At 27.2% G+C, this 144,179-nt stretch overlaps 4 protein-coding genes across 8 annotated transcripts in view; 3 read left to right on the forward strand and 1 right to left on the reverse strand.

Moving 5' to 3' along the window:
- Nucleotides 1-18,250: 18,250 nt before the first annotated feature.
- On the forward strand, nt 18,251-79,100 carry LOC135924755 (potassium voltage-gated channel protein eag-like). 4 transcript variants are annotated; one of them, XM_065459860.1, is made up of 15 exons: nt 18,251-18,483; nt 22,025-22,309; nt 23,547-24,035; nt 65,746-65,976; nt 66,585-66,713; nt 66,925-67,043; nt 67,389-67,784; nt 68,137-68,348; nt 68,564-68,766; nt 69,379-69,578; nt 69,720-69,972; nt 74,782-74,978; nt 76,648-76,810; nt 77,457-78,122; nt 78,616-79,100. In XM_065459860.1, the coding sequence occupies exons 3-15, from the start codon at nt 23,954-23,956 to the stop codon at nt 78,804-78,806; spliced, it is 3,042 nt and encodes a 1,013-aa protein (XP_065315932.1). In that variant the 5' UTR covers nt 18,251-18,483; nt 22,025-22,309; nt 23,547-23,953; the 3' UTR covers nt 78,807-79,100. The 4 variants fall into 4 exon arrangements, with proteins under 4 accessions (XP_065315932.1, XP_065315933.1, XP_065315931.1 ...); XM_065459861.1 differs by having other exon boundaries at nt 22,025-22,284; XM_065459859.1 differs by lacking the exon at nt 22,025-22,309.
- A 6,643-nt stretch (nt 79,101-85,743) lies between these two features.
- Nucleotides 85,744-91,603, forward strand: LOC135924675 (ATP synthase mitochondrial F1 complex assembly factor 2-like). Its single transcript, XM_065459769.1, has 7 exons — nt 85,744-85,853; nt 85,901-86,046; nt 86,092-86,189; nt 86,227-86,304; nt 86,423-86,535; nt 86,580-86,695; nt 90,577-91,603. Exons 2-7 carry the CDS (start codon nt 86,038-86,040, stop codon nt 90,703-90,705), a joined length of 543 nt encoding a protein of 180 aa, XP_065315841.1. The 5' UTR covers nt 85,744-85,853; nt 85,901-86,037; the 3' UTR covers nt 90,706-91,603.
- Nucleotides 91,604-111,780: 20,177 nt separating this feature from the next.
- Nucleotides 111,781-131,320, reverse strand: LOC135923916 (3-galactosyl-N-acetylglucosaminide 4-alpha-L-fucosyltransferase FUT3-like). Of its 2 annotated transcripts, none has more exons than XM_065458924.1 (7): nt 131,161-131,320; nt 123,303-123,436; nt 120,427-120,622; nt 118,954-119,073; nt 118,234-118,698; nt 113,102-113,276; nt 111,781-112,690 (listed from the first exon to the last, which is right to left on the reverse strand). In XM_065458924.1, exons 1-7 carry the CDS (start codon nt 131,277-131,279, stop codon nt 112,406-112,408), a joined length of 1,494 nt encoding a protein of 497 aa, XP_065314996.1. In that variant the 5' UTR covers nt 131,280-131,320; the 3' UTR covers nt 111,781-112,405. The 2 variants fall into 2 exon arrangements, with proteins under 2 accessions (XP_065314996.1, XP_065314995.1); XM_065458923.1 differs by having other exon boundaries at nt 118,234-118,701.
- A 9,799-nt stretch (nt 131,321-141,119) lies between these two features.
- The window catches only part of LOC135925028 (casein kinase II subunit alpha-like), a 10,316-nt gene continuing 7,256 nt past the window's right edge, over nt 141,120-144,179 (forward strand). The window contains exons 1-7 of the mRNA XM_065460164.1: nt 141,120-141,333; nt 141,377-141,488; nt 141,526-141,627; nt 141,672-141,722; nt 141,767-141,826; nt 141,875-141,958; nt 142,040-142,150. Of these exons, the coding sequence (XP_065316236.1) occupies nt 141,239-141,333; nt 141,377-141,488; nt 141,526-141,627; nt 141,672-141,722; nt 141,767-141,826; nt 141,875-141,958; nt 142,040-142,150 (615 nt within the window). The 5' untranslated portion in view covers nt 141,120-141,238. The remainder of the gene's footprint in view (nt 141,334-141,376; nt 141,489-141,525; nt 141,628-141,671; nt 141,723-141,766; nt 141,827-141,874; nt 141,959-142,039; nt 142,151-144,179) is intronic.

Consider the following 144,179-nt stretch of genomic DNA (forward strand, 5'->3'; position numbering starts at 1 on the left):
CGTATTTTCGACCTTAAGTTTAGAAATGTTATTTAGTAATAAAAAAAGATTTTCTATAAAAATTTTAATTTTAAATATCCGCTATCTAGGTATTTTATATTATTAAGCAGCATTACACATTTTTGACCACCAAATTTCTTCTTTTTATTATTAGGAAGCATTACACCAAAAACTTCAAAAACATGATTTGATTTTGATCAATTACAAAAAGATACATCCAACATTAATGAAATTTGTATCACTAATGAATGACGAGCTTATTTCTCGTGTACCCAATTTTTTGAAATATAATTTTGAACACCTAACACCAATAACTTAAGTTTAATATTTATGCACTTCCTAATGAGACAAAATCTCAAAAGGCCAAAAAAAAAGAGAAGTCGAATTTGGTGCGTATACTTCAAAACGTGTGTTTATCAAACCCACATATTTTTACCATCTCAAACAGCGACTTGTGGAAAAATATAATCGTTTTGATCAAGGGATTATTGGTTGTGCAATCAATTAATGGCGAATCGCCTATGATGTTTTCATGTTTTTGTCAATTAAAAAGTTTAATAAAAAAATAATAAATAAATTTTTACTTGTTGAAATATCCGAATTTTGTTTGTCCAAAGTTTAATGTGCATAACTTTGGACTCTGTTGATAGAATTCGATAAAATTTGCTGAAAACATTGATCAATCCCTCTCTCAATTAAATTTTATTGAATTATTTATAAAATTGTTAGATTTATTGCTAAAACAAAAAGGGTATCAGTTCAATTGGAACACAGTATATTTTATATCTCTATATAACATAAATTTATATGTTATTTTTATTCAAAATCGATTTTCTCATTTGAATATAAGCAGAACATTTCAATTATATTGATATGTTGTCTTTAGTTATGATTATATTTAAATTAGTTTTTGAAAAATATATATAAAATTTTTTTTATTAATTTTGGTCGTTGTTTAGCAATTTGGTTATTGTTTCGCAAATAACTATATGACGACCAATGTCATATACCATTAATTACCATACCCATTACGGTGTTTTGGTAAAATCATAAGAGAGGGCCTCACTTATTGTAAAATTTTGATCATATTTTAGTCCATTGGGTCTATTATTGGTCAAAATGGGCGCTATCATTATTCATATGAATTTATATGCAAGTAATTATTCGATTTATGTATTTATTTAATATACTAGATAATTCCAAGTAATTTTTTTAACAATATTTAAAATATAATCTAAAACTCTTAAATAAGCCAATCAGAAAAGTGGACGATCAAATGACTTTAAGATCAGAGTTAGGCAAATCAACTATCGTTTAAAAATAGTCAGAGACCTGCAGGCCCGGCCCTAAGCCCGGGTATACGGGCCGTGCCATATTTTAATTTTTAAATATACCCTGGCAGGGTCTGAAAATTTTTTTAAAAAAAATATCCGGGCCGGGCCGTATATTTTAAAACCAAATATTTGAAATAGCCAATATTAGCTATAAAAATCAAAAATAAATAAAGTATATTTTAAAAAAATCCAGGCCAAGCCTGAAAATTTTTAAAAAAAATCCGGGCCGAGCTGTACAAATGGTATCTCTGCAGGTCTCTGAAAATAGTATTTAAAAAATAAATTCTTCTGACAATTATTTTTACTTTTATTCTCTCTTACTTATTTTCACTTTTTCTGATATTTCTTTTTGAGAAATGGCGGTGTAGAAATATGTTTTATTTGCATTTTAAATAAAATTATATTTTATAATTTTTATAAGTGATATGAACTCTTGATATAATAATTTACTAAAAAGTATAAGTCCTTGTCGATTTTCGTTTTATTTATCAATTATATATATATATAATAATAATAACAACCAAATAACCGGAAATTTATTAATAATTCATTATACCTAAGAGTTCCATTTTTGTATCGATATTATTTATAAAATATCGTAATACTTAATAATATCCAAATATTTAACCAAATCTTTTCTTTTAATAAATAATTTACTCAAAATGGTATATTACTGGTTTATAATGCGATATTTATAATATAAATATAAATGATGAAATAAAAAAAAATGTGTCATTTCTATTTTATTTTATTTTATTTTATTTTATATATATTTATATTTTTGCAAAAAAAAAATTCGTTTGATTTTGCCATTAGAGTTTTCCAGTAGTATATTTTATATACTTTATATTTAGGCATAAGACACCGATGTAAAACTGTAAATGCAATATGGCGAGAAATGCATTTTTTCGTGTCAGGTGCAGGGTTGCCAGGTCAAAATTCGAATTGCAGGATAAAATTGGTAAAAAATCTTATTTTGCCAGAGAAATATGAACATAGCGGGAGAGGAGAAAAAAAATTGTGTACCTTCACCCTGAAAAGTGGCAGCTTTCTGCCTGATTTGTTAAACGGTGTAGTTACACTCCCCCCCTCCCACCCCATTATTTCTGATTACTTTATATAGATATTAACAAGTCAATAAAGTTTTCTAATATTTTTCAAATATATTTTTTCTTTCTTGAAAATACTTACGTTTTATTTAAAAAAACGATAAAACACTAAAATATTAAAACAAGTCCTAAATCACCTCGAAAGAGAATGCTCTAAAATTGATTTAGAACTAAACAAAACTAAAACTAAAATATGCTTTCTCAACCCCGAGATTCCCTTAGATTTATTTAAAGATTACACTATCATCGAAAAAGAAGATATCCAACTCTTGGGTTCCCCATTACTAAATAAAAAAAAATTATCGATAAAACTTTTTCCGAGATGCTAAACTTGGAAATATTTATCAACCACATTCCATCGCACCAGCTTTTTTACTTATTAAAAAAGTGTTATATCTACCTAAAATCTCGCATCTTCCACTCATCCTCTTTATTCACCTCCTCAAAATTTTTCACAACACAATATTCGCTTAAAGACCTTTATAGAAAGGATCCTCAACCTTTCATTATCAGACTTTAATTGGCACCTTGCCCAATTACCCGCTAAACTAGGTGGTATCGACTTGATCCCCCTTAGAACTACTTTCCCTATCTCTATTTATCTCAAATCGCCTATCACTCAATTTTGCAATCTCTTCATTCATAAATCCCAATGATGATCTTCTAACAGCAGCAATTGAAAGATGTAATCTACTTACCCCAGACGGTTATACATTTCCAACCGAAATTACTTACAAATCTAATATCGATTCCCTAATAAAGAAATTACAAAATAGTCTTAACACTACCGATATTAGCGTACAACTATTACAATTCAACGATAAATACGGTGGGCATGAATGGCTCGAAGCACTTCCAAGCCAAACCTTAGATAATCTCTTAACCAATGACCAACTGAGAGTTACTATAGGATTTAGACTTGGGTGCTCGCTTACACAGCCGCACACTTGCCACCAATGCAACTTACCCGTTCAACCTAACGAATAACCAACATCCTTGAACCAACCAACCTCTCATTATAGGACGGCCTCAGACCCGACGGTCTAACCTGCACCCCCTGGTCCAACTGGAAATCCCTAATTTGGGACGCAACCTGCGAGTCCTCTTTTCCTTCATCAATTAATTCAAACCCTCTTACTTGTGGGGAAAATAAAAAAATTAATAAATATTCAAATTTAAATAATATTTCAGCCAATAGTCATATCAACTAACGGCAATTTTTAACAGTCTACATATTTTTTTTAACATAATAAAAGAAAATCGCGAATCTTTATTTCTTAAACAAATAAATTTTTAAACACAATTTTACTTGCTTTTTAGATACATATTCATTATTTAATTAAGCTCTTTTTAGAGCCTTCGATATTTATAATATATATATATTTATTTTTATTTAGTAATTTTATATATTTTTAACATATTTCTATATACTTGTTTTAATATTTTAGTGTTTTATTATTTTTTTAAATAAAACGGAAGTATTTTCTCAAAATAGGTTAGAGAATACATGCTGGCATATTTTCTCTAGGTGTGGAGATTTATCGTTATTACGAAAAAATAATACCAATTTCTTCAATGCACTTAGATCCTTTATTTTGGAATATTTTGAAAAATCATAAAAATAGTGATCATAACAATCTCCTCAGACAATATCAAAATCTAGGGGTATTTTTAATATATTTATCATATTACAAAATTCATCCATTGATGGTTGTTCCAATGTCATGATATTTGTAAATAGAATTATTAAAATTTTGATTGCTAATACTCTAAAATTGGTTTAGTAGATATATCTGCTTCATAAAGCCATTAATTATGGCAACATTTAAAGAATTTAAAATGACATTTTTGACACTAGAGCCATAAATTTATTTAGCTGTAAAGATTAATATAGCTGTAACATAATTTTGTGAATATGTATTAATAGAGATTCTTCTGATTGCAATTCCATATTAACAGCATATAAATTTCTTAAATGTGAAACCATCTAAATATGCTTCCACCAATTCATTTTCGAAAAATTCTTTCAAAAATATTTGGAGGGCTTTTATAATTCCCATTTAAAAAACATTTTTTTAGATGTTCATGATATTTTAAAATTCTATCAATGGCGGATACTAGTAATGATCTAATAGCGATATGTCGCACTAACTCACACCATTCCATATCACACCTAGTGCAAGTGCTTGACATTCTTTGAAAAAATAGGAATTAATTACTGATTGTTTTTCATAATTCGAAAATATTGAGGAGTTACGCAATGTAAAATAATTGGTTATAATATTAATGAATTGCTCTTGCTCAAAGTGAACTATAATAAATAAAATATTTATCTTATAGAAATAAGTCCGATATAATTTATATTTATGTTTTGAATTTAAATGAATTATTATAATCTAATTTAAGAGAATAGAGATTTCACGGATAGTCCAGCTCCGATAAAATACTCCTATCCTAATTCCTAAAATTAAGTAACACAAAAAACACATGGTTATTATGATGATGTGTTATTAATTAGGAAGAAGGAAATTGACAAACTAAATGTCTTTTTGGTAAAAGAAAGAAAGAGAGAATTGATATCCTCGATCTTTCTATTAGAAGCAGTTTTTAAATAATTGATAAATATGTTCTAACAAATTACATGACCCGTGAACGATATTTTTCCTTAATAGAGGTATAAAGTGAAAACTCGCCTTGTATAATTTTTATATTCAAAGAAAAATTTATCTATTAAGGTAGATCGGTGATTTTATAGTTCTCAGATTTTCTGATAGAGCACTTAACTCTAAAGTTTAATTGTTCCCAAAATATATATAATTATATTACGCATGTGAGGATATATGTTTATATACTTATCGGATAAAATTTTATCGCACAATATATGAATTTAACCATTTAAAATGTAATTTTCAATGATGCAATTTTTCAAAAATATCAAATAATAGAAGTTTTAATTATCTAAAATAACTAACTTATACAAAAGATTAAACCCCATTCCTGATCTATACTATAAAACTTTATTTGAAATAGGAAAAATATGTTTTAAACTATAAAATTAAATATTTGAAATGAGGGTCTAGGATTACTTCTATTATATAAGCCATTTACATGGCAACTGAAATATTTATAATATGACTAGAAATTTTTATTTTGAATTTTTTTAGAATATTATTTTTAATTATACCCCATAATCTAGAAATATGGAAAACGTTTCTATCCAAAAAAAGATATAGAAAATATTTGGCCAAAATCATAAAGTTGTAAAAAAAATTTAAAAAAATATAATGTTCATAAAAATATTTGGCAAAAATCACGAAAATGAAAAAAAAAATACTCTCAGTTTCTGAGCAAAGATTGTAATTAGATAATTGAGCATCTTTAATAAATAAATAGATTTATAGAATCCTCATATATATATCTAGATATATTACTTTATGTAAATTAATAATTTAAAAAAAATATATAGTAAATATTGTATATCGATATATATTATTAAATTATAAATTTAATGAGGACTATAAATGTGTAAATAAATATTATTTTTATTTATTAATTAAATATCTGGTTGCAATCTTTGCTCAGAAACTGGAAGTTTTTATCAACTATATTTTTTTTTTTACTTTTTCATTATTTGGCCAAATATTTACTATATTTTTTTTACATTTTCGTGATTTTTTTCATTTTAGTGATTTTGGCCAAATATTTTCTATATTTTTTTTTATATCATCGTAATTTTGGCCAAAACGTTTAATATCCATTCTCGATATTGGGGCAGGGCAACACGATTATTCTTACATAAATAAATATTTTATAAATAACATAATTTTTTTTTTTTTTAAAAATAGTGAAAAAAGGGACGCTTCTTAAAAACTCTATAATTGGTATGAGATCGACATTTTAATCCTTCTATGTAAAAGCTCAGTTTAGTATTAGTATTACTTTACTAAACAATCGCTCAAGTTTAGCCCTTGAAGGGTTAAAAAAACATCTATTGTATTTGTAATCGTTTTCAATTACACCTAACTAATCTATCTCATTTCGATATGCCACAAATCTAAGTGACTACTTTTATACGCCGCCGCTAATAAATTGTAAAGATATCAACAATCATATTTGAAATTTGTAATTGTTTTTTCTGGGTAATTAGGTTTTTTAGCTGAGGATTAAGAAATAATTCTTAACATTAAGGCCATGTCCTAGGTCGGCTTGATTTTTAATAGCCGGCTATTTAGTAAAGCCAAAAAAAACAAAAGAAAAAATTATTTTAAAAAAATGAAAAAAACGAAAAATAGCAATGCCATCAAATACTTACCAGAATAGGTTCTCGATCAATTACTTTTTAGCCTATAAAGTAATTAAGTATCTAAATTAGCTGACCTAGAACACAGCCTGAGTATTTATTTTGACAAAGGATTTTTTTCCTTCTTAATTTTTCAATTTCAATTCGGAGAAGTTAAATAGGAGCCAAATCAGTTGTAAATAAAACCTTTTGTGTTTTATTTTCGCAGCCTTGACATTATCTGTTATTGTATTCATGCTGTTCCCAAATTACCCCTCTTTTTTGGAAGGCTTTTAGTGTCAATTTGATTATCGAGGCCAACTTCATCAAAGTCATTATAGATTTTTATGTATAATACAAATTAATCACATAAATTTATTTTAAAAAATAAATTCGGGGTTGGCAAGTCTGTCATGATCGGCCAAATTCAGTTAATTAAGCTGTCATTTCACTGGAGGATTATTCGATATGGTCAAATACTCTAAAATAATTAAAGAAAAAAATAATTAACAATATGTTTGAAAAAAAGAAAACCATATAAAAACATATGACCACAATGCTGCTTAGTCCGCAATATCAAGGGGAGCATCTTACTAGTAGTGAATTTAATGAAGTATGTGATATACTACAAAAGTTAGGCTTTTTACAAGTTGGTGAGGATCAAAATATTTCAAATGATATCATAAATTTCAGAAATAAAAGCGCCATGTTTAATAGCAAATTATGTGGAAAAATAACTTTCATAAGAAACAATCAGTTTCCAGCCTCAAGTTAATGGAATGGGCTTTGCTCACCATATAAGAGGCATTTTACTAACAATTCCTAGTTCTTGTTTTTCAGAAAGAAATTGGTCGATTTAGGTTGATATTCTTACTAAAAGAGAATTCGATTGGAGATCTCGACAACAAGATTGATTAAAAAATATTAAAGAATATGATAAATTGAATATCAATCAGAACAAGACTCTGCCATGGAGAGCGAAACATTATATTGAATGACAATGAATTTAGGAAATATTAAAAAATTAATATTCTAACAAAATAAAGTTAATTCTTAAAACACATTTATTTGAATTTTACCATATTTTACCGGCCAAATATTGGTCAATTGACCGAATCGTATTTGTCCGATCAAATACACAGCCCTAAATGAATTTTATTTTTACTTATACCCCTAACAGCTCTCTTTATTCGGATTTGAAAGATTGATTTTTCGATAAAATTTGTAATAAGATTCAAGTTTCAAAAAATGATGTATAAATAAAACTAAGAAAATTTCCCAATATCCTCTAACTTTCTTATATAAATTTAAAAATGATAATTATATATAATATTCGCTAAAATTTTTATATAATTTCTTTATATAATTATCTTAATTTTATTATAAATATTTAAAAATAAATTATCTATGTTTTATTCAAATCAAATAATTGTTTATTTGTCTTTAAAAGTAACGTGCTATTCGTTTTCATCTGTATTCTATCCTATTTAATTATTCGAAACGAATATTATCAGACATGAACCGGCAGTTATTTTCGATACTGGCTCTCTCCCATGCTTGGGGGAAGTGGAGAGGGTCACTTAATTTTTCTTGAAACTCATCTCTCCTAACTTTTGGTTAGTTCTAATTTATTTTTAATGGAAATAAGAAAGAGTTGACGACAGTAAAAACATCAAAAATAAATTATAACGAAAATCAAAAGTATTTAAAAAAAACAGTTTTGAACGTTACCATAATAATAGCAAATTCATTAGGGCTAAAAAACTTTTAAAAATTTGACCCTTTAATCATTGTATTTGCTTCATCATTCACCTTTAAAGTTTTTACTAAATTTTCAAGAATATGACATGATTTGTTAATTTTATTTGTGATTTAACCTAAAGGATCTATTTTAATACTAAATATTTCGGTTATCTTTTTCGAACCTGAATAATATGATTTATCTATTGGCCTTATCGAGTTATCTCAATTAGTTCAGATTAGTGAACCAGCCTTTTCTAAAGTAGATATTTTTGATTCGTGGTTATCGAGTACTTGGCTTATATTTTTGGGTGTTATGAGCATTGAGGACGATATTTCTGCGCTCACACTAATTGTTCAAAGAAGATAAAACGCCTCCAATTTATAACGATTTTAGAGGAAGAGTATTTTCTCAATCACATTTGAAACCACGATCACGTTAAGTTATGAGCTATAAAAATTTGTACATTTCGTATATGTATTAATCAAATAATTTCTTCCGTATTGTACTAATAATAAAACATTATTTGATTCGTGGAATATTAGAACAGATTGGGAAAATTAAATACTTTTAAATCTAAAAAAGCGATTTATATATTTGGGGAAATAAAGATTGTTCCTCAAAGACATGTTTAAATTCTTATACGAATAAATTCAAATATTTGTAAATAATTTTAAATATTTACTAATAATTTCGAAAAATACAAATGATTTCAATACGAATAATTTTGAATAATGTAAGGGCGATTATTATTTAATGAATAATCCCATTATTCGATTCAAATTTTAGAATCAAATAATAGTGATTTTCCTATTTATAATCAAACGGAATTATTCGTTTTATACATAGTTAAGTTATTAGTTATTATCTACACATTCTTGGTTGATAATTTTTTTTCTTCTCAAATTTCAAGATCTCTGATAAAACCCAACTCGAAGATCAAGATGGCCATATATAGCAAAAAATCGATACTATCATGGGAAATGCGCAATAACTCGAATGCAACTCTCTCAATAACTCATCGCTATTAACAATATTAAAATCACAAAATATATAAATTTAATATTTTATACCCGAAAATACTATAAAAATTGATTTTTTGAAATTGTAGATTGAGTATTATTAAATTATGAAAAAACAATAACAAATAAAAATACATTAAATATTTATTACAGTATTATTGCTAAAAGGTTAAATCCCAATATCTTGAGTTCAATTTAGATTACTTCTTTTTAAACTACATATTTGTTTGTTTTTAAATATAAAAATGATTATGATGCCTGTATTAATTTTAAATATTTTATATATATTTGATTGTACAAAGTCTCAATTTTTTCTTAAAGTAAATATATCTGGATAGCCCAGCCGCCCGTTCAAAAGCCCGGCTTACGGACCGGTCCGGAATTTTTTAAAAGAAAAAGGAAGAAAACTTTAAAAAAATTATATCGGGCCGGACCGGATAAAAAATTTGCCGGGTCAGGTCGGACGACTTATGCATAAAACAACAGGTGGCCGGAAAATTATTACATAAAGTTTTAACAGGTTGGGGTTGGCTGGACAGGGTAGGGCCTGACTTTTCTAAAATTTTTACGGACTAGGTCATGCCGATCCACTTTAAAAAAATTAATAGGCCGGTTCTGGCAAATAAATTTTCGAATTTTTATGCCGGGCCAGTGAACTTGTGCAAAAATTCTTAAAGGGCTGACGGGTTGGGCCGGGTTTTGCTGATCTCTAATTAAAATTGTATATTTGATTTGTACAAAAAAAGTTTTGGATATCTATTTATTTTTTCCAAATTATAATATAAATTAATTCCAAATGTCTTAAATACTGACTTAATTTGACCCCCCTCCCCTCAAGTTATTTTAGCCATCTTAATTCTATTTGCATTCCATTTAAAATTTAAGAAGTAAACATTGTAATCAGGTTCATGGCAGACAAATTTAAAATTTATACTATAGTCCTGCGTTGATTTTTAGAGACTTTGGTCGGTCCAAATTTGGACCCGATAATTAGGCTACAAATTTAAAATGTTTGAGCCTTATACCTGGCCGAAATTTAGAGAAAACAAAATTATTTCCATCCCCCGACTTGATTTAGCTTTTAGAAAACTTGTTAAGATCTTTATTTTTTTATTGAAATCTAAATATTGTTTTCTTATTTATATCATATAAAATTTTCTCGGGTTTTATCTAATTTTTTTTACCTAGAAATTAAAAAACAAACGAAAAAAACAACAAACAGCTGTTTTTTTCTATGTTTTAAAAAAATACAAACAAGGACTTATACTCTGAAGGGGGGAGGGTGGTGGTATGACGCAATTAATTGAAATGGTGGAGGAAGGTCGATATTTATGAAAAGGCTATCGTCATTTGAATAAAACTTGGAGGGGGTATTTTTAATTGTCTTCTTTTTTGTTAATTTAAGATTTCATTTTTTCCTAATTTTGATTTAGTAGGGGGTAATATTTTAGAGATTAATCTTTGTTTGGCAATGGAGGAGGGGGTGTAGATATCCCTTCCCTAACTTTAATCCTTATGGAATATATAATCTACCAATATTTTATTGCAATAATTTTTTAATTTTTACTTCCGATCGGGCTTTTCGTAACAAATAAAAAACTTTATTATTTAAAATCGGGCCGGGCCAGACAAATATTTAAGAAAAATTTTAGAGTCTGACTTGAAATTTTAGACCCATGAGATCACTAATAGTAGAAGTAGCATTGGCGTACGCAGCGGGGGGGGGCAGGGGGGCGAATCCGCCCCCCCTTCAAGCCAAAAAATGCAGATGCCGGATATATTTTTCAAAAATATTATTGTTTATATTAATTTATATTTGTTAATATTTATTCGTATCTCATATTAAATATATATTTAATTACATTTATTATCACATTTATCTACTAAGTTATTTTATCAATTAATTTCGATTTCAAGTTTTCCGGCGTAATATTTACTTATTATTTTCAAATTTTTAGTGGCGTAATATTTATCTACCATTTTCAAATTTCTAGTCAAATAATTATTATTTCTGAAACTTCTTGCCCAACAGAGAAAAAGAAATTGCAACCTTGTCCAACGAGATAGAGTCTCTGTCATCAAGCAGTAACAGCTTTTAAGGAGTTAGAAGAGCCCATTATTGTTATTACTGAAATATCACAATTGAAAGAAATATTTCCTCAGAAGCAAGAAAATTATTGGATTCAATGCTTATTCCAAATTTTATTTCTCATTAGAATGTATTATTTTATTATACAACTATTTTAAGTATTACTTTTCAAAAACATGACATTTACTTGATTAAGAAGATGAGAATAGCGGAGATCATTTTATCAGAACTCAAGGAAATTAGGGCTAATGTTGATGAAGAATTTCATATTTTATATTTTATCGTTAGCAGAGCTATACGTGTTTAATATTTGTCTCCCTCGACTTGTAGCAAGGCAAGCTCATTGTTAAAACATTAATATTGGATCAGTAGAAGAGTATATCTTAGATACAGATACATTTATAACCCAAATAAATGAATTTTTAATTCATCATGCAGCACTTACTAATCTGCAAATATTACTTCCACAAAAGCCTTCCCAACCTTTTTCAGATGGTGATAGAAAAAAAAATATTTGTTAGATTTTTATTATGAAGATGTTAAAGTATCTTATGATGCCTTACCAGCTGAATAACTAACTATGTTTATAAGATTAACAATGGTTGATATAGTCCCAAAAAAAGCTATGGATGCTCTGCATTATTTCAAACACATTTTAGATTAAATTCCCAATGTATTAAAAGGTTTTATAATCTTCCCATTAGTAAACTAATGAGAGAACATTCTCTTTTTTAAGAAGAACCTGCAGAAGTACCATTTGCAGGGCAAGACCCGGATTTTTTTAAAAATTTTTTATGGTCCGGCCTGGGTTTTTTTTTAAAAATTTTCAGGCCCGACTTTTTTTGAAAAAATTTTAGGCCCGACTCGGCTTTTTTTAAAAATATTCAGGCCCGGCCAAGCTTTTTTTTAAATAAAATTTTCAGGCCCGGCTTGGGTGTTTTTTTTAAAAAATTTCGGGCCCGGCCCGGGTATATTTAAAAAAATTAAAATACTGTCCAGACCGGGGGCAGGACCTGCAGGTTTCTGAAAAACATACTAAGAAGTACAACATCTGAAAGTAGATTGAAAGGTTTGGATCTTTTTAATATTCATAAGCATTTGACGACAAGCAAGGATGAGATAATTGAAAAATTAGCTCAATCACAACGAAGAATGGATTTTACATTGTAAATATATAACATATAAAATGCAATTATTCCTAAGAAACTTTTTGTGTAAAGGCTCAAAAAATTCAAATTTCTATTTTGGGTCATTTAAATGATTCTTTACATATAATTTTTTTTATAATTCACATAAATTTAAAATATGTATTAGAAATAGTTATTAGTCCTAATAAATTTATGCTTGATATTTTAAAAAAACAATAATATTTCTTTAAAAATTTTATCATCCCCCCCCCCAGACCAAATCCCTGCGTACGCGCCTGAGGAGTAGGGATAGGAATTATTTTAGAAGTTATTTTTTGTTCAAACTATCACAATTTAATTTTATATTCTTTATACGATATTATTAATATATAAAAATATATATATAATAAAATTAATTATAGCGCTCATGAATAATTATTTTTTGAGAATTAATCATCCTATTGTAAATCAGCAGAATAATATTTCCGATTAAATGTTTTTTCAAATTTTGTCGAAAAGTCATTTTAATTTACGTTACAAATGGTATAATATCATTATTATTTATATTATAGAAAATTTGAATAAAAGCATAGACTTGTAAACTCTTTTTTGTCCCTCATTTGTAATAACACTAAATAATTCAATAATATTGGATGCTTTATTAGTAATTTTTATAAGAATTATTGCATTTTTAATGCATAAAATCATGATACAACAATGTTAATTAATTGATCTGAGTAATTTGTTTAAAAAACTTTATATTTCGCGGGCTTGATCTGTTTAGAAATTTTGTCCGGATTCTGGCCACCAGACAACAATAAATTTTACGTCTTTTTCTCAGAGCTAGTGGAATGTTTGGATATAAAAACAAACCTTTTGAAGCTCCGCTCCTGATGATGAAAAAATATAAAATAATTCCTATATTGACCATGCATGATGACTAATAAGGCACCCTCCCCTCTATCCAGATTTCAATGAAGCAATTGATATGGACCTATCATATTGGAGAATAATAGTTCAACTCAAAGAATGTACAAAAGTAGGTGATTTTTTTATAAATTGGATAAAGTATATTCAAAATTAAACAAGTATCTGAAGTAAGGATTATCGAAGGTTGGAGAGATATGGGTTAAGGTTAAGATACATTAAAAGTGGATTTTAATTAAAATTTAATTTTTATTAATAACCACCTGTGAAATATGAAGGGTCAAGTAATTATAAATAGACGGATATACATTTAAACCTAATCGTATTAGATGGCCCTGGGGCTGAACACTTTAAAATATAATATTTCGATGCCAAAAATATTTAAAAAATTAAATATATATTTTTTTACGTACTATTCTCGTCTTTTCAATATATATATATTATATAAAAACCAAAATATTAAAAGTTACGTATGATTTATGTGTTTATTTTTATTACCATTATAAATCGTCGAAAAAGGAAAAAATAAATACAAAAAATTTTTATCATTCGTAAATTTTTTTGATTCTTTTATACATTTAGTTGACATTTGGCTCTCAGGCCTAAAAAAAATCATTATAACAAAAAAATAATTCAACTTGGAGAAATTAATCTCTTAAAAAAATAAGCTGAAATCGATGATATTTCCGTTTAAAAGGCTTGTGACAATCTTTTTCCCATTTGTCCGTTAAAAGAAAAAATCTTCGATGCAAAACATAGCATCTCTATCTTTCTTTTATATAGTGAGTGACTTACATTTGTTAGCTTTCTATATTGATGCAGCTCTTGTTACTTCTTGATTTAAAAATAAATTGAGATTGTTCTATTTAGTAAAAAAATAAACATCTCATGTGACTGACGAATTCTCTGATAATTGACAGCATGCTTTCTAATAACCTTGTAACTCATTTTTTTTCCGCTACTGCATAATAGTGTTGTTAAACATCAATTTTTAAAACAGTCAACCCAATATTTTAGCTAAAATTTAAACAAGTTCATAGATCTTCCTTATGGGCGGGGCAGAAAGGTTTAGACATCTATTAATGAAATCTCGAAACTTGCATAAAAATCTCAATTTAATATTGACTAAATCGACCCATTCAACAATACAACTGCTTAAAGATTAACAACTGGCTTCCAACTTAGCTTATGAAATTGTCTCAGTTTGTATTTGTAAATTGCAAGCCCTTATGTGCTAAATCACAGTAGCAAAATGGGAATTCCTTTAAATGCAGATTTTGATTGTTTCTAGGCCATTTTATGTCACAGACCTAATGTGGGTATCATATTTTAAGGGTACTTAATCCGTTTACATTCCATCGATAATTAGCTTACACTGAATCTTTAAAATCGATAAAAAAAAATGTATTGATCCGCCTGGGGTTTCGTTTGCCTCTATATTTACAATTTCTAAATCGGCTCTCTCACTATTACTCCTTCATATCTCTTGCCTTGGTAGCAAGACTTTTAACCTTCTTTAGAGTAGAGGATTAAGTAGACTGATCTGTGATGAGATCAATCACGCTAAGGAATCTCTTCTTTTCTTACATTAATGCTATTGTTATTACTCGATTCAAATATCTTAATTTTATCTCTTCCATCGAATAATTTCCCCACTTATTATTTTTGATAATATTCATTTCCCTTCAAATTATTTTATTTTATATTATCTTGAATATATAATATTTATAAATATAAATTCACTGCCAAAATTTTTTTCTTATAAAAGAAGAAATGTTATGTAATACTAACATTATTTTAAAATATTTAGAAAGTTATACCAAATGATAATTGCAGATATGTGTGCTCGAAAGATTCTGACGGATCTATTAGTTGAACCTTCTCAAATCCACGTAAAATTGTAAATAGTATTTTATCACAATATAATACGATTATGGATTCAACTCTACAACAGCTGATTTATTTAAATTTATATTTGTCAATTTACAGGCGCGTACGCAGGAATTTGGTCTGGGGGGGGGGGATAATAAATTTTTTTAAGAAATAATATTTTTAATTAAAAATACTAAGCATAAATTTATTAGGATTAATAACTTTTCTAATACACAATTTTAAACTAATGTGAATTAAAAAAATTATATATATAAACCGGCATTTAAATGTGAATCATAAAATATAAAGTGAATATAACCCACGATATGAATCACTTAAATGACCCAAAATTGAAATTTGAATTTTTTGAGCTTTTAAAATATATAAAGTATAAAAAATTTAAATGTTGTAGATATAAATTAATACACAAAAAGTTTCTTAGGAATAATTGTATTTTGTATGTTTTGAGCTAATTTTTCAATTATCAATCCTTGCTTGGCGTTAAATGTCTATGAATATTCAAAAGATCTAAATCATTCAATCTACTTTCAGATGTTGTATTTCATAGGTATGTTTTTCACAGACTTGCAGGCCCGGCCCCTGAGCCGGACCGTATTTTAATTTTTTTAAATATACCCGGGCCGGGCTCGTAATTTTTTTTTTAAAAAACACCCGGGCTGGGCCTGAAAATTTTTTAAGAAAAAATATCCGAGCCGAGTTGTATATTTTAAAACCAAATATTTGAAATCGCCATTATTAGCTATAAATATCAAAAATAAATATAATTTATTTTAAAAAATTCGGGCTAAGCCAGCCGGGCCGGGCCTGAAAATTTTTTAAAAAAAACCCGGGCCGGAAAAAATTTTAAAATAAAATCTGGGCCTGGTCCTGCAAATGGTACCTCTGCAAGGCTCTGTTATTCTTCTTAAAAAAGTGAATGTTCTCTCATTAGTTTACTAAAGAGCTGCTAATATATATATAACCATTTTAATAATTGGGAGTATAATCTAAAATGTGTTTGAAATAAAAAGCATCCATAGCATTTTTTGGGACTGTATCAACCATAGTTAATCTTTTAATCATAGTTATTCAGCTAATAAGGCATCATAAGATATTTTAACATCTTCATGATAAAAATATAACAAATATTTATATTTTTTTTCTATCACCATATGAAAAAGGTTGGGAGAGGGGACATTTGTTTTATAATACTCTTCTACTGATCCTATATTAATGTTTTGATGATGAGCTTGCTTGCTGCAAGTCGAGGGGAACAAATATTTAACACGTATAGCTCTGCTTTTGACTCAACAATAACATATAAAATATGAAATTCTTCAACAACACTAGCTCTATTTCCTTGAGTTCTAATAAAATGCTCTCCGCTATTCTCATCTTCTTAATCAAGTCAATGTTATGTTTTTGAAAAGTATTACATAAAATAGTTGTATAATTAAATAATACATTCTAATGAGAAAAAAAATTTGGAAAGTATTGAATCCAATAATTTTCTTGCTTCTGAGGAAATATTTCTTTCAAGCCATTGTGATATTTCAGTAATAGCATTAATAATCAGCTCTTCTAACTCCAAAATAGCTGTTACTGTGGCGGAGACTCGATCTCGTTGAACAAGCTTGCAATTTTTTTCTCCCTGTTGGACAAGGAGTTTCAGAGATAATTATTATTTTATTAGAAATTTAGATAAATATTACGCCACTAAAATTTGAAAATAATAGGTAAATTACGCCAAGGAAAACTTGAAATCGAAATTGATTGATAAAATAACTTAGTAGATGAATGTGATAAATAAAATATATATATATATATATATATGTATATATGAGATAAGAATAAATATTAACAAATATAAATTAATATTAACAATAATATTTTTGAAAAAATAATCGGCATCTGCATTTTTTGGCTTTGGGGGGGGGGGGGATTTGTCCCCCTGCCCCCCCCGCTGCGTACGTGCCTGTCAATTTATAATCACATGACTTATCATATTTAACAATTTATTTATAAAGAATGATAACATATTAATCGAAAACCATTTTTACCCTTAACCCCTTAACCCCATATCCTCAAATCTTTAAAACACTTAATGCCCATATCTCTCTAACCTTTGATCCTACTCTTTATTTCAGAATACTAGTTTAAATATATTTCATCCAATTAAAAAAATTCCTTTAGTTGAACATTCCTTGATTTACTTATCAATTAATTCGAACCCGTTTATTATTTTTTAAATCTTTTATTTATCGATCTTATCTCAGTTTCTACTATTTACTATATTAGACTTAAAATAACAATTTTTTTTTTCCTGATCCTATTTTTCATTTTAAAATATTTTTTTTCTTTAAAATGGCCATTTTTATTTGTTATTGAATAAATATGAAATATTTAGAGAGTAAAACTGTAATAAGGTGGCCAGTCAAGATTGATCAAGTCTTGGTCAAGATATAGAATTTATTGAAAATAATAAGGGATTTTTAATAGATATTTTAATAACATTTTAAATGGATGGGCAGCATATAAATGAGGCCAAGATAAATAGGTGGTCACTTTTAAAGTTTTCACTGTATTTATTATTCATTTTTTTTTTTTAAATGTAAATATAAAAATTATTTATAATCATACTTTATCAAATTTATTTTTAAAATAAAATTAAAATAATATTTTTTTTTGTTTTACTACCTCTGAGGCAATTTTAAGTTAAATCTTTTTTTTTCTGTCAATTTTAGACATTTTTATATTATTTTATTTTATTTTTTTGTAGAAGAAACGTAGAATAGTATTTTATAAATTCGCATGTTTAATGGTGGTCAATATCTATATACTCGGGAAAACACATTATTAAATAAAAAAAAAGGTAGAAAGGGAAACTAATTTATTGGTATTGAACTCATTTCTTTAACATAAATCTTTATCATCGTAGTCCCCATTTGGGATAATTATTTGTATTCTAATTCGATTATAACAAGTAAAACAAAAATTTTTATTTCTTGAATGTAGAGAGAGAGAAAGAAAATAAGAAAAATATACCAAAGATTATTATATATAAATTGTTTAACTTATATGAATAACAATAAGGCATTAACACATCACACTAAAGAAGCATCAGCCAATAAGTTTCTTTTAGTTTTTCTTTTTACCAAACTACGCGGTCCAGGCTAAGGCCGGATGCTGAGCTCATGAACCACCTCAAAGGTTAGCTTAGAGCTATTCAGAAAAGATAAGGGTTAGTTTTTATATTAGATTAAGAGAAATATTAAATTTATCAGAGACCAAACCCACTACATTCGAAATCAAACATATACTTTATGCTGCGTGGAATACATTAATAAAACTTATTTCTAAGCATTTTAATTACTAAAATTTGGGATATTTTTGTCCGGGGTTATTTTTGTCCCTGGATATTTATATCCAGTGTCTTTTTGCTCGGTAATTTTTATCCGAGTCTTTTAACCCAGGATAATACATGTCCGGGATTTATTGGCGCGGCCTTTATTCCCGGTCGTTTTTTCTGTAACTAATCTACTGATTAACAAAAAATATCATTAGACATATTATATATATGGTAAAAACAAAAAGAATTTAAAAAGTATAATTAAATTAATACATAATATAATATATGCAGGGAGAAACTGATAAACACATTTTAAAAAGAAACATAATAGATCTTCACCATCGCCCAGTGAAGATGAAGCTTAGATAACTCGATCGAATAAATGTTTATGGCAGAAACCTGCAAAACCCGGTCAGTTAAGATCTTTTGCACAACTTTCTTACCCAAATGTTTGTCCGGCCCGCTAGTTTTTTTTAAACAAATTTTCTAGCCCGATCCCTTAAAATTTTGAAAGAATGACCTGGCCCGTTAAAATTTTTTAAAAACTTTTACCAATTTTTGATAGAAAATATTTTTATTTTTTCTTAAAAATACTTTTTTCGTTAGTTTATACTTTCTTTATATATATTTTACAAAATATATGTATTTTTGAAGAAAGTTAACTAATTTGGAATTAAATAAATATCAACTAAAATGTTTGGGATCGGTTTCTAAATTGCAAAAAAAAATGGGAATCTCGTTTATATCTACTAGAAAATTTAAAAGTAATAGTGATATTAATATTAACTTTTAAATTGAGTTTTTAAAAAAATCGCCAAAAATGGGGGAAATATCATCAAGATTCCCATCAATTTAAATACAATTGTTTACTTCCCTAGCAACTATTAGTATTTTTTCAATATTACAATTATCTTTTTCTTAACTTCTGAAATAAATTTTTACAAGTGACCCCAGCCAAAGTTGAAACTAATTGTGCTTTAATTTTATTTATAGATTCAATTTAGTTATTAAAATAAAAAGAAATAAGCTCATTGCTGTTTTATTCTTATTTTAAAGAATATTAATCAAAAACAAGATATTTGCGAGGCCCAACTCTTATGTATGAATTGTTCAGGCCGGCCCGTTCATTTTTATGTTCGTATTGCCCGGTCCTGATGCCCGCAGATGCGGATCCGCATACCTCGGGTTTGTATAAAACTTTTGTTGATGGTATATTAACCTTCGCGGGTTCATCTGTTTTATCGACGATATGCTTGTCCTCCCAAATTTGTTTAAGGACTTTCGTGCCATCTGTCATGAGATTAGGGGGGTGAAAGGGAAGATAAAAAGTATAAACTATATAAATTAATGTATTTATTAGTTTTTGAGATCTCAGTTGAGGACAGTGAGTCGGGATTTATGTTATATAGGCCTCAATTAAGAATTTTCACCTGGTCCATGGGATTAAGATTATATCGTTAGAGCGTTAGTTAGGAAGGAATTCATGCAGAAGTTAAAGCCCGTTTGATAGATGTGTACCCATAAATAATGCCGAGAGAAAAGCCTTTTCAGGATTAGCATTGGAGGCTAAGATAGATTTAAATCAGTTCTTGAATACATAAAATATACCCCATAAAAATCCACAAAAGAGGATCTATTTTTGTAAACGAAATTACTAAACGTAATAATACCATAACTTATACAGAAAAACAAATGCCTTTATTTTTTCTTTGTCACATTAAATTTAATAATAAATCAAAGTAATTGCTCCGCTTTCAATATTTTATCTACTATATTAATAAAATAAATGACCATAACGTACATATATAAAAAAAATGATATACGATTTAATATTTTGATAAAATTTGATTAATGATAGAAAAATGTCGGTTTGAAAATCGTATGGCTTAGAAAGGAACCCTCAAAACTATTTTAAAAAATTGAATAAATTTGGAAGAATTTGTGAATGTTGAGACCAGAGGCGGATATGACATTTATAGGCAGAAATAAATGGATGGGGAAAATTCTAGAAATTTTATTTTAGAAGGAGATTTCAAAGATTCTTAAAAGGCATGATGATACTAAAATAAAAGTAAGGTAAAAAAAAAAGAAGTGAGAAAACCGAGAACCAATTTCAATATAATTAGTAGATTTTTCACAAATCTAGTCAGCATAGATTCCCTTAAAAATAAATATGTTTCAAATAATCACTCTTTTAAATGATTTTCATTTTAATTAATTAGATATGTGAATCATGAAAAACATAAAAAATTTACGATGATATGGAATTGAAGGGGTTATAATAATGTTAATAAACAAAAAATTTTATGTTGATACTTGGATAGATGAATTCTTATGTTAAAGAGCTAGAACTCTTCAAAAAACCAGTCCAAAATCTGGCCAGGATTTTTATTTTAAATAGGGTCACACTCGAGCCTAAAAAAGATTATGAAAATAAATGTTATCTTTATTAAAATACAGCTATAATTAACATTTAAGATCTGACCAGAGTGAACGGCTTAAAAATAAATTAAAGATTTGGGCCACAATTTTCGTTGTAATTAGTGGCAGATAAACCCTATGTAAATTTATAAGACATATAGAATTAAGAAATTATATTTTATATTAAAAATTAAGATGATAAGAGCTTTAACTTGGCTAAAATGTCTAATGGAACCTATAGGATGTTAAAATTGGTTATGATTAGATTAGTAAATGAAAAAACAAAAATAATTTAAAAAATCGATAATATATTTAATATTTTTTAGAAAGATTTAACTATTTTTCAATTTTTTTTTTTAATTCTATCAAAAATTTAACATTATATTAAATATTAAACCTAATTAATCAAAATTACATTAATAATTTAGAATTAAATTTTTTTTTTGCCTATTGCCAGGCAGGCAGAAAGAAAGAAAGAAAGAAAATAATACTGTTATTACATTATGATAATTTAACAAATTAACTAAGAAATATAAAAAATGGCCATTCTATAAAAACTAGTCAAAAAGTTTTAATAAAAAATCTTTGGGTTCTGTTTTTCGCCTATATTTGAAAAAATAACCCAAAATTCTGATTGACACATGTTCAATGGGAAAAGATAACAATTGGCATAGAAAACATCATTAGTTAATTTCAAGTTTTTTTTATTGTCTCGAAAATATCATCCAAATTTGTTTAACATTTTTTTGGAAAGAAAGGGGCATTCAGTCTAAAGATCAAGATACTGAAGAGTCATATAGCCTCCAGCCTACATCTGATGATAAATTAAAAGGCCCCAGAATGATTGGTATTCAGGCTCTGGTCGCATGTCTTGCGGCCTTGACTATATATACAATTAACGCTAGTTCTAATCAACCGACTTTTCACATTTTATGCATGTATGTGGTTGAACGACATCACATCCAATTCTATGGACTATGGCAACTCATAAGAGCTAATCTAGGGAACGACTTGGTATTATATCCATTCATTCACACTAGTACAATCATTATTTTATAATAGCTGAATATATTCCATGGGTGGGGGATTCGTCGAGATAAGATTTATTTTAAAAGGTTCACAAATTGATTGGTGTATTAAGACTTGTAGGTAAAACAACTCTGACTAGTACAAAAATTTCCAACCAATCAACGCCGAATTTAAAAGTTAATGAGTGCAATGTGGGGAATGATAAAGAGATATAATTGAGTCGTTAATCAAACGTGATGGTAAAAGATAAAGGCAGAAGATATAAAGTTTCATAAAAAATTAAATAAGCCTAAACAGTTCTTTTCCTTAATTATTTATAATCGTTGAGGCTGGGTCGAGCCGATATTTTTAAAATAAATTCGGGCAGGGCTTGGAAATTTTGAAATAAACTTTATATATTTTAAAATTTTTGCAAAAAAAAAACAAGTTACTAATATTTTTTATTTGTTTGTAGAAATGATCAAAAACTCGATCATGTTCAGCGTAAAATATAATACTATATTTTAATAAAAATTCATTTCTACATTTAAATAATTTCGGGTCAGGCCAGGCTGACAAATAACCTTTATTTTTTTCAGGCCGGGCCTTTCGGGGCAAATAAAAAAAATCTCCTTCGGGATGGGACGCGATAAATTTTTTCAAAGATATTTCAGGTCGGTTCTAGCTAGTGTTGTTAAACGGCTCGTTTAGCCGATTTTTAAAAATGGCTAACTCAATATTTCATCTATAATCATATTAAGCAAGCCTGAAGATTTAGTTAGAAGGAACAAAGGAACTGGACATCTATTAGCGAAATCTCAAGACTTAGGCAATATTTTTATGGCGAAAATATTGAGTTAGCCATTTTTAAAAATCGGCTCAAATCGAGCCGTTTGACAACACTAGTCCTGGCCTAAAATTAGTCCCGATGCAGATCACTTAATCATAATAACCATTTTCCTAAAAAAAAATTCCAATCTTTTATTTAATAGATCATTCATCAAACACTGCGATTATTTTTATCTGGTCAAAACACTTTAAATCTATAAGAAAAATAAAATGAATATTTTCGTATCATCTTAATTTTTTTTCATTTTAAAATAATTTCAATTTTTTTTGATTTATTATAAATGTGTGTTGAAATATTAATAAATATTCATTTCATTACTTTCAATCAATTTCAAGTTTATCATGGATTATTCAAGTTTTTTTAAAAAATACATATTTTGTCGATTTATATTTTAAAATCCTTTAATTTTTTAAAATAGGCCCGCGATGAACACTAAGCGGATCGAGTCAGCGCGCTTGTATTTTTACTATACTACATGATGTCGGGAACCAAATATTATTCACCTAAATTTAAAAGGGGGAAAAACCTGTGATACACATAGCAAAAATAAAAAATTCAAAATAATTTATAGTTACATCCCGAATTGCTCAAAGGCGCCTATTTTTTAAATATTAAATAGAAATTTCAACTTACCTTTTTATTCTATTATTAACTCCTAATTAAGAAGTGCTATATAAAAAAAAATTACAAGATATTTTAATTAATGATGATAACGATTGATTTATATTGTTTTTCCTTATCAAAAGGGAAATACTATTATCGTTAAATATAATTTAAAAGAATTGTACGTGTAATTACGTTAAAAAAATGCTTTAAAAATACGGGATGATCTCAAATTCTAGGAAAGGATTGGTAGCCCCACAAAACACATTCTTGGAGCAAATCATTCGCAGGAGCCATAATCAACGTTAGTTATATTTAATTATTTTATTTCTTTAAAACTACATTCGCTCATTGGGAGAATCTCGTTGGGAGAATTTATCGAGATGGTCAAACTTATAAGTTTTATCATCGATTTTTTTTCTTGATTTATTTAATTTATTACAGTTAGAATCGAAATTTGATTTTGGGGGGTAAATAAGCTAAAGGTAAGGGTTAAATAATCTTTATGAAATTTTGAATAATTTACTTTGAAAGAAAATTTCACTTTTACATCCATACAATAAGAACAATTTTTTTACTCATAAACTCCACTGTAGATTTTTACAGATCTTTGGATGTCATATCGCCCATCTTATATTAGTAATCCCTGCTGATAATTATTTGGATAGATTTTTAAAAACATATATAATTCTTTCCTTTAGAACATCGCTAGAAATCATTCTAAAATATGTGTTCTTCCACCCTCAACAGTCTTCATTTTTTTCTGTATTTTTATAAAATTTAGCTAAACCTAATTTCCCCAAATTTTTATTTCTAAGTAAAACGAGGTCAAGGTTATTCTTATAATGTTTTTTGGGGTTATTTTGTTTGATGTAAGAATTCATTATAACTTGTAAACCATAACCAACTGGTTGGACAACATTTCGGGTCATCGAGTAAAAAGAGGCCAAGGTTAAATGAAATTTTAATTTGTTAATACTTAACTACATAATATACTTATATCAAAAAAATTGACAGAATTTATTATGCATAATTTCCTATTGACCTTAAATGTCATTTTTTATAAGATGTTTTTTTTATTTATAACATTATAATATGAATGAGAATGACTATGTTGTATAAGTTAAGTATTATAATGTGTGTTATTTTCTCATTCTTCCAATTTTCTAAAAGAATATACATTCGAAAAATTATTATATTTACAACTTACTAAGCGCATATTTTTTTATAGTAATAGTAATAATAAAATAATGGAAAAAAAAATAATATTAGCAAATATAATATTTTTAATGATATTTTCTCTAAAGGACTTTAAAAATGCAAAAATTATACATTTTGTCTTATCTTTAAAATAACCTTTAGATAAAATATGGCGGAACATTTAACCATCTGTTTGCCTTTGAGTTATGAAAAAAACTATTGATTATAGTAATTTAATATCTTACAGCAAGGCCATAAGATATGGCCCTTAAGCCATGCGACGGCTATTAAATAAATTTAGCAACTTAAAAAAACATAAGCATAATTAGAGATACATCATGCGTGTTTTAAGTTTTTTCTTGAAATCAATAACTAATATATGATAAATAAATATTAATGTTTATGTTAAAATCATTGTTGTCCGACCGATGTGACATATCTATGACTATGCATTTGGGAGGGGGGGGGCAGGGCGAAGCAATAAATCCTATTAAAAAAATTGGGAATTTTAGAGTCATGTGCCCTCTCACCCCTCCCAATCTACGCTACTGGCTGGGTTAGCAAGTTAAAAGAAATGGAAATATAATGTTCGCAAATACCAAATTGTTATCCCACTAAACCTGAGCAATGAGGAGAGGTGAGATGAGAAAAGCCTAATAACTATTCTTGAAAGTAAATATTTACATTGAAAGTTACTTTGTAAATTATTTATATAAACCACCATTTTAAATATAATTTGTTCATTATATAAAAAAATAAGGAATTTAAATGAAAATGATTTAATTAAGGAAATAACTACACTCAAAAACTATGCGACATAATTATTTATAATTAAAAAATATTATAATATACATTTGCACCGAAAAAAACATTTGCTTCGTCTTGGCTGCGATATATTGCTTCCTACTAAATATATTAATTGTTCCTTACCTGATTACACCATTCTTTACATTGTAAACATTTTAAAGGCCGCCTCCCACGGTATACGAACATAAATAATTTAATCTTTAAATCTTTTAAAATGGCCAGCATCCAGAATACTCTAGAGCCTTTGGAATTACATATGCATCGATTTTCGGCGCGTTCCAATAGAAATGTTTCATCACTTAATTCGGCATAAATTTTAAAATAAACAAATATTCAGACATCGCTAACTTAATTTTAATCCCACTTGCCACCAATACTCTTGTCTTGGTGTTTTTGGTGAGGAATTCCTTAAATTTATCACGATATAAGGGAAAAAATTAAGCTAAATAATTGACCATCGTAATGAAGCCTTCTATTTCAAACATGCCATTACGATGGCTATTCGCCAAAGTAATTGCATTGCTATTCATGTTTCAATATAGCAATGCAATAAACCGATCACTTAATTGTTTTTTTTAAATTTAAATATGTATGTGCTATATAAAAATAATCATTAATTATTTTTTTATGAAATTCGCACCCAATTCATAAAAATTTGAGCTTGACGATTTTTTAGACTTTAACAGTGCTATTTTCAAAATTTGCGTCTAAGTTGTTTTTTTATAAATCTATACTAATTTATTAGATGTACCTGGCATATTATTGATTGTATGTATTCTGTTTGAATTTAATTAATTATTTGATTAAAAAAGAAAGGAGTTTTTTTATCGAATAATTTTACATGAAAAATTGTATTCATTATTATATTATTGTGATTAGCAATTAACTTGAAATAATAAGGTTATACTCGAAATAGTTTAGATTTTAAATTAAGTGTATTGCATTAGTGGTGATTCACTAATACATTTTCTTATAAAAGTATTTAAATTAAGTGTATTGCATTAGTGGTGATTCACTAATACATTTTCTTATAAAAGTATTTAAATTAAGTAATTTTTGCATAATTATATTTGGAGAATTCATATTACAATGGAGCGTTGTATATTCAATTTATTCTATGAAAGATATGCTAGTTTTTCACTAAATTAGGGCCATTCAAATACGAATGTGCTGTATTCATGAAACAATTAGATATGACCTATTTAGAATAATAATTTCTGGCGGATCGAACGTGGTCTTTCGAGAAAAGTCGGTGTCTTATTGATCGGACATCTAGTAAATTGTCTTATATACAAATTATCATTAGAATTGTAGGCTGGATTTTTTTAAATATTTTATTTAACATATTATGAACGGGACAAATTGCTTAAATTTTATTTAACGGATTAAATCTAACGATAACAAAATCCACCAGCTCAAAACGTTAATATAACCATTAATTATGATATAACATCATTTTTAAATTGCTCACTTTTGGGAATATTAAGCCCAACAATTCAGCAAATAAATTTTTGACCATTTTCTATTTCTTGTTAAATATAAATCAAGTCTGTTTTGGTTTTTATTTTTGTTAAAAACACTTTCATATCGAGGACAGAAATGTCCTAGATAAAAGACATGGACAAAGTATCCGGATAAAAAAAATACTGGACAAAAATACCGTGGGGCTAAAAGACACAGGACGACAATTTTAGAAATTGGTTTAAAAGCTTAAAAAATGGGAAGTTTGCCTTCAATTTATTTTTAAAAATTGGCTTGTCCGATATCTTTTTTCCTAATATATTTTTGTCAAATTTCTTCCTCTCCCGGTTACTTTTGTCTAGGTCTTTTTATTTAGGAGATTCTGTCTGTGATTCATTATTACAAGTATGGAAAATATATCCAAATATTACATAGTAGTTTTAAGTTATAATTATAGAATATATTTCCTAAAAAATTATCTAACTTTTTTGCATTTAGTGATGTTAAATTACCTACATTATAGCCCAACTCTAAACGACTTACCTAAGAAATTTGCTCAATCTTTTAAGTTTAGGCTCAACTTGAAGGGTTTTTAGATCAATTATTTAGGCTTAAAAATTGGCGAAACCATATTGGAGTTGACCTAACAACGCTATTTGATTTTCAATCTAAATTGGCCAAACCTAGAGTTCCCCTAAGCCAATGACGCGGAGCTCCTCTTTTCCCAGGTTAATTCATTTATAACACAGATATACTGTCTATTTATGATTACTAAGAAGAGGTATCCACTGAATCCCACCATAAATTTCTGTGATGTAATTGCATAATATCCCTTCCCATTTATAGGGCCCTGGGCTGATCATTATACATTTTTTCTCCATATTCATTTTAAAATATGGTAAATATACATATTTTTTTAAAAAATAGAAAAGAATATCAAAAAAAATAATTAATTAATTTTTTCGTTGGTTAATCCAAGAAACTGGTTTTAACAAAATTCAAAACTACCGATAAAAGCGGTTGGGACAGGACAATTCATTATACGCATTTAAGTATATTTTGTATAAAAGAATACCTATATAATCCAAATGTAAATTCGATTAATGTATTAAATCGCGTCGCGTGTTTATTTTATTATATTTTTACAAAATTAGTTTTTATAATATAAAGCCGACTTGATAATTAATTTTAATATCCGCTATTTCTACTATAAAAGAACATTTGAAAAATTTTTATTAAATTTAAGTCCATTTTAAAAATTAAAGCAAAGAATTGGCCTTGAAATATTATTCCATATTTAATAATCTTTTATAAATATCGTAAATTTAGGAATATTTAATATCCAATTATTTTTATTTGCCTTAAATGAATGATATAATCTAATCGTATTGGCATGACATAATACATACAAAAAATAAGGTATTCAAAAAATAGCTTATATGGAGAAAAAAAAATAAGTAAAAAGAAAGGGAAAGAGGGAAGGGAAGTAGGAATAAAATGAGCCGCAAGGAACTGAAAGCAAAAAAGTAAAAGAATGAACCTTTTGGATACCTTTTGCTAAAAGCTAACCAGCAAAAAATATTTTTCACAATTTTACTTTCTTCCTCCAATTAAGTAGAAAATTTACACGAATCTTGTATGTAAACCTAAAAAAATAATATCTATTTACGGAAGATTAGCAGCAATTAGACTTGTACGACAAAAAGGCGGCGGCGTTTCCCTTTAAAGTTATTACGCCGCCGTTTATATCAGCTGTAGTCGGGGATGCACCGACATTACCTTAAAAAAACTATTTTTTATTTTTCCTACTTAATTTTTTTTAAAGAAATTATGAACACTTAATTTAATCATTTATTTGAAATAACTATTTTTAAAATGTTTATTTTTCTAATACCAAAATGATACGTTAATTGTATAAAATTATTTTATTTAAATTGGAAGGACATAGTGAGTATTAGTGATCTGCATAGGGCCTAATTTTTCAAACCTGGCCAGCCCGGCGCGAATTTATTTAAATATAGAAATTAATTTTTATATTACTCAAAATAAAAGATATTTGTTATATGGCGTCTAGTTTCTATAAATAAAATCAAATATTTTTACTTTATATAAAAAATTCAACATAAAATTGATGAAATTAGATATATTTAGAAATTTCCAAGGCCCGACCCGGCCCGAAGCCCGTTTGGGCTGGGTACGGGCCGGGCCTACTTTTGCACTAGTGAGCATCTTCTTGAGTTTAAGGTTAGCCCATCTACTGAAAATACACGCTCACTGGAGTACTTGTAACGGGTACAAACAATATTTTTTGGCTAAAACGGAAAGTATATGCAGCACCAATCTTCTCTTTTCACAAAAGGATTATCCGATGAAGATAAAGGAGAAGTAATAAATAACATTCTTCTTTCAAATCATTCAAGATATCATTTAACTGAGTATAATTAGATGAATGTTTATTCTCTAATTTTTTTTAATGTAATATGATTAACATTAAACATCTCGTTCACATTCTATTAGTATATCTCCATGTAAGGCAATAGCGCGGGAGCATAATTGCATAAAAATTTATCAGGACTGAAACATTTTTCCATAACATAAGTGTTCACTATATTCATATTTTGAAATCTGGGGTCGGTCTAATATTGCTGTCAATACCATGTAAAAAATATTTATACAAAAAAAAAATTAAATACCTGAAGATCAATTGGAAATCTATGATCGAAATAATAAAGCTAAGTTTATGTGCATACTTTGAGATGACAAGATATTCATGATATTTTTTAATGATATTAAGAATTTTAGTAGATCTTCCACTAAATCTTAATCAGAATTAAATAATTTAAGATCGTGTTTCTCCATTCCATTTAACATAATATTTATTGGGGCTTTTTTAATGTCACTCACACTTTCGAGCATCATCAAAATGCGTTGGCAACGTGTGGCAACATTTATTTTAAAGGTTTGTAATGATATTTGTTATAAATATTAATAATATAAGAGCGATAACATAATCATCTTATGCTGAACCGCCGATATCTTTTTCTTCGGCGAGGGGAGGAGGCATTTCTAAAATAAACCAAAAGCATGGCGTAGTGAGGCAAAGGTCTAGCTGCAATCGACTAATTAATGACAACCCTCACCCCCTTGTTTACCACCTTTTACTCTGATTTATCCAAATAATTTTGCCCTGATTCTTATGTATTTTTTTAATAATAGATAATGTTCAATTGAAAGAAATTTTATAATTTGGTTATATATATTTAAAATTAAACAGAAGTAAGAAGTAGAATTGAAGATTAAGGTTCCATGACAATTCAGCGAAACTTTTATCGCGAATCACTTTTCGCAAAACTTTTACCGCGAATGCCGTTTATTGCTAATGGATTTTATTGCTAATGGATTTTATAGCGAAACATTTATTGCAATTTCACATTAGTGAATACTATTTCGCGAAACAAATATCGCGAATTTATTATAGCGAAACCTTTAAAGTGAATACATTACAGCGAAACTTGTATCGCGAAAATTTTATAGCGAAGTCATTACAACTAAACCCAAATCGCGAAGACTATCGAAAACCATTTCGTGAAGATATTTAGCAAATTTAATATCACGAGGTTAATATTGCAATAATTGCCAATAGTGACTTTTTATTTTTGAAACATTTATTTTTATGATTATATTAATTGAATAATATTTTAAAAAAATAGGTACAAGATTGATTCAATGATGAGTCTTTAATTTTCTTTTAGCTTTAATGCATTTTTATAATGATTAATAAACTATTTGGTTTATAAAATTTATCATTGGATTAAGATTTTTTTCTATCCTGTCCTATGCTTTTCCTCGAATTCCTATTTTATAAGAATCGCGTAGGAAGAACCTAGACTTTATTAATATATTAATCATTGAGTTCATTAGTTAAACCTTGATACTATTGGCGAAATTGATATCTGGGTTACACCAATATTTATTGTCGAAAGTACTTAAAAATCAATCAGTTTTGTTACTCACTAACCAAAAAAAAGAGTTATGAGCTATTAGTCTGTCTTTATCGAATTTTGAATGGCGATTCAAAAATAAATTACACCTACAAACTTTGACAAGCCCTAATTCTGAAGCATAAGCCAATATGTAATGCTTAATTACAAATGTAGATTAGTGCTACAGTATATGTTCTTATCTTCATTTAATTACTCAAAAACTACTTTAAGTAGTTTTTGCTGAATTCCCAAACGATGATTTTGTTAAGAAAAAATTTTAATTTTCTCAGAATTAAATTTCTTAGAAAATATAATATATCGCTTAAAAATGTTTACTATTTCTTTAATTTTTAAGTGCATAAGCATGATTTTTTGAGTTTTAAAATTAATCATTACTCTATGTCTTAATAACTCGAAAAATTTAATAAAAAAATTTATAAAATCACTCAAAATCTTTTATGATTTTTAAAAATAATCTGGGATCAGCAAAAATTCTTAGCTTTCAGTATTTTTCATCTTGATTGGAAAAAAAGGTTGCATGCTTACTTAATAAACAATAAGTAACATAATATACCTAAAACATTTCGCGTTTATGATTTAAGGAACTTTGGTGGGTAAATTGTAATTAAATATGTTTTTTTCCTTTAAATAAAATTCGCAATATATATTGTTTGGCGGGAAGAATGCGCTCGCGATAATGACTTTGCGCAATTACATTCGCGGTAAAAAAATCGCTATAAAGGGTTCGAGTAAAAGTTTCACTATAACGGGTTCGCGATAAAAGTTTCTCTAAAATATATTCGCGGTTAAGGGTTCGCGGAAATAAATACAAATTATTGTCTTCGTTATAAATATTTCAAGGAAAAAAATTAGCGGAATTGGTTTCGCGATATTACTTTCGCTATTAAATTTCTTCGCGATAAACGACATTCGCGATAAAAGTTTCTTGAAAAAGTGTTTCGTGATAAAAGTTTTGCTGAATTGACCTATTACGAAAGATTAAAGATATATGGATTAGGGTTAAAGGATTGAGAAATATGGGTTGGAGTTAGGATCAATGATGTGAACCTGAACCCGTAACCCTCATGTTTTGGCTGAACCAGAACCCGAACCCTTTTTTAAAAGTTGAGAGTTCAAGGTTCTAAAAAAAATATATAAAAAGATTTCTTAAAATAATAATATAAAAAAAATTCATGAAAACTAAATAAAAGAGATTTTTTTCGTGGAATCATTTTCCATTTTCTTTGCTTTTTTTAAATTTTTAGTTTTTTATGTAGGTAAAATTTTATTATAAATAATAATTTAATATTCTATTAATAATACGTGATACGTGATAAAAGCGTTTTCGCCCTCTGGTTGTGGATACAACAGAGCTACGCTAGGTTTTCCTCAAAAATCCATCAAACTGGATAGTTAATTAAGGGGAGAAAAATGAAGAGCCCTTCACACGTTTGTGGGCAAGCCGCACGTACTTGTACGCGCAACAGTCCGAGAACTGTTACTTAAACGTCTATAGGCTAATAGACAAAAAGAAATGGGCAAAACAAAAGCCTATACCCAAGAACTGCAAAAATAATTTAATTACTTTAAGGGTGGGTGGTGTTTTAAGTTTAACATCTTTAATGTAAGCCTTGATAATTACTATCAATAATTGAGAATGTGTTCATATCAATTGAATTAGAAATGAAGGTAAAAAGAAAAGGTAATTTATATTTATCACATTTTTGAATTATAATTTTGAGAGTAAGGAAAGGCTCCATGATATTCTTGCCTGGATGGTAGGCACAGATGTATTGCGAAAAGATTATGTGATGTTTGTAGAATTTGTGTCTTAAGTAAGACCATAAATATCTTAAACGCAATAGAGGTGAGAGCTATAGCCCTAAATCTCGAAAGTTGATGGGATTAAGGATCTTTGGAAAATTGCACATCATTGATAGGTTCCAATCTTTAGGAGTTATCCCAGAAGACCATACATTATTAAAATAATGGGCAGAAAACGTGGTATCGCGTCTGATGCAGCTTTCAGTTTTTCCCCCATTATATTGTCCGGTCCAGGAGCTTTATGATTTTTCAGTTTCTTTAGGGGTCAGCAGATATCTCAGCCAGTGTTAAATGGGACAGATTGAAACGTAGTATATTGTTCCGGAAATCGTGGGTTTTCTAGATTCAAAGACATTCATTCTGTCCATAGGGACATTTGATCATCCTGAAAATGTATAACTTTGCTGTTCTCTAACCGTATCGATGGTAATTCTCAAAAAAAAATATTTTGATTTGCAGAAATTATTGAGTTTGTTAAATAGTCTACCTACTCTCATATCTTCATTAACCTCAAAGACTTTCCTAGCTACGAAGATTCTTCTATCACTCCTTAAGGACCTCTGGATGGTTTTCATAGTTCTCTATCAAAGTAATTTGTGCAGCGAAGCTCCTCAATCATCATTGAAGTTGTCATTGATATCCATTCATTCCTAATCGGGGCATTGTTATTTGTTAAAGCCCTGCTCACTTCCTGAATATCTTCTTTAAACATTAACCAGCATTCTTCAACCATTTTAGATAGGGTTATGTCCTCAAATCTAATGACCTTTTCACACAAATTATGGTTAAACCTATCTCTAATTTCTGGTTATTTGTAGATTTCTAATATTTTGTCTACTAATTATATTTATTGGGAAGTTAAATATTATAAAAATATAAAATTCTATAATATAAAAGTAAATATATTCTATTTGTTTATCTAGACAAAAATTCTATAAAAGTTATAATATTCTATAAAAATTATAAAAAAATATATTTTATGAAACAGAAATAATAAATATAAAATGAAAACGTCTGTCATAAAAATAAAAAATTTAATAGAATAAGATAAATTTAATAGAATAAAATAAATTTAATAGAATAAGATAAAATTTAATAAAATAAAATAAAATAAGATAAGATAAAATTTAATGGAATAAGATAAAATTTGATAGAAACTATGAAGTTATAAGAGGGTGAAACTATACCTGAGCTGTAAGTTTCATAATAAGTTAATGAATATAGCAAAGAAAGAAGCAAAATATAAAGATATAAAAGGTGTACCTTCAAGATTTGTAAAAATAATAATTATTATTAAAATAAATAAATATTAAAATTAATTATTATTTGTTAAATCATCTATAATAAAAATTAAAAATAATATCAAAATAAAGTTAAAATAAAAAGGCTACTAAATAAAATAAAATTAAAAGAAAGATATTATAAGTAAAGTGTCATATCAACATTAAAAGAAAGCAACTTGTGACTAAAATTAAGGAAATCATCATCATAAAAATAAAGCAATTTGTGACTGAAATTAAGGAAATCATCATCATAAAAAGAAAGCAACTTGTGACTGAAATTAAAGAAATCTAGGTAATTTTGTCCAACCTCTAATTTCATCTAGTATTGATATAAAGGATAACTCATTGTAATAATTCAGTTGCCTTTACATATTGAAATTATTTAGTGGTTTGGCAGTAATAATGGAATTCTTAAAATTTTAATAAGTTTGTATCTAAAATATGAAATAAAATCATCAAAACAAATAACCTCCATGCTCTCAATGTCAGGGGAACTTTTATCCGTTATCTGAATTTTGTAATGATATGGTTATAGAGCGATGTGGTATGGTTTTATGGAAGTGATTTGTGAATCTCCTAATTAAAACTTATGAAAAATAATTCGATAAAAATATAGGAGATTATTGGTGGGAAGACAAAAAAGGTTCGGGTCCGCTTTATATACTCTTAAAAATATCAAAAAGACAAATAAGCTAAAATAGCTGTCAAAATGGCCCCTATAAGTTTGAAGCGAGAGATTTAAAAAAATATCAAAAATTTACGTTGCTTTTGTTTTTATATCAATTTTAGAAAATAAAATATTAGAGCTCCGTGAAGTTTGCCGAACCATTGGAAGCACTAACGATGAATCATATGTCACTTTTTAGTGCTTGTTAGTGCTTCAATCCATATAGTAGCCGAATTTAAGGAAAAAAAGTTATAAGCAAAAATAAAAACTTGTGCCAACCTCACGCCTAAAAGTCGATTGAAAGCATTACCGATGAAATGTATATCATTCTTTAGTGCTTCGTTAGTAGAGGTTAGTGCTTCAATCACTTTTATAGCCGAATTTTAGAATAAAAAGTTAAAAACAAGAAAGAAAAATAAAATATTTCTAAATTAAATTTGATTATAAAATATAAGCAATTATGCAAATATAAACATAGGGAATGTTTTATTTTGTTGTGATGAGTCCTTTGTAAATAATATAAAAAATAAAAATGATTGTTTGCAAGATAAATGATTTAAAAATTTTTTGCTAGTAAATTATTTTTTGGAAAAAAATAAAATTAAAAATAACTGTTTTCTTTATGCTCTCCAAACCCCCAACCAGAAACCTTTTTTAAAATTTTAACTCTTAACCCGGTTTGTGAATCTCCTAATTAAAACTTATGAAAAATAATTCGATAAAAATATAGGATTATTGGTGGGAAGACAAAAAAGGTTCGGGTCCGCTTTATATACTCTTAAAAATATCAAAAAGACAAATAAGCTAAAATAGCTGTCAAAATGGCCCCTATAAGTTTGAAGCGAGAGATTTAAAAAAATATCAAAAATTTACGTTGCTTTTGTTTTTATATCAATTTTAGAAAATAAAATATTAGAGCTCCGTGAAGTTTGCCGAACCATTGGAAGCACTAACGATGAATCATATGTCACTTTTTAGTGCTTGTTAGTGCTTCAATCCATATAGTAGCCGAATTTAAGGAAAAAAAGTTATAAGCAAAAATAAAAACTTGTGCCAACCTCACGCCTAAAAGTCGATTGAAAGCATTACCGATGAAATGTATATCATTCTTTAGTGCTTCGTTAGTAGAGGTTAGTGCTTCAATCACTTTTATAGCCGAATTTTAGAATAAAAAGTTAAAAACAAGAAAGAAAAATAAAATATTTCTAAATTAAATTTGATTATAAAATATAAGCAATTATGCAAATATAAACATAGGGAATGTTTTATTTTGTTTGATGAGTCCTTTGTAAATAATATAAAAAATAAAAATGATTGTTTGCAAGATAAATGATTTAAAAATTTTTTGCTAGTAAATTATTTTTTGGAAAAAAATAAAATTAAAAATAACTGTTTTCTTTATGCTCTCCAAACCCCCAACCAGAAACCTTTTTTAAAATTTTAACTCTTAACCCGGACCAGGACCTTGTTTTTTTTTGTCGAAGGGTTCACATCCCCGCTCTGGTTAAGATTTATTAAAAATGATTGTTGTTAATAAATATTAAATTATTTTTTTTATTAATAACTTGTCATATGTGACAGGCCATGTATGGAAATTTAAATAAATCAGCTATTGTATTGGCAATTTCCTCTATATATATGTTGGAATACCTAATACTAGGGCTGGGAACCAATAGTAAAAACCCAATATTAACAAAATATTGTATTGGTATTGGTATTGGGTCTAAAATATTGGTATTGGGTCTAAAATATTGGTATTGGGTCTAAAATATTGGTATTGGGTCTAAAATATTGGTATTGGTTTAAACAATATTTTCTATTTCTTGTATTGGTATTGCTATTGGTATTGGTTTATATTGGTAACTATTGGTTTATATTGGTAACTATTGGTTTATATTGGTATTGGTTTATATTCAAATTACTAATTAAAAGAATAGAAATAGTGATTATAAAACCCTTAATTTCTAATTTTAGATAAACATGGGGAAAAAAATCATGATACCATAAAATCAGGGCTAAGAACCAACTCTCAAAATTTTACTGAATTCAAATTCTTTTTTTAAACTAGGAATTTATTAGGTGATGTGAATATAAAAAATTTTGATTTATAATCATGTATTTTTTGTATCAACAATAATAAACGTATTGATTTTGAACCATTTTATTTATCACAAAGAACATAGCAAAATAAGTAAACTAAAAATGTAACATAACTGTCTATTTATACAAAATATAATGCAAAAAATGATATAATTTTAATATAAGAGGAAATAATTTTATGTATTTAAGAAGAATCTTGCATGCGCATCCAACTTTTTAGGCACAGGCAAGGTTGTATAGTATGCTCATCTAGTGAACAACGTTGGTCTGTTATAACACCGTCCTTCTGAAAAAGTCCTTTCAGAGCTAGATGAGGTGGCCTGAATTGCTAGATAATCTCTGGCAATATTTGATAATACTGGATATCTATTTTTATTTAATTTCCACCAATCTAATGGATTTGTATCATTGGAAATTGTGGCTTCATCTACGTATTTACTTATTTCTAAGTTGTTATTATTATGATGTTTCACCTGATAAATTTTGTCATAAAAGGACAATTTTTTGTTATTTTGTGCTTCATTTGCAAGTTCCGCTGAATTGTTATTATTTATTTTATAAATATTTTGTATTCATTAGTAAGATATCCAATAAGAGTTTCCATATTATTATGCTTTAATAAATGACTTGATAGTTTAAATCTTGGGTCAATCATTGTTGAAATAATAAAGAGGTGTTTATTAAAATTATAGTATTTATTAAGTTTTGTTAAGGCAGCTAAAGAAGCTGTCTTTAAAATAGCATTAGGATTATTATTATAACTCTCCACATGCTCAAAAATACTGGAATATAAAGGAATAATTGTTGAAATTGTTGGAGTATTAGCACATGAGGCCATCTCTGTAGCAAAATTAAATGGTTCCAGAAATTCTCGGAATATTTCTATATTATTCCAGGCTAAGGCACTAATATAATTTTCTTGATTGGTATTTTGTAAATGATTGGTATATGTTGTCAAATAGGGTTTGAGCAATATTGTTCTTTCAAGCATTTGGTATGTTGAATTCCAACGTGTTGGTACTTGGTATATCCAAAATTGGGTGAGGAAATTTTAAGTGTGGATTTTTTTCAAGATATATTTTTTCGAGTTTATTAGAAAGTTTAAAAATTTTTTAAAAATTTCTTATTTTATTTTTTTTAAAGTTGTATGTATTTAAGGGTTTCAATGCAGCCATGACAGCCAAATGTATAATATGGCAAAAGCATTTGCACACATTATCAAAATTATCTTTTTATATTAAAATTTTTAGAAATGCTAAATTATTACTTGCATTGTCTGATGTAATGCAAAAAAAATTTCAAATTTTACTTTTAATACAGAATTAAAAATATTAGTAGAATTATGTGCTGATTTAAAAGGAATAAAATCTAATAAATGATTATTTAATTTAAAATCATTATCAATATAATGAATTGTTATGCCCATAAAGGGTATTTTATTTGGAGAGGACCAAATGTCCATTGTTAAGGAAAATTTAGATGTAATGTTAGAAAGTACAGATTTTAAATTGATAAAAGAACTATGATAATGTTTCATAATTTCTATTTTTAGCGTTTTTCTAGAAACTAATGTTAGTATGCTATTAAATTTTTAAAAGTGATATCCTCAACTATTGAAAAGGCTAAATTATTTTGAATGAAAAAGTTTATAATTAAATTAGCTTTATTATTTATATTATTAAGTAAGTAAAATGATTTTATTGTCTTGATTTTTTTACTGCCAATATTTATTTGCTCACATTTCTTATATAATGTTGGGTGGATGGATTTAAGATGTGTCCATAATCCTGAGGTTCCAAAATTAGGAAGTGATATTTTTTTTTACATTTATTACAAATTGCCTTTTTTTATTATCACAAGTAGTATAAAATTCCCAGATTTTTGCTGAATTTCGTCTTTTATTAGATATTGATAATTCTTCTTGTTCATTATCGCTATTATTATTAGTACCAACAGCATCTATATTTATTAACTCTATTTAGTCTTCATTTATTATAATATCCTAAATAAATAAATAAAATTGATAGATATCATGTAAAAAATTTACTTCCATAATAAAAATAAACTATAATTATAAATAACAGAAATATTGATATCACAGTAGTATTTGGAAGAAAAAACAGATGTAATCAGTTTTTGCAATGTAAGTAAAAAAAATACCACGATATAATTATTCACGATAAACCCAAATAATTATGTTATTTTTAATATTGGTATTGGTATTGGTTAAAATTGTATTTAAACAAATATATCAAAACCAATATATTTAGGTAATTGGTATTGGTATTGGTTGTAAAAGCAATACCAATGTTTATATATATATTGGTTTATATTGGTATTGTAAACCAATATTATATTGGTATTGTAAACCAATATTATATTGGTATTGGTCCCACCCCTACCTAATACCATTCAAATTTAAATTTAAAAAAACTTGTTACTTTAAATAATTTAAAATTTTGCCGAAGACTCAGAGCAATGAAGACATGGGGCCCGTTTTATGGTAAGCGCAAAATAGCGCCATGTCGCTGTGTAATTTATAAACAGAAGGTTAAATAATAGTTATGCTATCGTTTAGCGACAAATTACGGGTATTTCGTGTTTACTATAATCTAGTAGCTAACCCGTCAACTCGACTTGATCCGATTTCGAACTCGAATTGGTTGACCTAGCGGATCCTAAAAATTTGACATTAGGAATATATATAGTCTTCTTAAATTTTATAAATAGAAAAGTTGACGAAAAAAATAAAATAAAATTTAAGATGATAGGAATTTTTGATTACTGAGATTATAAGGCCATAGCTCCGATTTCTAATAAAATGCTCTCTCCTTATTTAGGAAACTTTTATCAATTTAATTTTATCTAGATTTATATTTACACAAGTATATATTCTAAAAAATAGAAACATATAAATAATTTATTCGAATATTTATACTAATTGTCTATATCACACAGTAATTTATCATAAATATTTTGAAATTATTTTAAAACAACCTAATAAAAAAAGGGGCATTTTATTTATCATTTTAAAAATGTCTTTTGATGAATAATTAATTAGAAAATGTGCATGTTAATTTTTTTTTTTAAATTACGTTTAAAAAATTATTCATTCCCTAAAATAAACGAACATAGAAATAAAATGGTACGAATTATAATGTTATGCTTGCGATAATATCTTGCATATTCTATAAATATTTTTATTTGTAGTTTTTAAATAAAATATGTAAATATAAATGAATTTATTTTGTCAAAAAAATGACAGAAACCTGGAATGGGTTCAATTTTTACATTATACTATTATCAATTACATAATATATTTTATAATGTTAACATCCTATATATAACAATAAATCTTAAATGTTTATGGATCCCTCCGTTATTTATGTTTCTATTTTTTTTAGATAGTATATATCTGAGACCTGCAGAGACCAATGGCACGACCCGGATTATTAATTTTTTTGACCCTACTCGAATTTTTAAATTTCGGGCCGGACGGCCCGGATATCTTAAGCCTGGCTCGGGTATTTTTTTAAAAAATTTAAGGCCCGACTTGTATACCCGAGCCTGGTTTAAGGTCGGGTCGACCCTGCAAGTTTCTGGTATGTATATATTATATACACCAAATTATACCTAATAAAAAAATATATAAAATAACTTAAAAATAGTTCCCTCATTCTTGCATGCAATGGCATTGGGTAGGTGAGTGCATGAGGGTTATCGAGCACTGATAAAATTTGGTAAAGCGCAAAAATCTTCTATATGGATTTCCTTTTTTTTGACAATTTTTTAAATAAATTTTATTTATTTTTGCTCTTAAGTCAAAAGTTCTGGTGACCAGGCGCATATGAAGCGGAGGGGGGAATGCAGGGTGACAAATCCCCCCCCCTCCCTTCCCTTACTTGCAGGCTTAAAAAATTTAGATGCCTGCTAAAATATTTTTGAAAAATATTACTTGATTGCTACCTCTAATTTAAATCTTGAGATAGAGAAAAAATTAAATATTTGCGGATTTTTATTGTGAGGATGTTCATGAGATGCATTATTAGCTGAATACAAACTATAGTATAATATGTTAAATTTGATTGATTTCAAACACATTTTAAATTATTTTCCTAATATATTAAAATTATTATACTTTGGCAACTCTACCAATTAGTACTTCTACAAATGAAATTTTCTTCTTTAGCAGGAATAATGACATAAATGAGAGTAGATTCAATGGGTGTTAGCCCTTCTTAATATATATATTGGGAGTTGATATAAAACACTGATGAAATCATTTAAAAATTAGCTCAATCCCAAAAAAGATTGAATTTTACATTATAAATATTATGTATCTCTATTATATTTTTTCTTATCTTTAAAACCATATTTTTTTTATGAATACTTAATAAGTTTATATACATGGAATAACTCTTAAGAGTATTTTTGTTCATTAATCTATACCTCCAACATTTTTTATAATTTAAATTTAATTTTAAATTGCTTAAAAAATTTATATTTTTTTTACAAAAATTACTATGAATATTTTATCATTAATTTATATTTGAATTTGTGTATTAAAAATTGTCAATATTTTATTTCTGAAACTTAAGATATTCTTAAATAACTCCTAGAATAATTCTAAAAAAAAATGTAATTACCCCCCCCCCCCCCATACCTAATTTCTGCTTCCACGGACATGACCGTTTTCATTCTTACTGATTATCAACTTTTTATTTTCTACCCTTTCAAAAATATCAGACACCTGCAGTGGTACCATTCATTTGCTCTGCCCGAATTTTTTTTTTTAAATATCTTCAGCCCGGCTCGGCCCGGATTTTATATTTTCAGGCCCGGCTTGGATTTTTTTAAAATTTGCATTTATTTTTAATTTTTATATAGCTAATATTGGCGATTTAAAATATTCTGGTTTAAAATACATGGTCCAGGTTGGGTATATATAACCGGGCCGGGCCTGCAAAGTCTCTGAAAAATAAATATTATCTCTGTCGTAGCCATAAATTATTAGTTTGAATTCAACCGATTGGACATTCAGGGTTTAATTTCAAATTCCTTTAAGCAAAAAATAGTTAATATTTTTCTTTATTTTTGTTGAACGTCTTGTTAATTTTGCTAAACATTTTATTATTATTTTTCCACCAAACATTTGTTATTTTTGTTTGATAGAAGGTATTTAATTTTGTAAAACGGCTCGATTTAGCCGATTTTAAATTAAGATTTTAACCAAAATAATATCACCCAAGCGATTTTGTTAACATATGTCCAAACCTTTCGTACATCTATAACCAAAATCTAGAGGTTTGCGTAATATTTTTAGGCTAAAATATTGGGAGTTTTTAAAAATCCAGCCGTTTGACATTATTATAGGCATATATTTATTTACCACATCCTGCATTACAAAAAGATCTATTCTTTTTAATATTTTTAGATAGGATAGACTAATTTGTTTAGTTTTTTTTATCTCAGTATTAAATATTATTTAATTTAATTCTTTTCTAATTATTATTTGTTATAAACATTGTATCATCATATTAGTTTTATTCCAATTTATAAAGGGACCGGCGTATATTGGCTCATATTTTCAGTATTTCTCATTGATTTTAAAATATTCATGATATCAGAAGTGCCCAAATAAATATCAATAGATGGGGAACACGGCGTGCCCTTTCTAAAATGATTTTAGCATATTATTCATATTTTTTACTATAAAATAAACATTAAAAAATGTTACAAAAATGGATATATTAATGTAATTGTACATTTTTAATGGTTATATATTAATGTAATTATACATTTTTAATTCAAAAAATAAATCTTCCCTATTTTAATTAGTTTTTTAAAAAGGAATATCCAACGATCATAATTTGGCATTGTATTGGCACAAAATATAGTTTATTTAGCCAGTTAAACAAAAATCAAAAGGCGTTGGATCCAATAGAGTCTGAATTAGGCATTTAGCTGCCGAAGATGGGAAGGATATTTGATTAGCAAGCTGTCTCATACTGTTAAGTCAGTTTGGTATAACTATGAAGCCCTATATATGAATTTCAAAAATTCAACAAATTCTAGCAAAAGTACAAAATTTAACGATTTAACGAGTTGTCTGCTCTATTATAAAATGGTGAGTTATCAGTTCTCGCCTTGATGTATTATCTTCTATTTGAATTATCTATTGTTATATCTTTTCACGTATAAATTTTCCTTATTAGTTATTACGCAAAAATTTTATACATTATGACTGAGGTGTCTATAAAATTGAATTATTAATTAATTTTATTAAAAAGTTTTTCAATTTCAAAATACATAAGAATAAAGGGACTTTATGTTTTTTTTTTAAAAAGTGTTACTCATAAATATTCTAGGCAAGTGATTGGCTAATTTTTATACATTTCGTATTGGGATATAAAATGAGATTCAAAATCTTTTGATTATAAATCATTTCTCGAGGGAAATTTTTAATTTTTTAAAATTACGTTTTAACCGGAAATGTATTCCATCATGTGTAAAGTACCCACCCTATTAATTTCGGGCAATTTTCCCCATAATGTGTATTTACTTAATTTATTTGAAAAATTCGTATAAAGATTAATATAAATTAAGAGTAATTTGTTCACCTGCAAAATTTTTTGAGATTCATATCATGGGTAAGTGTTACTAAACTGCCAGATTTGGGTTTTTTTTAAAAAAAATGGTACGATTAAGATTTAAACCAAAATAATATTATGTAAACCTGTAGATTTTTATCATAAATGGCAGAAAGGTTTGGATTTGGACCCTTATTTGTCAAATCTCGAGGCTTACATGGTATTATTTTGGCTGAAATCTTCCAAATCCAACACTCTATAGATGATGAAATACATATCAGGCCAACTCAGATTTTTAAAATTTGAAAATCACCATCAGTAAATGATTTAAAAATGAGAGATTTCTAATCCAAATACGACATATGCATTATATTTTTTCACATAGCGTTTATTATTTTATCTCTTTTTGCAGTTTCTCTTTTGTAAATTTAAATTAAATTTAATTGTGTAATGGCAATATTAGTTTGAAAAAAGGGAGACCCTTTTGAATTGACTAATTTATGCGTTTCTTTTACATGGGGATTATTTTATTTTATATTTTTAGAGTTTTGGAAAATATCATTTTACTAATAATTTACGAAAAAAATTTATAATCCGAACCACGAACTATATTACACAATATACATTAATTATCATTTTTAATTACATATAATTCTAAGTCATAAAAAAATTTTAAATCAATGAAAATTGATGCTTTTATGAGGGTAAAATTTTTTTAGGAATATTATTTTATTATATAAACGATTTTTATATATTATATTTGATATTAATAAATACTATTCTTACTAACTCAGTATATTGACTAAATTTCAAAAATGAATTAAAATTCTAAGTGTATAATGTTATTAAACCTTACAAGCCCTTGCAAACGGGGGGGGGGGGGCACTTTATAATACATTTTAAAGTGAATTTTTAAAAAAGTTTAAAAATAATACATAAATTGTGCAATTTTTTTATAATATATTGCACAAACGTTATCTAATTCACACTCTAAGTTGTTTATTCTCGAATCCCATTTTAAAAACGATAAACCTTTTTTCGTTTACTTATGATTTTTTTTAAAGCTTGGATAAATTGTAGGGTTTTTTCCAAAGGGCAACCGGCTTAATTTTGGCCGCCAAATGTGTTACAGTCCTGAAAGAAAGAAAGACAGAAAGAAAACCTTAGCCATCTTTGTATCCCACTGACCCAAGTTCAAGACTCGATTAAATCCATTTTTTATGACCCTTAAAATTTTTAATAAAAAAATTATAAACGTTTTTTTAAACGATGATTGGAGACCATTTAAATTGAAAAAGTTGTTGGCACATGCCATTATTTTGATACCGTGAAAGGCTATTGTTCAAATTTTCAAAAATAAAACAGATAAACGGTATACCAATCGATTCCATGTTTTTATTTCATAAGACTTATGCCTAAGTTAACTTCCCCATAGTTCAATATCTAAGTATAATAAAACTAATTAATAATAAAATAAAAATTTCGCACCTTAAAAATAATTTTCTCAGTAATATATATTCTTTTTTTAAGAATTTTTATCTAATCACTTAAAAAAGTATTTAAAAAATTTTTACTTTAAATTCTACTGTTTCTGTTTATATTCCGATTTTGAACTAGGACACCATATTCTGTTTTGTTTCAAGTATATATTAAATCTAAATAACCTCTTTCTTTTTATTATAGGCTGTTACACATATTTTTGTTTAGAAATAAGACGAGTTCAGGAAACGGTCTATGCTTTTTTTAGCTCTTAATTGAGTAAGAACAACTAAAGTAAGTAACGTTGGTTTGTAATTGACCCATTCATAACTTCATATCCTAATTGTTTTTAAGTTTGTACGTGTCTGGCACCCCCCTTCCCCCCACACACACTTTTAAAATGGTGGATACAAAAATTTCGTTTATTATGTTTTTTTATAATATACAAACAAACATTATTTACTGACTTTAATAATTAAAAACAGAAAAAAAAAATAATCTATAAATGATTAGTTTTGGATAAAAATTTCACACAATTTTATCTTATAAAATTTTTTTTAAAAATATTATTTATTTTAATATTCTGTTATTATATATTACATTTATTCCATCCATTATCTATCATGTAATTTGATAATTACTTACTTGATACATTAACCATCCAGTCAGACTTAGGTTATATAAGTATAACTGATTTATTATACTTTTTAAAATTAATTGAAGTATTTGTGACCTTGAATTTACTTAATGCTATATCTTCCCTAGAGTAAATATTTCCGAAAATTAAAAATTAGAAACGCAAGCACATTATTTATATTTTATATAAAAAAAACAATTAATTTTATAATGTATGTAATAACTTAAATCCTATATTCATTTTTAATGTGTTTTAAAATCTTTTGTTTAAATCTATAAAAATTTGAAAGGATCTAATCTAATATTACTTATTGCCTATGCAGAAATCATATGCTACCCCATATATAATGGATTCATTCCTTGTTTTATAAAAACACTAAATTTTATCGAGTTGGATAAAGGACGATAATATATACATAATTAAAATGACCCATTTTTAAAAAGTATTCAGAAACCCGTTTTTTTAGTCTAAATTTCAAACTTTGAATCATAAAATTAACTTATAAAAATAAATTACGAGTTGGACTTATAATTTTAAAAATAAATTCGGGCTGGGCTGGGTCATGGCTTAAATTTTATAATAAATTTTTATTTTAACATATTTGCAAGAAAAAACAATGCGTCAATATTTTGTATATTTGTTGAAGGATCAAAAACTCGATTATGTTTAGTGTAAAAAATGTAAAACTATATTGGAAGAAACAATAATTTTTATATTCAATTAAATTCGGGCGACAATCATTTTTATTTTGGGTCGAGCTTTTCGGGACAAATCTGTGGGAATCGGGCTGGGAATGGGTTGAAAAATTAAACCCTGTGCAAGATCACTATTTTCTACTGTATATTATTTATATAAATAACAAAATTGAAAATGGTAACTGGTAACTGGACATATCCTAAGATAGATGATAGTGAAAGATCCCAAGAGTATTTCGGATAATATAATTAGTCACTGCGAGCATAATATTTTATTTTTTTAAAAAAACTAGAAAAATACTGGTTGCCTTTTATATCAATAATAATCAAAAATTCTATTTTATATTACCATCAATAATTTGGCATACATTTTTAATGCTAATAAATTATAAGGTTAGTTATGATCTTTTGTCAGCCATTTAATTATTTTTTTTAAGGACCAGGCTAATTTTTTTTATTTATTTCACCTTATTATTACTATTGAAACAAACAAACAAAAAATTCTATTATATGTTTCATTTTCTTGCGTTAGTATATTTCCTTTACTTATGGGAAAATATTTAATTTCCAGATACAATTAGGGCTAAAAGTTTTATATTTGGGTTGTTAAAATTTAAAGGAGAAGTTTTTTTCACTAAAAAGAGTTTAACCCTCTACCTTTTTCTGAACAGTTATTAGGCTAAGAAGGCTCTTATTCGTAAAGATGTTTCATGCAGGCGCGTAACCAATGGGGGCGGGGGAGGAAATTTCACCCCCCCCATCGCTAATTTGACTGTTTTCCTAAATATCATTTTAAGCTAATAAAAATTCCCCCCCCCACCCCCCCCCCCCCGTGCCCCGTCAAAATTTTTCAATATCAAGCAGAGTTTATCCTTACTGCTAGTTGCATTAATAAATTATTTTCCTATAGCTGACTACTATGTAGAAATTTACAAAAATCAAATTTTGATTTGGTTCAAGTTATTGATTTGGAGGCAAATGTGAACAGGAAGAATGAATGTAGATGAAGATTTCATAATATTTATATAGACGTTGTATCAAAACTAAATCTTATAGAATATTATAAAATATCCAATTTCATCCCATTCTTAGATACTTTTTTATCGCAAATTAAAGTACGGTTTTTAGATAAAAAACAAGTCTTTGGTAATCTTCAAATTTTATTACCTAAAGACCCTTCTTCGTTTTCTGATGGCATTATTGGCAAAATTTTATTCCTATGATATTGATACTGAAATCAATTTAATCAGTGAATTCGAATTGTGGTATAAATATTTAATACGTTTATTATTTTACCTGAGCAAGCTATTGATGCGCTCAATTGGTATAAGTTAACCTTGGCTCAATTTCCAAATATTTTGAAGGTATTTAATATTCTTGCATATTTGCCTATTACAACATATACGAATGAAAGGACCTTTTTCAATTGAGAAGGTTGAAAACTTATTTACAAAATAGTACGTTCGAATCTCAGCTAAATGAGTTAGCTCTGTTAAATATCCACAGAGATTTGATTCCAACGACAAACAAAATTCTTGATGAATTGGAAAATTTCCCACGAAAATTAAAATCGCATTATAATTCTAGTATTTAATAAATTTTTTGTATAATATTGTATTTGATAATAAGTAATAAAAACTTGTTCTTTAAAAAATTTTCTACTCGATATTTTATACACACTACAATTAGTATTTTCAATAAAAAAAATTTTATTCTATTTATATTATATGAGAATTTAAGTTGAAACTAGTTTTTAAGCCAATTTTATAAAAAAATTGACACTAAACTTTATTTCAATTTTATATTTTTTAAAAAAATTTATTTATAATATACCTAACTTAAAATAAAAATTGGGTTATATATAACCTTTATTTCTTCTTTAAATAATTAGTAAATAAAAGCTAAAAATATTAATATAATTATTATTGAATTATGAATAATTTAAAAGAATAGCTCAAAGATATGACCCGGCCGAAGGTGGGGGAAAAGCTGGCCGAAGGCCAGCCCAAAAAAGTTTGAGGGCAAAGCCCCCCAAAAAATCTTCCCCCCTATAGGAAAATCCTGGATACGCCACTGGTTTCATGATTGAATTTTTAGTAGATTTACTGAATCCTTATCATTTAAAAAGGTATTTTGGGTTGAGATTGTTTGTATGTTCATTTGGTGTGTTTTACACTTATTTTATTGATGTTTTTATGAATATAATATAATGTGTATATTCGAATATTTTTTCGGTTGCACATATGTAATAATACTCAGTTATTATCTCATTTGTTTTGTATATTTGCATTCCTAATTATCTTTATCAATGTTTATCACCCTCCCGAGCTTAGTGACTCTTCGTTTATCTATTCTATACTATATTTATCTTTCCCATTTATCATGTGGTACCTTATAAATTTTTGATAAGCTCTCTTGTCACGCTTTTCTCTAGCCTTTTAATGAAATATCCAATTTCCCTCTAATAAACTTTAACTTTGATAGTAGAATCAACCACATAAGATTTTCTTTCCATAAATTTTAAATCCATTAAACTGAAATTATATCCAGCCATTTTAATATCTTATTAAAACATATGAGTGATTTCTACAGCTTTGACCAGACTTATTAGAATTTCATAATCAGTTTTAAAGTTTGAAATCTTAAAATATAAAATCTTTTAAAGATCTTTGATCTCTGAATATTTTTTGAGAATGAAATAGGATTTTTGATCAACAAATTTTACCTAATTTAAAATCATTTTTTTGGTAGTAACTTTTTTATAATTTATGCACAAAATATCTTTTATGACGAAATCACAATCTTGTAAAAAAACTCTAATTTTTGTGATCCTTGAAGATTTTGTGCAAAAAAAATCTTCCAATCAATATGCTCTACGTTATATTTATAGAATACGCTATAGAATCTATTATAGAGCCCTACATCAGATCTATTCTTTTAGATATGACACAATACGAAAAAATAATTAAAAATTTTTTGACTGACTGATCAAATCCTACCATTTTTCAGAGATATTATCCGACTCGAAATATTATTTTATTATTAATAAAGGTCCGATATTATTTATTGGACAAGATAAAAAGTATACGACATTTCAATGAAAGGAATAATTGAAGTGCTGAAGGAAAATATAAATTTTTTTTTAGTATTTTACATATTAGGTGAAACAAAATAATTTAAAATTTGTCAATGTCCGAGTTATGTTCGAATTAAAATGTTAAAACCAAGGCCGATATAATTTAGTCCTATAAAATGTTCGGGATAGTCGTCCCCTCACTATCATGATTATCTTTCCATGTAAATTTGGATACTTAAATAAGCGCAAACTTTGAAAGTTAATATTCTTTCCTTGTGGAAAAATTTTTATTAAAAAACTTTATTTTAGATTGGTGAAACACAATGTCGGGGAAAATTCTATTATAAATTTTATCCATAAAAGGCGAAAAACTATTATAATATACCTTAAAATGCTTTTAGTCAAAATAATTTAAATTTTGTAAAAAAAACAATATATGCAAAATAACTATTAATTTTAATGTTCGATTCAATATATTTGAGAATTTGAAAAAACTCATTTAATAATTTGTATAATATTTTTGTCTTTATCATTTAAAATAGAATTTAACTATGCTTATATTATAATGGCGACTTTGGCTGAAAGAAATTTTCAATTTTTAGAAAATGACTTAATTTTGCTTACAATTTTTTTAAAAATTTTATCAAGGAATCGAAAAGGAAAATGAATTAGCGAAAATTTTTCTCATATTCCATTCTATAATATTTATCAGAGACCTAAAGGCCCGGCCCTAAGCCCTGCCCGGGTAAACGGGCGAGGCCGTATTTTAATTTTTTAAATATACCTGGACCTGACCTAAAAAAAATTTCAAATACCCGAGCTGGCCTGAAATTTTTTTAAAAAAAATACCCAGGCCGAGCCGTATATTTTAAACCGCCATTATTAGCTATAAAATTAGAATTATATAATATATTTAAAAAAATTCGGGCCGGGCTAAAAAAAAAATTTTTTTTTAAATCTGGGCTGGGCCGTACTAATGGTACTTCAGCAGGTCTCTGATATTTATAGTTTATCTTTCATTTTATGCCTACCTTTCACGATTTGAACTTTGTCGAAGTTTTCTTTATTGAACCCTACATTTGAAAAATAGATATATTCCATAATTTAAACCATTACCTCCGATTGTTCTAGTAAATCTTTAACAAATTTTTTGCCTAAAGGAATCATGATAATCATTTTCCTAACACGATTTAAGTGATAGCATAAGAAAATCAAGGTAAGGAATATTAGATCTCTGATTAATATTATTATATTAAACCTGATTAAATTTATTTATTTAATATTATGCCCATCCCGATATTTTTTTAATTGAATAAAATAAAATTAATATTAATTTCCATGTCTGTTGTCCTAATAGCGCTTTATTTTTAATTAAAAGAAAAGAGGCCGTTTGCCAGACTTTATTTATTTTTAAATCCCAAGCCCGGAGCAATTTATTTTTAAATTTTAGGGTCGAGCACAGGTACGGTCTGAAAAAGAATCAGGATTCAGGTTTCTAGTCTTGGTCATAAATTTTTTACTTATTTAAATTTATCTCATTGAATTCCTATAATAAAAATAATTTTTGAATGGTAAATAAGTTCATTAGGGTCTTTTTTGTTTGGGGTTATTACTTAATACACTATTTGTAATGTATTATTCCTGGGGAGTTCACTAGCATCAATTCTAAAATTTGGAAAGCTTCATTTTATACTAGTATTTTATTTTCTTGGATATAATTGCACGAAATTGCACCATTTCTTTCTATTTCTTAATATACCTGAATTAGAGATCTGCAAAGTTAGGCCCGGCCCGAACGGGCTCCCGGGCCGGGCTCGGGCTTAATTCTATTTAAAATAATCGGACCGGGCCTAATATTTTTAAAAAAATTTTGGGCCGGGTCGGGTCGGACCTTGGAAATTTTTCTTAAAATATATCTAATTGAATTTTTTATGTAAAATAAAAAATTTTGATTTAATTTATTGAAACTAAACGCCAAATAACATATGTCTTTTATTTTTAGTAATTATAAAAATTAATTTCTAAATTTAAATAGATTCCCGCCGGGCCGGTAAATTTTTTTAAAATAAATTTCGGGTTCGGGCCGGCAAAATTTTTTTGAAAAGAATTTCGAGCCGGGCCGGGCTTGTAAAATTAGGCCCGATGCAGATCACTTATCTGAATGTTAATACCATTTTTTTTAATTATACGCTTGATTTTATCTAAACAAGTAATAAATAGTATCGTAATGAGGCAAAAAAAATTTTATTATATAAACCAGCTCTTTATTAATAATTAAAACATCTTTACAATTACTTACTCATTTAGGATTTGTTATTTTTCATGACAACTATAATTATATAGTCAATTATTAAAAAGTAAATAATGATCCTTTCTTTATATAATCATGAGATAACTCATAAATGGCTTTATTATTAAATATTATTGCCTCATAAAACTTAATTGGAGTAAAGCCTCAAGCTCAATGTATAATTTAAAATACTTTTAAGCACTTTAAATCATAATAATTATTAGGGGAAATGTGCCATAAATGGCCATGTGTGAAGACTGGCCACCACCCTTTAACTTTTTATCTATTGGTCCAATTTCTCTCAAAATTGGTCAAAATGTGTATATTTATGATGTGTACCTTCCTAAGTATTCAATAAAAAAATATTTCAAATAAACTGTTTTTAGTACCTCTTTCTGGAAAAATCAGGTTACACATTTTTTGTTTGGTGAGAAAATTACTAATTTAGATTACTGATATTTTATATAAATATTATCCTTAGGAATTTAGCATTATTCACACAAAAAATTAGACTTTAAAAGCTTTATTTAATAGACATATAAAGGCGCTTAATTATAATAGAGAGGTGAGTATTGACTGGCCATGTATTGATTGGTCACAATTCGCACATTCACATATTTATATTAAAATGAAAAGCTCTTACAAAACAACATTTGGTTAAAAAAAGGATGAACGAGCTTAAGAAATGATAATTAAGATATTAATGTATAATATTATCATTAAATAGATGTGGTAATAAATTGAGATTTTAATACTAATTAAATTAGTGTATAATTAATTTTTTATACAACTAAAAAATGTAGAAACAAATAATATAGGTCTTTTACAAGTATTTCATATTGTATTATTTCATATTTATAATAAAATTCTTAAATAATATATTATGACCAGTTAACACATAGTTAAATCCCATTTAGCTCATAAATTATACATAGAGCTTTAATTCAAATTTTATTTTAAAGATTAATATTTAGGCTACACATTGATATAAAATTTGTTTGGTTAAACATAAATTTAAATTTTTCAAAAAAGCAAAAACATGGCCATTCATGGCACATTTTCCCTACCTTTTCTTTACCATTTAATTATATTTATGATTGGCAATCTTTTTTTAGACATATATTCATATTAAATACTCAGCGGCTGATTGTCGGACCAAGGGCTCTGTGGAATAATTTACATAGAAATGTATATAGGTCGTGTATCATCATTTGGTTTGTTTCTTAGCTATCAATTATTTGATGGACTTGGGAAACCTTTAGTAAAATGGCACAATGGACTGAAAAAACTCCTCTTCAAAAAAAACGCCTATTTAACTCAATTTTTCTTTGTATAGAAAATATACCAGTAAATAATTTAATTATGCTACTATTTTATGCTATCACTTGAAGAGAAAAAAAGGATGTTGATTTACATGGCACTATAAAAATTATACTAAGTATTTTAAAGAAATAGGTTTTTAAGTCAAATGAATGACAGGTTCTTGATTCATCAAGCAGTCCTTACAAGTCTACTATTTATTCTCACTATTATATTAAAATTATTATCTATTTTGTCCACTATATCCATTCGCACTTGTACAAATAAATGCCATTTTCTTTTCTAAAAAAAATGCCTCTGAAAATAAATAGAATGGATTAGCATTTCTAAAGATATACATAATGATTGATACCAAATGCTGAAAAATCATTCAAAAATTAGCTCAATCACAAAGATTGTATGTTAATTTTTCTCTTATAAATAAATTCCTTGCCCGTTTATAAAATATTTTTAAGATTATTTTTATGTGTTTGAAAAGAATTTAAAATTGTACCCATTAATTATTCGCCTTGCTTTAAATTAATGACTTGAAGTTGGAAAATAGCAAAATAAGATGTTGTATACCTTTTTAAATTAAATTTGAAGATCCGATTTTGCCGAAAATGTATTTCCATTTATGTGAAATACCCTAGCTTATAAAAAAGTTCAGAACTTTACTAAAATCACACGAAAATTACCCTAATTAACTGAAATAACGTAAAATTTTATCAAATTTTGAACGAAAATTTTTTTTAGCCATGCAAACGATTTTTTTAAAAAATGAAGGAAGGTGTTTTAGTTGCCTTTTAGGGTCCACAAATCAGCAATTTTAAACCGTGGGACATGTCCTACTGTTGTATATGGCCAGTCCACTATTGTAATATACTATAGGTATTAAATTTATATTTGAAATTAATCAAAATATTTTTTACTTTTGCAAATCATATTTATTATTTTTACAAGTGTATAACGTCGTAGGGTATGCAGTAAATCAGGATATGGAGGAAACTTTAAATCATTTTTAGCCCGCAATTTTCACATTTTAAGGACCTCAATTTCTAAAATCTTATTTGAATCATGTGTATAGTGTACACCTGACGTAGATGTATATTGGGGGCGGTCCGTTTGTATTTTTATAGCGCCACATCGATGCGCCGATAAAACAACATACATAAACAGTGTGCCAACAAAATAAGCATAAAAATCAAAATGTAAATATACATCTTTATTACATTACACACTATACAAAATATGAATATAAATTTTCATAAATATAAAATATCTATAAATGATTCATTAACTTAAATGCATGACAAGATGATTGAAAAATTGCACAAAATTTATAAAAAAGGGAATATACTATAATGGATATATAAGTATTTTACACAAATATAAATTTAAATATACAAATTGAATTTAGAAATTAAACCAGAAAATATATAATTGTAGTCATCATAAAAATATATTTTATACAAGTTATCTGAAGATGATTAAGATATTTTTGAATTCAATATCAAACCAGCAACTAGGTTGTTAAACGGCTCGTTTTGAGCCTATTTTTAAAAACGGCTAACTCAATATTTCATCCAGTATGATATTACGAGCCTAAAGATTTTGCTTGTAGAAGGAACAAAGGTTTGGACATCTATTAGCGAAATCTCGTGGCTTAGGCAATATTTTTCTGGCTAAAATATTGAGTTAACCGATAATATACGTATACTCGAGGTGCTGATAGCTGGAACGTATTGTCCTCCTTCAAAATATAAAAAAATAAGCATATTGTAATTTATTTTCAAATAGTATTAGCTTAAAATTCAAAATAAATATATCAAAATTTTAATGCCATGGCTGGCCTATTAAATTTTTATGAAAAATCGGATTTGCGGGGCTTTGCCTTATACTATTTTTAGGTATAAATTGTCCGGCCCAGCCAGAAATTTTTTTTTTACAATTTGCCTTGCCCGGCCGGTTATTATTATTTTTTTACTTTTCTCGGCCCTGTCAATTTTAATTATTTGATTTTCCCAGCCGGCAGGCCGGGATACATAATTTAGAAATATTGGGTTATAGCTTTATTTAATATACAAAAATCGAATTTTAATTTAGACTAATTCATACATGAGAAAATTGTTTATAATTTTGTAAGGTTAGTAGAGCAGATACTTATTCATATCCCGAAATATTCCTCCATACCCTGTTATACAGGTGTTTTCCAACAAAAAAAATGATTTTTCTAAAATTTTGTATAAAGTTTATATAAATAAATAGTAATATTTTCGTTATATATTATCACAAATTAATGAAGATAAATGGTTATAATAATTGATGTTTTTATTTTGAATCAATCGTTAAAAATTTTTATCATAACATAAATATTTTTCTTAAATTACAAAATGATAATTTTTTTCAACCAGAAAAAAACTCTAAGGTTAAAAGTCATTAACATTTTTTTGTCAAAACGCAATTTATTTATTTATTTTGTTATATAACTTATAAGTTATCTCTTTGACCTCGTTGAAAAATGATTACGTTTGATCTTCAAAGCATCCATACAAAGTATTAACCCCTATATAAATTAAGATTAAATGCAATAATAATCATATGCATTAGGCCGAAAAATTCTACCATTTCCTTCCATTCCCATCGAAAATTTTTTTTTTCTATTCGCTCATAAGAAGATTAAAATATTATGAAATTCTTTTAAAAAACAATTATAGGATTGAGCCCTCTAAATCTTTGGGCTAATAATCAAAAAATCTTCCAACCACTTTCTAAGCGAGTATATATTTTTTATCTCGATGTATATTTTTTTATTTTTCATATGCCATAAAGTTTCATTATTATCATTGTTCCCATATTTCAATTACAACTTATAATTTACCAATTTTTAATTAATAAGTTGAAGTAAGGCTTATAAAATAATATCAATATACACATGCAAATACATTACTTATTCGTTGATTTACCCCAATCCTTTTTAAATTCAATAAGTTCAAGTAACGCTTTAAGTGATGTATCAAATTAAACCAAGATCAGTTAAATATTTAAATGTAGAAATAGAATCTATTCACCATATTATATAGGCATATCCAGAGGGGAGTTAAAACCTCTCTCTAGCACAAAAATTATATTTTATTTTTTATATGATACAAACAAAAAAAACCTAGCAAAGCTCCGTAGAAAGGATTTCTCGTATTTATAATGGAATTATGATGCTGATATAATAATATTAATTTATATATAATCTTGTAAATGTAATGTTTTTTTAAAGTATAATTAATAAGTTTGTTAATTAATGACCGGTTGTTGTTTGTTAAATTACTATCTATCACCTGTGAAACAAACATTCAATCAGTTTGATAACCTATCAAATTTATAATAAACGCGTTTTGTTCAAGAGATGCGGTATTTAACGCTATCGAAATCAAAGCTGATATAGCTATAATTTAATAGATAAAACTAAAATAGTGATAAATATTTTAATCAAATTTCAATTATTTTTATAATATTGGATATTTTTTATCATGGCAACTAAATATTTTCAAATTTTATCATAGCGTTATCATCATTTCCTCCATATTTTATAAATTTGACACCTTTTATTTATTGGCTTGATTTTGTAAATAATTCAGTGTTAAATACCACACCTTTTGGATAAAGCGCGCTTACTATAAATTCTAAGTAATATTGAAAATTTTTTACAAACCTATCATTTAATAAAATTGGCAAATAAACCATTTATGGATAACCAATCCTGAACAATGGATAGTGAAAAAAATAACGTAAATATGATTTTACTGAAAAACTCAATAGGGTAATATTAAAATTATATTATATACATTTGAAATTTATCTTTACAGAAACAGCTAACAATTTGATTTCTAGATAATGGAAAAGGAGTATATTGTATAAATCTAGTTATTTACGATTTCGAATTTGTTTCTAAAGAAGTTAAACTCAAATGGGCGAATAAAGTAGTCTTATACAGGAATATGAACCCTTCGACTAAAAAAAGGGTCCGAGTACATGAATGAAAGGACCCGGGTCCAGGGTTCGGGTTCAGGGAATAAAAATAATGACTCAAAATAAGAATTTTTTTCATTCATTTATTATTATACTTCAATATATACATATTTATAATTTACAAATGAAAAATGAAATAATTTATATTTTAAATGTTTTATTCTCGCACAATCATAATATCTTCTAAAATATTATCCTTGAGATTTCCACGTGTAGACAATATATAATTCATAGATGAAAATTCACGTTCTGCCCTTACCTAAAATAGATAGTTATCTTTATAAAATTATTGTACTTGTGTCGCCGGTACAGTCATGAAGATTCTAGATAAATATATTCTGGATATATTGAAGAACTTTCTTCCCAGAATTTTAAAATATTTATATTCTTATTTATTCTCTTAACTTCTGAGAACTTTACTATAAAAGATGCAATAGTCATTTTTGATCCTCCTTTCTATCTATGATAATTTGATTTTTTTTCTCTATCTAAAAGTAAAATTTCAAGATCATCAATGTTGCTATCATTATTATTATTATCACTACAACCAATAGATATTGTCGTAGCCTCTTATATATTGTAAATAATAATGTTTTGCTTATGCCATAAATCCTTAAGATTTAGCCATTTGTTTTTGCTCAATACTCAATAAAATTTGATATAGAGGGTCTAAATATATAGAAGCGTATACAACACTATCTTGCAAATATTGTTGCTCTCAAATTTTCATGTTTTCTAATATTTCGTATTAAAAGGACTGTATAATCGGCATCTAATCCATATGCCATAAAAATCATCATAATTGTTATTGTAATCTTAATATTTTTCTTTTTAAAGGAACTAATACACTAGTAAGGTCCTTTATTTGGCACCAATCATCTTCCGACAAAATGACTTCACATGCTCCTATTATAAAATTATTACAGAAATCTTTCAAACTTAATAATCGTTCTAGCATCATACAAATTGAGGACCAACGTGTTGTGCATTATCATTTAAATTAAAATATTATTATTTGTACTACAAAATAATTCACTTTCAAAATAATCAACGTGTTCTATAACATAGCATATTAATAAATTTACATAATAAAATATTATTACACTGGAAAATAATTTATGATATTAATCTCTAAATAAAATGGAAGTCCAGGAAGAAAATTGAAAGAAAAACGCGAAGATAAAATAAATGATTCCACAAAAGTTAAATTTAAAAAAATTTATATCATTTTTTTAAAAATAATTTATTTTAAAAATTTTTTATGATACCTAAAACCCTTGGACTCTCCACTTTTAAAAAGGGTCCGGGTTCGGGTTCAGCCAAAATACGAGGGTTCAGGAGGGTCCGAGTTCGGGTTCACATCCCTGCTTATACCCTTACCAACTAAAATTGCCAATACAACCAAATCTTTGTCTAAAATTGTTTTTATAGTAGTCGGTCCTCTAATTATATGATTCTGAAATTGTGTATTTTGCTGAACTTAGGGTTCTTTACGACAGCATTTAGAACTGTTGTAATATTGTAAATGATTATTTATAATTGTATTTAAATGATAAAATTAATTATTATAATATATGTATATATTATGAACCTGTTGTTAGCCATGTATTTTGTTGATTTTTGTGAAAAGAAATACAGTGGCAACAAAGGAAAAGGATTTTTATTTTCATTAATTGATTTTTGTAAGAAGAAGATTTGATTTTTGGAAAAATTATTTACGAAATCAATAAAGAGACCAAGATCAAGAAAATATTTAGTTAGCAAGGAATATACCAAATATTAAATTAATCAAGGTAAGGAAATTTGCAATTTAATTTATTTTCAGTTTAATTTAATTTTCATATGAAATAACTTTTTATTAATTAATTTATTTTCAATTTAATTTTAATTTTCATATTAATTAACTATCATTTAATTTTAATATTAATTAACTTTCTTATTATTTATTATATAAAAAATAATACTAAATTCTAAAGTACGTGATCAAACCTTTGAAATTTACAGGTTGGTTATTTTACACATAGTGGGATGGCATAGAATATATTTTTGGCAACAGATCTTCACATTTAAAAGCGCGCTCAACAAATTATTTTCCTATAATATTCCTTATTTATTTATTTCTATTTTTTTAAATTCTATTTCCCCATTTTTACCCCCTCCCCTCCCTTATCACGGGCTTTAATAAAAGATTTGAAAATTTATAACACTCATGGAAAACCTAAATCCATGCCATATTAAAAATAAATAATACGTCTTTTCATACAAATACACTGTGTTTCAATTGAACTGATTTCCTTTTTGTTTTAGCAATAAATCTGTCAATTCTAAATATAATTCAATAATATTTTATAGATTGAGAGAGGGATAAATTATCAATGTTTTCTGCAAATTTCATCAAACAGGGTCCAAAGTTATGCGCATTCAAAGTTGGATAAATAAAATTCTAACTTTTCAAATGTAAAAATATTATCATATTTTTATTTTATTGTTTTATATTTTTTTTATCAGGAAAATATAAATAACACAGGCGCGTACGCAGCGGGGGGGGCAGGGGGACAAATCCCCCCCCCCCCTCCCCAAAGCCAAAAAATGCAGATGCCGGATTATATTTTTCAAAAATATTATTGTTAATATTAATTTATATTTGTTAATATTTATTCTTATCTCATATATACATATATATATATATATATATATATATTATTTATCACATTCATCTACTAAGTTATTTTATCAATCAATTTCGATTTCAAGTTTTCCTTGGCGTAATTTACCTATTATTTTCAAATTTTAGTGGCGTAATATTTATCTAAATTTCTAATAAAATAATAATTATCTCTGAAACTCTTTGTCCAACAGGGAGAAAAAAATTGCAAGCTTGTTCAACGAGATCGAGTCTTCGCCACAGTAACAGCTATTTTGGAGTTAGAAGAGCTGATTATTAATGCTATTACTGAAATATCACAATGGCTTGAAAGAAATATTTCCTCAGAAGCAAGAAAATTATTGGATTCAATACTTATTCCAAATTTTTTTTCTCATTAGAATGTATTATTTAATTATACAACTATTTTATGTAATACTTTTCAAAAACATAACATTGACTTGATTAAGAAGATGAGAATAGCGGAGAGCATTTTATTAGAACTCAAGGAAATAGAGCTAGTGTTGTTGAAGAATTTCATATTTTATATGTTATTGTTGAGTCAAAAGCAGAGCTATACGTGTTAAATATTTGTCCCCCTCGACTTGCAGCAAGCAAGCTCATCATCAAAACATTAATATAGGATCAGTAGAAGAGTATTATAAAACAAATGTCCCCTCTCCCAACCTTTTTCATATGGTGATAGAAAAAAAATATAAATATTTGTTATATTTTTATCATGAAGATGTTAAAATATTTTATGATGCCTTATTAGCTGAATAACTATGATTAAAAGATTAACTATGGTTGATACAGTCCCAAAAAATGCTATGGATGCTTTTTATTTCAAACACATTTTAGATTATACTCCCAATTATTAAAATGGTTATATATATATTAGCAGCTCTTTAGTAAACTAATGAGAGAACATTCACTTTTTTAAGAAGAATAACAGAGCCTTGCAGAGGTACCATTTGCAGGACCAGGCCCAGATTTTATTTTAAAATTTTTTCCGGCCCGGGTTTTTTTTTAAAAAATTTTCAGGCCCGGCCCGGCTGGCTTAGCCCGAATTTTTTAAAATAAATTATATTTATTTTTGATATTTATAGCTAATAATGGCGATTTCAAATATTTGGTTTTAAAATATACAACTCGGCTCGGATATTTTTTCTTAAAAAATTTTCAGGCCCAGCCCGGGTGTTTTTAAAAAAAATTACGAGCCCGCGTATATTTAAAAATTAAAATACGGTCCGGCTCAGGGGCCGGGCCTGCAAGTCTGTGAAAAACATACCTATGAAATACAAAATCTGAAAGTAGATTGAATGATTTGGATCTTTTGAATATTCATAGACATTTAACGCCAAGCAAGGATTGATAATTGAAAAATTAGCTCAAAACATACAAAATACAATTATTCCTAAGAAACTTTTTGTGTATTAATTTATATTTACAACATTTAAATTTTTTATACTTTATATATTTTAAAAGCTCAAAAAATTCAAATTTCAATTTTGGGTCATTTAGGTGATTCATATCGTGGGTTATATTCACTTTATATTTTATGATTCACATTTAAATGCCGGTTTATATATATAATTTTTTTAATTCACATTAGTTTAAAATTGTGTATTAGAAAAGTTATTAATCCTAATAAATTTATGCTTAGTATTTTTAATTAAAAATATTATTTCTTAAAAAAATTTATTATCCCCCCCCAGACCAAATTCCTGCGTACGCGCCTGAAATAACAATATATATGTCGTAATTTTTAAAGGGATCAGAACTATCCGGGATCATCAGGGGTTTTAAAGGGATCCCTTTAAGAATTCAATTTTTTAAAGGATAATACGGTATTATCACGTTTGAACCATGATATAGATGAATCTTAATTTAAAACGCGGTTTACGTACGTTTTGCTTTATTTTTTTAAAATAAATTGTATTTATTTATTTTTAGTGTTGTTTTTTTGGCCTTATGAAATAAGATATGTCTAATATAGGGTATCAATCGATAGCTAATCAAAAGATCTATTCAACTGGAGGTCAATCTCTCCCCCTTAATGGGCGAGTCTAGGTCTGGGGGGTCAGTAATATTTTTATCAAAATAAAATATCGATATGGTTATCAAATAATAGCTAATTTTAATATCTTTTGACTGAAAGTCTTCATTCTTGGTGATGGGTATGACTTGGTGGGGAGTAGATAGAGGGGGGGGGTGTAAGGTAATTAAAATATTTTTTTATTGTAAAAATAATTATCACTTATAGAGGGCGGGGGGTCTATGTCTTGGGGGGGGGGGGGGTCAGGAATATTTTTATCAACACAAAATATCAATATGGGTAATAAGAGCTAATTTAAATATCTCTAGATTGAAAGTATTTATTTTTTGTATAATTTGTATAACTTGGTCTGGGGGATGGATGGAAGGGAAAAAATAATTTTTTTTATAAAAAGTCATCCTTAGCGACTGCTTAAATATCAAATTTACAGACATAGCTTGGCATCAAGCCACACTTCCTTCCAAACATGGCGGTCTTGGTATAAGATCCCCATTGTCGATCTCAATATGTGCCTTCATTGCCATCAACCTTCAGGCACGTATATTAATTGACTAACATCTGTCGGTTCACGATCCTTTTTTGAATACAGCTAAGATAGAATGGGCAAAATCCGTCACAACCTCAACCCTATTTCCGATCTCTGAAAGCAGAACGATTATAATTTACCACATTTGAAAAACTCCGTTGATTACCTTATTTCGAGTCTCTCACCATTGGCCAAAGATCGAGGATATTAATTTTTAGATGTTATTCCATCTACCAATCTCAAACTCGAATTGGACAACCATGAGCTCAGCTATGCTTTATGTATCAGGCTCAACATTCCCTTTTCATTACCATATAAATGCAACAAATGTCATACTGATGATAACAATATGGCGCTGCATCCTTTACATTGCAACCGTAATCCCGGTCGGCAAGCTCGACACTTGAAATGCAATCAAATTATATCTCTTGCACTTAGGTCAGCTGGTTTTCCTACCTCAATGGAGCCTTCTGGCTTATTTTCCGATAGTAGGCGTCCTGATGGGGTCACACGTATCCCATGGTCTCAAGGAAATTTTTTAATATGGTATTTCTCTTGTCTGGACACTAACTCCTCTTCTAATTTTAACAAGGACGCTCTGAACAGAGCTCAAAATTTTAAGATCAGCAAATACAGCGCTGATTCCTCAAATTACATATTCATACCCATCATTTGCTTTGGATAAAAACTTTTTTAAAGACATTGGCCACCTAATCAGAAAAAATTCTGGGGAGCCTCGCGGACGTTTTTACTTAAAGCAGAGGATCGCAATAACCATTCTTAAGGCTAATTGTGTTTGTTTTATTAATTCGATCTCTCCTGATGATTAGATGAAGGAGATTTTGAATAATTTTTGCTGCTTTCGCTTTTATTTATTTATTTTGTATTTTACATTATTTTATGATCTATGCCTCAAAATTGTCTTTTTGTTATTATGATTTTTTTTTCGTAATCGTTTACTAATTATATATTTTTCATTTTATATAACTGTGTGATAATTGAAACCGTTTTTTTACTATTATATTGTAAAATTTATTTATACTATATATTAATATTATAGATTGTGTTATAAATTAAGCCAATTTAAAATGGCTAATCTAGCAATAAATTATTCATTTTAAAAATAAAAGGTAATTTATATATTTTTTTAATGTAATAATAATTCCTGACCACCTAAGACCTCCCGCCTACTTAGAGTATAATTATTACAATCATTAGATATTTAAACTAGCTTTTATTTGATATCCACATCGATATTTGTGTTGATAAAAATATTCCTGATCCCACAAGACTTAAACCCGCCCGGTATGAGGGATTATAATTATTACAATAAAAAAAATATATAAATTACCTTTTATTTGATACCCATATCAAAAAAAAATATTTTTTACACCCCCCCCCCTTCATTCACTCCCAGACCAAGTCACACCCATCAAGACAAAAAATGAATACTTTCAATCTAAAGATATTTAAATTAGCTTTTACTTGATACCCATATTGCTATTTTGTGTTAATAAAAATATTCCTGACCACCTAGGACCTAGACCCACCCATGAGTGATTATTATTTTTACAATAAAAAAATATTTTAATTACCTTTTATTTGATACCCATATTAAAAAAAATTATTTTAAACCTCCCCCCCCCCCAGACTAAGTCATACCCATCAAGACCAAGAATGAAGACTTTCAGTCAAAAGATATTAAAATTAGCTATTATTTGATACCCATATCAATATTTTATTTTGATAAAAATATTCCTGACCCCCAGACATAGACTCGCCCATAAGGAGGGAGAGATTGACCACCAGTTGAATAGATCTCTTGATTAGCTATCGATTGATACCCTATATTAGACATATATTTCATAAGGCCAAAAAATAACAACATTTAAAATTAATAAATAACAATAAAATTAAAAAGAAATAAAACGAAACAAAACGCGAGTAAAACACTTTTTAAAATAAGATTCACTGTTAAAACTTGATCCGTATTATCATTCCTTAACTTAAAACCCTAAATTTCTAGTTATCCCTTTAAACCCCGTGATGATCCCGGTCGGATCCCTTTAAAAATTACGACATATATATATTAATTATATTATAATATAATATAATATTTATTTTTTTTTCCGGTCATGGGTTACTTTATATGAATATTTACTGATATAGATAGCACAATTTAAAAAAGTATATATATTGGAAAAAAATTTTAAAAAACCACACACACAAACATGTATAAATGTAAAATAATCATCTTATGGGATGAGGCTACCCATGAAGCTAATGTAATTAGCCTTGTGAATAGCAATGGCGAGTCTTTGTTTCAAGAAAAACCTTTACGAGGTTCGTCCATAAGTTTAAGATTTTTTTTTTAAATTAAACTTTACAATTTGACAAAAACGAGAAAACATCAACATTTAAAATTAACTTGAAAAGTTTTACTAGCAATCGATTGTCTGCAACTTTTTTCTCATTAAAACTGCAACGTAACCTTATTATTTTGCAGGTTTACCGGTGGAGTTTCTGTAAACAACTTCATCCGTGAATGAATATCTCTGAGGGTATTTTCATAGAAATTGCTTGATACGTACTAGGCGGGCAATTCACATTGGTTGGGCTTGTTTCTTTTTTAAAGATTTCAGCTGCAGCTATTTGTGGATAAAATCTAATGCTTGCGAAATATCAGTTACTCGGGATACTTAACGAATTGTTCTGTGGGTGCCATTAGTCTTCTTGGCTCTATACGAGTGTTTCAAGAGATTCCGTAGGCCGAGCGGTGCGCCGTTTTTCTGCTGATCATCGATTTTGCAATCAATCGATTAAAGACCGCCATAACCAGTTTAGGAAATTCCTTCAATAATATTTAGGCTTCGTAATGTTTTTTATGTCTTAAAATTTTAGTTAAACTTAAGTCATCATTACTAAACCATTTTTTTAAAAAAGTCCTTTGCTTAAATGTAAAATTTAATTTTAAAAAATGAATTTTTATATATAGAAAATTTCGATTTTTTTTGTCCAACTTTGAATGTGGATAACTTTGGACTCTGTTGGTAGAAGATGGAATTTGCAGAAAATATGGATAATTTATTCCCTCATGAATTAGTTTTTAATATATTGAATATACAATCATATAGGGAATTTAAAGACAATTCAATAAATTTGATAAAATATAGGATTTACTTAAAATATGATTTATAAAGAATTATGCAAAACAAATTATAGCCTAATTGCAAAATGCTTATAAAATTTTCATAGTTTTAACCTCAATTATTGAAGAGTGTTGCAATATTTTTTTTATAATGTCTCCTTTATTATTACCTTTCTACAAAATCCGATATTAGTATAAAACATATAATTAAAAAAAAAATTAGATAGCAATTTCGTTTTGGCCAATGCTCAAATCATAGATTATCCCATAGTCTACTGCAACGAAAATTTTTGCAAGATGACTGGTTACAACCGGGCTGAAATTATTCATAAGAGTTGCACTTGTTCCTTCCTGGTCGGGGAAATGACCGATAAAGAAATGCTCAAAAAATTGCAGATCACGCTCGAAAACGCCGAACAGTCTCACACTGAGATTTTGTTCTATCGCAAAAATGGTATGCATTTTTTGAAAATAAAATTAGTATATATATCAATCCACGAGGATTCAGTCTCTCAATTTTACATTTAATTAAGGGTCATTTTAAAATTTGAAAAATCTGATTTAATCATAACTATATTTTCGCATGTATAAGAGTTATACTATGAATTTCTAACAATTTTACTGTAATTGAACTATTAATTTTTATACCGATTTTCCATATAAATTTCAAGGCACATAAAATTTTCCAAAATGGTGTGAAATTCATAGGGTTTAAATCAGATATTTTAAATGCAAATTTAGCCCTTTGGTAAATAACTTAAATTAGAGAGGTTTCGAGTCTCCACGTTGGATATATCCCAATACGACATTTAATACAAAAGATATATAATTATGATTTAATTCAGAATTAAATGTGAGGATTTCTTTAAATTTAGAGGTTAATCTCCACAGAAAAACAATTGACTTTAGATAGGTCCCATCTAATTATTATTCCACATGGATAAAATCAAAAATCAGTGCAAATGTTTTATCAAAAAATATGCCTCATTTTCGAAATAATTTATACATGACATAAATTTTAGCCAGAGTTCAGTATACTAACATTTACGCTTTAAATAAAAGGTACTCCTTTATGGGTCCTCCTATTCGCTGCCCCTATCAAAGACGATAAAGAAAATATAGTATTGTTTTTATTGACCTTTCGCGATATTACTCCTATCAAACAACCGTTGTATCCCGATATTAAACCAGGTTCATCGTATACTTTTTTTTATTATTTATAGATCCTAAAATTTTGTTTAACTTATGGAGACATTCACCCTTCCCGAAATTTAACTTTTTATAAACTTCAAAATTTATTTATATTTTTTATCCAAAATAATTTATTTTTGTATTATACTCTCATTATTAATAATTCAAATTCGTGATTTCATTCTTTTCTTATTCGTTTCAAATTTCCAAGGTTTAAGTAAATTTGCAAGATTAGCGAGGTCCGTAACCCGGAGTAGAGCTCTTTTGCAGCATTCCAACCATATAGGTGGTAAAACTGAAGGTGCAAATAAATCTGCCCATCTAGCACACGTAAGTTTTGCTTATATTAATTTAAATAATATATGATTTTAACATGCATCATTTTTATTTAAAAAAAAGGATTATATTAGGATAAAAATTGTAAGGTTTATATAATGTAACAGGCATTTGCTGGTTATGTATATCTAATATACCTGCTAAATTCAATATCTAGCTCTTAGAAGCAAAATACTTAAATATGTTTTAAAAAATGGTATCATGTTATATAGATATAGATTTGTTTTAACTTTTGAGGGTTAAGAATATATTAATTTTTAAAAAAAATGTTATTTATGTATAAAATACGTAAAAATTCCTACTACAATTATTATTCCTTCAAAAATAACCATAATTCAGGTAGTTCACCTTGACCTAGAAAATTTACCTCATTATAGACTGGAAACTCCAAAAACTCCTCTCCACATAATTTTGCATTATTGCGCCTTTAAGGCTTTTTGGGACTGGGTCATTTTGGTGCTCACATTTTACACGGCTATCATGGTTCCTTTCAATGTGGCTTTCAAGAGTAAAACCATCGAGGACATTGGCCTTCTAGTCGTTGATGCGGTAGTGGATGTGATATTTTTCATAGACATAGTTTTAAATTTTCATACGACCTTCGTGGGAGCTAAAGGTGAAATAGTCTCCGATCCCAAGACCATTAGAATGAATTATCTTAAAACTTGGTTCGTGATAGATCTCCTATCTTGTCTGCCATACGATATTTTTAGCGCCTTTGAAGATGTTAACGAGGTAGCAGATTTTCCAATGATAAATATTTTATATTATTGTGTTTTTATTTTTTTACGAGTTATTATTTATAATCTAATTTTAATTAAAGATCTGCAGGCCCGGCAAATATTTGGTTCCAGGGGCGTAAAAATTTTTTGAAACTTAATTATGCTGGGCTTAAAAATAAAATACAAAACAAGCAATACTGTAAAAATTTCAAATTTTTAAACATAGGCCTGGCCTGTAGATCAGATCTCTATTTTTAATGAAGAATATTACGAAATTAAAGCTAATTATAATCAGTAACTTATTCAAGATATAAAATATAATCTCTTTTAATTTAAATCTAAGATACAAAAAATTAATATAATAGGGTATCAGTAGTCTCTTTAGCGCGTTAAAGGTAGTCAGACTGCTCAGACTTGTGCGGGTTACTCGCAAATTGGACCATTATTTCGAATACGCTGCCGCATTTTTGCTTCTATTGATTAGCATTTTCATATTGTTCGGTCATTGGTTAGCCTGTATTTGGTACAGTATAGGATACGTCGAAGCTGAATCTAATATCGGATACGGTTGGTTGAGGTTTAATCCTTATTTATTTTATCATTATATTTTTTAATTAACGAAATTTCCCTAAAGTCTTTAATATTTTATAATTAGTTAATTCATTGCGCAAGCGCAGTTATAAATTTTAAAAAAATAAGAAGATTGTTATAAATTTCAGGTGTATTTTATATTTAATAGTAATGGCAAGTTCTTCTTCTCACATTATCATACATATATTCCATCTTAACAAGATCCGTAAGCCGTACACTTAACATATCATTTTCTTACACAAATTCTACGCCTCCCAAGCTTGTAGATGGTCCGAGTCGCAAACAAAGATATATATCTTCCCTTTATTTTACTATGACTTGCTTGACCACAGTTGGCTTTGGAAACATATCCCCTAATACAGATGCTGAAAAGATATTTTCCATTATAATGATGCTTATCGGATGTTAGTAATGTGTAGTTTATATTATATTTAATTATAAATGTATGACCTTAAAATGACTTCCTTTTTTAAAAAATAATTATGAAGAATAGTTTTTAAATGAAGTGAATATAGTAGATATTAATTCGCCGAATTATTAAAGTTATTTTCAAAATTAGAATTAAAAATACACGGGGAAATTCGTAATTTAACCTAACCTTGAAATTTTTATAAAATTCATTTCGTTGTTAACTAACCAATATTTATAAACTTTTATAAACAAACATTATATATACTCCATTTGGTTAGAAATCAGTCCTCTAAATATGCTGCGTTTTGCATTATAAAATAATTTTAATAAATTTGAAAATAATGATGCTCAAACTAGTTAAGAAATAGGACGCACAAATACAAATCCCTGCTAGCAGAAAACATTTATATAAAAGATTTAATATAAGTATTTTTAAACTGTATAAAAATATTTAAGGTCATATATTGATATACTTTTAGATTAAACTCCCCCCCCCCCCAGGTATAGTGAAAGAAGAAGGGATATTTATTTCGTTATATTATATTTATCAGTGGGATTTGAAACTTAAAAAAAAAATCAATCTTTAAAATAAATTAATCCTAAAGCTCTCTTATACGCTACTATATTCGGTAACGTGACCACTATATTTCAACAAATGGCCGCCAACACCGCCAGATACCATGAAATGTTGAATAACGTGAGAGATTTCATGAAGTTATACGAAGTTCCTAAAGATTTATCGGAAAGAGTAATGGATTATATCGTCTCTAGGTGGGCTGCCACAAAGGGAATCGATATAGCTAAAGTAAACGTGTTATTTGGTTTGATTTTTAAATTTATTTCGAAGTTCTTAATATTAAAATGTTAGATACTATTAATTATAACGAAATGCACATTTAAGATATTTGGATTTACTTAAAAATTTTGAATACAACGTATAAACTAGGTGTTTACGTATTGTCCAAAAGATATGCAAGCCGATATATGCGTTCATCTAAACAGGAAAGTCTTTCAAGATCAAGCAGCGTTTCGGTTAGCCAGCGATGGGTGTCTTAGAGCATTGGCAGTTAATTTTCAAATGAACCACAATGCCCCTGGCGATCTTATATGTCATACTGGGGAAAGTGTGGACACCTTATTTTTCGTAGTCTCTGGGTCTTTAGAAGTTATACAGGATGATGAAGTGGTGGCAGTTCTGAGTACATAGAATTATATGTATACATTATATACACCTTCAAGAATATTACTGTCCTAGTTTGTAACTTATTTTTTTTTATTATTAATGATTGACATTTTGATATTATCATTTTTTTGGTAAAATGAAAATTAAATCATTAATTTTTTTACGATGATTAATTTTTTGCAAATAAATTTTATGAATTTTTAAATAATAAAGAGATTTTTTGAGTATTATTAATTTAATATTTTTGCTTATTAATTTAGAGACTTGATTAATTTAAGTTATAAGTTGAGTATTGTTTCCTTTTAAGTATTTTTTTTACGTTCTAAATTTTGGTTAATTCACCTCAGATTTTTGTCAGTTAACTGTACAAACCCCTTACTCTCAACCCTTCCTATACTCTTGCTGCAATTTATATATATATCAAAAGTATCAGACTTCTACCATATATATCAAAAATATCAAACTTATACCAATATATCATATAACTGTAAAAAACCCCTTCAACTTCTTTATTTAATATAAAAATTCATACAAACATAATTAAACAAAAATTATACAAGTTACATTGTGCATCTTTAAGATCAGTCCAAGTCCTCCAATATATTTCGTGCAGTCTTCATCTCTTTGTTCTCCTACAATGGCATCCCGTGATCTCCACATTACATTTCTTATATGTCTATAATTTTCTGTCTAACTTAATAAGGGTTATTTACAACGGAACAACAAAGGTGATCAGTAACATTTTTTAGACACTGTAATTTAATCAGATACCTATTTAATAAAAATGATTTTTGAAAAAGGCCACTATGTAAAAAAAAAAATGTAATTAAGTTTCTTGTATTCTTATAATATACAAGTCCCAACATATAAAATTATATTTCTTATCATTTATTTAAAAAGGAGCATAGGTATATGCACCGTTGTTAAAAAAGCATAGCTGTTTTTTTAATGGTCAAACAATTTTATCATTATTTAGATTTAGGAATATAATAAATACATTAGTATATTTATTTATAATTTGTGGATTTTAATAATTATTTAAAAGAAAAATAATATAAATGTATTTTTGCTGAAGATATCAATTGTCCATTTTTTTTCTGTTCTTATGAATCATTTATTCCTTGATATAGCATTTCAAATTCCAAAAAACGAAATTAGTAATGTTTAGTAATTAGCAGCTTTTTTTTCTTCAAGTTTCATGAAGTAGGTGAAATCAACCTTAAAACTTATTCAATAATGCCAACTAGATTCATGATTCAGTTATTATCAGCTGTAATCATTATCATTGACAGTAGACTCCATTGAAAGGAATTTCATTTAAATGCCTTCCACATTTTGCAGCAGACTTTATTTAATACAAACCTTTTAAAAAATATATTTTGTTGGTTGAGTCGTCAATCTAGGTTAGTGATTATATAATTGGTAGAGATGTAACACAAGAAAAATTTCCTCCATAGTTTCCCTAATTTTTTTTATGTGTTTATTGATCAAATAATCACGATTTTTATCATATTACTAAAATATTTTTTCCTCGTGGTTTATAAATCATAATTATGTTTTGTTTTTATATGTATTATACGTTTATTCTTAATCATTCTCGATAATATAATAATAGCTCAACTCAAGAATGTTTATATGAAATTTTTTAATTAGCGGAAAAATATTTAGCTAAAACATATAATAACTGAGGTAAGGCAGAGTTCTTAAACCCTACTTTTGTTGCGCGCTACCACTATTTGTCAAAAAAAGTAGAGCGCGACTGCTATCGCTACCTATCAAAAAAGAGTATAGCGCTTTTAGTTACTTTTCTTTAAAGGTAGATCTGGCTACTTTTTATAAATAAAATTATAAATAAATTTGTTTTATTTTTTGCTTATAATGTAATTGTATAGTATATTATACACAAAAATCAGCATTTATAAATATTTGAATATAGTTAATTATTGATTATAAAAAAAATTTATGAAAAAAGACAAAAATTAATGTAATAAAAATAACTATTTATGGTAATATTAATTTTTTATCTATTTTGTTGTATTTTAATAATAAAATCATTTTATCATCCTCAAGTCTAAAGCGACGATCAGAAAGTGTAAGTTTTGGCTTCTCTCAATACTAGCACCTGAGGGTAAGGCAGTATTTAATTTTATATACATTCTTTTAATATAAGAAAATTAGTATTTTTAGATTTAAAAAACGCGTCTAGGGGATTTTCTATTATATTAATATCCTTAATTTTTAAAAATTATCAGTGGAAGTCGTTTTGGGGGTTACTAGAGAATCTTTGTTTGGTACTAGACTATTCAGCTTTACCAAGCTTATCACGTTGATCTTTAACATCATCGATTAGATCATCTTTCATCACTTCAAAGTTATCTGTTATCTTAATAGTTAGTGTCTGGCAACAAAAAATTGTTGTACCAGGGGATAGATTTAATCATCATGGTAAATGATGGACTATCAACCGATGACATGGCTGAACGGTATTAATTATAAAATCGACAATAAGTTTATTAGCCAATTTCTTAGAAATATTGGCATGTATTATTAATCAATTTAGTTTGAATTGAATTGGTCTTTTTGGATGTAGTCTCCCTTTTACCAAAATTATTAAGATGTTATTATATCTCTTTAAAACTGTTGGCATGAACATTCTTACAAAATAACGATACTATTAGAATTTATAAATGACAATTATCTTTAGGTGTTTTTTGAGGTTATAGCTACTAGATTTATTTAAGGATATATTTTTTCTATATTTAAACAAATAAATTTGTAGCCACTTTTTGTTTTTACGTTAATTTAAAAATATTTTAAATTTTGGAAATCAAAAATTTGTATTATTGTGATCAAGAAAATTTTCCAGGATACCTTCCACTTCATTAATATTATCATTGTCTGACTCACAATTACATCGATTTCGATATCCATTTGCAATGAATTTTAAATAATTAACACCAGTTGATTTAAGTTTATAATACAAATTGTAAGTAAAAATTTCAATTTCAAAATTAAATAATAAATCATAAAATAATTAATTATGATATAATATTTAAATTTTCAGTTACATTATATTTTTTGCTACTTTTAAAAAAAGAAGCCTACTAAAAAAATAAATAATTGAAAAAAAAGTAGCGCTCTATTAGCCATCGCTACCAAAAAAAGCTAGCGTGCTACTTTGACAACTCTGTGTAAGGATGAGGAGTAGGATTAAAGGTTAGAGAAATATGGGATAGGTATTTACTCAGTAAACATTTGTTAAACAGTGAATATTCCAAGATTGAAAATATATAGTAACTAAAAATTAGATCTAAAGGAAAATTTTACCCTCATTAGTGTTGGGTAGACAATATAAGAGGAGAATGCACTATGAATTAATTAAATTGAAACAGAGACTAATTTACATATGGGAGAATATTTATATCTAATGAATTTATTAAATAATTGAAAAAATAGGAAACACAAAGATTCAAATAATTAGAAATAAATATCCAACTATCGAATGCATTGGGTGTGCAAATCATGGACTTAATTTGTCTTTAAAATGTAGCAAATAAAATATTGCTGATTTGAATTTTAGTAGCAAAGGCCCAAGGTATTATAAAATATGTAAAATCTAACAATGTTCTTTTAAACTACTTAGAGAAAAAAAATAGAATTGCTTTTTTTATAGTTACCTTAGCCCAACTCATTGGGGTATAATTTTGACGATTAATATAGCCTGTTTAAAAAAGGTATTTTGTAGAAAAGAGCAATACTTGATATTTTTACGGATAGAAACTTATTCTTCGTAATGAAAGTTTTTTAAATATTCCTGTATTATACATTATAAAAGCCATTCCTATTTTATTAGATAGTGTAGGTGGATAAACCCAATTTATCTGATGTTCCTCGGGCATCTATCTATATCAAAAGATATTTAACAATTATAATATCAAATCTCTTGAAGTACAAAATTATTGATATTAAATAGAAAATCGGAAATTTTTATCTTCAAACGAAGATATCAAACTAAATAATTAAAATTATGGCAAACTTGTTTAAATAATATGTTAATAATCTCGATATCTTCAATAAAATATGAAATAAAATCAATATTGACTAGTAAAATAAATAAATTTAGATGGAAATTTCCATTCTCCAAATTTCCCCTAATTATAGTTTCCCGGAAAATTTACATCCCTAATGATTGGTCGTAATGCGTAATTTTTTATAAAAACGGTTTAATATAGAATGGTAAGCCGTTAAATGTGCTTTTTCAAAATTGACTTTTTTTCCATAAATGAATATATTAGGATTATATTCAGGATTATATTCATCATTTACCAAAAGCTCACAAATAACCAATATATAATATATATAGTGGTTTTCTATTTATCATGTATGATGAAATTTTTATTATAGTAAAATATGTTTTAAAGTTATTGTTTTTTTATTCATTCGAGAGCAATTTCTCATAATCAGATACGAGTGTTTGCAAGGCAGCCGCACTATGCTTGATTAATTAAAGCAAAACAAAATTATTTGCTTAATTCATGCAAGTACACATCAAATTAGACCAGTCATCGTGTTTTAATTTAAAGGCAGTATACGAAATAGTTTGGGGCCAAAAATGTTTTCTCGGATTAATTAAATAAAAGGTTCCTTATGAAAAAAATATGACTAATAATTACAATTAATTTTTTCTACTTCGTAATTGAACGAAATAGTTACTTATACATAGTTAGTGCCATCTAATCATTACGTTATTCTTCTAGTTATGACCATAATATTTACTACCAATATTTCCTCCTAAAATCAATCTATAAACTCATTTTATTAAAAGGTAACGGTGACGTGTTTGGGGATTATTTTTGGCGAGAACAGACCATCGGACAATCGAGTGCTAACGTCAGGGCCTTAACATATTGCGACCTACACGTCATCAAAAGGGACAAACTATTGGACGTATTGGCTTTTTATCAAGCCTTCGCTAATTCTTTCGCCAGAAATCTCATTCTGAACTACAATCTCCGACACAGAGTTTTATAAAAAAGAGAAATAAAATATTGTTTTTGGTTGAATTATTAAAATGATAATTTGGTGGATAAATAAAATTGTCTCTTAAATTTTTATTCCATCGATAACTTTGGGTGACTTTTGGGAACCCTGTTCCTCCAAATAAAATTCTTTTGCTCCCTCCTTCCAAAAGAAATTTGGATATTCGTTATTCAATACGCTATCTAAAATAATTAGTTTAGCCCCACCTCCCATCGATTGATATATAATAACTTATGAAGGCATATTTAGGGTAGCTATGGCGTAACAGCGATGCTGCGAGCCTCCCCTGAAACCTTCACGGGGCCCTTTCAAACCTATATATATACTCCGGGTTTCCTTTTGCGGCCCACCTCGCAAATGGTTACGTTTCACTGGTTAAGCTTAATATTTTGACAAATTAATTTAGCTTATATACTTGTAAAACTATTATATTTTTAATGTTCAAAATAGTTATGTTACATATGTATATATCGTTAAGAAAAATTTTTTATATACTTGTTACAATCGCAACCACCCAAAAAAAATTTTAAAAAAATATAAAGAAAAAATTTTAAAATATGTAAACTATAAAGATAATCATATAGACGTAGTTTAAATTTAGCAAAGGAGGGGAGGGTAGCACTAACAGAGACCTTCATGGGTCGGGTATGAGTCTAATATTATATTATTTTTTTAAAAATTTTTTTAATGGGCTTGGGCTGGACTTGGGCATAAAATTATTAAATTTAAATTTAGATTATTTAAAACAGTTGCTAATTTAAAGAAATATTGCCTTTTTTTTCAAATTTCAGTATTGTAAACAAAATGCTTGCCTAAATATATTTAAATATTGTTTATTTTCATTTAATAAAAAAAAAAATTTGGGATTTGGGCCGGGTTTGGGAAATTTTTTTGAAACTTATCATGGACTTGGGCCGGACTGGGCTTGGGAATTTTTTTTAACATTAGATATAGGCCGGGCTTGGGCCTATAAAATTTTTTTACTGCGGCACTGGGCCGGGCTTGGTCAAAAAATTAAGCCAATGAAGGTCTGAGCACTAGTTGATGGGGTTTTCCTTATATATTTTATTAAAATGTTTATTTTATTGGAGGAAAAAATTTCCAATTTTTAAAAAAATTATTAACTTTTACTTATTATTTTTAAAAAATTATTGCATTAAATGACTTCTCATATACACATTTTCTTAGAGGGATGGGAGAGTGGGAGCATGTAGGGAGAAAATTTTTACCCGCTTGAAATGATTTTTACAAAAATAGGCAACTTTCTGAAGAGGGGTTCATTCAGAGCTTTTCTTTCTTATAATCAAAAAATGAACCTATAATCAAAGTATGAATTTATAATTTAAAAAAGGGCGATCTCTGCATCACCTTCTTTGGCTAATTTTATATCATACGAAATTATAATCATGTAAATTAATAAAAGCATATATTTTTATTCTCATGACTTAATGTAATTTTTTTTTTTTAAAAAAACTAAAATAATATTAGGCTAAATTACAAACAAAAATAATTAATTATTTTTTCCCCCCTCCCTTTAATGTCATACAAAATGGGTATTAAAATATTCATGCTCATTTAAAATTTACTGAAACTAACTAAATTTTATTTCTGCAAGAAATTACATTTATAACAATTAAAAAATTATTTTTAGATAGTTTTTAGAAAGGTTGCTGATGTCAAACGTGAATTGGAGTTAGAAGAACTTCGGAAAAATCAACCTTTGCCACAGTTTGACGAAAATCACCCGGTTCGAAAATTACTATCTAGACTTCGCAAATCTAGCACTGCTCAGGATAAAGTTTTAGGAATTCTAGGTAATTTTATCAAAGAAATTATATGTAAAAATTATGTAATATGAAGACTATATAAAAAAAACAATCGAACATATCAAAGGACATTACCAAAAATTATTGATTAACATACAAATAAATTATATTAATGTTCCAAAACCTGCACTGTTCGGAAAAAATAAGGTAGATAATTTTTATTTACCCCCTCTTACTTAAAAAAAATGATCCGACCGGCCATAAGACCAAGTGAGAATTTTGCCCATGCCAAAGAAAATGTGGATATTTGAGGTCAGTTTTTTCAAAAAAAAATTTCGGTCCGGGTTTTATATTTTCAGGCCAGGCTCGAATTTTTTTAAAATTTTCTGCCCCTTTATTTTTAATTTACATAGCTAATAATGGCGATTTAAAATATTTTGTTTTAAAATACACGGCCTGGCCCGATTATTTAAAAAAAAATACCTGGCCTTAGGACCGGATTATGGGATTTAACAGTTTTTATTTACAATGATACTGACCGGATTAGTTCAGACTAGGACTCATGGATAGAAATGAGAGTTTTATTATAATAAAAAAATCTCTACTATTGCATATAATTTTAAATTTAAATTTTTTTTGTTACAAAAATTGATTTAACTTAAAATGGTTGCGCCTTTTTCTTCATATCACTTAGGTAGCACTACAAACTCGACCTCAGAAATCAAAGGTGCCTTCATCAAGAAAAATTCCAGTTCAGGATCGTCAATCCTTCAACCCAATAGAATGTTGAATAAATTGACTGCCTCGGTGGCTCCCGCAAAAAATAGTGATCCATTGACACATATGCTAGGCGATAAGATAATTACATCCTTAAACAAGGATACTAATCTTCAGTTTAATATACCCATGCCTACCTCAACTATTTTAAATAATGTCATCGAGATGAACAATTTGTCTAGCATCGTGAAAAGCGAAAGTAGATTGCCTTTGATAGAAGCATCCACCAACAATGATGAAATAGATGATGAGGACGATGAAAGAAAGTCTCAACTCATGTTGGAGACGCTGAGAAAACAAAAAGAACGAAAATGGCGGCATTTGTTGATAGGGGAAGACGATGAACCAAGCAAACAAATAGCCCCTTTAATTAATATCCCCACCGTTTATACGGAAAATAGTACCAGGTATCTCGGCATTGCACCTTCTACACCTTCTCGACCAATATATGAACCGGTGAATATGATAGAAAATAGCGTAATAATGATAAACAGCGAAATAAAAGATATAAAAGTTGCCATGGAACGGATAGAGCTAAAAATTAATCACATATTGGCTAGGCTGGATCATGACCCGAATTTCAGTATTTTAATTTACATTTATAATAAAGTTTTACTGGTTTAATATGTTCAAAAAAATTTGAAGAATGGGGGGGGGGGGGATATGCTTTGCATCAGCGGTAAGAGACAAGTGAAAGGATTCTACGCACAAATATGACAGCTTTCTTTTTACAACAATGGAATGGGACATTGTTTTTTTAAGAATCAAATTGACCATAAAATTTATATTGGGATAAGGTGCAACATGTTTTTTAAAGAAGTTTTATTTTTTAAAAAAAATTCTACATTTACAATAATGGAATGAAATGACCAAAGATATTATTCCGAAGATCAGCCATGGGTCTATTTATTTGAGTTTAGGGTTCCATCATTAACATATTATTTATATGGGAAAGAGAATGTGAAGTTTTGTGGATAGGCTTTCACAGTCACAAGTTTTTAGTATAGGTCATCTGTAACACATCATTTTGATACTTATTGCTACTTTTTTTAAATATTATATTTTCCTATTTTAAGATCAGCCTACCGTTCCAATATCTTACACAAATTCCTTCAATTCCGATTCTTACATAACCCTTTCTAGTCCAACCTTAAATAATTCTTCAACTTTACACCCGTCAATACCACCTACAATTGCGATATCTAACATTTCGTCATTGCCTAGAATCAAAAATATTATCGAAAAAGATCAAGATATGGAAGTTTAATCTATTTTCCTTTTGGGATAAAGATTCTAAACGCGAGTCCAGTCAATATATAAAGATCTTACCTGTTCATTTTCATTATACCAAAGCATATGCCTTATTTATGTTAGTAGATAAGAGAATGATGGTCGAGATTGTTATGATTTATATATGCAGTTCATATTCATGCAAAATATTGTATTAAACTATATTGTAGATAATTTCTATTATACACATTTAAAATTATATTGCCGAATTTGAACAAATATATATATTTAAGTACAAATGTGATATTAAATAAATGGATTTAATATTTGAGATACATTCTTTATTTAATGAAAGTAAAGTAGAATTATGTATACCGGTGATATTTTAAAAGCAGGTTAGAGTCCCTACAAAAATCTCTTTTAAATGCGACCTCCTCCTCTCAATTACGCACATAGAGGCGTATCCCGGATTTTCCTATGGGGAAGGGGGGGGCGTACTATTAAGCGAAATTTTTATCTATAAATTTTATTACTTATAATTTAATAGTCGTTTAAATAATTATTTGCTTTTACTTTTTTTTTCAAATTATTGTTGCATTTGTGGGTTGAAGTGGATTTTTATTGCTTAAAATGATATTTACGAGAACAGGCAATTCCCACTTGCCCATCCTTTGGTTAAGTCTACACTGATATATTTTAAGCGATCACATGTAAAACCTATCACCTCAATAATTCATAAAATAACGGACAGTTTTTTTTTATTGCATGAAAATATAAAACTCTAATATATTCATAGTTTGTGAGGATAGCCCATACAAAATCAATTTTAATAGATAAACTTTAAAAAAATATCAATTAATTTACAAAACCATTTTAATCGTAAAAATTAATTGAAATAAGATATCTATGTTATTTTATGATTCAAATTCGAACTAAGGGTTTGAAGGAATAGCGAAAATAGAGGAAATATTGAACTGATAAAATGAATTGTAAAAAAAGAGCCAGTCCTTAAATTATAATGTAGAAGAGAAAGAATGGGAGGGGGGGGAGGGGGGATAAAATAAAGAAATCGTTTATTTTCATTATATAATATAAATAATATCCTTTATCCTTGAAAATGATATGCAATAAAAATAGAGTTATATTTTTTTCCTGCATTCAATTTTTAATCACCTTATTCCATATATTAATATTTTCCAGCTTCTCCCCAATTCTTATGCAGGCTCAAATAGAAACAGATATATACCCTAAAAGAAAAAGAAAATCGATAAAAGGGTACAAGATTTGGATATTACGTTACCTGTGATCAGACATCATCTAAGTTAATGGCCATATTACCACCCTAAAATAATAAATAAAATGAAATCCAAATCATCAAAATTAGCAACAAAAAAGAAATTCAAATTAAAGGTTGACGCTGTCCGGGAAATTTTTTTTCGGTTTACAAGTTGTCCGGCACAACCCGTAATTATTTTTTATGAAAGAACAACATAATTTGCCTAATTACCAATTTTAAAACATTAATTTGCCTATTAATTAGATTTAAAAAACATTTTCAAAACTTCGGCTCGGCCCATAAAAATAAGGATATTTTTTGGTGGTATTGATATTTTTTATCATATGTCTAAATTTTCGCAGCCACGTTTAATAATTTTTAGATTAGAGAAGAGTAAAATAGTTTAAAGATATTGCGCTATCTAGCGGGTGTAATTTTAATACTATATATTTATATAAATCATGATTTATTTAAACATGTTAGCATAATAAATAATAAATGCGAAATTTTGCATTTTTTCACTAGTAATAATTATTTTATGATTAATATCTTACAATTAAAATTACAAATATTAATTTTTTTATATATTGACAATCAAAACGCATTTTAAATTAGCATTACCATAAATCTCCCACATAAATAAAATTTGTGAAAGAAATATTTATATGCCTAATTAATAAAATTGCTAATTCTGATCGTTATCAGTTTAAATTTTTGTGAAAGGAAAGTGATAATAAAAAAGGATATGCCTTTGTCAATACATCGGTACTACCATTTTACACCTGTTCCCTCAGTTTTTTGAACACCATATCTAAAAGTTAATATTGCCCATTTTACTAACAAGAACAGTTTCACATTTTATTTCAACTATGAAAAATAACAACACTGTAAATTCGATTACATCAAATTCTTTAAACCTCTTATTAATAACTTTATAATAAAAATCTTTATGGAGGACAACCTTGCTAAGCATATTAGGCCTTATACTTAAAATTAAAAACCATTCATAGTTTTTTTTTAAATCATTTTACAAAAATTTTAGTAGCACACTTTGTGTTTTATTTTTATTTTAAATATATATATAAAAAATTCTTTTTACCTTTATATTTTGGTAAACCATAATTACCTGGGATAAATATCCTGGTCACGGCACCAATATCTTACTCCTAACTTTATTTAGCTTAACTTTTATTTTAACTTTTCTCGTAAATCAAGAATAATGTAAAAAAAAATAAACAAATTGTACTTAATTTTATTAAATTAATATCAAACATTTTATAATAAAAAATAAATATATCACAATATAATTCAATAATGAATCATCTTTTTCTCAGCGGAGAAAAATATATATTTTTCCAAAAATATTAATCATATTATTTTTTATTATAATATTATTTTATTTGGGTTGCCTTTAAAAATTATGCATGCTACGACATGCCACCTCTTTGTGGGAAAGAGGCATTACCAGAAACATAAAAATATATTGTACATGGTATATAACAAAAAGTATATAAAACGTTAACATGAAATTTTACCATATGGTCTCCGTGGAACCACCAGTGGAGCTAGTATCATTTCAGTCGTTTTTTCGACAGCGGTATTTCTCATTGTGCACAACACTTTTGGATTATTGTGTTGAGCCTTCACCTGAGCTATATTCATTGAGCCCACCCTATTCATCATCCGCGAGATGGAGGCTGAGGAGTCATCTCTAATTATGGACGGTCTAATAATATTCTTCACAAACTCTCATGCTAATCATCTTGTTGTCGTCCTTTAAGTCTCAAACCCGTTGTCGTTGCTGCTTCCCAGGGGTTGATTCCATCGGACTGTAGCACTGAATCTTTATATGATCTTCTGATTGACAATTATAACACCGTCTCTTCCTTGAATCGGGGGCTCTGTTTCCCGTCCTTGGTTCCCCTCCGGGATATCAGCATTCATCTGTAAACCCATATATTTTAGGATGAGCGTTATTTGAAGGTAATGAATGACTGTCCAAATCTATGAGTTTTGACTTCGTATTCTTTAAAAAAACTTTAATAAAAGGCTTCCTTTTATAATTAAGGAATTTTACAAACAAATATCATTTCAAAACTTCTACAGTTTTTTTAAAAAAAATATATAAAATATCAAGAAATAATTTTTTTTTAAAAAACCAACACAACTATAACTATTTATTTATTAATTAACAATTGTAAAAAAAATGTATGATGCATAAAAAAAACTGGAAAGACTAAAACTTCTTTTTTTTCTTTTTCCGACAACAATTTAAATTTATTTTTAAAAAAATGTGCGATGTAGATAAAAAAAACTTGATTTATTTATTATCTTCTCTGAATAATATTATAAATTAACATTTATCTTCCGTTCAGTAAAAAAAATGAATGGAACAACATCAATCCCCTTTTTATTGTCACTTTTCATTTTTAGAAAAATTACAAAATGTTAAATATCGTAATTAACAATTTTATTAAGCACTCTCTGCAGACCAAATTACTGATATAATCAATGTTTTTACAGGACCATAATATCATTATAATCAACTCAAACAAATGAGTTACTATGCAATAAATTATTTTATTATTTTTCCTTATTTACCTTCAATCAAAGGCAATCGAAAACTATCATGTTATATAAAAATAAGAACCAATGTTGATGTTAAAACCCCCTTAACATATTATCCTGCCCATTCAATAACTGAGAGTAACATTTTAGACTAACTAGTCGCATAAGTTTACCCTCAGTCAAATTTATAAATCAACCTCATTTATAATTCTATTAAGTAATATATCGATTTAATTTTATTATTTAAAAATTAATAAGACTGTCTAAATATTTATTAAATGAATACTTAAATATTAGATTAGATTAATACATATAAATTATATTTTCACTATGTCAGCTTGCAATCAAATTTTGTGTTAAAAATAGAATATCAATATCACTCACTAAATATTAATTTAACATTAACAGTTGAAACTTAATTGACTATTATTATTTAAGTTAACATATAACCCTAATTAAATAAATATAATCATTTATTAATTGAAAATAAAAAATTTAATATTGCAATTAGCCGTATTCAAAATGACTAATCATTGTATATTTATTTTTAAATTTTAGTATCATACTTATTCCTGAAAATATTTTCAAGGTTCAAATAAGTATAAGAGATTTCTGTATAAAAAGTAAGTAATTAGAGATATAGTTTATAATGCTCTATTATATATAGTTGTTTATTAAAATATTAGATAAAATGCAACTTTTATAGACGTATTTGACAGTTATATAATATATTACAGTTAATATTATAATGAATTATATATAAATGCTTTTGATAATAAATATAGTAACAATTTGCATTTAAGTAATTAATGCCATCTATTTAGTTATATATAATTTTAAAAATTAAACATTTTATTATTTATACTACAATAGATGTAATATATTTGATATCTTTTCTTCTCTTAGGAAAGCTATTTTTTTCTTTTTCGAAAAACAGTTTTGAATTAAATTTTTAATACAAGTATATTTTTGATATTAAGATATAATATACCAACTAGAGGTGGTGCGAAAATATATAAAATCTTGATTGTTTCATTTTATCATTCTGGTTCTTATTTTATGGTTAGAAAATATTTTATTTCTAATATGACATCCTTGCCGTGTAAACAGCGTATACATGACAGGATTTTCACTGGATGCAAACTCCCTCCAAAAACCTTTGCTCCCCTAAAAAATTCACGCCGCCTTCGGCGGCGGTGTCTCTACTATTATTCTTTTTACCTTTTTAATTTATTGATACTCTTTTTTGAATTTATAAAGGATAACTTAAATTAATCTATCTCTACTACCAACTATCGATATTTTGTGAATATAAAGAATTTATTTTTTAGATAATAAATTCAATTAAAACCTCCATTATTTACAATGAATTAATTATTATGGCATCATGAGCTTGCTTAAATATCGAAACCTTTTAAATTACATTTAAAAGGATAGCAGAAAGTTTTATTTGGAAAACAATTGTATGATTGTTTGCTATATAGATTAGGTCGATGAATTGTATTATAATAATTCTATGATAAAAGTATTAATTTTACTGCAATAAATGTTGTCCTATTTCACCTCAAAATTAATAAATAACCCCCTCCCCCCAAAAAAAAAAGTAGGATACAAACTGTTCCTACCCCTCCCGCTCATGTAGCATATAATTGCATATTTTAGATAAACAATAATGATCAACTGTGTAGTCGTTTATATATTATTTAAAATGGAAGATAATCTTGTAGAAATTTAATATCTCACAATAATTTTCTCGATTGCTTATCTAGCTTCCATCTTGTCATCTAAGAGGAAGCTCTAACCACCATATAGTTTTATGATTTAGATTGGTCGTTTATACTCTCTCCTTCAAAAATTGTTGATTGGGTTTAGGCCAATAAATTTTTCCTTATTAGTCCATTCTATAAAACATTGTCTAAAGTGGTAACAAAGAGCTATACTAGTTTGATAACCTTTTGTCAATGTAAGTTGCTAAGAATTATATTATTGAATTATGTGGTTTTTATAAGCAAGTTTATTTTGTATGCATATTATAATAAATGACAAAATATGAAAATTAGAGTAATTGTTCAGAGTTAGCGAATTTTAAAAAACCCGGCCATTGGGTGGTATGGGAGGCGAAGCCCCCATAAAAATTTTTTTAGTTGAGCCTCCTGAGATTGTGAAGGCTAGCGACGCCCCTGATATCCTTCCACAAACATCAAAACCAAATAAATATAATTATTAATGGTATTTATTTGATATAAATTCACTTTTAAGTCTTTTGAACTAAAAAAAAAATAATTTTTGCTCTTGGGGGGGGGGGGGGGGGGGCTGGAGAGGTCCAAACCCGAAAACCATCCCCGTAGCTACGCCACTGGTTTCAGGTAAACCGAACCTAGCTCATAATTCCCGTTATTTTCTAATAACAATTTTTGTGGTATAACCAATCTTCTCATATTCTATCCACTTTGAATAAGAATCAACCACTAAAAAGTATGAATTTTTGTCTATATCAAAGAAATCGACGCTGATACGTTCTCACGGTATAGTTGATTTGACTCCCTATCTTTTTACGGGTATATAGAGGCACACGAATTACAGGGAATACATTTCCTTGTAATTTTTTCAATATCATTATTCATACCAGGCCACCATACATATTCACGAGCCCATTTTGTTTTTTAAAAATGAGGATACTAATTCAAAATTTTAAGAAAGAAAATATGTGACAAACTAAAACTAAAATAATATAAAAATATATAAGTAACATATCCAAAGGTCTACAATAAGTGGAGTCTTCAATAAAATTTATAGATAAATTAATATGCCTATATATCTAAGATGGACATATTGATGCAATGTCTAGTTGATAATTTCAAGTTTCAAGCATAAGGGTTTGTTTGGATTTTTTTGAAAAAAATTATTCATGTTGGAAGAAGATTTATTTATAATAGAAAATTTATTTATATTTTATATAGATTGAAATAATTAATTATTTATTGTGGAAATTTATATTTTTCACTAAATGTCATGCTTCTCATCCAATGTTGCTCTCATAATATATAGATGCCATATTTGCCATCTGACAATGACTGATGGGAGTGATTACGATCATTTTATAATAACTTGAGAATAATTATGCTGCATATAAAAAGATATTTTAATACTAGAAGTTTAAATTTTATGTAATTGAGTCTATTTTATATTAAATAGTTATTAAAAAATTCTATCAAAATGTAAATATCATTAAAAATGATGGTATGAGAGCAATTTAAATGAAATAAATCTTATTTATGTTATGATAGACTTGTATAATATTTGTCTTGATGGAAAATGTTTAAAATCTCCTTATGGAAAAATATTAAAAACCAATTCAGAAGGTTTAGCTCATGCTATTGTTCAAGAATGGATATCTCAAAAAGATATTATAGATAAAAGCAACATGCATTTTGTAGGATTAAATATTTTTTTTATAAAGTATGAATATTTATAATAGACAACAATGTTGAATATGTCTCTAGACAATCCACAAAAATTATCTAAGGATGCTTTAATCACGAGTTTATTATCATTTTTGGAAAATGATACATTATGGTAAAATATAATATCTGATTTAGTAATTTTTGGTAAGCTATAGAAATGATGGTGAAGAATTATATATGCTTCAATCTAAATTATGGGATCCTTTGATTGATTGGTTTGAAAAAAGGTATATTATAACATTGAAGCTTGCATTTGTATGATTTTACATTAAAATTGGTACACACTTTTTGTAAAGAAAACAACATAATTTTTATGAATATATCCATTATCTCCCTCCTTTTTAGATTTAATGTCAAAGTCAATTCAACAGTTACTCTTTTAAATCCAATAACTGATTCCAATTCAAAAGAAAGACTGACTAGACATTTATTTAGCCATAGTTTTGAAGTTTTAACAGGTTAGTAATCAATATTTTTAATTATATATTCATTGTCAATATAGGCTATAAATATAGCTGTGAAGCCAGCAGATCATTAATCATAACCTGTGCTCTAATGGAAGGAACCATTGATTCTGAAAAGGCTGCAAATTTAGCTTTATTAGAACAAAATTTTCAAGTTTTAAATTCAAACCTTAACTATATCGAAATCATTTTTATTCTTTAGAATTAGAATTATAAAATGAATTATTTCATGCAATGCATACTAATTCATCTAAATAGATGGAGCTGCCAGTTTTCAATTTTGGAAAACCTATTAACCAGAACCCCTTTACGAATTGTTTATAACAAAAGTAAGACTAAGTTATTTGTTCAAAGACTTGATTCATTTTAATAAGAAAAAAATTTCATTGCAATATTTCGAACCAGAATCTCTAAAATATATTCTATTTTATATACTGATGATAAAATAAAACAGAGACTTGCTGGCCCAGGTACATGGGCCGGGCTGTATATTTTAAAACCAAATATTCAAAATCGCCATTATTAGCTATAAAAATCAAAATAAATATAATATATTTTTAAAAAATCTGGACTGGGCCTGAAATTTTTTTTAAAAAAAAAACTTGGGCTAAGCCAAAAAAATTTTTTTTAAATAAATCCGGGCCAGGCTATACAAATGGTACCTCTGCAGGACTCTGAAATAAAATAACAATTTTCTAACAAATAAAAAAAGGGAGTTACGATTTTTTGAAGATGAAGAAGCACTTTGCAATGTCAGCAATATTGTTATGACAATCATTTGTCCTATAAGATGGTCTATCAATTTGGATATTAATAAGTGTTAATTGGGTGCTTATTAGTATTTAGGAACCTAACTAAATTAAGAGATCATTCTATGTAAGGGTCAAATCCTAACATAAATAATTTGAGAATTTGGATGAGGTAAAAATTAAATTTGGATCCATCTAGGAAAAGTGTTAAAATGCATATAAACAAAATTCTATTAATATTTTTTTAAATATTCTAACAATGAAAATTAATATTTATAATAATATATATTTGTTAAATACCAATACACCTTAACCATGTCTCATTAAATTGCTTGGTAATAGTGTTTCTTTTTAAACAGACTTAGCATCTAAATTATCATTAAAAAAATCTGCTAGATTTGCTTTTTTCCTAAAGAAATTTATCTTGTTTATATGAGTTTTTTCATGATTTTTGATTTTTCAAGTGAGATTACTTTGGCAGGAACAGAAAGAACTTTTTTGTGCCAGATGGGTCTACAGAATAGGAGGTTGTTAAAGTAGTGTGCCTTTTTTGGTAACGATAGCTACCTTTTTCCCAATTATTTATTTTTTGGCGTGCTCCTACTTAGCTATTTTTTGAAAATATAATGAATGTAACTATAAACACGAAAATTTAAATATAATATCATGATTAAATAATTTTTATAATTATTATTTAATTTTCAAATTTATATTTTCAATTTGTATTATAAACCTAAATTATATGGCATAAATTATTTAATATGTCATCACAAATGAATATCCAAATCAATGTAAGTGAGTCAGACAATTATGATATTAATGAAATGGAAGGTACCCTGGAAGAAAATGTTCTTGATAACAATAATACAAATTTTCCATTTCCAAAATATAAATATTTTCAAATTAATGTAAAAACAAAAGGTGGCTACAAATTTATTTGTTCAAACTGTAAAAAAAAAATACCCTCGAATAAATCTAGTAGCTATAACCTCAAGTCTTTTTTAAATTCTAATAGTATTTTTATTTTGTAAGAATGTTCAGGCCAACAGTTTTAAAGACATAAAAAAAACATCTTAATAATTGTGGTATAGGGGAGACTACATTCAAAAAAACCAATTCAATTCAAGCTAAATTGATTATTAATATTGCACACGCCAATATTTCTCAGAAACTGGCTGATAAAGTTATTGTCGATTTTATAATTGATACAGTTCAGTCAATGTCATTGGTTGATAATCCATCATTTATCATGATGATTAAACTTTATACTGACAACAATTTTTTGTTGCCAGACACTAATGATTGAGATAACAGACAAAGATGTCCTAGTTAGGACCATAAAAACGACTTTCACTGATAATTTTTTTTCAAATAAAGGATACCCTATACGGGTTTTTTAAATATAAAAATACAAATGAGTATTATTGATAATTTTTCTTAATATTAAAAATATTTATATACAATTAAATACTGCCTTGTCCTCAAGTGGTAGTGTTGAGACATTATTTAGTAAGGCGAAACTTATACTTTCTGATCCTCACTCTAGACTTGGGGATGATAGTATAGAAATGATTTTATTATTAAAATGCAACAAAATCAATAAGAAATGAATATTACAATAAATAGTTATTTTTATTACATTATCGTCTTTTTACATAAAATTTTTTATAATAAAAACTAACTATATTTAAATATTTATAAATTTGATATACTATGTAATTACATTATAAGCAAAAAATAAAACAAATTTATTTTTAAATTTTTTAAAAAAAATTGTAGCTAATCGCGCGCTCCTTTTTTTTGGTAAATATCGGTAGCGCGATACTTTTCAAAGTAGAATTTAACAACTGGCTGTTAATCATTTTATCTTCCTAGTGTATTTAGGTTCTTAAGATATGTTTTTTTAATTTATTTTTAGCGAAAAATTTAAATTTTCATTTTAGAGTGCTTAGTAGTTAAAACTAGATTAAAGAATCATAACAGTATCCAGGATTTTTCTGTGGGGGTGGGGGGCACTATGATTTTTCCCCATCAGTTTTATTGGAGATCTTTAGATTGTAGGCCTTTGGCTATATTAGATTTTTATAAAAATATTTTTGAGTTTTCACTTTTTTTATTAAAACGCTTTTTTTCTAAAAATTTTGAATTATAGTCGTTATTTTAACTTTTATTAATTTTTCTTTCTAATTCTTCCTTATAATGATATATTGTTTTCAGAGAGCGGGGGAGGTGTGTAAGGGGGTGGAGGTATAAGCTTAAAACGATATTTATGATAACAGTCAAATTTGCGATGGGGGTGGGGAATTTCCCCTCTACCTTACGCGCCTGACGGGATTGATACACTAACAAACACGTTCTGGAGGGATGGGGGGGGGGGAGTGAGGAATATTAATATAATATTTTATAAATAAGGTCAGATGATTTTATTTATTTCTATATATCTGCGTTTTGAGGCAACTTTCCTGATACCTAGCCATCAAGCTTAATTTTTTTAAAAAATGGAATATTCAAATGCAGTAAATGCTCGCTATATTATAGTGTACTTCAAGCATAGACTCAATTTTTTTAATAATAAAACAAATTTTAATATTCCAGTATGTTTAACAAAAAACGTTTTATTTTATCTATCGCCAAGGTAAAAGATTGGGATCCTCGTTCTTTCTTTTTTAGAGCTTCGATCCTTTGATCGCCATTTTTTAAAATGTTACTTAACAATCCCGATATTAAGAGACAAAGATGAATGTAATTAATATATAAATATATATCTGATGGGAAAGGAGTCAAATTCAATATTATATCAAAATTTTAAAAATATTATTTTTTAAAAGTTTAATCCAACGGTTTATACATTTTTGAGCCCGAATTATCTTGATTTTATATCCATGCTGTATAAGGACTAAGTCCCTAACCAACTTATCGGTTACAGTAATCGCAATTTTTTGCATTGATATTATCGAAAATCATCATATCACAGCAGTATGTTCCAATTACATCTCATGTCTTAAACGATCATATTTACCTTGTGGGAATTTAATAATGATATGTTACCAATTTCTTTTGTTATTTCCGGTTTCCATTATATGAAAATCTTAGTACCATATTACTCGCATTTTATTTATATGCCAAAAAATATTTTTCTTGACTCACGGTGACCTGATAACCTGGCAGCTCTAAATTAAAACGAAAAAATGCTTGGTAGCTTGAATTAAGTAAGGTTCACATTATATCAGAGAGTATATTATTACATAGTTTACCATTTTTAAAAATTTTTTTATATAACGCACAGATTCAGAAATGGGGTAATGTTGAATGGAGCCATGATATACATGAATGTGACGTTATATCTAGATTAGCCAGCTCTTACATATTTTGCCATTTTAATCAAGAAATCTCCAATATACAATCTATCTCTTAAATTTGAAAATTATTATAGTTAATTTACAATGAAAAAGACTACGTTATGCAAACTCATATTATAATAAACAAAGAATATACTCCCTGTATGAAAGATTATTGATCAAATTCAGATTTTTTGTAAGAAAAAATTTTCCAATTGTATTTGATCACGTATCAGGTCAATTCAGCAAAACTTTTATCGCGAATGTCGTTTATCGCGAAGGAATTTTATAGCGAAGATAATATCGCGAAACCAATTCCGCGCATTTTTTTCCGTGAAACATTTATAGCGAAGACAATATCGCGAATTTATTTCTGCGAATACATTCTAGCGAAACTTTGATCGCGAACTCGTTATAGCGAATTTATTTCCGTGAAACCTAAACCGCGAATACTTTATAGCGAATACATTTTAGCGAAGCTTATCGCGAACTCGTTATAGCGAAACTTTAATCGCGAACCATTTATAGCGAATTTTCTACCACGAATGTATTTGCGCGAAATTATTATAACGAGCGCATGACCGCGAAAATTGCATATTCATTTTAAGTGAAATTGATATATTCAATATCAATTTACTAACCGAAGTTTCTTAAATCATAAACGCGAATGTTTTAAGAATATTTTATTACGTATTGTTTTTAATAAGCATGTAACCTCTATCTGATGTGATAGAAAATATATTAATCTTTCTGGTCTCACTCACTCATGGTTGTAAGTATGGAGGGGACATTTGTTAAGTTTTTACCAGAATAAGTTAACCCCCCTCCCAACATAAAATTTTATAGTGTGCTTTATGTCTTAAAGTAAATGAAATACGTATTTTCCAATCTAGATAAAAAAATATACTGAAAATTAAGAATTTTTTATGGATTTTCTCAGATTATTTTAAAAATTATAGAAGATTTTACTGATAATTAATGCCTCCTAATTACAATTTTTAGATAATGCACATCGATATAACTTTCTGATATAAAAGTAACTAATTCATTTGAATATTTTGACCTCTCCTTTTTCTTCTATTCGCATTTTAATAAATAGAAATAACTGCAAAGTTATTTAATCAAAAAAAAATTCGAAATATTCTATTGGATTACTTTGTAATATTTATGAAATAAATCATTAGATCTTCAGTTATTTTAGTTTTTTATTTTTGCTCATTTCACAAGTCTAACTAAAACAATATAAAAATTAAAAAACGTAAAATAGTTTTCATCATTTTTTAAAATAATACTAGTTCAATTTAAATCACAGCGTTTTTATAAAAACACCGTTAACCCTTCTACTTAATTTCTAAGCACTTTTTCTCGTTTTTTCTATTAAAATGGAATTAAAAAAAATCAGGATTTTTTGAAAATAAATAGAAAATGTTCCAAATCAAGAAAATAAAGATATTCCAATATCGGGAAACCAGAGCAAAATGGAGTGTTTGTTTATTTACTCTTACATATTTTACCACGACAAGGGTGGGGGGGGGGGGGGTGGTTTGTTAAAAGCATTTTCTAAATTTTGAGAATAGTTTATAAATGAAGGATAATAAAAAATAATTATAAAAGTGGCTATATTTTAATTATAGATTAAATAGGCGTCTTATTCAATTTTCTCATTTTGTAGCAAATTTTTAGGCCCGGCCATACCTCCCATATTCTAAGAGTGAGGTGGGATTTTTAATGACTAAAAGGATAAAAAACGGGAAAGCGCGACAACTGTAATCCATTTATATATAAATATTGGTGAATAATTTTTTTCAAATTATAATTTATAAATTTTAATATTATCCATATTTATAAAGTCAAAATTAGATCCAAATCTACATATTTATCGGAAGGAATTTATTTTATTTAAAAGTTTATTATTTATGAAAATAAATTTTAACTCTTCGCAATTCATATCAAAATTCTGCTTTACCATTAATTCGCCTCTAATAAATTAAATGAGACCGAAGAAGGATTTTTTCGCCTAATCATATTCATTAAACTCATCTCTGAGCCAGCATTTGAATGTAGAATTAAAAATAAATCTTTACATATTTTTTACGCTTATATTTACATATTTATTTAATTCTTTCAAAATATTCTAACTTGATCGTATCATTCAAAATCAAAGGTTTAAGCTATTTATATCTATAATTACCATAATAGTTTGATAATTCTGAGTAATTTCTTTATATGCTTCAACTTGTGTATCAGAACAGAGGAATAGACAAGATTTATATATTTTAATATCAGCGCCGTTAAATTTGGCGGCTGAATAGTTCTACTAACTAATTGTAAATTGTATCAATATTTCTTGCTTTATTAGTACCAATTGAGTATTTAAACGAGTATATAGTAGCTCATAAAAGGAAAAAAACTATTAGTAACAAAATTTTGGCAAATCTATGATTTAAGCGACTGAAATAATTTATTCCGAATATTTTATCGATGTTCCATATTAATTATAATTTAATTCGTTTAATAGACAGTATAAAGAAAAAGTTTATTAGCAAAATATGAAAAATTGCCTAATTTGGCATTATTGATAGAATGGAAAATAGCTGGTTTGCGCCAATATTTATTAATCAGTCATTTTTTCACACACAAAAAGGTAACCGTACTGTAAGAGAAATAAAATCTTTATCACCCATTAAAGCGTAAAATCAACCAAATTTCTGGAAGCATTTGATCTGGAACTTAAATCAATAATTGAAATTTATTACATTGATTCTTCAATTCGTTTGGTAGATAGTAACGACAAAATAAGATAAAATTGCCAGGATTGGCAACACAAACAAATATTTTTGGGTGAGCTCATAATCATACCATATGAAATGCCAGTTAGTACTTACTATTCCATCAATCAGTTTTTCTAGTCAATAAACAAAAACTAGTTTTAATAAGAGAAATAGACAATAGCACACCTTTAAGTATGTATAAACCAAAAGTTATTAAAATTTCAAAAATTTGAATCAAATTTTGATTGAAAAAAGAATCTAAAGAAAGCAATTATAATAAAAAAATTAAATGAAATATCTTAAAAAAATATTACTATCATTATTTATAAAATCAACTTTTTTCCTATTTCAAAATATGAGGATTTAAAGATAAAAGGCTGACTCGATATTTTAGCCAAAAGAAAATTAAGCTTGGAAACTTTTCCGAGAGATGACATAATTTGCGGCAACTTTGGAAAATGTATCAAAATGAGATGGATTGGTTATGGTAAAATTTAAAACAATTAAGGATAGCTAATTATTTTCATCAAGCGAATAGGTTGAGCTATTGTTTAATAAAAATAATTTAGATTATTTTTAATACCTAAAAAAAAATAAAAATAATTTTTAAAAAAATATAACCAAAAAAAATGATGTATTTTAGTTTTATTTTTATTATTCATGACATGACATGAAGCCACCCAAGCTCAATTACATTGTTATCAAATCAAATGAGAATATAGTATATTAAAAAAAGTTAACCAAATGCCAATATTTAAATAATTAATAACCTTAAGGAATTTTAGAGCTATAATATAACAAAATTAATTCAACCAATTTTTTTCCAAATTTTTATAGCAAGGTCAATATCGTAACTTGAACTGCGAACTCATTGGAGGAGCATCATTGAAATTAGAGAGGGGATAGTTAGTCATGAAATAATTATCATTATTTGAATAAAATTGGAACGGGATGAATGGTATTTTCTTTTTTTAATTATTTATATTTGGTAGGAGGTTAAAAGTTTTGAGAGGGTTGATATCATTCATAGTTATGTATACAAGCCCCTGATTATTCTCCGCAGTCCTTTTCTAAGTTAAAATAGGAAATGGTATAGCAAGTATTATCTTATATTAATAGATCCCTTTAGGTCATATTTTTATTTATCTAATTTACATATAGAATAAATATCCTTACAAAATAAATTTTAATATAAAAAGTTTTTTGAAAAATGATTTTTTTATTTATTGAATATGTGAAGGAAAAAGTAGAGCATTGCCATATCATATCGTCTAAACCAATAGTTTGTTAAATATATAACTGAAGTGTAAAATTTTAAAAGAATCACTGATTTAGTCAAAGACTGGATAAAAATCATGGAAAAAAACATCGGACAAAAGCACCCCAATATAAAAAAATTTACATGCTTTAATAAATAAAAGAAAAATGTAATCCTCGTTTTAAACTATGCCCTTTAGTGTAATACTTGACTATTATTTTATAATAATATTTTTCTAATAATGTTGCTCATCAAAAATGATCATATTTGTAAGGGAAAACAACTATATGACTCAAGGGCTAGAAATATGAATTTTAATAATTTTATAATGCATGACGAAAGGTAGTTATTTTTGAAATATTAATCGTGGGATTGATGTGGTAGAGAAAGACTGCGTCACATATAAAAGAATTTGTAAATACATAAAATCTGTATCTTGATGAATGAATCTGTATGTAGCTAGCTAAATTTTATACCAAAGTAGACCTTCCTTTATTTTTCTCACAAAAAATAATGCGAATATAAAAATATTGAGACTATTATATAAAAACAAACAAAATTTTTATTATTGTATATAAGAATTAAAAAAAATTAAACATTCAATGTTATATTAATAGCGATTCCTTTAAGATAATCTAATCTTGATCGATTTTCAAAATCAGAAACAATTGTTACTATTCTCGCATGTAGATTTCGATATTTTTTTCTCGGGGTAGAGGGAGTTTCACCAAAATTATATTGAGCAATTTTTAACTGTCAACCCTTGTTGTTTTTTTAAGCCTAGAATATAAATTATAAAGTTTATTAGTAAATCTTTATACTTTTTAAATCATTTAAAAATAATAGATATATAGATAACTTGATATAAATTTACACATATTTGGATGGTGACTTGTTAGGAGGGAACTGAAGCATCTATGCCATCCTTCAACCGCGTTGTTGGTTTTCGCTTCCCCGTTCAGAGTTGATTGGTAACAATTCCATAGTTCAATATTAAACTAAGCAGGTAGTCTGCCTCTTCCAAACATTTTACCAATGTAAGCTTTTTCAAAAGTTTCAATTAGAGGCTGAAGTAACAATTGATTTTTAGAATAAAATTCGGAGTTTATTAGTAATTCAAATGTTTCAACTACATTTAAGGATGGCACAAATGACAAGCAAACCATCATTCTAAGTTGTATATTAAATTCCACATCTGTTTTATATTTCTGCGATATTTCTGGATATTTTTGAATGTTCCGCCAAAAGGATTGGCCAAAATGGAAATAGCAACATTTGTGTTGCGAATTGGGAAACACTTCATTGAAAGCTTTTACACTGGCCATTTCAAAATCCGTCATAATTTTTTTTGGAGTTGATATTAAGTTGTCACCTATAATATTAAATATTCTTTTATATGTTTCATAATCCTTTTTATTGGTCAATATATATATGAGAGGTAAAACATTATTATTTTTAATCCCATGAATTGTATAAATTTGCTTAAATAAAGGTGGCGACGATTTAAATGTACTATCAGAAATACAATGTTCGCATGAAGCTAAGAAGTCCAAATTTTTTCTTGTTCCAAATATGATAACACGGTCGGGAACCTAGCACACATGATAAATAAATAAGCAATTATAATAAAGTGTTTCTTATCGGGAAGCTTATCGCAATAAAAATGAAGGATTTAGTTATATTTGTTCAAAAAATTTATAGAAAATCTTACCGGACCATCATCATGAAGTATGAAATCCTCATATTTATCTGTAATTGAATATTCATGCGGGATTACCAGCTCAATAAGGCTGCTAGGATTCGGAGGTGCAAAACTGTTTGAACTCCGCGTTCGTTTAATTATACGTTTCATAAGATTCGGTGATGGTGGTGCCATTGATATGGAATCACTTAATTGAGATACGTGTTTCTCCACAATAAAGTTTGGAATTTCCATAGAATTATTCAAAGCTTCATTCTTATTGATTATTTTCTTCGTTTCCATTTCGATTGAATTTCATGATTGTGTATTTCTTTATTATCTTTTATCTTATCATTTTTTTTGTAAGTCGTACGGGACATTTAAATATATCTTGGTTAAGGCATCTATAATAATTTGTATCTGAGACTACTTTATCCAGGCGGAACAAATAATTTTTAAAGGTTAAGATCTCCTTATTTTTGCTTGATAACATATTTTATAAGACTCCGAAATAAAGAGGAAAGAATGGCGAAAATATTTATAACCAAAGGAATGGCACCAGCCAGATGAGAAATTTTTTTTTTTAAATTTCGGCAATACTTTTTTTTTAAATAGTTATAATATATCAAATATGTCATTAATTATTTGTTAATTTTTAGTGTAGCTATTTTTTTTATTATATTTTAAAATTATTTAAGTTTCAATAAGAACCCATATCAAAATCTTATATTTAAATTAATTTAAATTAATGCCGAGAAATTATACTAAAATTTTTATCACGCCCCCCCCCCCCCTCCAAATAAACAGAAAAGATAAAAAGATATCTATAATGATCGTAAAATAATAAGATTAATAAATATTTTAAATTGGGGAAATCCCTTATTTCACTTAGATGTAATTTATTTTTGAATTGCCATTCAAAATTGATATTCTAAACAGTAATGTTGTAGACTTTATTCATCTACACTGTTTAAGAATAGTGACTGCCAAAACTACGGTTGGGCATTTGACCGGTCAAATATAGTTAAAATCAAATAAATATTTTTTTATATTGAATATCATCATTTTCTTTAATATTTTTTAATCAATTTTCTTTTTGTCTAAATCTTCAATCGATTTCTGTTTTAGTAAGATTTTTGACACAAATCGACCAATTTCTTTTTGAAGAAGAAGTAGATCTAGAAATTGTTAGTAATGCCACTTCTCTTAATGGCCATGGTGGTCAAAGCTAATTCCACTGCTTGAGATTGAAATCTGATTGCTTCTGATGGAAGTTACTGCTTTCCCCATGATTTTCTATTAAACAAGCCGCTTTTATTTCTGAAATTTATATATAACTTGAAATATTTTGATCACCACTTTGTATGCCTAATCCTTTTATTATATTACATACTTCATTAAATTCACTATGATTAAAATGCTCTACTTACTATTAGGAACTCAATAAATAGCAGCATTGTGATCACATGTATTTATATCGTTTTTTCTTTTTCAAACATATTTTTATATTCAGATCTTATAGAATATTTGACCATTTGACCAGGTCAAATATTCCCCCGTTCAATTGACCCGTCAAAATCTAGTCATTTGACTGGTCAATTGACTGACTTGCTAAACCTGGCCAAAATTGATTGATAAATTTATAAATATTAAGTCATCAGACAATAAATAGGAATGCTACCCAGATATGAATTTTGCCAGTAAATATCAAGATTTAACTAATAAACTCAATGATTAATATATTGATAAAGATGAGTTCCTTGTGCGCGATTATTATAAAATAAGAACTTCGAAGAAAAGGATAGGATAGCGAAAAAAGTGTATTCTAATAACAAATTTCATAAACCAGATCTAAGTTTATTAATCATTATATAAATTTTTTAAGATTAAAAGAAAATTACAAACTATGTGAATTAAAAAAATATTATTCAAATAATATAATTATAAAGAATTATTCAAAATAAATTAGTCATTATTAGCAATTATCGCGATATTAAATTCTCTATAATATCTTCGCGATATATGTTTCGCGAAATAATTGTCGCTACATTGTCTTCGATTTGCGTTTCGCGATAATAACTTCGCTATAAAATTTTCGCGATTAAAGTTTCATGTCGCTTTAAAGGTTTCGCGATAAAGGTTTCGCTATAAAATTTTCGCGATTATTGATTCGCGATGAAAGTTTCGCGGTAATGTATTCGCTTCAAATGTTTTGCGATAAAGGTTTCGCTATAAAATTTTCGCGAATATTGATTCGCGATAAAAGTTTCGCGGTAATGTATTCGCATTAAAGGCTTCGCTATAAAAAATTCGCGATATTTGTTTCGCGATATTGCATTCGCGGAATTGGCATGGAACCATTTGATCATACTCATAAGATTTTTTGTTATTAAATTCCTTGTGAATTCAATTATTTATTAAGATTTAGGAAATTTAAATATATGATGAAATTCAATTTTTTTTAAAAAAAATCTTTTATTTGTTATCAAGTGAGATAAAGAAATATTATTTTTAGGTATTATAAAAAATCGATAAGAATTTTCGTAGGGGAAACTGAGGTTATATTATCCATAAAAATAGTTGAAGCAAATTTTCCAAAATATTTTAGCGTAGTTTTATTTTTTTACATACATATATATCTCACGGTAGAAATTATATATAAGAAAAAAAGTATTTAGTTTTTATTAATAGTATGAGAAAATAAATACATGTGGTACCTTTTAGCCTTTCGCGATGCGTGTTATACCGCCTCTTTATTTTTAGAATTTTTTATATAAACATGTTAATCATGAAAATATCAATCATATTAAATACACCAGGACGACCAATGAATCTTTACTTCGTCAGAATATATACTGGAGATCTTCCAACCCGACCTGATTCAGCCCGTTAAGAATTTTCTCACAAGTTTCCCTGTTCCTTAAAACTTTATAAAAAAGTCCTCCGGGTCTGTTAAACTTTTTTGTATCAATTACCGCCTACTTTTTTAATTTATTTTTTCCTCATTGTCAATTAAGGCTATCAACTTCTTTCTACAATAACCATTTCATAAATTAGCCAGATAGCCAGAAAATATTGCTCGGCCAAAATCTTCAAGCTTGCGTGATGTTTATCTGGCTAAAATATTGAGTTACCAGTTTTTAAAAATCGGCTTAAATCGAGCCATTTAACAACACTAGTCCTAACTGATTATTTATGTATAAGCACGGAGAATTTTTATGTACGAATAAACCTGTGCGCCGACGAAACTATCGGTGGCTGACGCGTTCAAAAATGTAGCGGCTGGCGACGCGTCAACATAAGCAGCATAAATCGGCGCGCCATTTTAAATTCTTTATAGCAGATATTTTTTTTAATTGCTAATTAATTTTTTAAGAAAAATTAAAATATACACTACACTACAGATATCTCGACATATTTTTAGATCTTTGAAGAGACAACTATAATTCAAAATCGATTTTATAATTATATATGTATAAAAATAATTTTATTAAAATTTTTTGGACATAATGATGATCTCCTTGAATTCAACGTCAACCAGGGGTACAAGAAACTTTCGAGTTTGTCAAAACATAAAGAATTTTTTTTAGCTGGCGTGGAAATATTAGGAAGTTCTATCCACTTTTCTCTCCAAAAATTTAGAACATCCGTGAATGGCGTTTTCCTAGAAGAATATGGCATTCATGTTCTAAATCACTCATATTTTTACTTATATAATGTTTAGTTGTTAATTTTGTCAAATAATTTGAATTTAATATTTCTTCTTGATTCTCAATTGTTATATTTACTATCTAATATCATCATACTCTATTCTTTTAAGATGTTTTATGATAAATACCGGCGCTGAGTAATTTTGTTATATACATTGACATCTTGGATCTAGAAGAGAAGCCAACAGATTATTTATGAAGTAAATAATAAATGAAAATACTTATATATTATTACTTGCAGATCAAACAGGAAATCATAACACTTTTTTAGCATATTTTTCTTTAGGGAAATGATTTCTGAGTTATCATCATCTGTTATTAATTTTTTTACAATTTCACTTCTAAAAATTGATGGTAAGTTTAAGTTAAATTTACGTTTCATAGTTTGAGATAGTGTTTCCCAATTCTTTTAAAAACGTTAATTAAATTTTTATTTGCTCCAGATATGCTTTCGTTGAGAATTTTAACGTTTTCATATGTGTAGCATTAATGTTATCAGAATCGCCAATTAGAAACGGGTATCGGGGAATAGATCAAAGCTTCAATATCATGCATATCTGATAATAGATCAATTGTACTTAGGCATTTTTTGAGCTGCCTCGAACTCAAATTCAATCTCTGTAGTTTTATATCTTGGAGTAATAATTTATCTTATTATTTTGGTATGATTTTCAGCAAAAGTATTTAGTAGCATCCACTGTAACCAGATTATGTAAACCATGACCCAAGCATAAGTGGTGTTTTAATTAAACACCCTTAATATTAGATCTCCATTTTAAAAATATGTAAAATTATGGCAACTTTAGAATTTTAGATTTTTGATGAATTCTGAAATGATGCCAATATGTTAGAATAGGTATAAAATAAGAATTCATCAAAATCCTGATTGAAAGTGATGTCGACCAATTATTAGAATAAAAATACATAAAATATGGAAATTATTTTTAAAATAATTTTGCGCGCCGAGACGTGATTTTCATAAAAGACGGGGAGTATCAAAAAATATCGGCGGCCGGCGTACAGGTCTATGTACGAATAACCAGGCCCATTTTAATTTTTTTAAAAGATTTTCCCAGCCCGCAGACTTGGGGTTTGCAGATCTCTAATATATACAAATAAAATAGTTGGTTTATACATGACAGGAATGGCCCAGAGGTAAAGATTAATACCTAATATTGTTTAACAGCTCAATTTCGCCGATTTTAAATTAAGATTTTCGCCAAGATAACATTACTGAGGCCTCGAGATCTTGTTACTAGATGTTCAAATCTTTCTGTCATCTATGAGCAAAATTTCTAGGCTTGCGTAATATTTTTTTGGCTACATTATTGGGTTAGTCGTTTAACAACACTACCTGTGCTGAAGCGCAGCAAGTATCGATTTCGAGCTTAAGCTTAAGTGAGAAAAAATGACCTAGATGAGGAGTTCGTTTGGAGAAACTAAACTAATTAATAGTGTATTTATTGGGGAAATAAGAGATTATATTGATACACTGATAAATATACTTAATTTTGCTAGGGTAGCCCTAAGCCTCCAGTAAAACAAAAATTGACGTGCCTGATTTACAAAAACACAAACATGCGCTAGATTTTTGTATATTAACTACTACAACATGATTAGTTTTATAGTTGTAGCATTAAAGTAACCTTTTTTAAGATTAACCTTTTCTTTTATGGATGTTCTTATTTATATTTTAAAAAAAATTATAACACATTGACAGAAATTTTTATTAAAATCATAAATCTAATCATTTCTTCTCTTTTTAAAATAAGTACATGATACGAATTCGTAAAGTGTGATGACATATAATAAGTACATTCGACATTTCATCCACAATATTGTTCACGTTAATATACACATACTCTCAGGATGCCACCACCAATCAAATCTTTTGTGTGCCATAGAATTTTTTTGATCATCAGTTTTGTTCAATTTTAATTTTTCGTTAAATGCCATAATTTTTTGGCATATTGTACACCACATGGGATTTTGGTTGGTGGGTCCCTTCATCATATAGTTTTCCACTTTGCCAAACTTTTTCCATTCAAAGTAACGATTATAACGAGCCTTGCTTGAGCCCACTTTCTTATTTTTTTGTTATAACGAAAAACAACACTGATTTAATTACTGAGGCTATGAGTAATTGGCCATATATCTAACATCGGGGTAGAGTCGTCGAAAATAAAAAAAATAAGGGAGGGAGGGTATAAATTAGACTTGCTGCCTCTAAACTAGTATCTCCCAAGTATACTTTAGATCTTAGTCAAATAGATAATAAGGCTTTAATATCTTTCTTTCTTTATAGCTAATTTAACGTTCCAGTTAAGTAGTTAAGTGTAAAGATAACGAGAACCTTTTAAAAATAGACACCTGTTGTGATCCAAATCTTAGGTCAGATCTGAATTTATCTTTCCCCCTCCCATATTTCCAAGTCCGGTCTGGATTTTATACATTTTACGGCCCGGATTAATTGTTTTTAAAATAATACTCTATTTTGAAAATTATTTAAATAGCAATATTTTTTTGATATCATTTTCGATTACTATGATAATATCTGCCAGCATTTTTACGTTCCCTTCTGAATCTTCTACAGCGTGAATAAATGAGTTAGGAGGACCTATCTCTCTATATTCATATCTGAAAGGCCCATACACAACCGGTAGCATGTTGAAGCTTAGGGCATTGTACCAAAATTTTTCGGTTATATATTCTTTGCAAGCGCTTAACATATTATAAATTTAATATTTGTCATATTTTTAATATTATTTTCCATGTGATTATCATAAATTTTGCTGAAGAAAGGAAAATAATATTTGGAAATAGAAAAATTGTGATAACTCTATTTTAGACCCTTATTTAATTTAATAAAATGTTTTAAATTAAGAATTTTAATATTTAGTATATAATTGAAATATGAACCTATTTTCGAAGGATAAATAGAATTTGTAATTTTTCCCCAAATATCTCAAACACTTTTCATTTTCGAATTCTTTTTCCTTATAAGCGCATATTTTGTCTCCATTTTCGTCGTTCTCACTATCAAAATTAGATGAATCTATTGTCCTGGAATTCGTGATTTGAATATCAAAATAAATTTTTGAATTAATTTGTCTTTGATAATTATTTTTTAGTTTATACTAATGATTTAAAAGATTTTCATACTTATTTCTTGATTTTAAAAGTCACCAAGTCATCTCAACTTCTCAGGCATTAAGATAAAAACAAATATATTATTACTAATATAGATATATCTAACATACTAACATGTTGTTTGGTAAAAAGGTATCATTGTTTCGCGCGATAATTCTGGGGAATGTATGAAATACTATTTTCGATTTAACCTCATCGTACTCAAACTTTTTCCTCCATTTTTTCTCGCAGTTTCCGTAAACGTGAATAGGGATGAACAACGAAAGTTGGAAGATTAATAATTCCCTATTATTTGGTGTTTCACAATGACTCACTATAATCGCCACTAACCGACTCTTTGAGTGGAAATTGGTCGGCTCTATAATTATATGGCTTTCATTTTTTTAGATAAAATTACCAATCAAAAATATTATGTGCTTTTTTAATAGTTAAAATTTTTGCAATTAAAAAAAACAGAAATCCGAAAAATTGCTATTTTAAATTGGGATATTGAAGTTAATATATAAGGATGCTCTTAGTTTATTAGAGCATAGACCTATAATATATACATAGATTAACTATTTAGGCAAAAGGATGCCCTTGTAGATGTTTAATATAAAGAGAATCTAAAATTTATGTTTCAATATTTTTTTGTATTTTCATTATTTGCATAAAATGATCAAAAAGTATATTTTTTATGCTAGTCGGCAAATAGTGGAGTAAAAACTTAATTCTCATAAGTTGTAAAAGGTTAAAAAAAAAATATATATAATTTCAGATATAGCATGGGATATTTTTTACCGAGAAACCTGAAAAAATAATAATAACTCATATGATAGTGCATTAAACCCTATGAAATTTTGCACACATTAACTTTGAATTATTAAATATTTACCACATTTTTATATAGATTTTTAGGTGAGTTGTTTAAACGCTCTCATCTATCCTCTATTAAAATTTTTTTTAAATTGAATTACTTCATCTTATTAAAAGATAACTGAACTAAATTATACATTAAAGGGGTAAAAATAAGCACATTTATTAAAAGAAGACTGTCAATGAGAAAATTATGCGATAATTAAAATTGTTAACATTTATTTAATGTATATTTACGTTCGATCATCTAATGGGACATAAGCACCATAAGGGGATACGATGTCGGAGTCAGATGTATAAGTACTTATATAATCCATATTGCCCATCATACTATTTTTTAAATTTATATTGATAAATATATATAATTGTAACAATAGTTTAAATGGTGCAACTAAACTAGACAGATAAATATACCCATAAATAATATAATTGGAAGATAATTTTTTTACATTAATTAAATTTAAAAAAATATTCTTTTAAATTGCTAAAATTGATCTTTTATATGGTGTATTCTTTAGCAAATTGTTCTGCAGAAGTTATCGAATATTCGATCTGAAAAATTTGAGAAAATTAATTTGGATTTCGAGAAAAACTTAGATCATCTTTAATAGTTATTTTTATGATAAAATTCGGAAAAGTATTTGTTATACCCAACGATGAAAATCAGCCACCATATACGTAATTTACTCTTAGCCCCCCCCCCTCCCTTACTATCTAATCCCATTAAGTAAAATGAAGGATTTCCCATTTAAGAAAACAAAAGTTTGTGAAAGCTCCAAACAGAAAAGAAAAATGATCACATGTTATAACAATTTTGATAATTTTATTCCATTCCAACTCGCTATCTAGTAGATTTGGTCAGTAAAATTTTTTAATCTTTATCAGTATAAAATTAATATTTAGTCATCTAGAATCAATAGAAGAGCAATATTAAATATTAAAAATTTCTCTATAATAAAATTGATAAAAAATATGATTTCTTCATTTTTTCCCCAAAATTGTAATTGTTAACAATTTATTTTACTGAAACCATTTTCCTAGAGCAGGTAACTTATGAAGGGAGTAGGGTTAGGACAGATATGGTTTAAGGCTAGCTTATATTTTAAAAATTGGGCGTCTATTATATATATATATACTTTAATAAAATATTTACTAATGGGTTTAAATAGTTGTGCAAAATCTATAAAAACCCAACAGAGAAGTCATTAGTCAATGCATCACCGCTAATGTGATGTGGTAATATACTACCATACCCCCCCCCCAATGGAGCGAAAAACTGATTATATATGGGTATTTTAAATCACTAGTAATTTCGAATAAAATACTGGCCAATTAATCATTTTTCTTTATCTTAAAACATTTATTGTTTTCTTTTTCTTTTCTTATATCTTTATATTTCCTTTTTTATTTGTCAAGCATTCAAAAAAATTTATACCTGAAATTACGCCAGATGTGGTAAGGGGATTCTATCAAATAAAATAACCATTTTTGATTTTTGGGTTTGTGTAGCAAGGGCGGATAACTGCTAACGTGAAAGGCGTTAAAGATGATCATATCCGCTTTATTACGAATATTTTTATTGTAAGTTAAATAGCAATTCTTCAGTGGACATTGGCTAAATATCTCGTAACCTTTTTAGACAACAAATTTATAAATAGTATGATAGCTCTGAATCAATGCTTTTCATTTTATATTATAAATAAAAACAACTAAATCTAACTTTATCCCATCAATGACATATTTATATGGAGGGTTCCCATTTTTATGCCCAAAATATTATTTTCATCATCATTTTTTAAGTGATTTGATTAAATTCAAAAAATATTCATTTCTCTTCCTTTATTAAAACTCAGTAAGTTTGAATTGGAAAAAAATTAGTTTAAATTTGGTAAAAACAAATAATCACTATTTACTCAAAATAATTTAACTAAAAATATGTTTGTCAATAGCCAATAAGGATTTTGCTATAATAAGTATCGTGTAAAATCGCGAAAGAGTGATTCATGGTGAAGTTTCTCCCTATTCACACAGAACCTAATTAATTTGAGAAGAGAAGGAAAATTAAAGGATGTGATTCCAACCTACCGTATTAACTTGGTCTATAATTTTATAAAAATCATTTGGAAACCTTTTTGTAAGTTTAAATTATATAAATTGGTATAGATGAGGACTATTTTTGTCGTGTGATCTATCCCATTTAAGCGGAGAAAGTTGTGCTGCATTTCTCCTGTTAGCTGAACATTCCATAACCTTTTTTTGAAATGATAATAATATATATCATCGCTAAATTTTCTCTGCCTTGCCCGATATTTTATGTATGAATTGTCCGGCCCGGCCGATTAATCAGGCCCCATTCGGTCAATTTTTCCCGGCCCGTTATAATGTTTTAAAAAATTTTCACCATCTATGGGCCAGGCTTTGCAGATGATGTCTAATACAGATATTAAAGTTTGAATAATGAATAACTTAACAACTTTAAGTTTGAGCTTTCCCTTGCAAAAGGGAAGTCAATAATAAATATAATATCATTTATTATTTATCAGTCGGGAGATGGCCTTGTAAATCAATAACCTTGATTCATTCTATTATTTTTACTCTGGAACTTATGAAGAACAGAAAGTATGTAAAAAAAATTTCAAGGTTTTTTTTAAATGTTTGATTTTAATTTGCGAATAATATGAGGAAATTATGAATCAATCAATACTTGCTTAGAAGCCCATATTTAAATTTTTTCATAGACCATATTATGAATAGAACGGGCCCTAACAATAGAATCGCTTGTTTGACGCGGGTTTTCATTGATTCCAGGGGTACTTTTCATCGCATTTCAAAAATGTATATATATATATTTTTTTAAAAATAATTAGACTTATATTATCATAAATTATTTATAAAAAATAATTCAACTTTTCTCAGAAAAATTAATTTGATTCATAATCATAACAAAAATATTTTTAAAAATCTATTTCGTGGGTTTGGAAAATTCTTGGCCGTGACCCTGAATTAAGTGAAAAATAAAATATACCTGAGATTGTAAGCTCCCTTATTATATTGGCAAGTATTGGAGGAGAAGGAGGAGATAAAATTGATATGAAGATTCTCTAAATAAATTTCTCTGAGTCGACGGTTCCAATTAATCAGAATATATCATAGATGGATTCAAAAGTATGTCCAGGATTGGATGGGTGGCTTTCCCTTAATGTTATTGGCATGTTTTAGAACAACCTATAGTCCTTTTCATGATAATTTATATAATTTTTTTAAATATTTATAAATTTATATTTAAATCAACTTTTTAACTTATATGTGGGTTATTTATTTTTTTTCTATTTTATTTTAAATAGCCTTTGTTCGCAATAAGTTATAAAAACACAAAATCGTTATTGTTTTATTTTTTTCTATACATTATTATATACATTGTTTTTCGCGGAGAAAAATATATAACTCATCTAGAGACCTGCAGAGGAAATTTTAAACTCGGCCATGATATTTTCTAAGCCAGGCCTAAAAATTTTAAAATATCGTATAAATTATGAAAAGAAAATTGAAAATATGAGCAGTAAATGACGATTTAATAAAGAATCTAACATTAAATTCTATTTGATAAATATTATCTATTTGATTGTAAATTATAATTTCGAGTTGCTTTAATTCTACGTCGCTGATTTGGTTTTTATTGAGCCTTTTGGTTTTAAAATAGATGGCGTTGTTTCTAATGAATATGATTTATCTTTGTTTCGACTATTAGGCAAATTATTAACATAATTAAGATATTCTTTATTTAAAAGATATTATCTTTTTCATGAAAGGCTTTCTAACTCTTTCTCTTGACATTCTTAGTTTTGTCGATTAATTCTTTTAAAGGACTGTTTCCAGCCTATATATGATTTTAAAACGTGATTCATAGATTCGCAGTTATTTATTTGTCCACAAATAATTTATTTTATTATTTCATTTATTTAGGGGAATATAAAAAAGTTATATTTTGAAATTATATTTTATATATGGCAAAAAAAATAACCAAATTTTTATTATTACAAATCGTTGCATAAAATCATTAAATTTTTTATATTTTTATGGTCATTCCGAGAAAATAAAATCCCATTTAAAAGAATAAAAATTATCTTTTATCATTTTTTTTTAGACATAACAGCATTACCCTGTTTTTCCGACGAATATGTACATTTTAAAAGAGTATTGGATTGAAATATTTTTACTATCGTCCTGTCTTGTTCACTACCAAAAATGAAATGTTTTTATTAATATTTATTTTTTTAATAAAATGCAGAGTGCAAATGAGAAAAAAAAATATAATAGGTGGTAGTATCAGGATCTCCATGCAAATATAATAGTCCTGAAAATATAGAAAATTCATTTATTTTATATCTGTATGTTTAAATAGTATAAGCAATAAGATATAGATTAGAGTCTCTGTAAGGCCCGGCCAGGCTCGTCCTAGATTTTTATCATTAAATATTTAATAGTTCGCTATTGTCAATAATTTTTGATTTAACTATATATTTTGCAAAATTATTTAAAGGAAAAGAAATTATGAGCAATAAATGAATATTAAACTCTTGTATTTTTTTTAAAAAAATAAAAAATATTAAACAAGACGCCATCTGGTGGATATTTTTATTCTTTTTAAACTTTTATATAAAAATAAATTGAGATAATTTTATTTTATAAAAGTATTGATGCTATGATAACTTATAAATAATATTTTATATCTGTTCAGATATTTATCTTAATTACAAAAACTAATATTAAAAAAAAGGAGAAGCCCACCGAAATATGGTTAGAAATATAATATATAAATATCCGAGGACTACTAATTAACAATCTAAAAAAAAATTGGAAAAATAATACCGTTTTTTTATATTCTTGAAGTTTAGTTTATTAATTTTTTTTTGACGGTCATTGGTTACTTTATTTGAATAGTTTCAACTTTCTTTGTAAAGTTGTAGTAGGTATACTATAACACAAATGTTTTGAAGAGGTTTAACAATATAAAAACTTTAATAGTTATATATGTGAATTTGGTATAGATTGGAAGTGAAAAAATGGATAGGCAAACAGATCGGGGAAACAAGACTTCTATCAAAAGTACCCCAATTATTTTTATGGTTAGAAAATGGGATTAATCTTAGAATAAAATAATAAACTTTAATTTATAGTGTGTATAATAGGATTTAAGATTAGTAAGTTAGATATATTTTTTCTTAGTTTTCGTTTAGTGTAGTTAATAAAATGATCATATATGGCAGCAAAGCAGGTGAATAAATTTATATTGAATCACATCACATTAAATAAAAAATTTTTTTAAGTCCAATCAATAATTATAAAAATTTCACATTCATTTTTGTATATTTCGCCACAAATTCGCACTAACTGTGAATGGGGTAATAAAAAAACATACTCACCCGATGTAGAGCTCTGCAAATTCGATTTTTTTGGCCTGAGCCCATTTCAATTTATCTTAAAACCCTATCTCATTCCTGCCTATTGATTTTTAGGCATCAACACTAACACCTTCCTTTTGGTCCTGGTGAAAATATTTAAATTTAAAAATATAAATAAAAAGCATTTTTAGTTTGTATAAAGTTAAATACCAGAAGAATTCTAATTTATCCTTTATTTAGAAATAAAAGTGAGTTTTCGAATCGTTGCAAAAGTCGTATGGCTCTAAATAATAGAATTGCTTGCTGGGCTTTACTATCTAACCTCAGAAAACGCCATTGCGTTTTGTTGCTTCTTTACTGGTAAATAATTTTTATTTGAACTTTTGGAATAACATTATTCAGATAATTAAATATTTAGTAACTTTGTGCCATTTTTCTTTTGTAAAGTATTTGCTGCTTCTAAAAAAAATTAAAATAACCATCATATGATATTTATTAAAATATAATAAAAACTTTGAAAATCTAAAATATTGGTCTAGATTATCATTTCAACTTGAAGCATAGTTTAATTGTATCTCTAAAAATAAAAAAAAATTCTCTCCTTTCAAAATCTATAAAAATAAAGTTAATAAAAATTGTTAAGCATTATTATGCTCGATTTCTACGGTTTGGAACATATTTATAATATAACCTTCTTTTTAGTTATTTTATTCAAATCTAAAATCTAAATTTATTATAAATAAACGAAAAAAAATTATATATTATCTCATCAAACGAATAATGTTTCCTTATAAAATTTTTTTAAAAAACAATAAAGATATGATAAAGCGAGGCCTGTCTCAATTTACATTATTCAAATAAAACATTCAGATAGCGAGAAGGGGGCGGAGGGAGTAAGCAAAAATGAAAAAATAAATTTAATTATCTTGGCTGGGGAGGAAAAAGAACAATAGAACATTTAGGGAGAAAAATTTGAATTGCTTATTTTAATAAAATGGGGAAGAAAATAACAATGAGGAATCTTTACAAAAATAGTATTAGTTATCAAACATACAAAAGTGATTTGAAAAATTTGTTGGAAAAACAATATCGTAATGTTTATGGTGAAAAAATATGATTATAAAAGTATATACTAATAATTTAATAAATCAGAATATCTTTTTATTAAAAAAGGAGGTTAATCTGTTTTTATTGAAGCAACGTACAAACTATACCATTGCTTCTAATTATTGAGGGAAATAAACATCAATGTTCTGCAAATGGCAAAATTCTCAGGCCAGGCCCGGTGAGAATTTATTTATTCCCGACAAATCAATTTTTTCCCAGTCCGGTATCAATTTTTCACTAAGGTTGCCCAGCCCGGTTTCATTTTTTACTCAAGTTCCCCGGTTCGGTTTTTGAATATAAGGCCTAACAATTGAACACCAAAATAAACAACTATTTATAATATTGAGGAGTGGTAATATTAATAAACACTATACTTTATGGATTATCACCTCGATCAAATATTATATCAGAAACATCAATAAGTATAACGTGTTATAAAATATGTCCCATTTCTAGACCTTGTTTTGAGAATTAAAAATTAAAATAAAATCTAACAATAATTTGTCATCAATGAAATTATAAACCAATTAAAACATAATTTTAAAATGATTAGGCTTTAGAATAATTTCCTTATATTCTCTAATTTTTATTAAGTTCCGGTCCATTAATTTTTTGCTCAGCCCAAAAAAAATTCCAGTGCAGCGGGCCTAGGTATTGCAGATGACTGATGGACTAACATTATGCGCATTTGGATAGTTGATGCATTACTAGATGCTATAAAAATTTCATGTGTAATGTAAAATATGATCAGTAATCATTATAAATTTATTCTGAAAATTATTTTTTTATTTAGAATATTCTAAAGCCTTATTACTGAATAAAGGGCCGTAACAACAAAAGGCATTTTCCCAAAAAAATACTAGACTATTAATTGCTTTTTTCGCATTTTATGTCCCTTACATTTAAAAGTATCTAAAAAAATTATTAACATTACATAAATTATGCTTAATATTATCCTAATTTAGTCATTTTATTAATTACAAATTATTTATATATTTTTACCATAATTATATTACACAATTACCTATCACGAATCCCATTTTAAAAAATTGATGAAACTAATATTACTAGCGTTTGAGACAAAGATTATTGAATGGAAAAAAATTAATGTGCAATAAACGTGTTAAAGCAAAAAAATTCTAGTTACGGCACCAATTAAAAATACGTCTAAAGTGTCAGGTGCTAGAGAATATGAGAGATAATAAATATAAAAATAAGTGAGATGCAAATCTTTATTAATTACACTTTGCATATACTATATAATTATATTGCGATTTCCCAAAATATAAAAACGATCTTAAAAAAATTCATAATTTTAATGGAAGCTCTTTTTTTAAATATTAAAACTAATTAGTTTATCACAAATTTTTTTTATAAATCACAAGGATAATATTAAATTTTGAGATAAATTTGATAAATTGATTAAATTTTTTTAAAAAAATTACATTCTGAAGATAATCACGTAAATTGTAAAATTTATTATATTAGTATATAACGAGATTTTGGAAAAAAAAGGAAAGTATGTAAAAAAAATACATAGTAAATTTTGAGACTCATGCATTTTTAAGTTATATATAATAATACAGGGAAGCTATATGAAGCTTTTGAATAATTATTGGAAGACAAAATATATATAGCAAGATTAATTTACTAGATGACGCTTAATGATTATCTATATTTGTTTTATTTTTCAAAATTGTGTGCTTGGTTTTGACTTAGGACACCAAAAAAAAATTTTTGTCATATCATATCAAATAAAAAATGACTGGATTTTTGAAACCATATAGCAGCCGATAAAATCATTTCGAATCGCAACAATTGGCTTACAAATTTGTTTTTAAAATTAAGCAAATATTTTAACACCCGTACACATGTTAGACACCTGCCACCAGACATTCAGTCCCAATTGACTCCAGGTTGCATTCTTATTGTCTTTCAAGGGTGATAACGGTGAATCTAGCAAGGTGTTATTTGACTTGAGATGACGAGATGTAGAATGAAGTTTCGAACACATGGTACACCACATAGGATTAGAAGGTGTCGGTCTGACTAGAATATAATTTTCTATCTTGCCGTATGATTTGTATTCAAAATATTTGGCGTATTCTGTGTCATTGGAATCAAGAAACTAGTCGTAATATATATTTTTTAGAGAAATTTAAATTGTTGAATATATTTATCAAGGATTATACGACTTATTCCTTAATCTCTAGAGTAAAACTGAAGGTGAAAATGAAATCATTATCAAATATATCAGGACCCAACCCGTTAGTTATAAAAGTAAGAGTTTGGTTACGGTTCAGAGGCTAGCCCTTCCTTCCCTAGTAACTCCCCAAGAAAAATGTAATTACATTGGTTAGCTCCTTTTAATAAATTGGTATCAGTGTCGGTTCCCTTTAATATATTTCTAAATATTTTATTATTTTTAACGTTAAAAGTTATAAGCATTCTTTTATGTTTCTTTTCTAATTACATTCAATTTATTTTTATTATAAACTTTATCAGTTTTAAAGAAAAATAATTAAATAAGAAATGTAACTATTATATATTTGGCTAAAGCTTCTACATTCCCACCAAAATCGTCTAAGTGAATGAATGAGTGCGGGGGCGCCACCTTGAGATAGTCAGATTTTGGAGCACCGAACACAATCGGCACCATATTCATGGTTAGGGCGTTGTACCAAAATTTTTCAGTTATATATTCTTTGCAAAGACTTGATTTATTATTTTATTTATTTTAAATCGCTTAAATATTATAACAATCCGACATCTTAAAAGAAATTATACTAAGTACTTCCAAAATATATTCAAATACTTATAATATACATAGACCTGAAAATCGCAGCACAAGTCCGCCCCCGAACTATTGGCTAAATTTTTTAGATCTAGGCCCTGCATATTGCGTCCGGAATAAATATTACATTTTTTATTCTCTTATTGCATCGCGACAATTTGGCGGGCAATAATACGGCTCAGACTATTTGATGCATTTTATACAAAATACTGATTTTTAAAAAACACTAAATAAGATAATTTTGCAAATTAGTGGTCATATCAATAAATATCTAAATGTTGCATTGAAAACGTGTTAATCAATTTAATTCGTTGAGATTTATTTTAAAAAAATCTAATATCACATTAATAAAAGTGACTTTCATTTTGCTAAGTAATAAAAAAAATTTAATAAATAAAAATATATAGCATTTGCAGTTTACCTTGGCATTTGCAGTTTAGTCAAAACGATTATTAAAATATTGGAACCATTAAAATAATAAATATATAATCTAAGATTTTAATAAATTAAAGTCATCGGGACTTTAGCCATTTTTTGCTAATACATTTTCAAAATTGGGAGTAAGATATCAGGATATATTAGGCCAGGTCCTATGGCTTAAGTGTTATTTAAGGTTTTTTTAACGTCTAAGTAGTTTTTGAAAGAATTTGGAGGCTTAATATAAGAACCTACAAATACAATTTGGAAATTTATCGGAGGTGTCATAAGTGAATGAAAATATTATTTATAAAGTTGAATTTTTTTGGTAAAGTAATTATGATTACGTTTTGTGAGTTATTTTTATATAATTTAATTTTTATCGCGTTAACATTATATTTTTAGATTTGTAAAAGATGATTTTTGGTTAAGTCATTATGTATTGCCATTTTTGAGTTATTTTTATTTTGTATAGTTTTATTTTTAATTATAATTAAGATTTTTCAGCATGATTCAAGGGTGAATAATTTTTAAGAAATGTATTTTTAATTTATTTTTATTTTTAAATTATGTTTTGTGAATCATAGCTTCTTATAAATGGGAAGCAAAATTATATTAAATTCATTTATTTTTTTAGTTATTAAAAATACAAAAAAATTATTTTAATCTTTATTGCGATTTAATAAAAATTGTTGTGTATTCTGTAGTAATTATTCTGAGTAAAGGAAAAAGGACCATAAGCATTTTCGAGGGGAGCGGACAACGTAATAACCTTTGAGAAAAAAATTGAGAAAATATCTCGACGTAATTTTTTTAGTATTCCATTTTTTATATCTAATCAAGGAATATTGCCAAATCTCCTTAGAATTCATCTAGCAATTAAATTATTTTCATTTTATTGCGCCTTAGGATCTTAATATACCTCTTCTCTCATGTAACTTTTTCCCCCTCACCTTGAATTAAAATTAAATTAATCCAATATAACGCATTTATAAACCTATTATGTGTATATGAATTTTTTTTTCTCACCATAAATCTTGTCGGATAATATATATATATGTACTAAATAATAAATATAAAATATTGGTTAATTATGCTAATTTTCTCAAACGTCAATTCAACTATTAATTATAAAATTAAAATTTATGTATTTGAGGTTAGTGTTGTTTTAAACGGTTCGATCTGAGTCAATTTTTAAAAAGGGCTAACTCAATATTAGCCATAAAAATATTGCTATAAGCCTCAAGATTTTGATAATAGATGTCCAAACCTTTGTGCCCTGTTTTTCTGGATAAATTATTGAGTTAGTCGTCTTAAAAATCGGCTCAAATCGAGCCGTTTAACAACTCTAATTACGATTAATAATTAAGCAAATTCTTTTTGTTTATATATTTAAGTAAAATTATGATTTTTAAATAAATCGGAACTTAATTAAATATATGGTCATGTTTTCATTACAATCTATTATATATATAATCCTCAAAAAACGTCAATCAAATTTAGCCAATAGGGTTTTTTTTAAATATATTGGCCCAATAAAAATCATCATAGCTATAATATCATACCAAATTCAAACATTCATGCACTTATCACTTGACATATCATAAACATAATGATGGATGACATTGGCGTAAACAGCGGGGGGGGGGGGGGTGCAGATGCCGGATATATTTTTCAAAAATATTATTGTTTATATTAATTTATATTTGTTAATATTTATTCGTATCTCATATTAAATATATATTTAATTACATTTATTATCACATTCATAGATTATTTATTTTATCAATTAATTCGATTTCAAGTATTCCGGCGTAATATTTACTTATTATTTTCAAATTTTTAGTGGCATAATATTTATCTACCATTTTCAAATTTCTAGTCAAATAATAATTATTTCTGAAACTTCTGGTCCAACAGGGAAAAAGAAATTGCAACCTTATCCAACGAGATAGAGTCTCTGCCATCAAGCAGTAACAGCTTTTAAGGAGTTAGAAGAGCCAATTATTTGCTATTACGAAATATCACAATGGCCTGAAAAAAATATTTTCTCAGAAACAAGAAAATTATTGGATTCAATGCTTATTACAAATTTTATTTCTCATTAGAATGTATTATTTAATTATACAACTATTTTAGGTATTACTTTTCAAAAACATGACATTGACTTGATGAAGACGAGAATAGCGGAGAGCATTTTATCAGAACTCAAGGAAATTAGGGCTAATGTTGATGAAGAATTTCATATTTTATATTTTATTGTTAGCAGAGCTATACGTGTTTAATATTTGTCTCCCTCGACTTGTAGCAAGGCAAGCTCATCGTTAAAACATTAATATAGGATCAGTAGAAGAGTATATCTTAGATACAGATACATTTATAACCCAAATAAATGAATTTTTAATTCATCATGCAGCACTTACTAATCTGCAAATATTACTTCCACAAAAGCCTTCCCAACCTTTTTCAGGTGGTGATAGAAAAAAAATATTTGTTAAATTTTTATTATGAAGATGTTAAAGTATCTTATGATGTCTTACTAGCTGAATAACTATGTTTATAAGATTAACTATGGTTGATATAATCCCAAAAAATGCTATGGATGCTCTGCATTATTTCAAACACATTTTAGATTAAATTCCCAAAGTATTAAAAGGGTTTATAAACTCTTTCCATTAGTAAACTAATGAGAGAACATTCTCTTTTTTAAATAGAATAACAGAGGCCTGTAGAAGTAACATTTGCAGGGCAAGGCCCGGATTTTTTTTAAAGATTTTTTACGGCCCGGCCTGGGTATTTTTTAAAAAAATTTCAGGCCCGGCCCGGCTTTTTTAAAAAAATTAGGCTCTGCTCGGCTTTTTTTGAAAATTTTTCAGACCCGGCCCGACTTTTTTTTAAATAAAATTTTCAGGCCCGGCCCGGATTTTTTTTAAATAAATTATATTTATTTTTGATTTTTATAGCTAATAATAACGATTTCAAATATAGGCTGTTTTAAAAAATACAGCCCGGCCTGGGTGTTTTTTTTAAAATAATTCAGGCATGGCTTGAGTGTTTTTTGAAAAAAAATTCGGGCCCGGCCCGGGTATATTTAAAAAAATTAAAATACTGTCCGGCCCAGGGGCCGGGCCAGCAGGTCTCTGAAAAACATACCAAGAAGTACAACGTCTGAAAGTAGATTGAAAGGTTTGGATCTTTTGAATATTCATAGGCATTTGACTAAAAGCAAGGATGAGATAATTGAAAAATTAGCTCAATCCCAACGAAGATTGGATTTTACATTGTAAATATATAACATAAAAAATACAATTATTTCTAAGAAACTTTTTGTGTAAAGGCTCAAAAAAAATCAAATTTCTATTTTGGGATTTTAGTGATTCTTTACATATAATTTTTTTATAATTCACATTAATTTAAAATTGTGTATTAGGAATAGTCATTAGTCCTAATATATTTATGCTTGATATTTTTAAAAAACAATTATATTTCTTAAAAAAATTTATTATTCCCCCCCCCCCAAACCAAATTCCTGCGTACGCGCCTGATGGATGAATAATAAATTTTACCTTTATTTAATGATGGGTGAATCAGAAATTTTATCTTATGAGATGTGATTCAGAAATTTATATTTATTTAAATGATGATAATTTTAATTTGTGTACACAATAAAATCTTTTAAACTAAATTTTTATTCATTTGTATTAGTAATTTATTATCTAAAAAATACAATCTTGCTAGATGAGTTTTGCATAACTTATTTTCGATTTAACTTGGCCCCACAAAACTAATATATATTTTAGATTATAAATTACAAATAAAACTGAATTTATTTTAAAAGATTTTTTATAGTGCACATAAATTAAAATTACTAAATATATACTTCATAAACATATTTTATCAAAAATAATGGAAAATTTTAGAACAAACCCTCATCTAAATAAATATAAATTTAAGATAGGAAAATTTTTGATCATCCATCATCAAATAAAGGTAAAATTTATTATTCATCCATCATTGTATAAAGGAGAAATTTCTGATTCCATCAGCTAGTATTTAGATAATTATAGATATAACAAGCTTACAAAACTATCATATCTAATTTTTTCCTATTTAATATTTTGAATAAAATGCGGCGAATTGTCGCTGCGTTGAATTGCCCCCCCCCCCCGAATTGTTGTGTAACCATTTTTAATTTTGTGGAATATATTTAAATATTCAGCAATAACCTTGAAAATGTAATGATATTTATCTATTTTACTCTAAATTTATGACAAAATGTGATAAGAAAATTAAAATATTTCCCAGCCTCCTCATTTTTTCAAAACCTTTCGTATTTTTTAATTAATTTTATAATTGTGACAATTTGATCAAGAAAAAAAAAGATGAATAGGAAGAAAATATAATATTATTATTTTTCGCAGGCCGAGCCTAAATATTATTGACAATATGCATTATTCGACCTGTTTTCGAAGGCCAGGTAAAATTTGTAAACACTTCCTAGACGCTTCAAGCAGGTAGTCGAGGCTAAGTGATTGAGGTCGAAGTCACAAGACCATTTAGCTTTGTTAGTTTTACGGTGCCATTTTTCCCCCTTCAGGTCAATCCCTTCATAATGTTCTGTTTCAATTTTGTTGCCATGAAAACATTCGCTATCATTAAAATATTCAACGGTATCCTGAATAAACCTAAACTTGGATCTATTTTTTTGGTCGAGATGTGACATCAAGTGGGTCATATCATTTTTACAACCGCCTATGACGTCGATAGGAAAGTAGAATGATAATTTCAGAGCCAACGTTTCTCTAGAACTAGAGCTAGAAGTGATACAGTGATGAACCATCCATAAAGCCATCCGGGATTTTCTGGCAATCAGGCATTTCAGGACCGAATTATCATCTGCGGGGGGTGAAAATTGTTTTTCGAGTCTTCTGAGCGTATTTGCGAAAAGTAAATTTAGGGAAATATTAAAAAAAATTTCAAAAAAAGGAAAGGAAGGGGTAAACTGATATCACACAATTTTTTTCATTGGAGTTACGGGCTAATCGAGTAGGTCTCATCGCTTATTTGAAAAACATATTGAGGAATATATTATTCCTAGAAGCAAACAGGAAAACTCACTCAATTTCAGTCAGAAAATTTACATAATAAATCAAAGTATATTTTAAAAAAAAAATTTTTACGAGGAGTAATTAGATACATTTGATAGAAGAGGCGAGTAAGGTAGGTAAGCTCCATATGGCGATAATATATCAGAATCGGAGGTGTATGTGCTAGTCCAATCAAACAGCCCTTTCAGATTCCTATAAAAAAAATTTAATTTGATATTATAGTAAATATAAATATTCATTTGTATTTTGAAGTATGGCCAACTCAATATTTTATTTAGAAAAGTATTATGCAAGCTTGAATACAAATGTGTGGATATTTAATAGCGAAATCTCGAGACTTGGACAATATTTTTTTGACTAAAATATTGAGTTTGTTGTTTTTAAAAATCGGCCCAAATCGAGCCGTTTAACAATACTACAAAATATAATGGGGATATTTAGCGTTGTAAGATCGATCGATTGGCTAACAACTCGGTCTGCTGGTCTAAAAACTCGGGCCTAGTTTTGGTGTCGGCTCAAGTTAGGAGTAAATGTTCCCTTTTTGCCATTACTTTATAATGATTCTTCTGAAAATAAAAAATAGAAGCAATTTAAATTCATCAATTTGTTAAAAACAGAAGAAATAGTTGTTTTAATAACCTTATAAAGGATGTTTAACACACATACCCAAGTTACTATTAACAAAAGGAAGAATATTGGTACAGGTTATCTATTTTTTCAAGAAAAACCCGAAATCAACTTTTCGAAAGATCCCCGAAAAAAATAAAACCCGTAACATATCTTAAGAAAAAAATGCCAAAAAAAAAATTCCGGAAAAACCCCAATCAGCACATAAAGTATTTTTTTTTAAATATTAGTTGCATTATAACTGATAACTCATAAATTATTACTGCCATCTATTTCCATATTTTAAACAACACTTATTAACAATTAAAAAAAATGTGGCTAGTCATAAATCCCGTCAGTCCATTTGCTAAACAACGACTAAATTGTATATAAAATGGGTCCATTTTTTAAATATTTGAAGGCGGAATCACGCGCCCGCTTCCGATATTCTATATGTCATAACTCGTAGCACAGAACCACCTAGTTGACTTCAAAAAAACTCGGTTTCTACAAAATTCGAATTCTGAATATAGTAGGTTATATATTCATCCGGTACAACTACATACTCGTGAAATAGAATAAATCTTAGGCTTAAATTATGCAAAATTTTTAATTTTAATATAAATGGTAGAGTCGATATTTGCCTTTATCTGGCCCTTAATAAAATTGCAAATTAACTGATATAGATTTATTTTAGAAAAATTAATAGATTTTAATCCTAATTAAATATATAGCATATTTATTATAGCTGATTTCAGTATCCCATCCTATTAAATAAATTTAAATATTTGAGCATTATTATATGATAACAGATCCCCCTCTCCCCTTCCTTAATTTAGATACAGATCGAGTACCGTCGACATAAAATAGCATGGAATCAGATATACTTGATGAATAACAAATTGTGGCCACTAAATCGTTTTCAAAAAAAAATGAAACTTGTAATCGTTGAAGGTATAGTGAGGTGATTCCATCATATAAAACAACCATTTTTGATAAGACGGTTTGAGAGCAACTGAGGGGTAAATCGTGTTTTCCCTTGCATGGAACACGACAAGGTCAGCGAAACTCAGGACTTTTTTGGAGCGGGTTAGAAAGCAATGTATGTTAGGACATCGATCGAATAACCTATAGCCTTATTTTTAATGTGCGATAAATTTGTTCATTTATTTTTCTCGATATGTTCCTTCTTCCATTCCGGCTTTTTGTTGCGATTTTAAAAAAAAATCGATTTCATATACATTCCCTGATTTTTATCCTGAACCTAAATATGGGCTACGATGACCTGATTGATGTAAGCTAGACTTAGAAAAGAAATACAGCTCACTCACATACCCACTTATCTATCATTTTCAAATGTCAGTCAAACGCGCTTATTGTGTCGAGATCATTGATGTTAGTTTAAAAAAAATTGTTTTGGCATATTATAAATGAATGAATCTCTATTGTCCACAAATTTGGACAAAAAACATTATCAAAAGTTTCTTTAAAAAAAAATTTTTTTTTAAATTCCTTCGTAGGTTTTTTTAAAAAAAATTTATTTTACTTCATTGTTCCTTATTTATTTATTTTTCTTCTTTCTTTTCTTTCGAAGTTCACAAATATACCATGAGGAGTTGTATATAAACTTGAGGTCCGCAACGGACGGGCAAATTAAACATTAAATGAGGGAGCAAGCGGGTTAAAAATATTATCAAAATAAAGGGAGGACAGTTGAATTTGTTTTAAAAGTTCAAACGAAAATACTACAAAGCTAAATCAACCAATCAAATAATTTTTAAACATTGGACGGAAAGACTAAACAAAAACTTTAAATAAATGGGCAAGCGGGTGATTTTTTTCGGGGCGGGTTAAAAAACTGCCAAATGCGGGCCTCTAATATAAATGTATCCTTTGCATGGTGTTGTAAGATAAAGACAAATATATATCCGTGAATCATATCGATAGTCGCGATAAAATTAGATAATATTTCAATATATCCAAAAGATTTTCAATGAGGACATAATTTTATTCTAAGTAAAAGTAATAGCCAAAAAAATGTTAAAGAAGCTAAACTCCGATCCGATCTGAAAATGGCTCTGTTGAAAAATAAATTAGATGACACTTTTTCTTCTAATGATTCGTTCGAACAATGATTCAAGCCCTAATCAGGTCAATTTTACTGGCCAAAATTTTATGTTAGACTCAGAATTCCGAATCCGCAGCCATGTGCATATCGACTTAAGTCCCATTCGTAGTGGCGTATAAGAGGCCCGTTTTTTGGGAAACGGATTTTAGAGGTATATGCAAATGTTTCGGACAAAAAAATATGTCCGCGATTTTCAGTTTGAATGATTAGCAAAACTCTTTAACACATTGATTTTTAAGAATTCTGTTTAAAATCATTATATAGCCAACATTTTTTAATTCTAACAATTAAAAGATTGGTACATGATTTCCTCCGGTATATAAAGTAGGTGCTTTATTATGGGGTGAGGGCGGGGGGGGGGGGGGGAGTCGAAACAACTGCTTCGTAAAATTTAAATGGGGGTACTTTTTATTTTCAAAAGCCAAATATCAACATGCCCTCTCATATTATAAAATGCCATTAAAAATTTTGCTAATTCATTTTTAATTTATTTTGCTCAAAAATCCTCTTCGAACATGCTCAAAATTTTTTTTATGCCAAAATCTTCAATTTTTTTGATTTTCATTAAGAGTAAAATCTTGGAGATTTTTGAGCAAATGTTAAACGTTTCTAATAAATTTTTAAAGGAATTGCCAAATTGAAAAATAGGATTTAAAAACTTTCCTAAAATCTATTCATTGAGATTTTATATGCTTCATTTATAAATTCTAAACAATAAAGTTTGCATTTATTTTTTGTTATTCTATGTATGCCAAATTAAAGGTATACATTTCTACTTCTTATGTGATAAAAACTTGAAATTAAATTGGAGTAGTCCAAGGTGCCTTTGTCCCAAACATACCCCGATTTTCCCTACTGTGAGCCTTGGTATCTCATCGTGACTATAAAAACCCATAATAAATAAATAAAAAAGTATATTAGAATCAAATATTTAGTATCGTTGATTTGAATATAATATAATTGAGAGCTAAGATAAACTTCACCTAAACCCAGGTGTAAAAGTGATAATGAATTTATTTAACTATCAAAATGTTTTTTAAATAGTTATGAAATAAAAGATTTAAAAAGTGATATAGATCCCCACCCAAAGAGGTACTGGTCAGTATTGGGAGGTCTTAGGGCGAAGCCCACTGACATTTTTGGACGGGTTCCGAAATAAAATCCTGGATATGCCACTGCACAGGTATCGATTAGGAATAAGTTTGAAATTTTTTTTATTTTCTTTATAATTCGACTAATCAAATTATGGACATTTTTTATTATTTTTAAGTTAGATTTTTCAATATGACTATTTTCAGACAGGATGAGACTTAGCACGTGCCTAAAAAATATAAAAGGATTTACCATACAACTTCCTCCCATTGTATAATGCCAAACAAAAACTAAAATATCTGGCAATTTGCCGATGCGATATTAAAAAAATTTATTACACAAATAACATTTAAAAAATGATCAAATATTTTTTTTGAAAATAATATTATGTCCAAGTAGCTAAAAATTTTAATGTTTTTTTTATTAAGCAATCGATTAATATTTTCCCTGTTTTTTATCCCTTTCCTTCTCTATTTCTTTCCTTCGCTCATTTCTGCCTTTTCTTATAAATAGCAAGGATTTTTCACTAATTAAGCGATCCTTCCTTCCTAACTTTATGTCAAACTTGACTCGAGACAATAAATCGGATTATTACCGGAAGGCAGGTTCCAATCTTGGTAGTATATTTCAGTGTATAACAATATTATTTTGGTGTCATTGTTACCGAAACTTCGAATGTTTTTGAGAAACGAATACTCAATTTCTTCTTGAGCAGAGTAGCCAAATTTCCTATTATCATTTGTATAAATAAATACATAAATATATGTTCGTTTTTTGTTATATATACCTTTTATTGTCACATCACGAATAAAATTTTTTTATAGATTTTATTTTTTTACGATTAAAACCTTATAGCGAAACATCAAGAAAAAATCCCGGATCTGAATAGCCGAACCATTAAATGACTCATTATAAGTTTTCTGAGATGTAACCAATGACATATACTCAACTAGACAGACGCATTTATTTATTTTGAAGCGGCCATTGAATACAAATCAACTGGTGATAGCCATCTTGGTTTTTCTTACATTTGTTTTTTAATTATATATTATACTCTGATAAAGGTTTCGTAAAAAAATGGCATGCCACCAGCTGATTTGTACTACACATTCAAATGAATGACTGGTTAGATAACCTTCTTTTTAAAAAAATTGAAATTGAGGTCGAAAAGGGGGAAATGTTTATTTCTGGTTTATGCTAAAAGTGTGCCTAAGGTAGTGTTGAACGAATCGGTATTTTCATTATTGCTCTGAATATTTGATATACGAATAATATTTTTGTTATCCGATCATTATTCGTATTCGAATAATTTCATTTTAATATTCAATATCCCGGGTGCTATTCGAATAGTTAAATAAAATTTCGAATTTTAAATAATGAAATGTAAATTTATTTTGTATAAACTTTTGACATCCGCCTATCTTTGGGCGCAAAATTACGCAAATTATGCCTTTTGTCGTACTTTTAACTTTTTCAGAATATGAAGTGATTGACTAGCTTAATTATCTAAATTACAAAGCTTAGATTGTAAGTCATAGGTATAGCCAGGGGAAATCCCCCTTCGTCAAATTACGAGTTTTTGTAAATATCATTTTAGCTAATAAAAATTTTAACCTGCCCCACGTTCAGTGGTGTCAAAAAGAATTTGAGGTGAACACCCCCCCCCTCCTGTAATGGAAAATATTAGGGCTGTACAGATATTAAATATAGGATCAGTGCTGATTCGGTGCCGATATTGAATTCTTAGGAAAAATTACCGATTTTATGCATATTTTTATATTTTTTATTTTTGAACTAATTTCCCTTTCTCGTCATAACGCTTCTATAAAATAAAATGTCTAATGTTTTTTTTTAATTTTTTTAAATTTTTTTAACGATAAAATGTGTAAAGTATATTTAATAAACTAATATAAAGAAAATTATCCTAATTTTTTGTGCATTTATTTGTGTATAGTTTATTCCATTGTTTTAATTAAGAAAGAACTTATAGTAAATACAAATCATGTGAATTTAAATTTGATTAGGATATCCATATTCTATCCCCAATCGCTTTTATTGATTATTGAGCTCAAAGGTTTTCCAACTAAGGTAAACCTTGCATGTAAGTATTTGGCATCTCCTGCAACTAGTGTTCCGTCAGAACATCTTTAGCACAGCTGGTAAACTGCTTGCTTTGGGCCGATTTTTAAAAACGGTTAACTCAATATTTTAGCTAGAAATAATATAGCCTAATTCTCGAGATTTCGTTAATAGTTGTTCAAATCTTTGGGTCATCCATGAAACAAAATCTTAATGTTTGCGTAAAAAAACTTTTAGATAAAATATTGAGTTAACCGTTTTTAAGAATCGACTCAAAACAAACCGTTTGAACAATACTACCTAGGTAAAATTTTGTGTCTTCGTAATGCTTTAACAATTATATAGATTAGAGATTTGCAATGCCCAGCTGGGCCAAGTATCGTCTTGAAAAAATATTTGGACTGAGCAAAAAAATAAATGGGTCAGGCCCTCATCATTATTACTTATTTTTTCATAGTATATATTTCTGGATTTTTAAATGCCAAAGGGGCCGTGGCCGTGCAATAAATTCCAACCTGGCTGGGTAAAAACTTTTACCATTAAATTTGCTTTCATTTTAAATTGATAAAATCTTCTCATCGAAGTTATATCGTATGAGAACATGGGATCTAAGTTTGGCCTTTTCTATATCTAAATGTAAAAGCGCAATCATAGTTAGTATTCCTTTTAATAAACGATAGCTCATCTTGCGCAAATGAAGGTTAAAGAACATCTATTTGCAATCGTTTTCCATTTTCACCGTAACCAATCCACAATCTATTGGTTTCGCACTTTCCAAAGATGCCACAAGTCTATTTTGTTTATATTTTTATGGTATCGCTACTAAATTATAAAAGCGTCATATCGCAGTCAAAGATATCGGGTCTCATATTTTATTATTTTATATAATTTTATAGAAATTTTCTTAGTTTTGGTATTACCCGAATGGATTGAAGCTTTAGAACTAGTGCTTTCAAAAATTTGGCATCATTTCAGCTTCAAAATATTTTACAATTATACTTCTATATCTATTTAATAAACCGGAAGGAAAAAATAATAGCGATAAAGATGGTAGAATCATAAAATTCAAAAAATATTAAGAATTGGGAATTTTTTTTAAATGTATTTAGATGTAATTAATTTTTGAATCGCAATTTAAAATCAAGATATTTAAAAGTCAGTCTAACCCCTCATTCATGGTTAACGCGAATATGTGGCGAATTATAAAATAAGCGGTATCTTTGTATTTTCCACTGCGATGTTATAAAAAGTTTTTAAATTATTCGTCATGAATATTATTTGAATAACATGTGAAACATTCGATTCGATTCGTAAGATAGGAGCATTATCGTCACTGCAACATATATTGCTACTTTTTTAAATTGGGTGAAGGCTTAGAGACATACATCTCGAAACGAGTCCTAATGGATTGATTAGAAGTTTGTTTTTTTTTTAACAAAAACCTCCACAAGCATGTAAGGGTTTAGAGATAGGATAAAAAATGTTAGAGATGTGGGTTAGTGTAAGGATTGGGGAGGGTTCAAAATGGTAGAATTGGATTCGATTTGATAGAATAGAATTAACAAGGTTGGTAGTGATTTTATATTTATAAAGAATTTGCAAAATAAATATCAAAGTCTGAATATATAAATTATTGATATTATTGAATTAAATATAGGAAATTTTGGTCTCTTGTTAATATTAAGGTCAAAAATAATGTCTAAAAAAGTAAATTGTATCTTTTTTCCATATAACAAATATCGCCTCAGAACAGTAAAAATATAAAACTTTTAAAATTAATTGAACATATTATAATATGAAAATATCGCCTCAGAACAGTAAACATATAAACATTTAAATATAATTTATCACAAACAACAGTTTATATTTAAAAAATTTCATAATTTGACAGCATGGCAAGCAAAAAAAATCAAAAATACCGATTTGTTAAACAAAACCTTTGGCACCTTACAAAATTAACTTTATTTTCTTATTTTATTAAGCCAGTCAAAATTAAATACATATTCATCAAACCCTAAACCTTTAATGGTTTCATAAGAATATCAAATTTCGTGACTAGTATTTTAAATGGTTAATGAAGCTTACTACCTTAAGGTATTATCTATCAAATTTGTATTTTGTTTATTTTTCATTTGGATAGGCACTACTAAATATATTTAGAATATATTTGAAAAATCGTGATTTTTGGAAAGCGTCTATGGCCTAGTCGGCAAGAGCGTTGCTTACCAATCTGATGGTAATGGGTTCGAATCCCAGCAATTATCATATTTTTTTTCTTAATCTAGCTTGGTGGTTCCGTCCTTGGGGGATAATATATAGGTCGGACTCGACCACGTGATTCCATTATAATATATGTTAAATGATAAGGGTCTTTTTACATTTTAATAAATTTTGGTATCTGGCAGTATATAAAAATTGTAAAATCACGATTTGCTCGGTATTGCCTTTGGTAGTAAGCATCATTAACCGTTTTAAATCTTATATTTTTTTAAAAAACAAACACCACTCAGTTAAATTGAAACTATATCGTTTTGTAGTAGTTTTTTTTTTTTTAATTTTTATCTCCCACCAAATAAGGCCTATTATTGATTATGATTTTAAATATTACATATAAAAAAAATATTTTACTCTCATGAGCCTGTAATTTAATATAAGATGAAAACAAACTAATAATATTATTGAAACTAAAATTTAAAAAATTAAATATTGAATCATAAATTTTTTAAATGTTAATAAATTATATGTAAAATCAGCTAATTGATAACCAGAATTGAACCGTAATGATTTACTATTTTTTTTAAACCTAAGATACGTAACCCTAACATTTATACATAATAGTATTTCCCTATAAACAGAGTTGAGTAAGATACTCTGGAAATTTATCTGCATTTTTTTTAAATCATACGTAAAATACAATTCGTTATGCTAGTAACTTGTATAAAATACAATTAGTTTTAAAAAAATATATTAAATATATATAAAATATGACTGAGGTGTTTATCCTAATATATCCAAATATACTCATGGAAAAAAAATTAATGTTCATTTAATGATGGCAAATCTATTTTTTTTTTAAAGTTTTATATGTAAACGCCATCTGTGAGGAAGATTTTTAACCAAGCCCATCAATGAAAATAGTCGCTCTACTGCGTAAGAAGGTAATATTTGATCATTCGATGTCAAGCCAATCACCTCACAGCCCAAGCTCTTTCAATTTTTAAAAAAGAAAATTTTGCTTATTAGCAATTATACCGGTGATAATAGGGATTATAGGTAGCTTTTTCTAAAACATATTCCAATGTTAAATAACTACTTTACAATTAAAAGCTAGGTCAATATGTGATAATTATGAGGAAAATATTCAAAATGAATATGGCCAGTAGAGAGTTTTAAATTAACATTTCAAAATGAGCAGGAGCTCCAATTTTTCAAATTTTTCCCAATTAATTCGTTTACTATTTTTATATCAAAAATATCTCGATAACTGTATAAAAAATAGATGGCGCTATATAAGAACGTTTCCATGTGATAAAAGGCTTGTTTATTGTTTACAATTTTAAGGATAATAGCTGAATTTTAGTAATATATGTATTTTTTTTTAAAAAAATTTATTTATTTTATAAAATATGGATAAAATTAAATTATATATATAAATCGAATAATATTCGTTTTTATACGAAACGAATATTAAAAAACCAATTAACTATATTTTCAACTATTATCAATTTATTAGAATTATGAATTTAAATTTTAAAAAATTATGAATTTGACATTTGAAAAGAAAAGAAAAAAGTGAAACCGTTCAAAGCTATATTTCAAAATACCTCAAAATGCAATGCAAGCTAATAGTTTAGTTTGAAGTGGTAGCTTTTGCAAAATGTATTTCGCTATTGCACAACTGTACCTCTAAACAAGCATACATTATCAATTTATATGGGTAATGATATATACGACGCCAGTCAATATATAGAGATTTTGGAAACAACTCTCCAATTGTATTAAAATGCAATAATATAAGACCAATTAATTATATGATAAAGTATTTACAAATCGCTCAAACAGGATATAATAATAAATATTTTTGCAAAAATTTCAAAACATTGAAAAATATCTTTTAAAATTTAATAAATTAATATCATTTTAATAAATAATAATTCTCAATATAAATTTAATTATATTAATTGCATAACTTTGTGTATATGCATTCATTTTAAATTTGATGCATCATATATTTTTTACTTGAATAGTGGCTTGATAAATATATTATATACGAAAAAAATAAAATAAGTATAAAGTTGAAAGTAGAGATGGCTATGGCCCGGTCCAAAAACTTAACCACAAAAAAAATTAGACTGAGTCGAGCCAGACAATTAGTGCAAATTTTTTTAGACTAGGTGAGAAATTTTCTAGAAAAGTTAATGCCCCTTCATAAAAAATTATTACAGGCTGGGTAGACGTGGATAACTTGTACAAAAATTTTTATGATCATGCCAAAAACCCTTTTCAAAAATTTTCCATGAGCCAGTCTAGGCTGACCATTAGTCAGATGCAAGGGCCCTAACCTAAGAAAAATTATGAGGCCATTGATAAAAATATGTAAACTTTTTGGTTTCAATAACGAACTAACGTAGACATGATTGACTAATAACTTTAAATGTGAATAACTCTAAAACTACAATTCAGATTAGCGTTATTAAACGGCTCAATTTTTAAAAACGCTAACTGAATATTTTAGTCAATATATATTACGCAAGCCACGAAATTTCGTTAGATGTCAAAACTTTTCTGCCACCTATTAGCAAAATCTCCAGACTTGTGAAATATTCCTGGATAAAATATTGGATTAGCCGCTTTTAAAAACCGAGCCGTTTAACAACACTAATTCCAATTCATTTTGAAATATAAATTTTCTACTCGTCATAAAATGGTCCATAATGATAAATTCAACTTTATTATCTATTTTATCCTTTCCAGGAATATCACAAAATTCTGGGAATTTTTTTTATTAAAGTCTTTATTATTAATTTATATATCCTTTCCAATAATTTTATGTTCTCATTAGGATAAATTTATAGATTTATTAATCAATTTATAATATTCTTAACTTCAAATTTTCTATGGAGTAGGGGGTAAGTTTAATTTATTTTTATTTTATTTTTCCTCTTTTCCTGGATGGAAAAATGCATGTGTTTGAGAGAGTGAAAATTAAATTGGAACAAGATAATTTGAGAAAATAGAAGAGATAAATAGCTAGATAATTGGATTATAATAAAACAAAATAAATTCAAGAAGGGATTGTATTATGATAAAATTTATACTAAATTAATAGTGAAATGGGCCTCAGTGATTTTAAATTTAATAAGTAATAAATCAATGTAATTTTAACTAAAAATAATATATGAATATAAATTTATAAATATACCAGGCAATGTAAAATAATATCTAGCATGAAAAACTGTGGCCGGTATAACAGGCTAGCATAATAAATACATATAAAGTTAAATTATTCTTGTTAATCATCTGCTTTTTATAAATTAGGTGGCTATCATGCAAATTCATTTGGAAAAAAAGAAGTCAAAACAAATCCAATTAAAAAGATTAACATGTTTGAAGTTAGTCCCAACATATAAGTTTGAACAAAGCAGCAAGATTAACAAACTAAGGAATATCTACACTTATATATTTATCATATTTTATAGGGATGAACCAATAGTTCCTATTAAGATCAGTGTAATTTAAATTTAGGGTTCTTAGTATTAACAATAAATTAGAGGTGTATTCTAAACTCAGTATAATAGAGTTTAAGTATAACATATGAAGCTTGAATTACAATAATATAAGACAATAAAAGCAAATAATAGTATCTAATTTTTTATATAATATTTATTTTAATTAAATAAAAGTGTAGGCAGCTTTGGAAATCACCAATCACATTTTTAGGATATTGTTAGATAAAATACTTATGTTGTTAAAAAGTCCAATTTGGATCAATTTTTCAAAATGGCCCAATTAAGATTTTAGCTAAATAATAGTATGTGAGCATCGAGATGTCCTAGCATTCAGCTATGAGCAAAATCTTTAGGATTCATAATGTTATTTTGGCTATAATCTTTATCAGGCTGTTTTTTTTAAATCGACCCAAATCAGTCTTTTTACCAGAACTATAAAATAATTATTTTGATAAAAATATTTAAAATAAAAAATATGGCACAAGCATATATGTGTGGAAAAATTAATTTGTCCTTTAAGGACAGCATATTGAAAATTTTATTACATTTATAATATATGGCTCAATCATAATAATCAAATAATACTTTAAAATAGAATCACATTCACAAGTATATATATTAAAATATGGTAAATAAAAAATTAACCTGTATGGAAAATATTTTAGTGTGCAAATAACCCAAATAAGTGATATTGATGATAAAGCCAATAATGAGAAAAATTTGTTATTTCGCTTGTTGCCATTATGATATAGGCACCACACCATTTAGTATAATATATAATTTAAATTTTGATTTTGAAGTGGGAATCATAAATGAATAACAAATTTTATAAGGTTAATATAGATGGCGGATTAGATTTGTCATCATCTCGGTCGAAGTTTTCTTGAAGTGGGAAAACATAACATTATTTAAAGGTGTTAATATATTCTAAAAATGGTTTAAATGATGATTTAATATAGTATCAGAGTGATGCATTGCCTAAAAATTAGTCGGGGGGGGGGGGGGGGGGGCTATATTTTTTTTATATTCACAAAAAATACGATAGATATAAATTTGATTTTTTTATTGCGAATATGAATAAATTTTCTATTTATATTATATTTTAAAAATAATATCATAAATTTAATACCACCGTATCTATACATCGTATTTCTTCTTTTTCTCTGGGTTGCATTTTTTAATATGATTCTTTATCCATATTTTGCCATATGGATCTGGAATTTTCTCTGATATAGAAGGTATTTGACAAATATTTTACTCTAAAATTTGTTTGATTATCTAGTGTTGTTTAATTGATGGGTGGGATCGGCTCCCCGAAAACCCAGCAAGGTTTGAAGTAGAAAAAAAACGATCTTAAACCCGAGCCAACCCATTTAGCCATAGAGCAGACTCTACTCAACCCAATGGGATTCATGAGCCCTAATATATCGGCTTGCAAGGGGGGCCTGATCAGTCTGCTGGTCAGTCCGATGGTTGGTCTGCCGATGGGTATGTTCGATGGGTAACAAAATAATATAGAAAATAAAACTAGTTTGTTTTAATCCGGATTTAGAGTTTTTGATATTATAAAGATGTTTTAAAATATTTGGTTCTAGTAATAAAAGCAAATTTTTTCAAAACTATGTTTTATGCCTAATTAAAAGTTTTTGATACTTGAAAAAAGTTCTAAAACCATTAGGTCTATTATTAAATTGGCATTGATAAAATTTTAACCCACAAGGAAAAAATTATGATAAATTTTTAAGGTATCAGATTAAATCATGGGGAAATTTTTGGGGAAATTTTTATATATTATTTTTTTTTATTTATTTTTTTTTAATATTTTTTTTTTGTTTATTTTTTTTAAAATATATTTTTTTATTTATTATTTTTTTTAAATTTAAAAAAAATCTTAAGTATATTTAAGAATTTAGAAAAAAAGAGTATATTTAAGTTAGAAAAAAAGAGTATATTTAAGAATTTAGAAAAAAAGAGTATATTTAAGAATTTAGAAATAAGAGTATATTTAAGAATTTAGATTTAGAAAAAAAGAGTATATTTAAGAATTTAGAAAAAAAGAGTATATTTAAGAATTTAGAAAAAAAAGTATATTTAAGAATTTAGAAAAACAGAGTATATTTAAGAATTTAATAAAAATATTTATACTAAATAATTAATCAATTTATTTGAATAAACATAACATATATACAATGATAATATAGATATATATATTTTTAAGGAAAAACAAAAATAGTTCTATATAAATTTATATCATTTAAAAATTTAATGAATTTATTTATATTAGACCTATTTTTAATATTACGGAAATAAGAATATTCACATAAATATAAATGAGAAAAAGATTTTTTTCCATTTCTTGGGATGCTTGCCTTAAGATCCCTCCAGCAACGTTCAATACTCCACACGATATTTATTTATCAAAAAAAAAATCTAAAAATACGCCAAATTCAAAAATTTCTACCAAAATCCAGACAATCTAAAAAAAATAAATAAAAAATTTTAAAAAAAAATAAATATTAAAAAAAAATAAATAAAAATAAATATTAAAAAAAAAAAATAATATATGAAAATTTTCCCATGATTTAATCTGTTACCATTTTTAAACTATATTTTAAGCTTAGTTTAAAGCTTTAGTTACTAGAAAAATGTTCTTAAATCTCTGGGTCTACTAATAATTGGCACTGACATTAAATTTTAGCCCACAAGGAAAAACAAATTATGAAAAATTTTTAAAACTAGGTTTTAAAATTAATTAAAAGTTTTTTTGATTCTAGAAAGATGTTCTAAAACATTTGGGTCTAGTTATAAATTGGCACTGCTATCAAGTTTTACTATGAGAAAAATATAATAAATTTTTTTTAAATTTATTTAGCCTAGTTAAAAGTTTTTAATACTTAAGATTAAATGTATTGGATGCTATCATGACTATTGATTTATATATGTGAGCAACAACAAAATTGTAAATTTTGTAAAGATGATGTTTACACCCATCTGTTGTGAAATATTTATGTTTAGTAAAATTTTAAAATACATAGAATAAAATGTGAACATAAAAAGAATAACAGAATTACCCAAAATGTTAAGATAACAATAGTAAAAACAAAAATTATTACAGTTGAATTTAAAATTATGCTAGAAAAAAAATGAATTAATGCATTTAGGAATTTCCTTATGATATAAAAAAATAAGGCAAGGGATTAGGTGAGAATATTTTTGGAAAATTGTCACCATGTATATCCAAACCATGAATAATAAATCTTGGGCGTAATTCATTCATCAGTCAAGATCTGATAGATATCATTGGGTCTTTTTAATGGAATAAAGAAAATGGTCTTTTACCATAACTTTGATGGTTGCATAATAAAATATAGCTGAAGATAATTTCTTGGAAAAGGCTATTAAGAATCTCAAATTATAACTCCAAAACTTAAAAAATTTTCTAGCTCTTCTATATTAAGGACTAAAGTTTAAGCCTAATTTATAATTCTTTCGTTAATTTAGAAATGATTTTAAAAAATTATAATAGGTGCTAATTCAAAAGAAATTCATTTTATAACATTTTTAGTATATATTAAATTAAAAGCTTTTGTCAATATGCATCAAGTAATTAAAGAATATTTGCAAATTTATAAAAATATAAAACTGTACAAATTTTTTAAAAATAAATAAATAAATTGATTCAAAAGCAATGCACGCCCAAAATTTAACTTGAGAAAGTTAAGATGTGCAATATAAATTAAAATTCACTCATTTTGGTTTTAGCCCATTTACCTTTTCTCTCATTTGTTTTATATTGCTATATTACTAATATTTTTATCAAGCAAAAATTGAAACTCCTGTAATTAATATTTTTACATCTTCTTTAATTTTCTTAACTTCTATGCAATATTATAAACTTGACCATCTTATCAAAATAATAGCCATTAGAATCAGGAATCATCAATTTTTTAGAAATTAAAAATTATTGGTTGCTGATTAAATAACCGAATGTATATTTAAATTTGTTGTCAACATCTTTGTAAATTATATTGATTGAGAATGGTGCGAAAGCAAAAAAAAATTTAGTATTTTTTCCTTGCTAATAGGCATATGGCACCGAAAAGGAAGTCATTGGAAAGAGATTTCGGTGATCCAGACAAGAGGTCTGCATTGGGGGGTTTGGACCAAAAGCCCGCTCATCCAATGTTTTATAAAAATTTTAACCCGCCCGCCCAGCCAGCCCATAGTTTTCAAAAAAAAGCCCATTTGTTTAAAATTCTTTACCCGCCCGGCCGCCCATTAGTCTAAAATTTTTTACCCGCCCACTCATTATTTATAAAAAATTTTTAACCCAAGCCCGCTTTAGCCCCTGAAGCAAAAAAATTTTTTTTAAATGGAATCTGAAACCCTTGAAGTAAAAATAAATTTTTTTGATTGCCCCCTGAAAGATTTCTTTTAAAATTCTATTAAGTAAAATATAGATTTAAATTTATTATTTAAAAATTAATAAGACTATCTAAATATTTATTTTCACTGTCAGCAAGCAATCAAATTTTGTGTTAAAAATAGAATATCAATATCACCACGCACTAAATATTAATTTAGCATTAACAGTTGAAGTTTAATTGACTATTATTATTATTTAAATTATTTTATAACACTAATTAAATAAATATAATCATTTATTAATTGAAAACTAAAAAATTTAATATTGTAATTAGCAGAGTTCAACATGACTAATCAACCGTATATTTATTTTAAATTTTATTATCATACCTTTTCCTAAAAATATTTTCAAGCAAGGTCTCAAATAAGTATAATAAAAAGTAAGTGGACATATAGTTTATAATCCTCTGTTACATACAGTTGTTTATAAAATATTAGATAAAATGCCACTTTTATAGACGTATTTGACAGTTATAATATATTACAGCTTATAATGAATTTTACTAATAAATGCTTTTGATAATAAATATAGTAACAATTTGCTTTCAAGTATTTTATGCCATCTATTTAGTTATAAATAATTTTAAAAATTAAACATTTTATTATTCATCCTACAATAATAGATGTAATAAATTTGATATCTTTTCTTTTCTTTTTTACGTTAGGAAAGCTATTTTTTTCTTTTTCAAAAAACAGTTTTGAGTTAAATTTTTAATACAAGTATATTTTAGATATTTTTACAAACTACTATTATTTTAAGATATAATATACCAACTAGAGGTGGTGCGACAATATATAAAATCTTAATTGTTTCATCATGTCATTCTGATCCTTATTTTATAGTTCCAAAATGTTTCATTTCTAATATGGCATCCTAGCCGTGTACATTACTCGAGGCTTTAATATATGCACAATTATTTCTTCCTAAGATTTTTAGTAATTTTATTTTATCAATTTATCCAATATAATAAATTCTGATATGAGTTTCTTGGCTATTACTGCAAATTAACCAGTGCTATGTAATTTAAGATTATTACTACAATGGCTGAGAGCATATGATTGCATATTTTAGATAAACAATAATGGTCAACTGTGCAGTCGTTTATATATTATATATCATTTAAAATGGATGATAATCTTTTAGAAATTTAATATCTCATAATAATTTTCTCGACTACTTATCTAGCTACCATCATGTCATCTAAAAGGAAGCTCTAACCACTTAATAGTTTTATGATTTGGATTGGTCGTTTATACTCTCTTCATCAAGAATTGTTGATTTGGTTTAGGCCTATAAATTTTTCCTTATTAGTCCATTCTATAAATGTGTAAAATGATAACAGAGAGTTATATTAGTTTGATAACCTTTTGTCAATGTAAGTTGCTAATAATTATATTATTTCATTATGTGGTTTTAAAAACTATTATCAATTGAGGTATATATATGAAATAATAAATCTTTTTTATCACTTGTAATTCTTTAGACGCAAATTTTTTTATATCAGCAAATTGAAAATATTTTATACTGTAATAAATAGATTTTGTATTAAAATATTTTATTTTTAGAAATGTTTTGTATTGTTTTAATTATTTATATGCCAGTTTATTTTGTATGCATAATATAATAAATGAGAAAATTAAAATTCAGAATAATTGTTCAGAGTTAACAAATTTAAAAAAAGTATAATATATTATTATAAAACCCGGGCTAAAGCTGGCCGAAGGCCCGCAAATTGGGGGGCATGGGGGCAAAGCTTCATAAATTTTTTTTAGTTGAGCCCCCTGATATTAAAGGCTAGCGATGCCCCTGCAGACTTATATAGCAGAAGTGCATTTTTTTTGGAATGTATGAAGTCAAGAACCGTGAAAAGGATTACATATAGACTTGGTAGGGCCATAGGGTTCTTGTTATTGGTTTATTCTAGTTGATTCCTATTCAAAATGGACGGAGGTAGACCGTTTGGAGATTATGACTGCTTACAAACTAATTAGAAATTTGAAGTTAAATTTTTCAATATTTGAGGTATCAAGGCAAACTGTATATTATACAACGTAAATAATACCGAGAATTTGAGGTGTTTCTGTTATGTTCTACCTCCCCAACCCATCTTGTCCCGTATAACTTATTTCTTTAAGTTTTTCTCCACTTGTTTCTTCTGTTTTCCCATCGTCCTTTTTTTTTATATTGATATTATACCTTATTTTTATATTGTACTTGAAACTGGTTATGATTGTATCGCGATATTATATAACAACATGTTATTTTTTTTCTTCTTTGTTTGATAAATTATAAAAGGTTGCAAAAAAACCTTGATTGGGGATTCTTTTTTTAATTATTTTACTGAATATTTTTTGTGTTAAATAAAATTCTTAAAGTTTTATTCTTTTTTAAATTGTGCTATTTTAACAATAAATTAAATTACTAAAATTACCCGATGATGACTAAGTTAAAACTCAACGTCAACCTACCAGAAAATCCCGGTCCCTCGAATTCTGCCGATCCCTCTCTCTATCCCCCGGTAGAACAACCCGCGGTCGTGGCCGCAAACATATCTGTTTCACCAATCAAAAAATATCACCCTCAACAGCTTATTATTCAAAGCGGAATGGACAAGTTGAAAGAACAATTTGTAAACTCAAGGAAAGATATAGCACTATGCGATATTTGGAGAACATTCTGGAAATTCCTTAAGAGATCTTTTGGATATATATCACATGAGTAAACTGTAACACTGCTTGATATTCTGATAAGATGATGATGAAAAGAGTTTTGATTGTGTTGATTCCCATAATAAAATAGAAAGTTCACAAAATCTATAAAAAATAAATCACGATATAAATTTAAGAGATTTTAAAGATTTGCAACCGATTTGAATACAGAACGAAATTACAGTAGGGTAACGGAAAGGATGATTCTAGTGTAAAAACGGCTAACTCAATATTTAGCTCATAGATGGCACAAAGTTCCAGACATCAATAATTGGCGGAATCTCGAGGCTTAGGCAATATTTTTCTGGCACTGAATTAGCCATTTTTAAAAATCGGCTCAAAACGAACCATTTACCAACACTAATATAGAAATATCAAGACATATGCTGCTCAGTTGCGAGAAAGAATAGTTTTATCACAACTTCATAAAGCAGGGAGAAAGAATCTTGTAGAGGTGAGAGAAACTATTGATTTAACACTATAATTTTTAAATATTGTCGTATGTTCATCACGAAATCATAAGACTAAAAAAGTCTAATTGAATAGTGATTTATTATTTTGGGAACTTAAAATAGTGATATGATATTATTTTATATTTTTATAGAGTTATATATTCTAATTATTATAATTTATCACTGACGAAGCCTGAAGTTTATTTCGGAAGCAATTTACATAAACCATACAAAAATTAAGATTTATAAATAATCAGAATTCGTCTTTGGTTTTGAATAAAATTTCGATTGATATTTAGCGCATTGAATCTATCATATTTTAAGATTTGCCAAATGATTTTAATTAAATTTTTGAGTGCAAATAAGCAGCAGATTCTTCATGCTGTTAAACTCTCAAAATATTTTTTATACCTGAAAATCCTTCTTTATCATTCCAAATATTTTTTTTCCTTGGAAATAATTGGCATGACCACCAAGATAGAGGATAAGAAAATTCATATCCAGTGAGCCCCTCATATTTTTTTATTTATCTATAGAAAAATTACGAATGCAAGGATTGACTTCTTTTTTCAAGTTTTGAATTAGATTTGGTCTTCCTTTTTCAATAATAAAATTTTTCATAATAAATTTTCTTGAAAATAAATTCATTATTTTAAAAGGGAGGTTTTATTTATAAAAGAAGAGTCAAAAATATAATATAAAAAAATTTTGTTCTTCTTTTATTTAATAAAAAAGATAAGTTTTTTATTTGCTTCCCCAACATTAATTTTTTAAACGTTAAATTACAAAATACACTTGCATGATTTTCTCATATTTATTAAAAAAATATATAATTGTATCTTTGATTCTCAAATGTTATATTTTTTTATCGTAATTAAAAAAAATTACAGAAAATCTATATCGTATGAGCATGATTTTTTACTTTTACTTTTATTTATCTTAAAAAATAGGCAATATTAAATATGCCCCCATATATATTTTTTATAATGTAGTAAAAATAATTTAATTATTTATTACTTAATAAAAAATATAATATAGTAAAAAGAATATTCATTATTTTAAACCACAGTATTAACATTTTTAACATAGTATAAAGTTTATATAAATTTTATATAAGAATATTTTAAGAAAATTTTAACGGAAAATATTTCTCTTGCTTCTATGGACGCCTTGTCATATTCATTAATTATATATAAATAGAAGAACATTTTACAAAGATTAAGTAAGCAAAATAATATTGTATAAAACTTGAGATTTACGAAACTTTTGCTATATCTGAGCAAAATACATAGACCAACTTAATATTATTTTGGTTAAAAGCTCATCTGACCTGCTTTAAAATCTATACAAATCGAACTTTTTAACAACACTACTTCATACTATAAATTAGTGTATTTCATTAGCCACTTTTATTGAGCAGGAATGAGAAATAAAAACAAACATTTACAACATTATGCAAAATATTACATTACTTAGTGAGGACAGTCACAATTACGTAACGTAGAGAGGGCGAAAAGTTACAATATAGATAATCAAATTTTCAAATAATTATCATTAAGCCTTCACCGGTTTAGATGACAAAACCAACTAGATCTAAAGGAATTATCATATTATATTTCAAAAAGATATAATGGAATGATAATGTGTTTCTATCTAACATTACATTTTTGAGGTGATTCAAAACTTCCAGCTTCATGTCATATGTAAAATTAAATTTTGACATTTCACAAAAAAAAATCATCATTTTCTAGGTTATTATATATGGTACTGTAGTTCTATTATGTATAATGAGACAAGGGCGTCACCATCCTTTACAATCATTTTGTTAACAAATGACCTTTTTGCTACAGGTAATTTTTTATAATCCTACTAAATTTATTATTTCTTAATGTATTGATGTGTTATTAAAAATGCTTCATATTCATTTACATTGCAAAATTATTTTTGAAGGTAGGTATTATCGCAACTTAATTTTTAGTTGTGCCTACTATGTTAGATAACAGAAATATATATTTTGAATATTTAACTACAAATTATTAATCTTTGTGTTATTTTTTTATTTTTATACAGAAATATATATTTTGAATATTTAACATCTTAACTTATATCATAACCTTTGTGTTATTCTTTATTTTTATATAGAAATATATATTTTGAATAATTAACTTCTTAACCTATTTTACAACCTTTGTGCTATTCTTTATTTAATTTTCATATTTTTATTTTTATAACCTTGGTATATTTAACGGAGCTATTCAAATCTCACGAGATATATTTTATCATACAAACTTTAGAAATAATATATTTTTGATGCTGATGTTTTTGATATTGTAAATACATTTAAAAGATAGTTCTCTTAACATCATGCTTAATCATCAGCCTAAGTCCCTTTTAAATGGTGTGTTATTAAGCGGTCCGGGTCGGTTTAAAAAACAGTCAGATAAAGATTTTAACCTAAATAATATTATATAAACCTCGAGATATGGCAAATAGAGGTTCACGCCAATCTGCCACCTAGGTTTACATAATATTACATTGGCTAAAATCTTAATCATACCGTTTTAAGATTGATCGAAGTAGGGCCGCTTAACAACACTACTCTTAACCACAAATAGTATCGGCACTAAGGTGCATTACTTAAAAATGGGGGGGGGGCGATTTTTATTTTATATTATCAAAAAATATGATATATTTAGAATCTAATTTTTTTAATAGGAATTTTTATAAAATCTTTAATTAAATAATATTTTAGTCACAATATACAACCGATATCTAGAGAAATGCAAAAAATATATAAATAAATTTAAAAAAATTCCTATAAATCTATCATTTCTTCGTCTTTTTTAGGGTCCTTAAGTTTAGAAACTACATAAATATAAATAATCTTTCAAATAAATATTTGTGTAGTTTATAATATTATTAAATAAAACTTTGAAAATTAGATGAGATCATTTTTTGTGTTCAAATTAAATATATAAATTAATAAAGTTTAAATGGATGAGTTATAAAAAATTTGATTCGTTTTATCATACGCCTCAAACACTATCTCTTATTATTTATAATGAAATCATGGATCGTTTGAAAAATAAATATTTGTAAATATAAAAATAACAAGGCCATATTTTACATAAAGCATAATGCCCTTACCTAGTCGAGCTAGAGTTTATGAAGATATCAACGTTCATAAACCCAGAGAATATTGGGATTATGAAACGCATGTCATAACGTGGGGGTAATTTTTTATAATATATTTTAATTATTCACTTTGTATTCAGACAACAAGACAATTACGAATTAGTTCAAAAATTAGGTAGGGGGAAATACAGCGAAGTTTTTGAGGCCGTCAACATTACCAACAATGAAAAATGTGTCGTTAAAATATTAAAAGTATGATATCAAATGATTTCAGTTTACTCTCTTTTAGCCAGTGAAAAAGAAGAAAATTAAACGGGAAATAAAAATACTCGAAAATTTACGTGGTGGCATTAATATAATAGATCTCAAAGATGTTGTTAAAGATCCAGTGGTATTTAATATATAAATTTTGTAGCTTAAATTAATTTCTTATAGTCACGGACCCCAGCACTAATATTTGAATATATCAACAACACTGATTTTAAAGTTAAAATTTAATTAAATATTTAAAAATTTATTAAAATATTTAGCAATTATATCAAACTTTAACTGATTTTGATATCAGATATTATCTATATGAAGTCTTGAAAGTAAACAATATTCAACAGATCATTTAATTTTAATATAATTTATTTTAGAGCTTGGATTATTGCCATAGTCAGGGAATAATGCACAGAGATGTTAAACCTCATAATGTTATGATTGACCATGAGAAAAGAGAGGTATATTTTGTTAATTATTTTTAATTTATTTTTATGAAATATTATATAATACCTTATTGTATATATTTATATATAATCTAGCTAAGGCTAATAGATTGGGGCCTGGCTGAATTTTATCATCCTGGGCAAGAATATAATGTTAGAGTTGCATCTAGATATTTTAAAGGTCCAGAGTTATTAGTTGATTATCAGGTATATAAAACACCAAAGTTTTAATTTAATATATATAAATCATTTAATTTATTATGTTTGGTTAATATTATAAATTTAATTATTAAAATACTTTTGATAACATATTTAATTCCTTAATTTAATTCCAACTTACATATTTACCATACCAATACCCAAAATTATAATTAACATTCATAAATTAAAAATTTTATTTGTCCTACAAAATTTTTTTTCTATAAGAATAAAAGAAAAAGTTTATATTTTATTCCTATTTCTTATCATTCTTAAAATTTTGTTGCAAAATTATCTTTATTACAAATAATAAACATAAAAGAACAAATTAGTATGGCAAGTTTCTTTAATATTAAATGACCTTTTTATGGCTTAATTTATAATCAAAATATATGTTTTATGGAAATGGAGACTGGGAAAAAATTTTAACATTTTTTACTTAACAAATTTTTTTTAAATAATTGATATCAGTTTTGGCCATGATCATATGGATATCAATAAAAAAAGAGCTATCGATGCATTTCTGATTTATAACCCTTTGCCATATAATGTTGGCACCCTGAAAAAGTTTCCAGTTATTCCATTTGTCCCTTTGGTATATCAATTAATAATTGATCAAATTTTTATTTTATTTTGATCCTAATAATGTATGCTACTTATAAGTCATAAAATGTAATTTAACAAACAATTTATTGTATTTTATGTATTTGTATGAAATAAAATAAGGCATTTGCATTGAATCTCATTAACACATGTGTTATTACTTTAAATAGTGGATATTTGCATTTTTATCAAATTGTCATCCACTTTAGGAATAGATCCTTATGAATATCTGTTAGTAAAAAAAAAGGTAGCTAAGAGAAATATTATATACTAATAAATAAATAATCGCCTAATAAATTTTTAACAAAAAGTAGGTCTGCATTTCAATTCAATTGTAGCTTCAACTTGACACATTCTTGAGGTTGTTTATTGGCAATGTTCTGAAATAGAAAACCTCGAATTGCCATCTTTTTGGCTTTCACACATTGAAATGATATAATAACCATGAATTTACAAGGGGGGTTGGAAATCTTATATACCACTTTTTGGATCTGGTTATATTATGACCAACCAATATTGCTGTCTAATAAATCAACTCTTCCCATAATGCTCTATTCATTTTTTTTGGTTTTGTGCTCATGTTCAATATCACCCTTAGATAATTTCCCATATAATGCTGATAAAAAGTCACCATTTCATTACTATTATAGATATATATATACTCCTTCAATATTTCCCATGTATTTAAAGGATGACCTTTTGATCTCTTTTTTTTATTTTGATCTCCGTGGGAAATTTGCAATTTGGGATTCTATTCTTTCTTACTGTACCAAGACTTGTTTACACTTATAAATATACTTAAAAAGTTAAAGATATAATCGATTTATTATGTTTGCTAAATATCAAAAGATGTATTGAGTTATAGTAATTGTCAAAATATAGCTTATAATTTTGATTTAAAGGTATTGTTTAGCTTAAACCCACAACTATACAGTTCTTGAATCAACCAAATATTAAAGAACTCATAAATATTACTATAATGGTTAAGAAATATACATATTCTCATGTCAATTGTCCAGTTACCATTCATAAAAGACTAATGGAAGGATGTAATTGGCAATGACCTTATAAAAAAGACTATGACTATCAGAAAATTGCAAAGCATTTGATCCATTCTTCATTTTAATAATTTTATATCAAAGGGTCAATGACCATAATAGGCTTATAAAAGTATTCTCAAGTGTGAATCACTTTCAAAATAGGTTTCGTATAATTCCTAAAGGGGAATACTTATCAATCAATGAACAAATTCAATTGATCATATACATTTAAAACAATATATGCCAATGAAGCCTCACAAATGGGGCTTCAATTCTTCATTCTTTGCTTTTTTGGATTTGCCTATAAGTTTGAGCTGTACATTCTGAGTAGGAAAATATTCTGGAAGAAGACCAATAACAGAACTAGATTTATGAGCGCCCAGCAATATTGTTGT

This window comes from Gordionus sp. m RMFG-2023, chromosome 2 (assembly GCF_954871325.1).
Source record: "Gordionus sp. m RMFG-2023 chromosome 2, tfGorSpeb1-WG-v2, whole genome shotgun sequence".
NCBI classification, from domain to species: domain Eukaryota; kingdom Metazoa; phylum Nematomorpha; class Gordioida; order Chordodea; family Parachordodidae; genus Gordionus; species Gordionus sp. m RMFG-2023.

What these genes read in the sequence shown, in the direction of transcription:
- LOC135924675 (XM_065459769.1), top strand. An exon ending in TAGTTTTGAAGTTTTAACAG is followed by an intron (nt 86,536 to 86,579) that starts GTTAGTAATCAA and finishes TTGTCAATATAG; the next exon opens with GCTATAAATATAGCTGTGAA. An exon ending in TATTAGAACAAAATTTTCAA is followed by an intron (nt 86,696 to 90,576) that starts GTTTTAAATTCA and finishes TATAACGCACAG; the next exon opens with ATTCAGAAATGGGGTAATGT.
- LOC135923916 (XM_065458923.1), bottom strand. Translation starts at nt 131,279, where the DNA reads ATGGTGTGGTGCCTATATCATAATGGCAACAAGCGAAATAACAAATTT. An exon ending in TACCTGGCCTTCGAAAACAG is followed by an intron (nt 113,277 to 118,233) that starts GTCGAATAATGC and finishes TAATAAATCAAG; the next exon opens with TCTTTGCAAAGAATATATAA. An exon ending in CTTTAGCCAAATATATAATA is followed by an intron (nt 112,691 to 113,101) that starts GTTACATTTCTT and finishes TATTACGACTAG; the next exon opens with TTTCTTGATTCCAATGACAC.
- LOC135924755 (XM_065459860.1), top strand. Translation starts at nt 23,954, where the DNA reads ATGATCTCAAATTCTAGGAAAGGATTGGTAGCCCCACAAAACACATTC. An exon ending in CCTTTGAAGATGTTAACGAG is followed by an intron (nt 67,785 to 68,136) that starts GTAGCAGATTTT and finishes TTAATATAATAG; the next exon opens with GGTATCAGTAGTCTCTTTAG. An exon ending in ACTACAATCTCCGACACAGA is followed by an intron (nt 74,979 to 76,647) that starts GTTTTATAAAAA and finishes AATTATTTTTAG; the next exon opens with ATAGTTTTTAGAAAGGTTGC.